This window comes from Thalassophryne amazonica, chromosome 13 (assembly GCF_902500255.1).
Source record: "Thalassophryne amazonica chromosome 13, fThaAma1.1, whole genome shotgun sequence".
Classification (NCBI taxonomy): Eukaryota; Metazoa; Chordata; class Actinopteri; order Batrachoidiformes; family Batrachoididae; genus Thalassophryne; species Thalassophryne amazonica.
The window spans coordinates 60,282,659-60,426,837 of record NC_047115.1 but is presented as its reverse complement, the minus strand read 5'-3'; the positions used below and the strand labels follow the sequence as shown (position 1 = coordinate 60,426,837).

At 41.7% G+C, this 144,179-nt stretch overlaps 2 protein-coding genes across 2 annotated transcripts; both read left to right on the top strand.

The window, feature by feature from the left end:
* The first annotated feature begins 30,638 nt into the window (after positions 1 to 30,638).
* LOC117523231 (protein myomixer-like) lies at positions 30,639 to 30,913 on the top strand. The gene is given in 2 exon segments (XM_034184687.1): positions 30,639 to 30,777; positions 30,780 to 30,913. Coding segments are annotated over 2 exon segments (225 nt in total). The 3' UTR covers positions 30,866 to 30,913.
* Positions 30,914 to 50,968: 20,055 nt separating this feature from the next.
* LOC117522969 lies at positions 50,969 to 133,911 on the top strand. The gene is made up of 32 exons (XM_034184386.1): positions 50,969 to 50,984; positions 54,196 to 54,330; positions 54,870 to 55,060; positions 58,493 to 58,579; positions 58,760 to 58,878; positions 58,969 to 59,083; positions 59,166 to 59,243; positions 59,335 to 59,450; positions 64,022 to 64,184; positions 80,616 to 80,755; positions 80,856 to 80,952; positions 83,387 to 83,536; positions 83,797 to 83,946; positions 87,956 to 88,212; positions 90,113 to 90,248; positions 97,060 to 97,254; positions 97,664 to 97,816; positions 98,695 to 98,912; positions 102,689 to 102,872; positions 102,946 to 103,101; positions 104,874 to 105,218; positions 105,460 to 105,579; positions 114,387 to 116,411; positions 123,271 to 123,396; positions 123,531 to 123,605; positions 123,691 to 123,777; positions 123,878 to 123,969; positions 127,603 to 127,688; positions 127,775 to 127,820; positions 127,921 to 128,141; positions 129,075 to 129,239; positions 133,097 to 133,911. Exons 1-32 carry the CDS (start codon positions 50,969 to 50,971, stop codon positions 133,318 to 133,320), a joined length of 6,468 nt encoding a protein of 2,155 aa, XP_034040277.1. The 3' UTR covers positions 133,321 to 133,911.
* Positions 133,912 to 144,179: the final 10,268 nt, after the last annotated feature.

The following is a 144,179-nucleotide window of genomic DNA, read 5'->3' as shown; positions in this document are numbered from 1 at the left end:
TTCTGTTTAAATCTAATAACTTTCTCATAGAATTTGTAAACGATGATGTGAAATAAACACTTCTAAATCTAAAACCACTGTTTTTGAAACCAGATAACACTTCTGAAGTAATTTTCAAGACATCTTACAGATGTTGTGTACACATCCTGTGTATGCGGATCATGCAAGGTCAAAGGTAATTTCCAGTAATTTCAAAACCTCATGCATGCGCACACGCACTTCCTCCTGCAGACAGCATTTAAAGGAAAATAAAATATTCACTATGGAATTCCCCCCAGGTAAATATGCTGTCTTCATTAAAATAAGATGTAGTTTTGTAACATGTTTCAAAAATAAACCAACATTATAATTCTGGGACTTTGTCAGTTTTGTGAAATTTGTCCATACAGCTTCAAGTGATTATGTCTAAAAAGCTTGTTATATGTCAGATTTGTCCTCAAAATAAGATGTTTCCAAGATTCTTTTACTTAAGATTTTCAAGATGTATTTTCCCTGAAATTTCCCTGAAATTTTACTTCTTAAATGATTGTCTTATATTAAGTGTAGTTTAAATATTTGATTAAAAGTGAAACAAATAGGAAACCGGGGCATGGTGAATCATGGGGCACAGTGAATCAGTAGCTATATCTGCAAAACTACATATATATTTGCAGCAGTTATGCTATATTTTTATGCATAAAGACACCCCCCTTATAAATTAGTGTATTTTTATTTATTTATTTATTTTTTTGGATACATTAAGGGTAAACTAAGTGGCAAGCAGGGTTGGGTAGGATTACTTTGAAATGTAATCAGATTACAAGTAATCCAAATGTATGTACATACATACATGTAATCCACATGTATTCCTTCAAAGTAATCCTACCCAACCTTGATGGCAAGTCAAGTCAGTTTTTTCCTATCAAAACTAAATTTTGTGGATGTCAGTGTCTTTGTATTCATTTCTCACAACAGAGGAAAGGTGGCCTAAAAAATTGTTATTAGTTAGAAGACTACCCCGTTCAACTGATGAGCATGTGTTATGTCTTCTCCAGACTATCAGCTGTTTGATAACATGACTCATGTGTGTCACATGCACCCGGGGCACAGTGAATCAGTCTAGAAAGTGATTTACTAAGCCCCAGTATCAAGTGGATGACAAATATTACTTGTTGAAGCGTATACATTTATTTTTCCATGAATTATTTCTATAATTTGTGTACATAACAACTGTTTCATGTTTGAACAGAAATTGTGACAGTTGTATTTATAATAGTTTCTAAAGGACTTATATCACTGTATAAGACACTCACACATAGCTGGTTTGCTGGATTGTGGTTTGTATATGCATCAGCATATATTTAATAATTTTGAAGAAATCTTTATAATCATGGTGTTTTTTTCGTTATATTCTAAGTTGATTCACTGTGCCCTGTGAATTAGTGTCTGGGGCACAGTGAATCAAAAAGTTTAAAATTGATTTTAAACACCTGTAAATTACACTTGGGGAGAAATAAATAACACAGCCTTATAAACATTAACTTTCTGTATTAAATCCACAACAGAATGACCCTAAATTTTTGCATAATGTGTTCATGCTGCCACAAAACAACATGTGCAATCAACTATGCCCCAGCTTCCCCTATACTTAGTAAGATTTTGTGTTTTGCAGAGCACGTGAATGTCCATACTTTAATGATCTATTCCAGAATGGACCCAACTTTGTCACCAGCTTTGATGAAACTTCATCATTGTCTATTGTTGTGCATTTGTACCCTCCAATGGTTTCTGTTGCGAGTCAGACTTAGATGTTGCAAAATTTTGCTCATTGGTTTTTTGAATAATCCTGTTGAAAGCGGCTTTATTCAATGAAGAAATCAAATGTCCTTTCTCATTGATAAATAAAGGCGAGCTGAAGGAAAAAAAAGTTTGTTGAGATGAAATGTGAGAAGATACTGCCTTGGTGCGTGACCCTCTGAGGGGGACAGAATCTATCCTGGTTCTTATTTGGTCCCGAGAACTGTATGAGTCGTGTTCAGCAGAGGAAAAAAGCGGGAGGGGAAACCGCCACAAGTGAAGCATATTATTTCAGGATGAGATCATTGTTTGGCTCCATGTCTTCACGCCTATGGCCCACAGAGGCTCCGCCGAGCAGCACAACTGCTGGCGTTATCTCATCGCTGCATCCACTCTGCACACAAGGACATTTTTCAGCCAGTTCAGCTGAGGGACATTTTTGTCTGAAATTGAAACGTCTCGAGCGTTATGCTTGAAGGAATAAGGAATTAATTTGGATGTGTCACATGAAATACTTGTATGATGAATCTGTGTGCTGAAAACAGTTCTGTAGCACATCATTAATGTTAATAAGCTTAGCAGACCTTTGCTCGTAAGTAGAGTTTGGGATAATGTTGTTTTTTAGATGGAGGAGTCTTTTGATTTTAACTTTATTTTAGAGTAAGCTTTTTAGCAGTTGTAGGTCTGGTAGCTGGGGACCCGGCTGCATTACATGGATTTGTTCGACTTCTACCCGTGTTGTATAGACATAAAAGTTAGAGAGACTTTGAAAAGGCTGTTTTAAATGATGGTGTTGTATAATATAGGCAGTGTTGCCACAGTTACTTTGAAAAAGTCATCCAATTACTGATTACTCCTTGAAAAAGTAACTTAGTTACTTTACTGATTACTCAATTGTAAAAGTAACTAAGTTAGATTACTAGTTACTTTCCCCAGCTGTCGACAACAACCCTCTGCCACCTCAACATGACAATGATACTTGTTTTGCCAAAACTCACTTTATAGTCACCCTTTCTTGACTTCAATGAAAATAAATACTTGTTTTATAAAAAGTAAAATAAAGACCTCTTTCTTGATCATATTTAACTGTTGACAGCACTGTAACAGTAAACTTGCAATTTCTAACCTACATTGTTTATAAATGTAACTATTAAATTCTTTCTAACATTTTTCTAACATTTAAATTCTCTCTAAAGGTTTTACATGTTGAAATTATTATTATTATAAGTAGTATTAGTAGTTGTAGTAAAAAAAAGGCTTCAAAACTGGACCTTAATATAGGGGTGTTGTGGGGGGGGCACACCCTGCCCCACGCCCCCATTCCATCTGGATTCACCCCTGCTTTGGCATTTGAGCACAAAGAATGGATAACATTATTTATGCAGAAAACATGACCAGATTAAGGTAAGAACGTTTTATTGCGTTTTCACATCATGTGGTCCTCAGAAAGAGAGTTTAGGTGCATTTGAGTGGAAAAAAATGTCCGCGTCGCTGAGGATCAGCTGTTTTTAAAGAGCCAGATATGGAGGGCTCAGCTCAGAATTCTAAATGAAGGAGGAAAAAAAAAAGCATAAAAATGACTTTGTAAAGTCAGTGTTATGTTGTCGACGCGGGTTGAGGAGCGGACCTGCGTCAGACGGAACCCAGCGCTACAAATAACCAGGAAAAGCGGTTCCAAAAACAATATATTATTTCACCCGCTGCATAAAAAGTGTAAAAACAAAAATAGCGTCCTTCTGGTGAAGTGACTGTTGGCACGCTCTCCAGCGCCCGCAAGGATCAAAGCCCGGCGCTCCTGGACCCACCTACCACCGCCAAACACCCCCCAGTGGACACGACAAACTGACTCTCTGTGAAGCAAAGAAGAGGTGAGGTAAGTCAGCAGTTCAACAATATCTTTCAAAAGACACGCTATCAGCAACACATTCAGGTCTGTATCTTTTTTAACTTTTATGCAAATGAGCAGCTTCTCACAACAGGTGGAGGATCACTTATCCGCAGCCCACAGCAGTGAGAAGCAAGCTGCACGATTCTCATCACAATTCAAGTATACTGTGTAACAAAACCCCAGTTACTATCAACAATAATCAAACACTTAATTACCTTAATGTGTGCTGACAGCATGTGTCCTCACCCTTCCTTGCTTCACGGGCTCGATGTGTCAAACCCAGGCGGCGGTCCTCAGCGTCTCACAAACGAACATCACAAGGTCGAGTTCCCGGCAGTTCTGCTTGAATCACACATGACTTAAATGCAGACGCCATCCAATTATCTGCTTCAGCTGAAAGTCTTTAAGGTTGCATGTGAGCACCAGTCACACGTGCTACACATGATGTTGATGAGGGTGAGGACTCTTCCAGCCAGCACTTCTCCACAGACAAATCAGTTTCCATGCCACCTGAAGAGCAAAGAAAAGAAAAGAACACCAAATATCCAGCCACACCCCCCAAACACAACAGTACCCCCCCCATCAACGGGAAGCCTCCGGCGATTGTCCGAACTAACAGACCAGGCCCGAGAACAGCACCTCCCAACGGGGTCCACGTCAGGAAGCAGACAGCACCACGCTCCCAAGGTCCACCACAGGACAGCAGGACAGACACAGCAGCTGGAAGGCTGGCTGGCATCAACAAAGCCCCAAAACATTCCCCAGTACAATTCAACACAGAAAAAACATAAAACCCACCCAAACCTCCCCAGGGGACCGTCCCATCAAACCCCGGGAAGAAAAGAAAAACTCCCAAACGCAAAAACCCAACACAGCCCCATAAACACAATACAAACGTAAATGCATAAAAGAAAACAACAAACAACCCCCCCCAGAATGACCATAATCCCACAAAGGTCCCCAGGTGTACATGGAGCAAACGGCGCCCCCCAGAGGACCGTACCATCAACCCCAGGAGGTACCCTCCCCACAAACCCAGAACCCAGACACGGTCACACTTGGCTAGTTGGCCCCAAGCCAATTCCCCCCCAGAGGACCGTCCCATCAACCCTGGAGGTGGAACCCGGAAGGAAACAGAACAAAAAAAATCACCCCCGGAGGACTACCAAAACAACCCCCGGGGGGGATATAAAACGACCGTAAACCCTGTTACCCTCCCCGGCACCCCGAAAGACCCCGGGTCCCTCCCAGAGCTCCTCGGCGGCTCAACTTTGGCGAACGGCTCAAAACATTAAGCCGGAGAAGGGAACAGGAAAAACTAACCCAGCTCCAACCCCCAAGGCGCAGCAGAGAACCGGAAATACGTCCGGTGCCCCAACTCGACCATACCCCAGCCTCTCGGGAGGGGTGGAACTACCGAAATGGCGAACGGCAACAGATCGGCCCACCCTCCGACTGAGGTAAGTCTCCGCTGCACCACACCCAGGCAACACCAATGACGAACGGTACAAAGGCTCACCGAGGCTGGAGTGGAACCAGGCCCCTAACCAAACCAAGAAAAACGCCTCTAACACCCCCCCCCCCCCCCCCCCCCCCCAGGTGCAGAGGTCTTCTGAGAATGCTCAGCTGTGACCAACCTGCACCACCCCCAAACCCACAAGACAAAACGGTCTTGGTGCAAGGTGAGTTTGGAGTTAGTGATTAGAGAAATAAAAAACAACAAAAATAAAACAGACCCAACAACCCAAACAGAAATACCTAAAAACACATAAAAAATTAACAATTAAGTGAGCCCAGGCGGACTTCTAACCGCCTAACAATCACTCCACCAGATACGCCTCTGACTCCCCATACAATTATAACCCCTATTTAAAGAAAACAAAACATTTACTCGTGCTAGATTTTTTTTTTTTTTTTTTTATGTTTGTTATTTTTCCTGTCCCAGAACACCTGGAGATACGTCACCATTATTTTTCTTGACGTTTATATGTCGGGGAAAATACAGTAATCTCTGCTCGGTCCGAGCTGCATGGGCTCGTCAACAGGAGGAGCCAGAGGTCCCGTCGGAGGAGCCTCAGTGGGGCGAAGAAGAGGCGGCCCAGATCTGTGTCAGGGGAAAGCCCCGAGATGAAAAAACCCGCTCTAATGGGCGTCCTCTCTCGCGTCCACGCTCCTTCATCCGATCATCTAGACGAATCACCAACGATATTAGCTCATCTAAATCGTTTGGCTCGTCACGGACTGCCGGCTCGTCTTTAATGACTCATTTAACCCATCTACAAAACATTCCTCATAAAGCTGCGGCGCTCCAACCTGACTGAGCAGAAACCAGAGCATTGCATCACCACACAAGGCTCCGGACGACAAACAATCGGTTCGGATGCCGAATCTCTGGGTGACGGAGTTATCTGCACTAGTATCGATGATGCCGCAGCTGGAGCAGCAGGAAGCGGAACGGCTTGCGCTGCAAGCTCCGTAACACGGGCGTCTGTTTGTTTAATTTGGTTTGCGAGATGCTGTAATTGCTCCCATATTTTCTCCAAGTGTTCTTGAACTTTTTCGGCAAAAGGAACCGCCTCTGCCACTGGGTCCATTATGGAATGGCCGGGAACTACTGTTGTGTGTCGATGCGGGTTGAGGAGCGGACCTGCGTCAGACGGAACCCAGCGCTACAAATAACCAGAAAAGCGGTTCCAAAACAATATATTTATTTCATCCACTGCATAAAAAGTGTAAAAACAAAAATAGCGTCCTTCTGGTGAAGTGACTGTTGGCACGCTCTCCAGCGCCCGCAAGGATCAAAGCCCGGCGCTCCTGGACCCACTACCACCGCCAAACACCCCCCAGGTGGACACGACAAACTGACTCTGTGAAGCAAAGAAGAGGTGAGGTAAGTCAGCAGTTCAGCAATATCTTTCAAAAGACACGCTATCAGCAACACATTCAGGTCTGTATCTTTTTTAACTTTATGCAAATGAGCAGCTTCTCACAACAGGTGGAGGATCACTTATCCGCACGCCACAGCAGTGAGAAGCAAGCTGCACAATTCTCATCACAATTCAAGTATACTGTGTAACAAAACACCAAGTTACTATCAACAATTAATCAAACAATTACCTTTAATGTGTGCTGACAGCATGTGTCCTCACCCTTCCTTGCTTCACGGCTCGATGTTTCAAACCCAGGCGCGGTCCTCAGCGTCTCACAAACGAACATCACAAGGTCGAGTTCCCGGCAGTTCTGCTTGAATCACACATGACTTAAATGCAGAACGCCATCCAATTATCTGCTTCAGCTGAAAGTCTTTAAGGTTGCATGTGAGCACCATCACAGGTGCTACACATGATGTTGATGAGGGTGAGGACTCTTCAGCCAGCACCTTCTCCACAGACAAATCAGTTTCCATGCCACCTGAAGAGCAAGAAAAGAAAAGACACCAAAATATCCACCACACCCCCCAACACACAACAGCTCAGTGCAGGTGTGCTGTTGTCACCATGCTTTAAGAGGTGAGGACGAGTCGTAGCTGCTGCAGAAAACCACGGATGAAAAGCTCACAGCTCACTTAAAGTGGGCAGTTCAGTCGTAGCCCGACCCCCTGCCCACGGACCAAGTTTAATGCTGCTATCGACCCACAATGCAAAATAATAGTAACGCACAGTGACTTGGAGTAACTTTAATCTGATGACTTATTTGGAAAGATTAACGCGTTAGATTACTCGTTACTAAAAAAAAAAGTGGTTAGATTAGAGTAACGCGTTACTAAGTAATGCATTACCGGCATCACTGAATATAGGTGACCACTTGATTTAAAAATGGACTAAATACAGCATAGACACTGAGGTGATGAATCCTAAAGAAAAACATTTTCAGGTTTCTAATAGATGACCTGTTTCTGTGTCTGTCACTTTATTTGGAAAGGAGCTGCTGCTGACCACACCGCCTCTCCATTTTCCTGGAGAAAATATCCATATACTTATATACATAATATACATACATACACACACACATATATATATATATATATATATATATATATATATATATACATACATATATATACCACACACATACATACACATATGAGGTCTGTGAGAAAAGTATCCGACCTTTTTATTTTTTTCAAAACCATATGGATTTGAATCACGTGTGATTGCATCAGCCAAGCTTGAACCTTCATGTGCATGCGTAAGTTTTTTCACGCCTGTCGGCTGCGTCATTCGCCTGTGAGCAGGCTTTGTGTGAGCAGTGGTCCACCCCTGTCATAGTTTTTTATTGCGAATAAATGTCTGAACGATTTGGAGCTTTGCTGCATCAATTTTTTTCCAGAAACTGTGAGAGACCTCCAGGTGGACACCATTCGGAAAATTAATATGGGTTTCAGGGACGATTTTATGGGGATTACACAGATTAAGGAGTGATCCAGACGGTTTAAAGACCACCCACAACTGCTGAGAGCGCGCCACGCTCCGAGCACCGATCGACAGGCTCAAACCCCGCTGGAACAACCAGATCATTTCCAACGTGAAGTCTTTGTTGATCCGGGACGTCGTCTGACTTTCACAAAAAGGCAGAAGGCGTGGACATCAGCACTTTTTCGGCACATTCCACTGTTACAGGATTTTTTTTTCATGGAAAGAAAAGCGGAGGGACGCGCCACGGAGCCATTCATTACGCGGCACAAAACCACCTCTGTGTTGGTCTCACAGGACGGCTTTCAGGTGGATTTCAGACGGCTGTCGGTTGCTTTTCAGTTGTGTGACTATCCGAGAAATTGAGCATGAGCTGGACATGCCCCAACATGCCCCATCATCACGGCGTTGCTTTGCGCCATGCGGCTCCACCGCGACGCGCGGAACTCCTCCGCACGTCTGTCTCAGTGTGCCGAAAAGTGCTGACGTCCACGTCTTTTCACAATTCCTGTGCTAGTCAGACGACATACCGGATCAAGACAGCGTCCAGTTTAGAAATGAACGGCACATTCCACTGTTACAGGAGTTTTTGTCATGGAAAGAGGAGCGGAGTTCCGCGCGTCGCGGTGGAGCCGCATGGCGCAAAGCAACGCCGTGATGAAGCCTCACAGGACATGTTGGGGCATGTCCAGCTCATGCTCCATTTCTCGGATAATCACACGACTGAAAAGCAACCGACAGCCATCTGAAATCCATCTCAAAGCCGTCCTGTGAGACCAACACGGAGGTGGTTTTGTGCCGCGTAATGAACGGCTCCGTGGTGCGTCCCTCCGCTTTTCTTTCCATGAAAAAAACTCCTGTAACAGTGGAATGTGCCGAAAAAGTGCTGATGTCCATGTCTTCTGCCTTTTTGTGAAAGTCAGATGATGTCCCGGATCAACAAAGCCTTCACGTTGGAAATGATCTGGTTGTTTCAGCGGGGTTTGAGCCTGTCGATCGGCGCTCGCAACGCGGCGTGCTCTCAGCAGTTGTGGGCGGTCTTTAAACCGTCTGGATCACTCCTGAATCTGTGTAATCCCCATAAAATCGTCCCTGAAAGCCATATTAATTTTCCAAACGGTGTCCACCTGGAGGTCTCTCACAGTTTCTGGAAAAAAATTGATGCAGCAAAGCTCCAAATCGTTCAGACAATTATTCGCAATAAAAAAACTATGCGAGGGGTGGACCACTGCTCACACAAAGCCTGCTCACAGGCGAATGACGCAACCGACAGGCGTGAAAAAACTCACACATGCGCACGAAGGTTCAAGCTTGGCTGATGCAATCACACGTGATTCAAATCCATATGGTTGGATACTTTTCTCACAGATCTCGTGTATATATATATATATATATATATATATACGAGGGCTGTCAATAAAGTTACGGTCCTTTTTATTTTTTTCAAAAACTATATGGATTTCATTCATATGTTTTTACGTCAGACATGCTTGAACCCTCGTGCGCGTGCGTGAGTTTTTCCACGCCTGTCGGTGACGTCATTCGCCTGTGAGCACTCCTGTGGGGGAGTCGTCCAGCCCCTCGTCGGAATTCCTTTGTCTGAGAAGTTGCTGAGAGACTGGCGCTTTGTTTGATCAAAATTTTTTTCTAAACCTGTGAGACACATCGAAGTGGACACGGTTCGAAAAATTAAGCTGGTTTTCAGTGAAAATTTTAACAGCTGATGAGAGATTTTGAGGTGACACTGTCGCTTTAAGGACTTCCCACGGTGCGAGACGTCGCTCAGCGCTCTCAGGCGGCGTCATCAGCCTGTTCAAGCTGAAAACCTCCACATTTCAGGTTCTACTGATCCAGGACGTCGTGAGAGAACAGAGAAGTTTCAGAAGAAGTCGGTTTCAGCATTTTATCCGGATATTCCACTGTTAAAGGAGATTTTTTTAATGAAAGACGTGCGGACGGGTCCGCGCGTCGGGACGCAGCCCGCGACGCTCCGCCACAGGAAAAACACCTCTGTTGAAAGCCTTAAGGACAAGTTGGAACATGTCCTGCCTGTTAAACAATTTCTCATATACTCACTCCACTGAAAGCCATCAAAAGCCGCCTGGATTTTACAAATGGTTATCAACACGGAGGTGTTTTTCCTGTGCCGCCGCACCGCGTCGGCTGCGTCCCGACGCGCGGACCCGTCCGCACGTCTTTCATTAAAAAATCTCCTTTAACAGTGGAATATCCGGATAAAATGCTGAAACTGACTTCTTCTGAAACTTCTCTGTTCTCTCACGACGTCCTGGATCAATAGAGCCTGAAATGTGGAGGATTTCAGCTTGAAACAGGCTGGCGATGACGGCTGAGAGCGCTGAGCGACGTCTCCCACCGTGGGAAGTCCTTAAAGCGACAGTCTCACCTCAAAATCTCTCATCAGCCGTTAAAATTTTCACTGAAAACCAGCTTAATTTTTCGAACCGTGTCCACTTCGATGTGTCTCACAGGTTTAGAAAAAATTTTGATCAAACAAAGCGCCAGTCTCTCAGCAACTTCTCAGACAAAGGAATTCCGACGAGGGGCTGGACGACTCCTCCCACAAGGAGTGCTCACAGGCGAATGACGTCACCGACAGGCGTGGAAAAACTCACGCATGCGCACGAGGGTTCAGGCATGTCTGACGTAAAAACATATGAATGAAATCCATATAGTTTTTGAAAAAATAAAAAGGACCGTTACTTTATTGACAGCCCTCGTATATATTAATATATATATATATAATATAATAATTATATATATATATATATATATATACACGAGGTCTGTGAGAAAACTATACTACTATTACAGAGCTCCAGAAAACATACAGATCGCACTTCAGACCTTCCAAATTACCTTGTACACTTTTTGGTCAGTCTGGTGAGTTCTCAAAGCACGCTATAGAGCCGCCTTGGGTGGATGGCAACCGTCTAGGCAGACAACCATCCATTAACATTTCTCAAAAAATAACTATCTATTTTGTAAAATATTGTTCAGCACATAAAAAATTGAATTGGCTTTGAATGTTGAAAATACCCATTTATCTGTCAATGTGTAAAGACTACATTCAAATTTTGCCCTCATTGCCAGTTATACTGTGGTCATTACCACAAAATACTGTGCTCCAGCCAGCACACAGCAGAACTTTGGATCTTCTTTTGGGTTCTGAGCAATGGCTACATATTTGCAGGATGTGTCAACCATCAACGCAACTCTGTGTCTGTTTCTATAGATACCAGCTAGCATGCACGTTAACATCATGGACTAAGGAGATATGTCAAGTATGGCTTCACTTTAGAAAACAGCAGCAAAGCAAAGTGCAGGTGGAAAACTAAATAGGTTCAATTCATGTTGCACATCAGATTGAAGCTGACACTTCAGGTGGCTTGGCATCAATTTGAAACATTACAAAGTGCGTCAGGAGCAAGCAACCCTTACTAGCGCATGCAGGCCGGGACAGCTAGCCACAACGCAATATTCGGTTTAACAGAAAATAATGCTGCAGAAGTAAAACCAGAGTGATGTTGCTATGGTGAGATGAAGCCTGTCAAAGCATCAACATTTTAACTAGCACAATTTCTCTGAACATGTAACGACAAGCAATATAGTTATTACTGAGCAGACAAACAAGAAAGATTGATGGATATAATGAACAACTTCAAAATTACTTGCTGTCAGTTAATTAACTGCTCTAGACTGATTTTTAATTATTCAAGTTCTTTTTAAATGCATGTACGTGGATCATAAGTTTTTATTATTTAGTAAATACTAAACTGTATATACTATTTATGAATATTCAATTAACATAAAAATGTAAATAAATTTTGTTATCTGCAGTTTGTCCTTTTATTTTTATATCATTTTAAAATTGAAATGGACAATTGTAAGAAACCAGCATCTTCTTGTTTCAACTGCTCCCGTTAGGGGTAACTAAGGAGACCAATCATTTCCATCTCACCCTGTCTTCTGTATCTTCCTCTGTCACACCAACCACCTGCATGTCCTCCCTCAGCACATCCATAAACCTCCTCTTTGGTCTCCGTCGTCTCCTCCTGCCTGGTGGCGCCATCCTCAGCATCCTTCTCCCTATATACCCTGGGTCCCTCCTCTGCACATGTCCAAACCATCTCAATCTCACCTCTCTGACTTTGTCTACAAACTGTCCTACCTGTGCTTTCCCTCTGATATGTTCATCCTACTCCTGTCCATTCTTGTCACTCTTAAAGAGAATCGCAACATCTTCAGCTTTGCCACCTCCAGCTCTGCCTCCTGCCTTTTGGTTTTTTGTTAGTGCCACTGTCTCTAAGTCGTACAACATAGCTGATCTCACTACTGGTTGGGCAACTCCCCAAATTTACAAAAAAAAAAGAAGTTATTTATTCTAAGCAAAAGCTATTCTAAGCACACCTGGCACCATGATGACTTGGTAATCATATGTACTGATTAGAGGTGGGCGATACCAGGAATTTTGGTATTGATCCGACACCAAGTAAATACAGGCCCAGTATCGCCGATATCGATACCGATACCTTTTCATATTTAAGCTTCATAGATCCAAAGGATCCAAAAGACCTTGGATAGAATTTTACCAAACATTGTACGTGACAACAAAATACTTTATTATCACAATCAACATTTTTGTTTAAAAATATCACTCAGTACAACTTAAAACAAAATCTCCTGAGGTAGAGGGCTGACAAACCACAATACAAGGGTGCGCTGCTCCGTGTTGTGTGACACAGTGCAGCCCTGCTCTTACAGACAGAGAGTAGACTTTGATGAATCTGCATGCACAGCAGTCAGTTCGTGCGGGAGAGAAAAAACCTTGAGTATCGATCTTTTTACACGAGGATCATTCAATGTCAATACCAGCGTTAGTATCGATATTAGGATCGATCCGCCCACCTCTAGTACCGATGCATACTTGATTGATGATGTCTTAGGTGGCATTTCACTGTACTCCCACTCACTGGGTGTGTCTCACAGATCATACCAGAGCCCAAATATGAACTTCTGTTATGTATGTACCGTAATTCTGAAATGCATTGTTTCAGACCTCAGGTTTATTTTCAGCATGAAAATTTCTCCATACACAGTCACAGACAGGTCCTACTTTGGGAATCTGGGGAAAAAAAGAAACTCCAACTATATGTAGCTGAAGGGGCTTGAAAAACAATAGATTTGGCATAATATGACCCCTTTAAAGTGCGAAGGGGGGCAGCTCTCTACATAGAGAAACACGGCAGTATGGAGACTGATCTGTGTCCAGAACATCTCATTTCTGCCAATATACGACCAAATCACATTTCTCTATGAGCTCATGATTTCACTCTTTTACAAGCGTTTTAATTAGAGTTTTCATTTTTCCATTTTGCTAAATGACACACACACATACACAAAAAAATCATGGTGGTTACACTTTATATTCTTTGTTGGCTGCAGTGGTGTTTACGACCCTCATAAAATCACGAGCGGTGATAAAATCTGAACGGCATGTATTAGCAGTCTATTCTTCGCGGCTACACTCAGGCCCGGCTGTACGTTTTGATAAACAGACCATTGTTGTGGAATGAACAGGAAGAAACAAGGGAATCATAGACTTCCTGTATGAGGTCATTATTTGCCATGAGAACCAGTGTGAGAAGATCGAGCCCGGCCTGTTTTGTCAAGCGCTTTTCCTTCTGCTCAAACCAGAAATACCTCGGCGGCCCCGGGGGGGCCTGGAAAGTTAATGACCTACCTCTGTGAGGACGGATGACATCACATTTTAATCTCGAGCAAAGAGTTGTTTGGTTGCCGTCTCGATGGTTTCATAATTCAAAGAGGCAGTTGTAGCTGAGACTGTTATTCACTGTCAATTATTTTTGATTCCGTGGGAAACATGGCGGGGATGCAAGGTTAAGTGTGGGATCACTCTTATCTGACATTCAGCAAATTACGTAAAAGCAGCTCTGTGAAATATGCAGCTGTGATTATACTGGTTATTTTCGATCAAGCTTAAAAACGGAAGAACTTGATTTCCTTCATTCAGTTCCTCCCCGTGTTAACACACAGGATAACTCAACGTTTAGAGCATTTTTTTTAGGAAATTTCATGTTGTGTTCAGTTGCAGTACTGAGATAAGTACAAATATTTTGATCATGACCTGAATATTAGAAATGTTTGAAATGATTCTTGTCCTTCAAAAAAGAATTGTTCTCCATTGTGAAATCATTCTGATTGAATAAAGAATTTGAGACCAGATAGATCTGGATTTCCTTTTTAATAGACTCTTTCTGTACTGTAATCATGAGGAACATTGTCAAAATATTAGTTCCTATCTTTGATGAAAAAGATCCTTGACATGATCTGGATCAATCAATGTGGATCACATATGAGGCACGATTTAAAAGTTTTGAGCCTGACCTAGAAACAGTAGGGCATGGTTCTCCAACTTTTGCATTTTGAGAAACCAACATTTCTCATCATTGCACTCAGTGAGTCAAAACTTCACACATTCTCAAGAAATGTTGATTTCTCAGAATGCAAAAGATGGAGAACCAGATCCTACTTTTTCTGAGTCAGGCTCAAAACTTCTCAGTCGCCCATTGTTATTTTCGATTGGTTATGTTATGGAACAGTTCTACGATTGCTTGTTAAATTGTTTAATTGTGATATTTGGATACAAACAAGTATTTTTCAGTAGTCTGAGTTTGGCCACCAGGTCTGAAGTTCCGTCCAAACGGTGCCAGAACAAGGCAGCTTTGCAAGACAACGGTTTATGCAATAGATCCTGCTGCACTTGCCAAGAGAAACTTCTGCTCTGTATAAGGGGACATTGGAGAACTCAGGGCTGGTCCTTGACATGAAGTTTGGCAGGAAGTCATGGGTAAAAGAAAATGTAGCCTGTTTGGACTCTTGATCAGCAGAACCGACACTTCGATCGGCACTGTGTTCAGTCACAACAGAAACCTTTTCTAAAGGGCTCATTTTTTTCCCCAAACATATTTTTTTTATCTGCCTTTTACATTACATGTTTTTGTTGGGGCTTCATCTGAAACATTTTCAAATGATTATGTGTCTGTGCATGTAGAAACTCCCAGGCTGTAATCAAAAGACTGAAACAGCTTGTTTAAGACTTTTGTGTCACACAAAATGGAATTCTGTTGTAGTTGAGGCCCTAAACCTGGAATCTGCATCAAGTCCTGAGTCTCGAGTGTTCACACCTGAGTCCAGGTCAAAGTGAATAAAGAGGAGTCTGAGTCGAGTCCCTGTCAATTCAGACCGAGTCCTCAAGGTTGAGTCTGAAAACAGCTTGTCGTATGTCGCAGAAGGCCATATCTACACTGAGACTGTCTGCCATCGGTTTGACATGCTCACTTAGTCTATAGCCAGTACATAGTTCCTGCTGCCAAACTCCCTTCTGCCTTCAAAGAAGGGGCGTGGCAAGCAGCATTAAGATCAGATGCAACATATGTGCCATTCTGCATTAAGAGGTGGATGCGAGGTGAGCGAGCTGTCATTGGTTTCAAGACATGTGACTGTGTCATAATTCACTGAAATACACATGGGCAAGGCAAAATGCATTGTGGGGTATTTGGTATGTTTTGGGTTTTAGCACTCTTAGCCTACAGAAACGTTTTTAAAGACATATCCGTTTCTACAGGGAGACACATGCATATCCAGTCTTAATGTGTTAAAACAACAGGCACAGAAACAAGAACTGAATTGTCATTACCTCAGTGTGTACAGGGGACTCTCTCTCTTACAGTCCTCATTCATTGCATACCTTGCTCAACCATTTCCTTGACTCTCTTTTCAGTTCTTGAGATATACTTTATTGATCTCACAGTGGAGAAGTTATGTTTACACTCCAGTTACCTCAGACAGCAATTAGTCCACAATTATTACTTGTTTACTGTAATAATGGCACACATCAGAATTAAAGACAGCACATACACATTTGACATTGTTTATGTGCACTAAATTTGAAGAAGTCTGTTATCCGAATTGAGGCAAGTGGGTGAAGGTCATGCAGCAACCCTGAGATGCGCCACCGTCAGCTTGTGGGGGGAACGGGACCAGCAGCAGCTAAAACCACGCTGCCCCCAGAAGGGGGAAGGAGTGACGTGAGCAGAAGCCAGAGTGGGGGTGTTTGATGGGGGGTAGGAGGGGGGTGGGGGGAGGGAGTGGAGCATGCTTCAGTCCTATGAAAACAGTTTATTGTCTTTGTGAGTTGAGATAAGAAAGAGCCAAATGATCACCAAGGCCTGAAGACGTTCCTCTGGAGGAAAACAGTCGAGGAAAACTGGGTCAATTCAAACAGAACCCTTGTGTAGTTTTGTCTGGAGGGGTGACCAGGTTTGAATTCTTGAACATAACTGCTGTGAAACAATCACAAAAGTAACAGTTTACATCTCTGATTTGGTAGATTTATTGTTTCATGGTCCATGTATCGATGTAGCCATATCTTTTACTTTAAAATCAATTCTTGATTCAAATTGTTGAATTGTTGTACCCCTCCTATCTATCTATCTATCTAATTTTACAGCGTACATTTGAATATGAAATATGAAATAAGACACAGGTCGGGAATGAGAGAAACAGTAGTAGCCAGTAAACCAGTATTGATTAGTATGTCTGTCTGGTATTTATATTGCAAACTGTTTTTCTGTTTTACGTTCACTTTTGACACTCTGTGTGCTTCTTACCCTGTGTGCTGCTATACAGTGCTGCTGGGACCTCAATTTCCCTGAGGGAGTCTTACCAAGGAATCAGTAAAGTTCTGTATAATCTAATCTAATGTCAATGCACTATACATGTGCACTATACGACTGCAGATGTGCAGAACGTTATTGTATAATACAGTATAAAATGTGCAAGTTATGTGTTAAAATTAGTGATTGCAAAAGTTCCTTACTTGGGTGATAAAGTACTTATGCTGTAGTGGATCAATTATGTGACAATGCCAGATTTTAATTGCTGTAACAAGCCATCATTAGACATAATATATTTGGTGAGATTAACTTTCATGCTTTAGAATAAACTGATACAACCCTAAAAAGGCATTGAAGTAATTTGTCTACTATGTTGTGCACAATCTTAACAGTTAAATGTCTGTGATGCAGGCAGAAACGTGGATCAACAGCAAGGTGCAGGATCTACAGGCTCAGCGGTGCCGCCTGCAGGACTGCGGAGGGGCCTCACAAACCCTTCAGAGGGACTTGAAAGACTTCGAGAACACCCTAATTCAGCTCAACCAGGTAGCAAAATTATTCGGGCTGGGCTCAAGCTGAAATACACACCAAGTCTGCAGATCTGGCACAGCAGCGAGCTCCACATTCACAGTTTATTTGAACTTCTTAACAGGTTGTGGAGATCTGAATGCAATCATTAATCACTGTCATCAGTGCTAAAGCTGTCTGTCAGGGGCCTTAACACATAGCATAATAGTCTTGTAGGTATTTCCAGTCAACCAGAGAAAAGCAGAGTCTCTGGGTTCCAGACAGTTCTGTCAAACTCATTTATTCTTTTTCCTCAGAAAAAAAAAATGTTTGGAAATGCTACATTGCTAATAATTAACCTCCCCTTACGTACCGATTGGACCGAGTCAGAACCACATTTTTCTTGAGTAGATGCAAGAAGTGCATGAAGGTGTTCCAGTGTTTGTCCTGGCGGCTGGCTCATAAATGCTGACAAAATCGATGTATCACATGCACTCAGCCACTGTTCTGTGGCACTGCGTCCGCGCTACGCCTCTAATCAACAATGTCTGAATGTTGTGTTGTGTTTGTAAAGATGGGCGAGCAGCTGATCTGCAAGCAGAACCCCGCTTCAGATGTCGTAAGGAAGCAGCTCGACCAGCTCAGGGACCGGTGGCAGATCCTCAAACAGACAGCCACCAATCAGACGAGAGTCCTGGGCAATGCCAAGACCCTGCAGGACTTCAACCAAAAAGTGGACCATCTGGAAGCATGGATTAAAGAAAAGGTAAAACTGAAGAACATTATGGGCAAAGTTTAAAAAGGAGTGTTTTAATGGACTTTATGTCATATTTTAGGAATTACTGTCACGTTGTGATCATTTTGGTGTCAAATTAATTGCAAGATGCAAGTTTCTATAGGTTCTAATGGCGCATTTAATCAGAAACAAGAGTGATACCATGGCAATGGCCAAAAGGACCCAGATTTAACCACAGCTCAGATCTTAGTAACCAGTGTGCTTAGAGGACAGGTTTTAGTTTAAATTGCACAGAGGCCTGAAATGTCAACTTGCTCCAATGAAAACCTTTTTCTGTCTAGAAAGCTATGTTTTGACTTTTGACCCCAACGAGGCAAAATGACCCCTTGCTTTATCTCAGTAACCACTAAAACTAAAGAGTAGATTTTGAGCTTAAATTACTCAACAACCTCAAGTTTCTATCATCTAATTCATAGGCCTCATGAAATGGTCCAGTGTTCATGAAATGGTGCTGTATTTTAATGATGGAAGAGAACTGCAATATGTTTGCATTAAATGTAAAACTATAAACATAACAGAATGTAAAGAATCACATTTGAATATCTATTATTTATCTTATGGCAATGTAATGCAAATGGGATATGTCCTATTTTGTTGTAATTTTGTTGTAAAAACTGTTGTAATTTTTGTTGTTGTTGTAATTGTAATTTTGGAATTAATTTCACATCATTCTCCACAGTAGGTTTTGCAGTTTAAATCAGCTCCATTAATATCTTTAAATCAGCAATAAAATCGAGAGGTTTTGAGCCTGACCCAGAAATAGTAGTGGTGGAGGTGTCAGAGAGGAAGATGTTGAGGAAACTGTTCAGAATCCAGGACAGCACCCCCCCCCACCCACCACCCACCCTCTGCATGATACACTAACATCCTGTCAGAGCATCTTCAGCCACAGACTGAGACCATAAAGGTGCATCACAGAACACCACAGGAGGTCTTTCCTAACTGTGCAATCAGACTGTATAATTTCTCCCCCCCCTCTGCAGGATGAATACATATTGAACAGCTATTCAGTTACTTAAAGTTATGTGCAATATTGCCGAACATCTTCTGCAAATATATATATATTATATATATATATATATATAGCATCTATAGCATCTCACCATGTCATCTAGGTTCTTCAGACTTTATTTTGAGTAAATGCTTCAGGGGAGCATTAGCATGGCAAAAACCTTTCAGTTTTAAGCATTTTTCTTTATTTGCCTCTCACATACTTGGAAAAGCTCCTCGCCATCTAACCATGTCCTTTAGGTCCTTCAGACTTTTTTCAGTAAAATGGTTCTTGGGAGCATGAGCATGACTAAAACCTTTTAGCTTTAGCTCTACCTTATATTTGGAATGTATAATAGAAGATATACCTTACTGAATTTTCATATCAATATGATATATTATGGCTATGATTTGATGCAAAGTGCAGCAACAGTGAAAATTAAACATTCTTAAACAAAACAGTAATAACCACACTCATTTTGCACTCATCATAAGGTTAGGATACTGTGCCCTCCAGAAGTATTGGAACACTTGGAATTTCACACATTTTTATTTGTTTATGTCATTTTAAATACAAGAAAAATAAAGAATAAAAATTTCTAAAATGATCTTCCTCAAACTCAAACTGAAAGCAAATCTCTAAAACCTGATAAAACCTGTAAATAATAATCAGTTTTATTGCCAGTTTTCTTTAGACAAGTCAGGGGATGAAACCATGAACAGTATGTCTTGGACTTTACTTACATCAATTATGAAGAATACAAAAGTTTCTTTCACCAAAACATCAGAGCTAGTCTTTCATCTGAAATGTACTTTCTGTCAAATTGTAGCTGAACTTTCAGGTCTTCTTTTTAAGAAAATCCTCCTCTACACCACTTCATCAGGAAACTGGATTTTATATTTTTAATTAATTTATATCAAGTTGGAGAGATTTGCTTTCACTTTGAGTTAAGGAAGATAATTTTAGAAAAAAATGTATTTGAAATGGAATAAACAAATTAAAATGTATGAAATACCAAGTGTTCCAATACTTTTGAGGGCAACTGAGAAACACTGAGGAGCAGCATCTTACATCTCATATATAGTGCAACAGATAAGAGAATATTTAGAGTGGAATCCTGCAAATGGTGATTACAAGCATCACATTCAGCACAAATAATCCATAAACAGGAACTCTTAAAAAAAAAACAAAAAAAAAAAAAACTGATTGGCCACTTGAATTTTCAATAGGCAGCCAGGTAGGGGTCAATTGAAGAATTACACAGGGGTCTAAATCAGGGGTGGGCAACTTGTTCCAGAAAGGGCCAAGAGGGTGCAGGTTTTCTTTGCAGCTACTGACTCCACCAGGTGATTTCACTGATTAATATCACTTTGAGCAGGTGGAATCAGTTAATCAGTGAAATCACCTGGTGGAATCAGTTAATCAGTGGCGATTTGTCCATAGTTCAAATGACATGTTCAGTTCAAATCTGGAGCAAACATTTTTCTTCTTCTACTAAGGTGGATTAGAACTTTTTGTGGTACACAGCACAAACTACTGGACAGGAGGAACCTAGCAGTCAGTGTGACTCTCTGATTTGAAAATGCAGCTCTTTCAACCAGACATGTGGTGCTGTGACATGTCAATCATCCACTCTAGCTCCACCCATGCCAGGAAGTGTTTGACATTTGAACATTTCCTGTTTCACTGTGACTGATAAATGGCACTTCCTGTTTGAGTGTGAGCTTGCCACTGAGTTCCCGCAAGATTCCATGGGATCTCATCTATCAATCCAGGAAGTGTTTGACATTTGAACATTTCCTGTTTTACTGTGGATTTGAAAATTGGCACTTCCTGTTTAGGACGCCCTGTACCATGAGTGAGCTTCGCGCCGCTGTGCGATGCTTCGCTTATATAAAATTTATGAGCATACTCATTTTGTGTCATTGCTGTTGTTCTTATTATCAGCGGCAAATTCACAATCATGCTTTTCTTTCATGGGCATTCAAAGCGCAACACCTGCACCTTATCTGGTTAACATAGAATCATGTACAGTCAAAGAATTCTTTGTGAATCAATGACACCATAATACATAGTTCTGTGTGGTCTTGACATCCAATCAGTTTAACCTTGTCCAACACATAACCATTCCACCACGTTTAACCCATTAAAATCCACTTTAAATTCCTTAAAAGTGAATCAGATATTGTAGATTTTAGGGAAAATAGTATGAACCATTTATTTGTACTTGTGCACCCTGTGCATGAGTTTTGGCTGCAAAATTTCAGTGTTAATGCTGGAAGCTGTTTCTGTTTAGCATCATTCTCAGTAGCTGAGAAAATTTGGTGTAAAATAGACGCTGACTGGGTTCCTAATGAATGCAGACGGTAATTATGGACTATCATGTGTTCTAGCAGGAAGAGGAGCAGCGGCTAGTAAATGTCATTGCAGAAAACGTGGACAAAATGCAGCTGACCAGGAGAATTTTAGATCTAAAACAGGTGAGCGAGCCACGTATGTTTCTGACTGTGTACATTTTCTCAGTAATAAACACTTCCATATGTTTTTGGTGTGTATTTGGTAAGCAGCGTTTGTGGAGCTGAAGGCGATTTGTCTCTCGGGTGTATGATGATAAGGATAGCTGATGTCATAGTTGGACTGTTTGGACTGTTTCCCTGCAGGATGAGCAGCGCTACAGAAACCTCCATGAGGAGATCAACCACTTGGCCCTCAAACTGGAGAAACAAGGGAAGACAGATGGCAAAAATCTCCAGCAGAAGGAAACACATCAATAAAATGTACTGTGTGGGACTTAAATTAAAAACTGAATGAAATGTCTTCCATCTAAATGAAGATTGGATTTATGCGAGGCTGTGTTTGATGTGCAGGTGGCTGAAGGTCCAGTCTCATCTGAAAAACTATCACGAAACTCTACAGCTGGCGCTGGAGGTGTCCTCCTTCTACCAACAGGCTGATAACACATTGTTTGCTATTAACAACATGGTACATAAATTAGAATTTTTTTCTCATAGATTTGAGATTCACTTCATAATTCCAGCCACTGATGTGCATTCTCTCTTTTAGATGAAAAACTATCTGGATCCAAAGGCCCTGACAGCTTCGGAAACAGAGACATACGCGAAATAGCGAGTCAGATCATGGTAAGAGATGTTGTTTGAGTAAAACCGCGTGTTCACCTCCTGAGAGGGTGTTGCAGAAGTGTTCTCTAACCTACAGGCCTGTCTGTGGTAGATGTTAGATGTGAGCGTGTCCCAGTTGTCTAATGTCCATCCTGTCCTGGCTGCTGGTGTCACACAGAAGCAAAGTGAGGTGAAGGAAGCTGGACACTTCTTCAGACAGTTTTCAGGTAAAAAAAAGCTTTGGTAATGCCTTTTAAATTTCCATTATTTGTATACTGCAGCTGTCATGTTGTTGTTCTATTCAAACCACCCATAGCATTATCAGTGGCAGAGGTACAAAACCCCACAGGCTAGCCAGGTCATTGTCAAGCTGTGGGTTCAGACCTGTGAGCTAAGAACACGAGAATTCAAAGCTATTTAGATAAACAGATAAACCTCAGTATAAATCTATTCACAGTTTCATTGCCACGGTCACCCAGTGGTTTAAAATTGGCATTAGTCCTTACCTTTGCTATGAACCAGTTTACACACAAACAACCACAGACACTTGCTTCAGTGAAAGCATGACACACTTTAACAGACACAACACCACCGTAAATGTTTGTTTTATAGTTACACACATTATTTTCTCTCCCTCTCTGGTTCCAGATATCACACCTTTCAGTCCTTAGCTGGTTGCCAGTTGCCCTTCCCAGGATGAATCCTTGGTACACCCATGCTCTAGATTGGCTTAGATCATCTTAGGCCTGGTCCTTCTCTGACCAACTCACTCAGACGCATCTGATTGTGACTTCCACATGTGCCGTCGCTCTGAGGGAGTCTAAACAACTCGGGATAATTGAATTTGTGCAGGTAGCTTAGTGAGACAGGACACGCGTGTCGGGCCAGACACGCACGCGGGGCCGGCTGGACACGTCGGCCCAACAGATGTGGACATGATAAGAGTGCACTGCTCCATTCATGTCATTACATGACTGTACGTCTGTGACCACGGGTCATCTACAGAGGAACAGACAGTTCATACTTGTATTCTCCGCTCGATAACAGGGATTCAATAAAATGCGGTGTTTTTTTATGCTGTGTGGTTTGATGTTTTTTTAATATGTTCATGTCCTTGTTGATTTCAAGCATTTTACGCACCTTTTATAGCACAGCAATGGTAGCGCAGCGGTAACGTTTCTGCCTGACAATCAGAGCTTTTGTAAATTGCAGGCTCGAATCCAGTGGGTGGCATGTATTTTTTTTTTTTTGTTCCACAGCAGCTGCACGATGTGGTTCCACAGGCTCCAACTGCTCACACTGTGTTCCCGCTGTGATGGTTTGTGCACGCTCGTGCACGTGCACGAAACCAGTGTAGCGGGATCATTCATGGCTGCCGTCAGCTCAGTGTTTTTGTGCGGGCTGTTTCACCATGATTCACCCTGATTTGTACTTATTCATCAGTGTTGCCACAGTTACTTTGAAAAAGTAATCCAATTACTGATTACTGATTACTCCTTGAAAAAGTGACTTAGTTACTTTACTGATTACTCAATTGTAAAAGTAACTAAGTTAGATTACTAGTTACTTTTTTAGTTACTTTCCCCAGCTGCCGACAACAACCCACGTCAACATGACAATGATACCTGTTTTGCCAAAACTCACTTTATAGTCACCCTTTCTTGACTTCAATGAAAACAATACTTGTTTTATAAAAAGTAAAATAAAGACCTCTTTCTTGACCTCATATTTAACTGTTGACAGCACTGTAACAGTAAAACTTGCAATTTCAAACCTACATTGTTTATAAATGTAACTATTAAATTCTAACATTTTTCTAACATTTAAATTCTCTAAACATTTTACTTGTCGAAATTATTATTATTTTAAGCAGTATTAGTAGTTGTAGTAAAAAAACGGCTTCAAAACTGGACCTTTAATCTAGGGGTGTTGTGGGGGGGGCACATCCCTCCCCCACGCCCCCATTCCATCTGGATTCGTCCCTGCTTTGGCGTTTGAGCACAAAGAATGGATAACATTTATTTATGCAGAAAACATGACCAGATTTACAGGTAAGAAAGTTTTATTGCGTTTTCACATCATGTGGTCCTCAGAAAGAAAGTTTAGGTGCATTTGAGTGGAAAACAGTGTTAGTTGTTGACGCGTCGCGGAGATCAGCTGTTTTTAACGAGACGATACGGAGCGGCTCAGATCAGAATTCTAAATAAAGGAGGGAAAAAAGTATAAAAATGTCTTTGTAAAGCTCAGTGCAGGTGTGCTGATCACCGCGCTTTAAGAGGTGACGAGTCGAGCAGCTGCAAAAAACGCGGATGAAAAGCTCACAGCTCACTGAAAGTGGGCAGTTCAGTCGAACCCCGACCTCCTGCCCACAGACCAAGTTTAATGCTGCTATCGACCCACAATGAAAAATAATAGTAACGCACAGTGACATGGAGAAGTAACTTTAATCTGATTACTGATTTGGAGAGATTAACTCGTTAGATTACTCGTTACTAAAAAAAAGTGGTCAGATTAGAGTAACGCGTTACTAAGTAACGTTACCGGCATCACTGTTATTCATACTATGTGTGAAGGGACCCTTATTAATCATTATTCCCTTTGTTCGCTTTGGGTGTAGAGAGTCAGACTCAGAGAGTCAGACTCAGAGGCATGCACAGTGAAGGCAGGGCAGACCAATTTTTAGAGGGGACCGTTCGGCCAGTGACTCCGGCGGTCACGTTTTGTGAGACCTGCATTCACGTTTAGGGTGATATTTTTTCAGTATTCAGGTTTTGCAGTTAATGGTTTGTGGATAATTCACGATTTGCAGCTGATTCACATTTTGGGGGTTAACACTGATCCAGAGCCAAACTTTAATCTTATCTGTATTTAAATGTGATCAGCAGGCCAGTCTTTTGACATACACCAAGTGGAAAATTACAACCCCCTCAAGCGCTTCTCTGTGCCGCCACAGCTATCACTTTCCTTTCATGTGGCTAGTCTTGGTGACGTCATCCCTTTCAGCAATCCTTCTTAGTTGTATTTATGGACAAAAAAATTGGAGGATATCTAACTTGGGTTATCACCAACCAGCCCTGTGGTGAAAAAGCATCAGGTTTTTATTATCATCTTGGGAGGCAACATATCAGAGCCTAAAGAGCCCGTATTTAAAAGGCGTCACCAGATATGCAACTAAAGGAAAGTGACACTCGAAATGTGCAAATGTGTTCAAGGATCAAGGGTGAAGGTTAGTGGACATGGGTAATAAACATTTGCACAATGCGTGTTCAAGAACTGTGTGGACTGAGGACTTTGTGGGTAAACAACATGAGGAAGGTGTTACAGTAGCCTAATCTGACTTGGATGGTAGAGGTGGGACACCTGGCTCAAATCTAACCTGACAATGACTGTGTGAGCAAACATTCCATCCTTTCTAAATGTTTACAGACGACGTGGAAAACCATTCCAAAAAAAGTTTCCAACTGACAGTCTGCAGAATGGCTTTTAATCAGTGTTGCAAAAATTGGTGTACAAAGACTTTGGCTTTGGAGAATCAGAGAGTGCTTGTCATGGTGTTCTACAACCATGCAACCATGGTTCCCAACCTCTGTTCTTGGAACCTGATCATTAATTGATCATCCAGTTGTCCAGTCAGTATGTTATGATGACTTTATTTAACAAGTGCACTTCTAATTTTGAGTTCTCAGTTGACTTCTGAATCCTAGTTGCGGAGGCCAGCTGGGATACTAGGGCCTTACGGGTAGCTTTTAGAAATGGCCTATCAGATAGGTTGCATGATGTGCTGGCAGCTGGGGATGAACCACAGTTGCTGGATGAATTAATTGCGCTGTACATCTGCCTAGACACTGTATCCGGGTCATTGGTGAGCAGAGGGTGCACCACTGGGTTGTCCCCAGCCAAGACACAAATCCCAGCCATTATTCACTTCCAACAGCATTGTTTCTCCACCTCTGCCTTTGCAGGCCAGTCTCACTTTTTTTTTTTTCTCCTGTGACAAAATGAGTCAAATTTTCATGACGGAGCTTTTTTAACTCACTATTCCTAACCCTACTCCCACCCCCAACCCTAACCGTAACCTAATCTTACTCCTCCCCCCCACCCTAAACATTACCACCCCCAACCCCCCCCCCCCCCCCCCGCTTCACTTTTAATTTTGTGCAGCCATCACGGAATGAATGAGAATGAATTTGTGCTGCCGTGACGAAAATGAGGCGCTTTTCGTCACAATATCACGAACCAATAGATTAATGTATATTTCGTGCTGCTGAAGCACGACTTGCCGTGAGACCAGGTTAGCCTTTGTTGATTCCGGGATGGAGGCTTGCTCCATAGACAAACATATGTTGCAAAATTTAACATCCCCCTGGAGGAACTGCTCAACCCTCTAGGGCTGCAGGCTTTAGATGACTCTCCCCTGTCCTCCATCACACACTGCACTATTCTCCTCCATCTCATCACCTCAGGGAACCATCATGAGGAGATACAGTTTTACATATTGTCCTCTTTCACACCCGTTGTTTTGGGACACCTGTGGTTGCTCCGTCACAACCCAACCACTGACTGGTCTACCAGCACTATTACCTGATGGATCGAGAGGTGCCTAACTCTTTGCCTTCAATCTGCCATACCCACTAGTCAGTCCATCGCCCCTCCTTCCGAAGACTGTCTAATAGATTCGTCTTTGGTTCCCTCCATCTATCATAACCTAACCCCCATGTTTAGCAAAGACAAGGCCCTGTCCCTCTCCTCACCATCCTTATGACTGCTCCATTGATTTGCTTCCCGGCACCACCCTACCATCGAGCAGATTCCACAATCTGAACTGCCAGGAGAGAGAATCAATGGAGCAGTACATTCAGGGGTCCCTGTCCTCAGGGATCCTGAAAAGATCCATGTCGTAGTTGACTGACCAGTTCCCACTACTATTAAACTGCAATGATTTCTCAGATTTTCTAACTTCTGTCAAAAATTCATACGCAATTACAGTCAGGTAGCCTCACCACTCACTGCTCTCACATCACCTATGACACAGTTTAGTTGAACACCTGCCACTGTACAGGCCTCCTCATGCCTCAAACACGTGTTCACCACCACTCTCATACTCATTCAGCTGGACCCTGGTTGCCAGTGCACCGTAGAGGTCGAGACCCCCGATAGCAGGATCAGGGCGGCCTGTTCGCAGAGTGGGGTTGATAACTGATTATATCCGTGCGGGTTCTTTTCACACCGCCTGTCCTCAGCTGAGGGTCATTATGTTGGCAACCGGGAACTGCTACCCATTTATGGAGGCCTTGGAGGAGTGGCAGCACAGGTTGGAGGGGTTCGCAACATTGTTTTTTGTCTATACCGACCATAAAAACCTCATATATTCAGAACGCTAAGAGACTCAATGCCCGCTAAGCCAGGTGGGCCTTAGTTTTTGGACAATTTAACTTTTCCATCACTTACATATCTGGATCCAAAAACAAAACCAGACACCCTTCCACGGCAGTATTTCACCGACACAGACCCCAGCATCCAGGACAATATCCTCCCTGCATCTATCATCATGGGGAACCTCACCTGGGATACTCAACAACAGTTCCTGGATGCTCAGAAACAGCACCCGTACCTAGGTGGGGGATCCCCAGGTGGAGTTTTCATATCGCCACCCGTGGTTTCTCAGATACTGAAATTTTGTCATTCATCTAAATTCACAAGTCATCCTGGAATACATCCTGGAATACATCCTGTTGCGGTCTTGGGAATCGGTCTGGGCTCTGTGTTGTCCCTCCATCTTTTCTGTGTTCCTCCGCCATTGGAGTTGTCTACACCTGTGGCTGCGGCACACCTGCATCGATCACAAGCGTTCGACTTAAGTCATGACTGACAGGAGGATGCTGCCAGATCTTTCCATCTACATAAGTGGAAACCTGGCCTCACATTGTTGCCCATCGTTTCAGTTTGTGCTCTCCTCTCCTCTGTTTTGTATTATTACTCTTTTTTTCTCATCGTCTTTTTCCCGTCTCTCGTAATCCACAGCCGTTTCCCGCTCCACTGGCTCACCTGGATTCCTGCACCTACGACCTGTCCTCCAGTGTCCTCTCCTCCTTGCTTACCCTCATCCACACCATCTATATAATTTCAATAAATCTATTACCTTTTTTTCATCATTCAACCTGCCTCATTGCATTTGGGTCTCTTTGCAATTCCTGGTGTAATACAACAGTTTAGTCCTTGTTGTTGTTGTTACAAAAAATAAGACAGACATTAGTTGAAGTGAGGTAAAACCAAAAACCCTAACATCACAAAAGTAGTCCTGTCCAATTTTTTTGGAAATAGTCAACAACTTTTTGAGGTCAAATTTTAGGAAACTGTTGTGGAATGTATTTTTTTTTTTCTATTATAACTCAACTTACCCTCATCCACACCAGTTATTTTCAAGCTTAACTGCTGTTAAACAAACAGAAAATAGTTTATTTGTTTGAATTTGTACATTTCTGTGCAGAAATGGTCTTTTTGCCTCACTGACAACCACACCTGCTCTAATCCATCATCGATCTAGCATCCACTAACCATACAGCGGGTGCCAGGCATGTCTATGGGATATTACAACACAAAATTTGCTTCTTTTATTGATCTGGTCCATCAAACTTCCCCAGATTTGAATGACTTTGTCCACATTATGGTTGTCCATTCGGCTGCTCCTGTTTTGTGTTCGGGGTCGCCACAGCGGATACAGCCAGATCCGCATTGATATTTGGCACAGGTTTTACGCCGGATGCCCTTCCTGACACAACTCCAGTGTTACCTGGAGAAATACACACAGCCGCTGGTGTTCCAAAGAGGTCTCCCATCCAAGTACCAACCAGGTCCCACACTGCTTAGCTTCTGAGATCCGACGGGATCAGGCTGACACAGAGCAGATCGGCTGCTACTTTGTCCACATTATATGCTCTTTTAATTTTGTGAGTTACAAGATGACAACATTTATTGTTTGGGGTTATTGTGTTAAACTGGATAGAATAGAACAATTATGGAATGAACTTACTGCATTTTTGAGGGTACGTGCCTAGACATGTTCCAAAGCCTAGGAATGACTGATTTCTGTCTTCAAGTTGTTTTGGGCACAACATTGAATTGAGGCTTTCTCAACATTCTAAATTAAACACGAGCCATTTTTCCAAATGTTTTTGCTGATCCTGACCAATATTTCCGCATACGTTGGCGTCATTGTCACAAAGTGCAGACACATTGCACACATTTAAGGTCACTCATCAGCAAAGTGAGGAAATGGCATTTTAAAGTTTGCCAAACCCACTGAACTCCACCCATGCAGCCTTCCATGAACACCACCCAGCCTGTGCAAAATTTATCTCTGACTTCAAGCTGCAGCACATTAAAACTCTTCCTTAGATGACCTCATCGTGAAACAAGAGATCTTTTAAAAGCTCCATTAACCGTGTCGACTCCAGGCCCGCCCACGTCACACGGTTCCGGCGCTGACTGATTGTTTGAGCTCATCCCCAGCAAAAAAAAAATTAAATAGAGATGTTAGAACACATTAAAAATAATGTTTTATGTTTATGTGGAGAACAAGCGTGTGTAATAATGTCTGCTGTATTTTATCGCGTGGGTTTAGCTGTACGCGTGGAGCGTTTTGAACATGTTGCTCAGGTCAAACCAGGAGGGCAGCAGAGTGAAGATTGAGAGCTCCTTCTTGCGGAAATCTTTCACCACATAGAAACACATTCTTCTCCCTGCACATATTTTCTCCACCCTGACACACCTCCCCTCCCGTTCAGTCGGCCCACCATGTGTTCTGCTGAACCTTTGCCACCATTGAGGAGTGACGGGGGTCGTCATCTGTGTGATTTGCCCTCAGCACGTCTGTGCCAGCAGCTCCGAGGGTTTAAGGAGCCAAGTGACAGGCCCGTCCAGCCACAGCTGCTCCTCCTCAGTGGGACGAGGAGGTCACCATAACTCCTGGATTGTCCACGAGCCTCCTTCACGCTAAAGCTAATTCCCCTCTAAAATTTTGGCAAGTCGTTTTTTTTTTAAAGCTGAAAGACACTGATTGTCTTGTAAACTTTTGCACCGGGACAGCAGATCGCCTCTGGGCCACATCTGCTCCTGTGAGGAGGAGGTAAAGTTGGCGGATATTACCTCACTGAGGATAAGGTGTGATTGACGAGGTCTGACAGAGGTCTCCTCCTCTGACTCCATTACGCCTCTCCTCTTATCTGGGCAGGTTTTCTCTTTCAGGATCAGAGGAGAGGTTTTTGACAGCAAGGCTTTACGGCAGTCTCTCCGCTCTGTCGCTCCTGCCGGCACTCTAACAATAAGAGAGGGAGAGAGGAGAGGTGGTGACTTCATCCCCTCTCTGAACCAACCCTCTGATTTCCCCTCCTTTTTTCAGCTTTCTCTCTTTTTGCACAGCGCGGTCAGGCAGCATGCCAGCAGTCCTCATCCTGCTGCGGTCCCTGGTTATCAGGCTCCTTGGTAGCAGACTGGCAGGCTCAGTGGCACAGTTCCTCAGGAGGAGCCTCTCCGCAGGCGCTACCCACCTTGGAACGGCACTCCACTACGTCTGGACCGTATTCGATCCCAGGAGTCCAAAGAAGCCATCCTGGGCTGCGTGTTGTGCATTCTCAACATGCACAAGAAGGTGGAGAACTGAGCGCTTTCTCATCTGGCTAGGTGGACAAAGGCAGGAGGAGCAGAAGGAGAGAGTGCTGAGTGATGTGACAGACTCTTATGAACAGTTCTGTGGGATATTGATCATGTCTGAGAGCGTCGTGAGGAAGGTGCAGCCCTTCACCATTGGGACAAAACTGTCGGTACCCGCAGTGCCCAAATGTCAGGAGTTTCCGCAGACCTACCTGCAGAGCCAGAGTCTGGATAAACTGCACCGTGCAGCACAACCTGAACTCGCTCTACCTCAGCCAATCCCAGGTGTGCGCACACGGCCCCCGTCTTGTCTCACCCGTCGCAAAGCAGGTAAGCCCCGTTAAACCCGACCAGGAGGACGCAGCAGCTGAGGACCACCTCAACCAGAATGTGGCGTCGCCATCCACCATCTCCAGATCCATCAAGAAGATCACCATCTCTGGGAGCAACGACGGGTCCGAGAAGGCGGGAGCGGTTTCGGCGCAGCTTTCGCCATCTACATCTGAGAACAATAACAACAACAACAACAGCATAACGAGCAGTAGCTCGTCAGATCCACACCTGCCCGGATTGTGGGTGTGAGCTGTGAGAATATGCCCAACTCCCATTTTAAGGTATGACACTCAACTCACCAATGCAAATATCTTTATTTAATAAGCAGCAGCATAAAGAAAAACAAACACCAGACTAGTCATTTGCAATTGCACACACACACACACATCTTCAACTGCTTACTCCAGTTAAGGGTCACAGTGCCGTGAGGTGGGATGCACCCTGGACTAACTTGCAATTATTTGAATCAAATTATATAAATCAATTGACTGATGTTATAGTCATCTTTTTAAGTCTTCAGCACCCCAGTGTTTCTTCGTGTTATTTTTTAAAATGTTTTTTCTTTACAAGTAGTTCAATAAAATTTATGTTTTTTTTAAATGAAATTCTAACAGTGGATTTTGCAATTTTTATTTTGTAAAGCACAAACATATTTTCAGATGAATAAAAACCTGATGTCATTGTGGACCGTTGTCCAACAAATGGATTATATAAGTGAATAAAGTATTTATCAAAATGATGTTTTTAGCGAAGAACACCAGAGGTTGTTCATCCAAGATCATTCACTTGTAAACGTCACAGCAGATTTATATTGTTTGTCTTTAGACCTGACATAATTTAATTCATATTTAAAAATTTAGCATTGTTGCTTTACAAAAAAAGTATTATCCCCACTTTTTCATAATTCATTTATGTTTGTATTTATTTATTTATTTGCACTGTACTATTACATGGATCTTTGAAAATGACCTTTTTTGGCATAAAATACTGCCAACTTCAGTCACTTCAAATTAATGCAGTTTTTTTCAAGCATACACAATGTGAATGAATCCAAATGGATTTTCAGTTGCTCTTTTTAATACTCCACCAATTTATTAGATTATTTTTCTCTCGATTCAGTCATAATTTTAAAAATGTCCTATTAGTTTTTTTGTTGGTTGGTTTGTTTGTTTGGTATACAATGTAAGCAGAATATGATGAACATCTTCTCTGATGTCAAAATTTAAAGAATTGTTTTAAAGATGCTGCATTTGATAACAGATTTTTTAACAACCACATTGTGCTTATTTCTAGTTTATGTCACTTTCTTTGCTCGCTGCCATAATCTTTGTCATCCTGCTGTTGTTGTTAATCTTGTGCATGATCATGTGCCATTTTGTACACATTTTAGGTTTTACTTAGAAAGACAGCAGTGGGAATCATCAGCTCGTGCAGGAACAAACCAGGCTGAAACTCAACCGACAGAAAACCAGCCAACAGGTAATGCTCGAGAATCCTAAACACAAGCATTAAACAGCAACAGTTATTGAGCAGCTTGAAAGGAACTGACAAGTGTTTAAAGCAGCTGTTAAGTGACAGATTTCAGCTTCTCAAATGGGACAATCTGCAATTTTTGTTTGTTTTATCCCTTAGTAAATTGAATTTCTTCGTTCTGTAAAAGCCAGAAAATGGAGGTAGGGAGTTGTTTTCCCGCTATTTTTAGAAATAAAAATGAAATCATCTTTATTACTGCAGCTCTAGTCACATTACTGACGCAGTGTACAAATGAATTAAAGCGGTGTTGTTGTGATTCAGCTGTGGAGTTGATGAATTTTCCCTCAGAATAGGAAGTGAAGTCACATGTTGTGTTCGCCAAACATGAACATTTTATATGTTTGGTCAAAGTGACGCAAAGGGAAAGTGAGTATTGGTATCAATAGGCTTAAAAGGCTTTGCAGAGTCTGCAGACGAAGTGTTTTGTCTATTTTTGGTAGGAACGGAGTAAAAAACAGTGCACACAGTGTGTTTGCAGAATATTGTTTAAAGTCTGCCGGCTTGGCCCAAGCCCGTTGAGGTCATGTGCATGTGGATAAGCACTCTGCTGCCGTAGATCCTTCAGAGGCATGGCTCACTGGAAAACATGAGGTCAGAGAAGATGTGAACAAAAGAAAAGTTGCCGAAACCAACCTGAAGCCTCGTAATAACTCACTGACACAGCAATGTTCAGAGAGTTAAAGCCCCAGTTAACACATTTCTCATTCTGCGGCCAAACTGGGATTTTTGTTGTGTTTTGTTTTGTTTTTCTTCCTCGTATTATTTATGCAATGGACACAAATGGTTGTGATTACATGTGAAAACTTGATGTTGCCTCTGAAAACATGGCCCTGAACTATGTTTAAATGGTACACAATAACCCTCCAGACGTCCAAGGATCTGTCCAATCCTGTTTCCTCATGCACCCAGATGTTTCCTGACAGGAGGGTGCGTCCATTAGTGATGTCGTGCCAGTTGAGCATTTGCCTCATATATGCTGACACTATGGTTTTTTTTTGCTAAAGAGGCCTTTGAGGCTGACTGACATGTTTGTATCATCTCCATTTTAATTATTTTAAAGAGGTGTAATCAGACTTGCTGCCTCCCGGTGAGGTAATTAATGCCGGAAAATGTTTGCCTCCATATGTCCGATTGTGACCAGTCCAGACAGGTGCATGTGGCTTAATCATGTTTCTGACACTGTTGTCTGGTTGTACACAGATCTCTCAGAGGAATCATGCACCCACACAACTGAAGCCTTGCAGCTGTTACGTCCCAGACTGAGAGTTTTACACAGCGGATCGCTCAGTTCAACACAGACGTGCTGCAGGTAAAGAAAAAAAAAACACACTGTGACAGAAACAACAGCTCTGTCATGCATACATGATAGCATGCAGGATTGTGCTCCTACTGACTTTTGTGTTCCTATAAAATTTTGAGGAGGGCACAGATTAAACCTGTTACACAGGATTTTGCTGCTAAAAATGTTAGAAGTTATTCATACTGACATACAGTAACTACTGCATCACCCGGGCCCTATCTGGACAATCTTTCATGCACAGTCTACTGCACAAAGTGCAAATCCACTTCAGACATAACTGACTGATTTTTGCAATTTTAAAAAAGCACAATCAGAGTGCAAAGTAGGGTGCTGGCTGCAAAAGGGTTACATTTTTTCCTCTTTATTAATTATATCATGTTTTGGGAATACCATGAAATAAACCAATCAGATCATAGCAGGTAAGATTACCTTACTTTTGTGATGTACCTTTGGTGCATCTTCTGTTGTGATTTGGCTGTATAAATAAACTTAACTTGAGGAGCTAATGGATAGCACCCACCTCTCAATGTGTCAGAGCACGCCAGCACAGTGCAGGCGCCAGAGCTCCCTGAGGTGAAGCAGAGAAACAGTGAGGTGATGTTATGTATTTTCCCATGAGGGTTTAGATTTCCATAGATTGCAAAGGGCACACACCTTGTGCCATTGTCCCATTCAACTGAAAAATGTCCCACCGGTTTTCACATTTTGCACCATAGGCACAACCTATTTCACCAGTGCTAGTAGGTCGGTACGTCAGATGCACATTAGAACTGGTCTCTAGTTTCTCTAACATGTAGAGAGAAGCCCCGCCAGACCAGAAATATTTTCTGAGTAACGCTTATGAAAAATAATTTGGATGTCAATATCTCACCAAATGTTTTTTGTTTTGTTTTGTTTTAAAGACTCTGCAGCTGAGTCATGTTTGTCCTTGTGAGTAATGCATAGGTCCTTGCTAAGCATATGTCATTCTACATACCAAAATAATGGTGAAATCATTGAAAGCATGGAAAAAAATGGCAGGTTTGTTTCTAAAAGAGAGAAGGAAAGAATCAAGAAATTAGCCATTACAAATATCAGTTGGGCTTGGAAAAACTTAGCTGAGAACCAAGACTGAGTTTTCTCCCCTCAGGGGAGTGTTTACACAATGTTGCCAGATGCAGTGTTGCCAGAATGGGCTATTTTTTGAATTTTATTTTGCTGTTTTGGTATGTGTTTGATGGGTTTTTAAAATATACTTTAATGTTAATTTGAAACAAAACCCAGGTGTGCATAATCAGTAGGCAATGTGACATCATGAAATGGCTTTGTCGCAACTATTTGTGAGCAATAGATGTGACTGACAGCTAGTTTTGTTGCTGTAGTATTTTATATACGTTACTTCGGCTGCACTGCTTTTATGGTCAGGAGTGTAATGTCCTGTATATATACATATCCTGCCAGAAGACAGGACAGCTACAAGTACGTGGGAATCCCACAAGTCATTGGGAATCATGATGAAGATGCAAGAAGGTCAGCCGCAGCCAAATACCTCCAGAAGGAAAGACAGGTGCTGAGAAGCCAGATCAATGTAGGAATAAGACCGAGTCATCAACACATACACACTAACAGCCATCAAATACCCAGCTTGGATAATAAATTGACCGCAGGATGAGATAGATGCCACTGATGTGTAGACAAGAAAACACCTCATACTGCATGGAGGTTTCCACCCAAAGTCCTGTACCCTGAGGCTCTAAGAGCAACGGCAGGAGGGAGGGCGAGAATAAGTGTGTCAGAGTCGCAATCCAGAATGAGACGAGGAGCATCCATGAATATATCAGAAAGATGGCCTCAGAAAGATTTGCTTAGTGGTTAGCACTGTTGCTTCTAAGCAAGAAGGTCCTGGGATCACTTCCCGTCTGGTCCTTTCTGTGTGGAGTTTGCATGTTCGCGTGGCTTCTTCTCTATTCCAAGGATGTGCAGGTTTGTTGAAGTGGGAATTTCAAATTGGCCGGAGATGGTGAATAAGCTTTTGTGTGTGTGTGACCCTGCAGTAGACTGGTTCACATACCCTGCCTCACACACCCTGCGATTGCTGGGATAGGTTACAGCCGTGTCTTCTGCACCCCACCGTGAGCCTTGATTGGAGTAACCAGGTTTGAAAATGAATGAATCTAGTCAAAACAGCTTATCTACTCCACTTAATATGACAAATTAACAAGTGAAATTACAGAAACATATTGTTTTTAGGTCATTCATCTTAAAAATCTCAGTAAATGAAACAGTCTTGGAAGTGTCTTATTTTGAGTCATATCTGAGATAAAATGACTTTTTCATTTCCATTACATTTTTAAAACGCTGTGTTGTTTCTGAAAAATGTAGCACTTCCTACTCGTAAAATAAAGCTTAAAATAATTTTTCTCAGATAATTTCAAGACTTTAATTCAAGACACCTTAACAAGTGACATTTTTAAAACACCTTGAAAAAAATCTGCATTTTTAGTACTATTAGGAAACATTACATTTTTTTTTTCAAAAAACACACAGCTTAAAAGTCTTATGGTGAGTCTGAAAACCTTGTTTCATCTTAGATATCACTCAAAATAAGATGTTTCAGACATTCTTTTACTTAAGATTTTAATGTATTTTCCATTAAACAAGTCCTCACATTTTGCTGTAATTTTACTTCTAAGTGATTGTGTCTTATGTTGAGTGTAGATTAAAGAGCCCGATTTACTGAAGGTTTGTGTGTTTTAAAATTGTGGCTAAATGCCATTGTGCTCACAAACACACCTGTATGCTGATTACTAACAGAGCTCACTGAGGATTCTGTCTGCCAAATGCACAAAATAGTGCACACTGTCAATTTAGAGTATTTCGTATTTAGAGCAAAAAAGTGTGTGTGTGTGTGTGTGGTGTGTGTGTGTGTGTGTGTGTGTGTGTGTGTGTGGTGTGTGGTGTGTGTGGTGTTGGGGGGGGGCTTTATGAATATGCAATTTGGAGTTCAATTTCTGTTTAAATCTAATAACTTTCTCATAGAATTTGTAAACGATGATGTGAAATAAACACTTCTAAATCTAAAACCACTGTTTTTGAAACCAGATAACACTTCTGAAGTAATTTTCAAGACATCTTACAGATGTTGTGTACACATCCTGTGTATGCGGATCATGCAAGGTCAAAGGTAATTTCCAGTAATTTCAAAACCTCATGCATGCGCACACGCACTTCCTCCTGCAGACAGCATTTAAAGGAAAATAAAATATTCACTATGGAATTCCCCCCAGGTAAATATGCTGTCTTCATTAAAATAAGATGTAGTTTTGTAACATGTTTCAAAAATAAACCAACATTATAATTCTGGGACTTTGTCAGTTTTGTGAAATTTGTCCATACAGCTTCAAGTGATTATGTCTAAAAAGCTTGTTATATGTCAGATTTGTCCTCAAAATAAGATGTTTCCAAGATTCTTTTACTTAAGATTTTCAAGATGTATTTTCCCTGAAATTTCCCTGAAATTTTACTTCTTAAATGATTGTCTTATATTAAGTGTAGTTTAAATATTTGATTAAAAGTGAAACAAATAGGAAACCGGGGCATGGTGAATCATGGGGCACAGTGAATCAGTAGCTATATCTGCAAAACTACATATATATTTGCAGCAGTTATGCTATATTTTTATGCATAAAGACACCCCCCCCTTATAAATTAGTGTATTTTTATTTATTTATTTATTTTTTTGGATACATTAAGGGTAAACTAAGTGGCAAGCAGGGTTGGGTAGATTACTTTGAAATGTAATCAGATTACAAGTAATCCAAATGTATGTACATACATACATGTAATCCACATGTATTCCTTCAAAGTAATCCTACCCAACCTTGATGGCAAGTCAAGTCAGTTTTTTCCTATCAAACTAAATTTTGTGGATGTCATGTCTTTGTATTCATTTCTCACAACAGAGGAAAGGTGGCCTAAAAATTGTTATTAGTTAGAAGACTACCCCGTTCACTGATGAGCATGTGTTATGTCTTCTCCAGACTATCAGCTGTTTGATAACATGACTCATGTGTGTCACATGCACCCGGGGCACAGTGAATCAGTCTAGAAAGTGATTTACTAAGCCCCAGTATCAAGTGGATGACAAATATACTTGTTGAAGCGTATACATTTATTTTTCCATGATTATTTCTATAATTTGTGTACATAAACACTGTTTTCATGTTTGAACAGAAATTGTGACAGTTGTATTTATAATAGTTTCTAAAGGACTTATATCACTGTATAAGACACTCACACATAGCTGGTTTGCTGGATTGTGGTTTGTATATGCATCAGCATATATTTAATAATTTTGAAGAAATCTTTATAATCATGTGTTTTTTCGTTATATTCTAAGTTGATTCACTGTGCCCTGTGAATTAGTGTCTGGGGCACAGTGAATCAAAAAGTTTAAAATTGATTTTAAACACCTGTAAATTACACTTGGGGAGAAATAAATAACACAGCCTTATAAACATTAACTTTCTGTATTAAATCCACAACAGAATGACCTAAATTTTTGCATAATGTGTTCATGCTGCCACAAAACAACATGTGCAATCAACTATGCCCCAGCTTCCCCTATACTTAGTAAGATTTTGTGTTTTTGCAGAGCACGTGAATGTCCATACTTTAATGATCTATTCCAGAATGGACCCAACTTTGTCACCAGCTTTGATGAAACTTCATCATTGTCATATTGTTGTGCATTTGTACCCTCCAATGGTTTCTGTTGCGAGTCAGACTTAGATGTTGCAAAATTTTGCTCATTGGTTTTTGAATAATCCTGTTGAAAGCGGCTTTATTCAAATGAAGAAATCAAATGTCTTTCTCATTGATAAATAAAGGCGAGCTGAAGGAAAAAAAAGTTTGTTGAGATGAAATGTGAGAAGATACTGCCTGGTGCGTGACCCTCTGAGGGGGACAGAATCTATCCTGGTTCTTATTTGGTCCCGAGAACTGTATGAGTCGTGTTCAGCAGAGGAAAAAGCGGGAGGGGAAACCGCCACAAGTGAAGCAATTATTTCAGGATGAGATCATTGTTTGGCTCCATGTCTTCACGCCTATGGCCCACAGAGGCTCCGCCGAGCAGCACAACTGCTGGCGTTATCTCATCGCTGCATCCACTCTGCACACAAGGACATTTTTCAGCCAGTTCAGCTGAGGGACATTTTTGTCTGAAATTGAAACGTCTCCGAGCGTTATGCTTGAAGGAATAAGGAATTAATTTTGGATGTGTCACATGAAATACTTGTATGATGAATCTGTGTGCTGAAAACAGTTCTGTAGCACATCATTAATGTTAATAAGCTTAGCAGACCTTTGCTCGTAAGTAGAGTTTGGATTAATGTTGTTTTTAGATGGAGGAGTCTTTTGATTTTAACTTTATTTTAGAGTAAGCTTTTTAGCAGTTGTAGGTCTGGTAGCTGGGGACCCGGCTGCATTACATGGATTTGTTCGACTTCTACCCGTGTTGTATAGACATAAAAGTTAGAGAGACTTTGAAAAGGCTGTTTTAAATGATGGTGTTGTATAATATAGGCAGTGTTGCCACAGTTACTTTGAAAAAGTCATCCAATTACTGATTACTCCTTGAAAAAGTAACTTAGTTACTTTACTGATTACTCAATTGTAAAAGTAACTAAGTTAGATTACTAGTTACTTTCCCCAGCTGTCGACAACAACCCTCTGCCACCTCAACATGACAATGATACTTGTTTTGCCAAAACTCATTTTATAGTCACCCTTTCTTGACTTCAATGAAAATAAATACTTGTTTATAAAAAGTAAAATAAAGACCTCTTTCTTGATCATATTTAACTGTTGACAGCACTGTAACAGTAAAACTTGCAATTTCTAACCTACATTGTTTATAAATGTAACTATTAAATTCTTTCTAACATTTTTCTAACATTTAAATTCTCTCTAAAGGTTTTACATGTTGAAATTATTATTATTATAAGTAGTATTAGTAGTTGTAGTAAAAAAAAGGCTTCAAAACTGGACCTTTAATATAGGGGTGTTGTGGGGGGGGCACACCCTGCCCCACGCCCCCATTCCATCTGGATTCACCCCTGCTTTGGCATTTGAGCACAAAGAATGGATAACATTTATTTATGCAGAAAACATGACCAGATTTACAGGTAAGAACGTTTTATTGCGTTTTCACATCATGTGGTCCTCAGAAAGAGAGTTTAGGTGCATTTGAGTGGAAAAAAATGTCCGCGTCGCTGAGGATCAGCTGTTTTTAAAGAGCAGATATGGAGCGGCTCAGCTCAGAATTCTAAATGAAGGAGAAAAAAAAAGCATAAAAATGACTTTGTAAAGCTCAGTGTTATGTGTCGACGCGGGTTGAGGAGCGGACCTGCGTCAGACGGAACCCAGCGCTACAAATAACCAGAAAAGCGGTTCCAAAAACAATATATTTATTTCACCCGCTGCATAAAAAGTGTAAAAACAAAAATAGCGTCCTTCTGGTGAAGTGACTGTTGGCACGCTCTCCAGCGCCCGCAAGGATCAAAGCCCGGCGCTCCTGGACCCACTACCACCGCCAAACACCCCCCCAGGTGGACACGACAAACTGACTCTCTTGTGAAGCAAAGAAGAGGTGAGGTAAGTCAGCAGTTCAACAATATCTTTCAAAAGACACGCTATCAGCAATTCAGGTCTGTATCTTTTTTAACTTTATGCAAATGAGCAGCTTCTCACAACAGGTGGAGGATCACTTATCCGCACGCCACAGCAGTGAGAAGCAAGCTGCACGATTCTCATCACAATTCAAGTATACTGTGTAACAAAACACCAAGTTACTATCAACAATTAATCAAACACTTAATTACCTTTAATGTGTGCTGACAGCATGTGTCCTCACCCTTCCTTGCTTCACGGGCTCGATGTGTCAAACCCAGGCGCGGTCCTCAGCGTCTCACAAACGAACATCACAAGGTCGAGTTCCCGGCAGTTCTGCTTGAATCACACATGACTTAAATGCAGAACGCCATCCAATTATCTGCTTCAGCTGAAAGTCTTTAAGGTTGCATGTGAGCACCAGTCACACGTGCTACACATGATGTTGATGAGGGTGAGGACTCTTCAGCCAGCACCTTCTCCACAGACAAATCAGTTTCCATGCCACCTGAAGAGCAAAGAAAAGAAAAGAACACCAAAATACCAGCCACACCCCCCCAACACACAACAGTACCCCCCCATCAACGGGAAGCCTCCCGGCGACCGAACAGACCAGGCCCGAGAACAGCACCTCCCAACGGGGTCCACGTCAGGAAGCAGACAGCACCACGCTCCCAAGGTCCACCACAGACAGCAGGACAGACACAGCAGCTGGAAGGCTGGCTGGCATCAACAAAAGCCCCAAAACATTCCCCAGTACAATTCAACACAGAAAAAAACATAAACCCACCCAAAACCTCCCCAGGGGACCGTCCCATCAAACCCGGGAAGAAAAGAAAAACTCCCAAACGCAAAAACCCAACACAGCCCCATAAACACAATACAAACGTAAATGCATAAAAGAAAAACAACAAACAACCCCCCCCAGAATGACCATAATCCCACAAAGGTCCCCAGGTGACATGGAGCAACGGCGCCCCCCAGAGGACGTACCATCAACCCCAGGAGGTACCCTCCCCACAACCCCAGAACCCCAGACCCGGTCACACTTGGCTAGTTGGCCCCAAGCCAATTCCCCCAGAGGACCGTCCCATCAACCCTGGAGGTGGAACCCGGAAGGAAACAGAACAAAAAAAATCAACCCCCGGAGGACTACCAAAAACAACCCCGGGGGGATATAAACGACCGTAAACCCTGTTACCCTCCCCGGCACCCCGAAAGACCCCGGGTCCCTCCCAGAGCTCCTCGGCGGCTCAACTTTGGCGAACGGCTCAAAACATTAAGCCGGAGAAGGGAACAGGAAAAAACTAACCCAGCTCCAACCCCAAGGCGCAGCAGAGAACCGGAAATACGTCCGGTTGCCCCAACTCGACCATACCCCAGCCTCGGGAGGGGTGGAACTACCGAAATGGCGAACGGCAACAGATCGGCCCACCCCTCCGACTGAGGTAAGTCTCCGCTGCACCACACCCAGGCAACACCAATGACGAACGGTACAAAGGCTCACCGAGGCTGGAGTGGAACCAGGCCCTAACCAAACCAAGAAAAACGCCTCTAACACCCCCCCCCCCCCCCCCCCCCCCCCCAGGTGCAGAGGTCTTCTGAGAATGCTCAGCGTGACCAACCTGCACCACCCCAACCACAAGACAAACGGTCTTGGGGCAAGTGAGGTTGGAGTTAGGGATGTAGAGAAATAAAAAACAACAAAATAAAACGACCCCAACAACCCAAACAGAAAATACCTAAAAAACACATAAAAAATTAACAATTAAGTGAGCCCAGGCGGACTTCTAACCGCCTAACAATCACTCCACCAGATACGCCTCTGACTCCCCATACAATTATAAACCCCTATTTAAAGAAAACAAACATTTACTCGTGCTAGATTTTTTTTTTTTTTTTTTATGTGTGTTATTTTGCCTGTCCCAGAACACCTGGAGATACTCACCATTATTTTTCTTGACGTTTATATGTCGGGGACAAATACAGTAATCTCTGCTCGTCCGAGCTGCATGGGCTCGTCAACAGGAGGAGCCAGAGGTCCCGTCGGAGGAGCCTCAGGGGCGAAGAAGAGGCGGCCCAGATCTGTGTCAGGGAAAGCCCCGAGATGAAAAAACCCCGCTCTAATGGGCGTCCTCTCTCGCGTCCACGCTCCTTCATCCGATCATCTAGACGAATCACCACGATATTAGCTCATCTAAATCGTTTGGCTCGTCACGGACTGCCGGCTCGTCTTTTAATGACTCATTTAACCCATCTACAAACATTCCTCATAAAGCTGCGGCGCTCCAACCTGACTGAGCAGAAACCAGAGAACATTGCATCACCACACAAGGCTCCGGACGACAAACAATCGGTTCGGATGCCGAATCTCTGGGTGACGGAGTTATCTGCACTAGTATCGATGATGCCGCAGCTGGAGCAGCAGGAAGCGGAACGGCTTGCGCTGCAAGCTCCGTAACACGGGCGTCTGTTTGTTTAATTTGGTTTGCGAGATGCTGTAATTGCTCCCATATTTTCTCCAAGTGTTCTTGAACTTTTTCGGCAAAAGGAACCGCCTCTGCCACTGGGTCCATTATGGAATGGCCGGGAACTACTGTTGTGTGTCGATGCGGGTTGAGGAGCGGACCTGCGTCAGACGGAACCCAGCGCTACAAATAACCAGAAAGCGGTTCCAAAAACAATATTTATTTCATCCACTGCATAAAAAGTGTAAAACAAAAATAGCGTCCTTCTGGTGAAGTGACTGTTGGCACGCTCTCCAGCGCCCGCAAGGATCAAAGCCCGGCGCTCCTGGACCCACTACCACCGCCAAACACCCCCCAGGTGGACACGACAAACTGACTCTGTGAAGCAAAGAAGAGGTGAGGTAAGTCAGCAGTTCAGCAATATCTTTCAAAAGACACGCTATCAGCAACACATTCAGGTCTGTATCTTTTTTAACTTTATGCAAATGAGCAGCTTCTCACAACAGGTGGAGGATCACTTATCCGCACGCCACAGCAGTGAGAAGCAAGCTGCACAATTCTCATCACAATTCAAGTATACTGTGTAACAAAACACCAAGTTACTATCAACAATTAATCAAACAATTACCTTTAATGTGTGCTGACAGCATGTGTCCTCACCCTTCCTTGCTTCACGGGCTCGATGTTTCAAACCCAGGCGCGGTCCTCAGCGTCTCACAAACGAACATCACAAGGTCGAGTTCCCGGCAGTTCTGCTTGAATCACACATGACTTAAATGCAGAACGCCATCCAATTATCTGCTTCAGCTGAAAGTCTTTAAGGTTGCATGTGAGCACCAGTCACAGGTGCTACACATGATGTTGATGAGGGTGAGGACTCTTCAGCCAGCACCTTCTCCACAGACAAATCAGTTTCCATGCCACCTGAAGAGCAAAGAAAAGAAAAGAACACCAAAATATCCAGCCACACCCCCCAACACACAACAGCTCAGTGCAGGTGTGCTGTTGTCACCATGCTTTAAGAGGTGAGGACGAGTCGTAGCTGCTGCAGAAAACCACGGATGAAAAGCTCACAGCTCACTTAAAGTGGGCAGTTCAGTCGTAGCCCGACCCCCTGCCCACGGACCAAGTTTAATGCTGCTATCGACCCACAATGCAAAAATAATAGTAACGCACAGTGACTTGGAGAAGTAACTTTAATCTGATGACTTATTTGGAAAGATTAACGCGTTAGATTACTCGTTACTAAAAAAAAAAGTGGTTAGATTAGAGTAACGCGTTACTAAGTAATGCATTACCGGCATCACTGAATATAGGTGACCACTTGATTTAAAAATGGACTAAATACAGCATAGACACTGAGGTGATGAATCCTAAAGAAAAACATTTTCAGGTTTCTAATAGATGACCTGTTTCTGTGTCTGTCACTTTATTTGGAAAGGAGCTGCTGCTGACCACACCGCCTCTCCATTTTCCTGGAGAAAATATCCATATACTTATATACATATATACATACATACACACACACATATATATATATATATATATATATATATATATATATATACACACACACATACATACACACATATGAGGTCTGTGAGAAAAGTATCCGACCTTTTATTTGTTTCAAAAACCATATGGATTTGAATCACGTGTGATTGCATCAGCCAAGCTTGAACCTTCAGGTGCATGCGTAAGTTTTTTTCACGCCTGTCGGCTGCGTCATTCGCCTGTGAGCAGGCTTTGTGTGAGCAGTGGTCCCCCCTGTCATAGTTTTTTATTGCGAATAATGTCTGAAACGATTTGGAGCTTTGCTGCATCAATTTTTTTCCAGAAACTGTGAGAGACCATCCAGGTGGACACCATTCGAAAATTAATATGGGTTTCAGGACGATTTTAATGGGGATTACACAGATTAAGGAGTGATCCAGACGGTTTAAAGACCACCCACACTGCTGAGAGCGCGCACAACGCTCCGAGCACCGATCGACAGGCTCAAACCCCGCTGGAACACCAGATCATTTCCAACGTGAAGTCTTTGTTGACCGGGACGTCGTCTGACTTTCACAAAAAGGCAGAAGGCGTGGACATCAGCACTTTTTCGGGCACATTCCACTGTTTACAGGATTTTTTTTCATGGAAGAAAAGCGGAGGGACGCGCCACGGAGCCATTCATTACGCGGCACAAAACCACCTCTGTGTTGGTCTCACAGGACTGCTTTCAGGTGGATTTCAGACGGCTGTCGGTTGCTTTTCAGTTGTGTGACTATCCGAGAATTGAGCAATGAGCTGGACATGCCCCACATGCCCCATACATCACGGCGTTGCTTTGCGCCTGCGGCGCCACCGCGACGCGCGGAACTCCTCCGCGCGTCTGTCTCAGTGTGCCGAAAAAGTGCTGACGTCCACGTCTTTTCACAATTCCTGTGCTAGTCAGACGACATACCGGATCAAGACAGCGTCCAGTTTAGAAATGAACGGCACATTCCCACTGTTAAAGGATTTTTGTCATGAAAGAGGAGCGGAGTTCCGCAGCGTCGCGGTGGAGCCGCATGGCGCAAAGCAACGCCGTGATGAAGCCTCACAGGACATGTTGGGGCATGTCCAGCTCTGCTCCATTTCTCGGATAATCACACGACTGAAAAGCAACCGACAGCCATCTGAAATCCATCTCAAAGCCGTCCTGTGAGACCAACACTGATGGTGGTTTGTGCCGCGTAATGACGGCTCCGTGGTGCGTCCCTCCGCTTTTCTTTCCATGAAAAAAACTCCTGTAACAGTGGAATGTGCCGAAAAAAGTGCTGATGTCCATGTCTTCTGCCTTTTTGTGAAGTCAGATGATGTCCCGGATCAACAAAGCCTTCACGTTGGAAATGATCTGGTTGTTTCAGCGGGGTTTGAGCCTGTCGATCGGCGCTCAGCACGCGGCGTGCTCTCAGCAGTTGTGGGCGGTCCTTTAAACCGTCTGGATCACTCCTGAATCTGTGTAATCCCCATAAAATCGTCCCTGAAAGCATATTAATTTTCCAACAGTGTCCACCTGAGGTCTCTCACAGTTTCTGAAAAAAATTGATGGCCAGCAAAGCTCCAAATCGTTCAGACATTATTCGCAATAAAAAAACTATGCGAGGGGTGGACCACTGCTCACACAAATCCTGCTCACGGCGAATGACGCAACCGACAGGCGTGAAAAAAACTCACTACATGCGCACGAAGGTTCAAGCTTGGCTGATGCAATCACACGTGATTCAAATCCATATGGTTGGATACTTTTCTCACAGATCTCGTGTATATATATATATATATATATATATAGATACGAGGGCTGTCAATAAGTTACGGTCCTTTTATTTTTTTCAAAAAACTATATGGATTTCATTCATATGTTTTTAACGTCAGACATGCTTGAACCCTCGTGCGCATGCGTGAGTTTTTCCACGCCTGTCGGTGACTCATTCGCCTGTGAGCACTCCTTGTGGGAGGAGATCGTCCAGCCCCTCGGCGAATTCCTTTGTCTGAGAAGTTGCTGAGAGACTGGCGCTTTGTTTGATCAAAATTTTTTTCTAAACCTGTGAGACACATCGAAGTGGACACGGTTCGAAAAATTAAGCTGGTTTTCAGTGAAAAGTTTAACAGCTGATGAGAGATTTTGAGGTGACACTGTCGCTTTAAGGACTTCCCACGGTGCGAGACGTCGCTCAGCGCTCTCAGGCGGGGTCATCAGCCTGTTCAAGCTGAAAACCTCCACATTGCAGGTTCTACTGATCCAGGACTTCGTGAGAGAACAGAGAAGTTTCAGAAGAAGTCGGTTTCAGCATTTTAATCCGGATATTCCACTGTTAAAGGAGATTTTTTAATGAAAGACTGCGGACGGGTCCGCGCGTCGGGACGCAGCCGCCGCGACGCTCCGCCACAGGAAAAACACCTCTGTTGAAAGCCTTAAGGACAAGTTGGAACATGTCCTGCCTGTTAAAACAATTTCTCATATACTCACTCCACTGAAAGCCATCAAAAGCCGCCTGGATTTTACAAATGGTTATCAACACGGAGGTGTTTTTCCTGTGCCGCCGCACCGCGTCGGCTGCGTCCCGACGCGCGGACCCGTCCGCACGTCTTTCATTAAAAAAATCTCCTTTAACAGTGGAATATCCGGATAAAATGCTGAAACTGACTTCTTCTGAAACTTCTCTGTTCTCTCACGACGTCCTGGATCAATAGAGCCTGAAATGTGGAGGATTTCAGCTTGAAACAGGCTGGCGATGACGGCTGAGAGCGCTGAGGCGACGTCTCCCACCGTGGGAAGTCCTTAAAGCGACAGTCTCACTCAAAAATCTCTCATCAGCCGTTAAAATTTTCACTGAAAACCAGCTTAATTTTTCGAACCGTGGTCCACTTCGATGTGTCTCACAGGTTTAGAAAAAATTTTGATCAAACAAAGCGCCAGTCGCTCAGCAACTTCTCAGACAAAGGAATTCCGACGAGGGGCTGGACGACTCCTCCCACAAGGAGTGCTCACAGGCGAATGACGTCACCGACAGGCGTGGAAAAACTCACGCATGCGCACGAGGGTTCAGGCATGTCTGACGTAAAAACATATGAATGAAATCCATATAGTTTTTGAAAAAAATAAAAAGGACCGTTACTTTATTGACAGCCCTTGTATATATATATACATATATATATATATATACATATATATATATACATACATATATATATATATACATGAGGTCTGTGAGAAAACTATACTACTATTACAGAGCTCCAGAAAACATACAGATCGCACTTCAGACCTTCCAAATTACTTGTACACTTTTTGGTCAGGTCTGGTGAGTTCTCAAAGCACGCTATAGAGCCGCCTTGGGTGGATGGCAACCGTCTAGGCAGACAACCATCCATTAACATTTCTCAAAAAATAACTATCTATTTTGTAAAATATTGTTCAGCACATAAAAAAATTGAATTGGCTTTGAATGTTGAAAATACCCATTTATCTGTCAAATGTGTAAAGACTACATTCAAATTTTGCCCTCATTGCCAGTTATACTGTGGTCATTACCACAAAATACTGTGCTCCAGCCAGCACACAGCAGAACTTTGGATCTTCTTTTGGGTTCTGAGCAATGGCTACATATTTGCAGGATGTGTCAACCATCAACGCAACTCTGTGTCTGTTTCTATAGATACCAGCTAGCATGCACGTTAACATCATGGACTAAGGAGATATGTCAAGTATGCTTCACTTTAGAAAACAGCAGCAAAGCAAAGTGCAGGTGGAAAACTAAATAGGTTCAATTCATGTTGCACATCAGATTGAAGCTGACACTTCAGGTGGCTTGGCATCAATTTGAAACATTACAAAGTGCGTCAGGAGCAAGCAACCCTTACTAGCGCATGCAGGCCGGGACAGCTAGCCACAACGCAATATTCGGTTTAACAGAAAAGATAATGCTGCAGAAGTAAAACCAGAGTGATGTTGCTATGGTGAGATGAAGCCTGTCAAAGCATCAACATTTTAACTAGCACAATTTCTCTGAACATGTAACGACAAGCAATATAGTTATTACTGAGCAGACAAACAAGAAAGATTGATGGATATAATGAACAACTTCAAAATTACTTGCTGTCAGTTAATTAACTGCTCTAGACTGATTTTTAATTATTCAAGTTCTTTTTAAATGCATGTACGTGGATCATAAGTTTTTATTATTTAGTAAATACTAAACTGTATATACTATTTATGAATATTCAATTAACATAAAAATGTAAATAAATTTTGTTATCTGCAGTTTGTCCTTTTATTTTTATATCATTTAAAATTGAAATGGACAATTGTAAGAAACCAGCATCTTCTTGTTTCAACTGCTCCCGTTAGGGGTACTAAGGAGACCAATCATTTCCATCTCACCCTGTCTTCTGTATCTTCCTCTGTCACACCAACCACCTGCATGTCCTCCCTCAGCACATCCATAAACCTCCTCTTTGGTCTCCGTCGTCTCCTCCTGCCTGGTGGCGCCATCCTCAGCATCCTTCTCCCTATATACCTGGGTCCCTCCTCTGCACATGTCCAAACCATCTCATCTCACCTCTCTGACTTGTCTACAAACTGTCCTACCTGTGCTTTCCCTCTGATGTTCATCCTACTCCTGCCATTCTTGTCACTCTTAAAGAGAATCGCAACATCTTCAGCTTTGCCACCATCCAGCTCTGCCTCCTGCCTTTTGGTTTTTGTTAGTGCCACTGTCTCTAAGTCGTACAACATAGCTGATCTCACTACTGGTTGGGCAACTCCCCAAATTTACAAAAAAAAAAAGAAGTTATTTATTCTAAGCAAAAAGCTATTCTAAGCACACCTGGCACCATGATGACTTGGTAATCATATGTACTGATTAGAGGTGGGCGATACCAGGAATTTTGGTATTGATCCGACACCAAGTAATACAGCCCAGTATCGCCGATATCGATAACGATACCTTTTCATATTTAGCTTCATAGATCCAAAGGATCCAAAAGACCTTGGATAGAATTTTACCAAACATTGTACTGACAACAAAATACTTTATTATCACAATCAACATTTTTTGTTTAAAAATATCACTCAGTACAACTTAAAACAAATCTCCTGAGGTAGAGGGCTGACAAACCACAATACAAGGGTGCGCTGCTTCCCGTGTTGTGTGACACAGTGCAGCCCTGCTCTTACAGACAGAGAGTAGACTTTGATGAATCTGCATGCACAGCAGTCAGTTCGTGCGGGAGAGAAAAAACCTTGAGTATCGATCTTTTACACGAGGATCATTCAATGTCAATACCAGCGTTTAGTATCGATATTAGGATCGATCCGCCCACCTCTAGTACCGATGCATACTTGATTGATGATGTCTTAGGTGGCATTTCACTGTACTCCCACTCACTGGGGTGTGTCCTCACAGATCATACCAGAGCCCCAAATATGAACTTCTGTTATGTATGTACCGTAATTCTGAATGCATTGTTTCAGACCTCAGTTTATTTTCAGCATGAAAAATTCTTCTCCATACACAGTCACGACAGGTCCTACTTTGGGAATCTGGGGAAAAAAAGAAACTCCAACTATATGTAGCTGAGGGGCTTGAAAACAATAGATTTGGCATAATATACCCCTTTAAAGTGCGAAGGGGGGCAGCTCTCTACATAGAGAAACACGGCAGTATGGAGACTGATCTGTGTCCAGAACATCTCATTTCTGCCAATATACGACCAAATCACATTTCTCTATGAGCTCATGATTTCACTCTTTTACAAGCGTTTTAATTAGAGTTTTCATTTTTCCATTTGCTAAATGACACACACACACATACACAAAAAAAATCATGGTGGTTACACTTTATATTCTTTGTTGCTGCAGTGGTGTTTACGACCCTCATAAAATCACGAGCGGTGATAAATCTGAACGGCATGTATTAGCAGTCTATTCTTCGCGGCTACACTCAGGCCCGGCTGTACGTTTTGATAAACAGACCATTGTTGTGGAATGAACAGGAAGAAACAAGGGAATCATAGACTTCCTGTATGAGGGTCATTATTTGCCATGAAGAACCAGTGTGAGAAGATCGAGCCCGGCCTGTTTGGTCAAGCGCTTTTCCTTCTGCTCAAACCAGAAAATACCTCGGCGGCCCCGGGGGGCCTGGAAAGTTAATGACCTACCTCTGTGAGGGACGGATGACATCACATTTTAATCTCGAGCAAAGAGTTGTTTGGTTGCCGTCTCGATGGTTTCATAATTCAAAGAGGCAGTTGTAGCTGAGACTGTTATTCACTGTCAATTATTTTTGATTCCGTGGGAAACATGGCGGGGATGCAAGGTTAAGTTGGGATCACTCTTATCTGACATTCAGCAAATTACGTTAAAGCAGCTCTGTGAAATATGCAGCTGTGATTATACTGGTTATTTCGATCAGCTTAAAAACGGAAGAACTTGATTTCCTTCATTCAGTTCCTCCCCGTGTTAACACACAGGTAACTCAAACGTTTAGAGCATTTTTTTTAGGAAATTTCATGTTGTGTTCAGTTGCAGTACTGAGATAAGTACAAATATTTTGATCATGACCTGAATATTAGAAATGTTTGAAATGATTCTTGTCCTTCAAAAAAGAATTGTTCTCCATTGTGAAATCAGTCTGATTGAATAAAGAATTTGAGACCAGATAGATCTGGATTTCCTTTTTAATAGACTCTTTCTGTACTGTAATCATGAGGAACATTGTCAAATATTAGTTCCTATCTTTGATGAAAAAGATCCTTGACATGATCTGGATCAATCAATGTGGATCACATATGAGGCACGATTTAAAAGTTTTGAGCCTGACCTAGAAACAGTAGGGCATGGTTCTCCAACTTTTGCATTTTGAGAAACCAACATTTCTCATCATTGCACTCAGTGAGTCAAAAACTTCACACATTCTCAAGAAATGTTGATTTCTCAGAATGCAAAAGATGGAGAACCAGATCCTACTTTTCTGAGTCAGGCTCAAAACTTCTCAGTCGCCATTGTTATTTTCGATTGGTTATGTTATGGAACAGTTCTACGATTGCTTGTTAAATTGTTTAATTGTGATATTTGGATACAAACAAGTATTTTTCAGTAGTCTGAGTTTGGCCACCAGGTCTGAAGTTCCGTCCAAACGGTGCCAGAACAAGGCAGCTTTGCAAGACAACGGTTTATGCAATAGATCCTGCTGCACTTGCCAAGAGAAACTTCTGCTCTGTATAAGGGGACATTGGAGAACTCAGGGCTGGTCCTTGACATGAAGTTTGGCAGGAAGTCATGGGTAAAAGAAAATGTAGCCTGTTTGGACTCTTGATCAGCAGAACCGACACTTCGATCGGCACTGTGTTCAGTCACAAACAGAAACCTTTTCTAAAGGGCTCATTTTTTCCCCAAACATATTTTTTTTATCTGGCCTTTTACATTACATGTTTTTGTTGGGCTTCATCTGAAACATTTTCAAATGATTATGTGTCTGTGCATGTAGAACCTCCAGGCTGTAATCAAAAGACTGAAACAGCTTGTTTAAGACTTTGTGTCACACAAAATGGAATTCTGTTGTAGTTGAGGCCCTAAACCTGGAATCTGCATCAAGTCCTGAGTCTCGAGTGGTTCACACCTGAGTCCAGGTCAAAGTGAATAAAGAGGAGTCTGAGTCGAGTCCCTGTCAATTCAGACCGAGTCCTCAAGGTTGAGTCTGAAAACAGCTTGTCGTATGTCGCAGAAGGCCATATCTACACTGAGACTGTCTGCCATCGTTTGACATGCTCACTTAGTCTATAGCCAGTACATAGTTCCTGCTGCCAAACTCCCTTCTGCCTTCAAAGAAGGGGCGTGGCAAGCAGCATTAGATCAGATGCAACATATGTGCCATTCTGCATTAAGAGGTGGATGCGAGGTGAGCGAGCTGTCATTGGTTTCAAGACATGTGACTGTGTCATAATTCACTGAAATACACATGGGCAAGGCAAAATGCATTGTGGGGTATTTGGTATGTTTTGGGGTTTTAGCACTCTTAGCCTACAGAAACGTTTTAAAGACATATCCGTTTCTACAGGGAGACACATGCATATCCAGTCTTAATGTGTTAAAACAACAGGCACAGAAACAAGAACTGAATTGTCATTACCTCAGTGTGTACAGGGGACTCTCTCTCTTACAGTCCTCATTCATTGCATACCTTGCTCAACCATTTCCTTGACTCTCTTTTCAGTTCTTGAGATATACTTTATTGATCTCACAGTGGAGAAGTTATGTTTACACTCCAGTTACCTCAGACAGCAATTAGTCCACAATTATTACTTGTTTACTGTAATAATGGCACACATCAGAATTAAAGACAGCACATACACATTTGACATTGTTTATGTGCACTAAATTTGAAGAAGTCTGTTATCCGAATTGAGGCAAGTGGGTGAAGGTCATGCAGCAACCCTGAGATGCGCCACCGTCAGCTTGTGGGGAGGAACGGGACCAGCAGCAGCTAAAACCACGCTGCCCCCGCAGAAGGGGGAAGGAGTGACGTGAGCAGAAGCCAGAGTGGGGGGTGTTTGATGGGGGTAGGAGGGGGGGTGGGGGGGGGGAGTGGAGCATGCTTCAGTCCTATGAAAACAGTTTATTGTCTTTGTGAGTTGAGATAAGAAAGAGCCAAATGATCACCAAGGCCTGAAGACGTTCCTCTGGAGGAAAACAGTCGAGGAAAACTGGGTCAATTCAAACAGAACCCTTGTGTAGTTTTGTCTGGAGGGGTGACCAGGTTTGAATTCTTGAACATAACTGCTGTGAAACAATCACAAAAGTAACAGTTTACATCTCTGATTTGGTAGATTTATTGTTTCATGGTCCATGTATCGATGTAGCCATATCTTTTACTTTAAAATCATTCTTGATTCAAATTGTTGAATTGTTGTACCCCTCCTATCTATCTATCTATCTAATTTTACAGCGTACATTTGAATATGAAATATGAAATAAGACACAGGTCGGGAATGAGAGAAACAGTAGTAGCCAGTAAACCAGTATTGATTAGTATGTCTGTCTGGTATTTATATGTGCAAACTGTTTTTTCTGTTTTAACGTTCAATTTTGACACTCTGTGTGCTTCTTACCCTGTGTGCTGCTATACAGTGCTGCTGGGACCACTCAATTCTTCCCTGAGGGAGTCTTACCAAGGAATCAGTAAAGTTCTGTATAATCTAATCTAATGTCAATGCACTATACATGTGCACTATACGACTGCAGATGTGCAGAACGTTATTGTATAATACAGTATAAAATGTGCAAGTTATGTGTTAAAATTAGTGATTGCAAAAGTTCCTTACTTGGGTGATAAAGTACTTATGCTGTAGTGGATCAATTATGTGACAATGCCAGATTTTAATTGCTGTAACAAGCCATCATTAGACATAATATATTGGTGAGATTAACTTTCATGCTTTAGAATAAACTGATACAACCCTAAAAAGGCATTGAAGTAATTTGTCTACTATGTTGTGCACAATCTTAACAGTTAAATGTCTGTGATGCAGGCAGAAACGTGGATCAACAGCAAGGTGCAGGATCTACAGGCTCAGCGGTGCCGCCTGCAGGACTGCGGAGGGGCCTCACAAACCCTTCAGAGGGACTTGAAAGACTTCGAGAACACCCTAATTCAGCTCAACCAGGTAGCAAAATTATTCGGGCTGGGCTCAAGCTGAAATACACACCAAGTCTGCAGATCTGGCACAGCAGCGAGCTCCACATTCACAGTTTATTTGAACTTCTTAACAGGTTGTGGAGATCTGAATGCAATCATTAATCACTGTCATCAGTGCTAAAGCTGTCTGTCAGGGGCCTTAACACATAGCATAATAGTCTTGTAGGTATTTCCAGTCAACCAGAGAGAAAAGCAGAGTCTCTGGGTTCCAGACAGTTCTGTCAAACTCATTTATTCTTTTTTCCTCAGAAAAAAAAAAATGTTTGGAAATGCTACATTGCTAATAATTAACCTCCCCTTACGTACCGATTGGACCGAGTCAGAACCACATTTTTCTTGAGTAGATGCAAGAAGTGCATGAAGGTGTTCCAGTGTTTGTCCTGGCGGCTGGCTCATAAATGCTGACAAAATCGATGTATCACATGCACTCAGCCACTGTTCTGTGGCACTGCGTCCGCGCTACGCCTCTAATCAACAATGTCTGAATGTTGTGTTGTGTTTGTAAAGATGGGCGAGCAGCTGATCTGCAAGCAGAACCCCGCTTCAGATGTCGTAAGGAAGCAGCTCGACCAGCTCAGGGACCGGTGGCAGATCCTCAACAGACAGCCACCAATCAGACGAGAGTCCTGGGCAATGCCAAGACCCTGCAGGACTTCAACCAAAAAGTGGACCATCTGGAAGCATGGATTAAAGAAAAGGTAAAACTGAAGAACATTATGGGCAAAGTTTAAAAAGGAGTGTTTTAATGGACTTTATGTCATATTTTAGGAATTACTGTCACGTTGTGATCATTTTGGTGTCAAATTAATTGCAAGATGCAAGTTTCTATAGGTTCTAATGGCGCATTTAATCAGAAACAAGAGTGATACCATGGCAATGGCCAAAAGGACCCAGATTTAACCACAGCTCAGATCTTAGTAACCAGTGTGCTTAGAGGACAGGTTTTAGTTTAAATGGCACAGAGGCCTGAAATGTCAACTTGCTCCAATGAAAACCTTTTTCTGTCTAGAAAGCTATGTTTTGACTTTTGACCCCAACGAGGCAAAATGACCCCTTGCTTTATCTCAGTAACCACTAAAACTAAAGAGTAGATTTTGAGCTTAAATTACTCAACAACCTCAAGTTCTATCATCTAATTCATAGGCCTCATGAAATGGTCCAGTGTTCATGAAATGGTGCTGTATTTTAATGATGGAAGAGAACTGCAATATGTTTGCATTAAATGTAAAACTATAAACATAACAGAATGTAAAGAATCACATTTGAATATCTATTATTTATCTTATGGCAATGTAATGCAAATGGGATATGTCCTATTTTGTTGTAATTTTGTTGTAAAAACTGTTGTAATTTTTGTTGTTGTTGTAATTGTAATTTTGGAATTAATTTCACATCATTCTCCACAGTAGGTTTTGCAGTTTAAATCAGCTCCATTAATATCTTTAAATCAGCAATAAAATCGAGAGGTTTTGAGCCTGACCCAGAAATAGTAGTGGTGGAGGTGTCAGAGAGGAAGATGTTGAGGAAACTGTTCAGAATCCAGGACAGCACCCCCCCCCCCCCCCACCCACCACCCACCCTCTGCATGATACACTAACATCCTGTCAGAGCATCTTCAGCCACAGACTGAGACCATAAAGGTGCATCACAGAACACCACAGGAGGTCTTTCCTAACTGTGCAATCAGACTGTATAATTTCTCCCCCTCCCCTCTGCAGGATGAATACATATTGAACAGCTATTCAGTTACTTAAAGTTATGTGCAATATTGCCGAACATCTTCTGCAAATATATATATATATATATATATATATATATATATATAGCATCTATAGCATCTCACCATGTCATCTAGGTTCTTCAGACTTTATTTTGAGTAAATGCTTCAGGGGAGCATTAGCATGGCAAAAACCTTTCAGTTTTAAGCATTTTTCTTTATTTGCCTCTCACATACTTGGAAAAGCTCCTCGCCATCTAACCATGTCCTTTAGGTCCTTCAGACTTTTTTCAGTAAAATGGTTCTTGGGAGCATGAGCATGACTAAAACCTTTTAGCTTTAGCTCTACCTTATATTTGGAATGTATAATAGAAGATATACCTTACTGAATTTTCATATCAATATGATATATGATATGGCTATGATTTGATGCAAAGTGCAGCAACAGTGAAAATTAAACATTCTTAAACAAAACAGTAATAATACCACACTCATTTTGCACTCATCATAAGGTTAGGATACTGTGCCCTCCAGAAGTATTGGAACACTTGGAATTTCACACATTTTTATTTGTTTATGTCATTTTAAATACAAGAAAAATAAAGAATAAAAATTTCTAAAATGATCTTCCTCAAACTCAAACTGAAAGCAAATCTCTAAAACCTGATAAAACCTGTAAATAATAATCAGTTTTATTGCCAGTTTTCTTTAGACAAGTCAGGGGATGAAACCATGAACAGTATGTCTTGGACTTTACTTACATCAATTATGAAGAAATACAAAAGTTTCTTTCACCAAAACATCAGAGCTAGTCTTTCATCTGAAATGTACTTTCTGTCAAATTGTAGCTGAACTTTCAGGTCTTCTTTTTAAGAAAATCCTCCTCTACACCACTTCATCAGGAAACTGGATTTTATATTTTTAATTAATTTATATCAAGTTGGAGAGATTTGCTTTCACTTTGAGTTAAGGAAGATAATTTTAGAAAAAAATGTATTTGAAATGGAATAAACAAATTAAAATGTATGAAATACCAAGTGTTCCAATACTTTTGAGGGCAACTGAGAAACACTGAGGAGCAGCATCTTACATCTCATATATAGTGCAACAGATAAGAGAATATTTAGAGTGGAATCCTGCAAATGGTGATTACAAGCATCACATTCAGCACAAATAATCCATAAACATGAACTCTTAAAAAAAAAACAAAAAAAAAAAAACTGATTGGCCACTTGAATTTTCAATAGGCAGCCAGGTAGGGGTCAATTGAAGAATTACACAGGGGTCTAAATCAGGGGTGGGCAACTTGTTCCAGAAAGGGCCAAGAGGGTGCAGGTTTTCTTTGCAGCTACTGACTCCACCAGGTGATTTCACTGATTAATATCACTTTGAGCAGGTGGAATCAGTTAATCAGTGAAATCACCTGGTGGAATCAGTTAATCAGTGGCGATTTGTCCATAGTTCAAATGACATGTTCAGTTCAAATCTGGAGCAAACATTTTCTTCTTCTACTAAGGTGGATTAGAACTTTTTGTGGTACACAGCACAAACTACTGGACAGGAGGAACCTAGCAGTCAGTGTGACTCTCTGATTTGAAAATGCAGCTCTTTCAACCAGACATGTGGTGCTGTGACATGTCAATCATCCACTCTAGCTCCACCCATGCCAGGAAGTGTTTGACATTTGAACATTTCCTGTTTCACTGTGACTGATAAATTGGCACTTCCTGTTTGAGTGTGAGCTTGCCACTGAGTTCCCGCAAGATTCCATGGGATCTCATCTATCAATCCAGGAAGTGTTTGACATTTGAACATTTCCTGTTTTACTGTGGATTTGAAAATTGGCACTTCCTGTTTAGGACGCCCTGTACCATGAGTGAGCTTCGCGCCGCTGTGCGATGCTTCGCTTATATAAAATTTATGAGCATACTCATTTTGTGTCATTGCTGTTGTTCTTATTATCAGCGGCAAATTCACAATCATGCTTTTCTTTCATGGGCATTCAAAGCGCAACACCTGCACCTTATCTGGTTAACATAGAATCATGTACAGTCAAAGAATTCTTTGTGAATCAATGACACCATAATACATAGTTCTGTGTGGTCTTGACATCCAATCAGTTTAACCTTGTCCAACACATAACCATTCCACCACGTTTAACCCATTAAAATCCACTTTAAATTCCTTAAAATAGTGAATCAGATATTGTAGATTTTAGGGAAAATAGTATGAACCATTTATTTGTACTTGTGCACCCTGTGCATGAGTTTTGGCTGCAAAATTTCAGTGTTAATGCTGGAAGCTGTTTCTGTTTAGCATCATTCTCAGTAGCTGAGAAAATTTGGTGTAAAATAGACGCTGACTGGGTTCCTAATGAATGCAGACGGTAATTATGGACTATCATGTGTTCTAGCAGGAAGAGGAGCAGCGGCTAGTAAATGTCATTGCAGAAAACGTGGACAAAATGCAGCTGACCAGGAGAATTTTAGATCTAAAACAGGTGAGCGAGCCACGTATGTTTCTGACTGTGTACATTTTCTCAGTAATAAACACTTCCATATGTTTTTGGTGTGTATTTGGTAAGCAGCGTTTGTGGAGCTGAAGGCGATTTGTCTCTCGGGTGTATGATGATAAGGATAGCTGATGTCATAGTTGGACTGTTTGGACTGTTTCCCTGCAGGATGAGCAGCGCTACAGAAACCTCCATGAGGAGATCAACCACTTGGCCCTCAAACTGGAGAAACAAGGGAAGACAGATGGCAAAAACATCTCCAGCAGAAGGAAACACATCAATAAAATGTACTGTGTGGGACTTAAATTAAAAACTGAATGAAATGTCTTCCATCTAAATGAAGATTGGATTTATGCGAGGCTGTGTTTGATGTGCAGGTGGCTGAAGGTCCAGTCTCATCTGAAAAACTATCACGAAACTCTACAGCTGGCGCTGGAGGTGTCCTCCTTCTACCAACAGGCTGATAACACATTGTTTGCTATTAACAACATGGTACATAAATTAGAATTTTTTTTCTCATAGATTTGAGATTCACTTCATAATTCCAGCCACTGATGTGCATTCTCTCTTTTAGATGAAAAACATATCTGGATCCAAAGGCCCTGACAGCTTCGGAAACAGAGACATACGCGAAATAGCGAGTCAGATCATGGTAAGAGATGTTGTTTGAGTAAAACCGCGTGTTCACCTCCTGAGAGGGTGTTGCAGAAGTGTTCTCTAACCTACAGGCCTGTCTGTGGTAGATGTTAGATGTGAGCGTGTCCCAGTTGTCTAATGTCCATCCTGTCCTGGCTGCTGGTGTCACACAGAAGCAAAGTGAGGTGAAGGAATGCTGGACACTTCTTCAGACAGTTTTCAGGTAAAAAAAACAAAAAGTAGACAGCGACCTTTCACCTGGTACATAGTGCAGCATGCATCTGTGCACTCACAGGTGTGTTGGTCTTAAAATGAGGCATGGTCAGGTGCAGTGTCAGTGCATTGGCAGTAGAAAGTGATTGTTCCATAAATAAGCAAAAACATAAAATAAATTGAGCATAGAAGTGTTCTGTTATTTACACGGGGCATTGTTTAAATACGCCTCACACACGAATCCACAGCACACATACACCCTGACTGTACACACAGGCAGCTGCATTAGTGCATCATACTCCAGCGGAACGGAAAGGTGCTTTTAACTTTGAAACAAGGGAAAAAAAATCCATTAACCCTCTGGGGTCCGAGGACAGTTTTTGGACAGTTCACTCGCCTGGCATAAATGTTTTATTATTGCTGTTAACAGCTCTCCCTGCATCCCACAATCAAGTTTTATGTCTCTTTTTTTCAGGACAACCTGTACTTTCAAAATATATATGCTATAGTTGTGTTTTATAAGTGTAATAAAGGTTTACAGTCAGAAATAAGAAAGGAAATAGTAAAGCAGAAAATAATTTTCCACACACATTTATTCAAAACACACAGCAAACTATAATAAACAACTGTTCTGACACTTTATAAAGGTAATTTGAGCTCTTGTGTGAAAGACTGTACAACAAAAAGGTTCAAACAATAAACACAAATACACATTTTGAACAATATATACAAAATGGTCTATGCGTTTTGTTTGTCTTCATCTCAAAGCAATTTCTGTCTGCTATTACACAAAGATCACATCACAAACTTCTACCATGAAGTTGACTGTGTGTTTGTTCTCTCCTGCTCTGAAAGCAACATTCACACTTTGAGGCTCATTCAGTTTGAGGAGCACACCCCCCCTCGCTCCATTGATATGGTAAACAGTGCTTTACGCCGGAGCGAGAGTGCTTGCCACAGGCTTATCCAGTAACATTCACAGGAAAACTAGTCGAGCAATCCTGATACTCATACACTGTTTGAGCATGCAAGATTGTATGAGAGGCTCTCCGTCTTCTCCATCTGCTCACTTTCACTTTTGCTGTGCATAATGGCACAGGGTGCATTGGAGCAGCCAGGGTGCTATTCAAACGGGCCAACTAGTAACACATCACTCCTAAAAACAATCTTTGGTGTGTCACGTGAGGTGAATCTGCCCTACGATTGGATTTTGGAAAACCATGTGATGGTGAACCAATTCCGATTGGATACTCACATTGCTCACGTCATCACACAGCTTCTATGAGGAGTACAAAGATGGTGGACGGTGGCTCGAAAGTCCGTGGAGTTAAATTTTCAGCAACAAAAAAGAAAGTTTCTATCTCATATCATTAAAAAGTTATAATTTAGTAAAGCTTGGTCTCAGCCATTGTATACGACGGCGTTAGCCCCAGAGGGTTAAAATCCAGTAGACACACACACACACACACACACACACACACACACAAAATGCAGTTGAAAATGGAGATTTAAAGGAAACCCTATGTGGAAATGCACAGACTTTCATCACTAACATGAAAACAGTTTGTTCAAATTCTTTCATATTTTGCACACTGATGGTCCCCTTGACAGCCAAGAACATGTTGGTGTCAACTAAAAATTTATGGTTTTGGAGATACTGGATTTTGCATCTGAACTCTTCTCATATATATATATATATATATATATATATATATATATATATATATATATATATATATAGTAGTGTTCAGAATAATAGTAGTGCTATGTGCTATGTGTAATCCAGGTTTTGAGTATATTTCTTATTGTTACATGGGAAACAAGGTACCAGTAGATTCAGTAGATTCTCACAAATCCAACAAGACCAAGCATTCATGATGTGCACACTCTTAAGGCTATGAAATTGGGCTATTAGTAAAAAAATGTAGAAAAGGGGGTGTTCACAATAATAGTAGTGTGGCATTCAGTCAGTGAGTTCGTCAATTTTGTGGAACAAACAGGTGTGAATCAGGTGTCCCCCATGTAAGGATGAAGCCAGCACCTGTTGAACATGCTTTTCTCTTTGAAAGCCTGAGGAAAATGGGACGTTTAAGACATTGTTCAGAAGAACAGTGTAGTTTGATTAAAAAGTTGATTGGAGAGGGGCAAACTTATACACAGGTGCAAAAAATTATAGGCTGTTCATCTACAGTGATCTCCAGTGCTTTAAAATGGACAAAAAAAAACAGAGACGCGTGGAAGAAAACGGAAAACAACCATCAAAATTCATAGAAGAATAACCAGAATGGCAAAAGCTCACCCATTGATCAGCTCCAGGATGATCAAAGACAGTCTGGAGTTACCTGTAAGTGCTGTGACAGTTAGAAGACGCCTGTGTTAAGCTAATTTATTTGCAAGAATCCCCCACAAAGTCCCTCTGTTAAATAAAAGACATGTGCAGAAGAGGTTACAATTTGCCAAAGAACACATCAACTGGCCTAAAGAGAAATGGAGGAATATTTTGTGGACTGATGAGAGTAAAATTGTTCTTTTTTGGTCCAAGGGCCGCAGACAGTTTGTGAGACAACCCCCAAACTCTGAATTCAAGTCATAGTTCACAGTGAAGATAGTGAAGCATGGTGGTGCAAGCATCATGATATGAGCATGTTTCTCCTACTATGGTGTTGGGCCTATATATCGCATACCAGGTATCATGGATCAGTTTGGATATGTCAAAATACTTGAAGAGGTCATGTTGCCTTATGCTGAAGAGGACATGCCCTTGAAATGGGTGTTTCAACAAGACAATGACCCCAAGCACACTAGTAAATGAGCAAAACGTTCACTGAAAAAAGTGAAACACAATGCACTTCATTCAAACTACTTATTTACATTGGTCTAATGGAAAATTGTGGTTTCCAGTTTAAATCTGCTGGAATCACTTTACAAAATCATAAATATACATTGTGAGAAACTAAAAAAATTAGCTGTACATTACATCAATTTTTTTAAGTTGATACAAAGTAGCATTTTTTTTCAGTGTTGGTTCCAAACCAACAAAATTAATGCCTCGCAGATGTGAATAAATCATGAAAAACTGTGGTTATACAACTAAATACTAGTTTAGTGATTCACAGGATTGCTACAAAAGCAGTTTGAACATAATAGTTTGTAGCGTCAACAGCAGATGCTACTATTATTGTGAACACCCCCTTATCTACTTTTTTTTTTACTAATAGCCCAATTTCATAGCCTTAAGAGTGTGCATATCATCATAAATGCTTGGTCTTGTTGGATTTGTGAGAATCTACTGAATCTACTGGTACCTCGTTTCCCATGTAACAATAAAAAATATACTCAAAACCTGGATTAATCGTTTTAGTCACATAGCACTACTATTATTCTGAACACTACTGTATATATATATATATATATATATATATATATATATATATATATATATATATATATATATATATATATATATATATATATATATATATATATATATATATATATATATATAAAATCCATAATTTATTACCGGTTTCTTTGTTTAGTTATTCCAGTTTACTGTATCTGTCAAATCTATGACATCAGTAAAAAGTACATTCATAACTTCCATCCTTGAGCAAGCCCTTACACTCACAATTGCACCCAGTTTCAATAAAAGTTCTTTCAGCTTCCTGCGTTTTCACTTCGGGTCACTACAAAAAAAAACTTCAGCAGATTAGAATGCGGCTAAATGTATCTGCATGTAAAGTACTTGACCAAATCTGGAAAAGACACCACACATAGAAGTAAGAAAACGGGGTGTGACGATTCATTCATACGTTCATTTTTTTCTACACCTGTTTATCCTGTGACCCTTAATTGGAGTAAGTGGGTATAGAAAATGGACCTGGTTATTCCAATTAAGGGTCATGGGGGAGCTGGAGCCTATCCCAGGAGTGAGTGGGCATGCAATGGTGCCACGTGTTACCACGTTTACCATGCTATCAAAGCTCCACAGTTCCTGCATGAAAACTACCCAGGCAGACAAAAAAAAAAACAAAGAGATTGAGAGATTGAGATTGATATTATCAAGGATGGGTAGGATTACTTTGAAATGTAATCCAAGATTACATGCATGTATGTACATGCATTTGGATTACTTGTAATCTGATTATTTTTGGATTACATTTCAAAGTAATCCTACCCAGCCCTGGATATTATGAATGAGTGCAAAATATTCCAAACATTTAAACTGAATACATTAAAATCATTTTGATATTTTATGTTTACACTATATAGTAGACTTAATTATTCACTGATGATTCTCAGAACTTTAACAGTGTGGGGTAGAAAATATGAGATTTTCCATCCTCATCGCAAAAAATAAGAATTTGTACTCCACATGTCTGACATCCATCTTCAGTAGCAGCCTCTCATGTGTGTCGTCTATCTTTAGTCCAATATATTGCATTGTCTCATCTGTCTTATCTGCATGTTTTATATAGATGTTTCAACCAGATCCATAAACACAGGCAGAACTCTCAGAGCCGTAACTGGTGCTGCTAGCTGGTAGCGCCACCATAACCTCCTGCTCTGCTCCTCCTGCAGGAGTGACAGGACCGCGCTCTCTCCCACTGGCTCCATATTCACCAGGGAAAATGTTGACCCTCTGACACTGGCCAGAGTGCACCAGCACAATGTGGGAAAGGAGACCCAAAGGATCATGGGAAAGGAGGTGAAGGAGGAGCAGAACTGCCTGAAAGGCTGTGTGGTAAGATGTTTTGGCATTTCCACATTGTGGCTATCAGTGATGGCTCAGCTTCCTCCAGATCTACGACATTTGTGGCCACACAAAGTGACGTACTTTAATTCTCCTTTGGCTTGGAAAATGCTGCATAAAGCTTTTCTAATGGGATCACTCAGCTGCACCATACAACAGCAGTCTGCAGTCAGGCATCCAACATTTTTCCTACATTACCAGCCAGGCAGTGGTGGGCACAGCTTACCTAAAAGTTAGCATCGATAACTGCGAATCCGCTAACTGAACCACGAACTGTGGTAACGCTAAACCAATAAAACATTTAGCATAAACTACTGATAACCGATAACTTTGGGGGGGGCTCTAAAACTGAAAAACAGACCTAAAGAGCTGAAAATTGAATATGTTCCAACATATACCTCAAGGTTCCCAAAAAAGGTTTAGCTATAGGGTTGAGCCTGCCAATATCAGATGACAGTCAAGATGTATAGAAATAATTAAATGATTAAATGAAAGGAAACAGTAGTTTCCTTTCAACATATAGTTTATTCTCAGTCTAGACAATATTCAACAAATTAAGAAATAAAAATACACATGAAAAATAATTTAATTAATTAATTGTGACTTGTCCATCTCCTCAAGGTGCTTGTTGGCTTTTATGATGTTTCAATTTCAGTTTTATTTAATTTTATTATTTTATTTTACTGAAGTAGTATATATGCTCCAACTGTCTTGATTGGGTCTGTGGGGTTATGGTATGTTGTTGTTTATTGTTTGTCTATTACCTTTGTTGCTTGGGTTTTGGGGGAGGGACTTCTCTTGTCTGGTGTTGGGTGTTTGGTGTTAGGCGTGTCTCTCCTTTCCTCCCTTGCTGCTTGCCACGCCTGAATCTTCCTCACACACTTGTATTTCTTCATTATTACTTCGCCTATATACGTCACGCCCTTTGCTTCTTTCAGGTGTGAGATTGTTGTGCCTCTTTCAAGCATTTATCCTTAGAGTATCCTAGTCCTGTTTTTGCTTACAGTGTATCGACCTGTCTGCCTGTTTTTCGATTGTGTCTCTGCCTAATGCTTCAGCTACTGTTGCTATTTTTGGACTGCCTTTTTTGTACCGAACCCCATTTGGTTTGATATTAAACTTTGTTAAGCTGAGTCCTGAATCCTGCATTTGTGTCCAACATCTTGGTGCCATCGAGTGTGATACCAACAGGAGCAAACATATTATTTTAGGGTTTGCAATATTTGAAGTTAGAGGAACTCAATTTAATGGATGCCAATTGGTCTGCTAATGGTTTTCAATGTTAGCTGAAAAGCTAATCCACTGATGAAAGGTTTGATTTGCTCATTAGCTGTTAGATCAACCATGCCCTCCACTGTAAGGAAGGTAGCTTGGCTCGTTAGCTTGTAGCTGACTTAAAAATAACATTGTTGAGCTTATTTGTAAGCATATATTGTATTTTGCAACAACACAAATGATAACAGGAGCATGAAATAAATCATGATCTCACCAATCTGATGTAGCGGGATGAAAGTCCCGAGTCCCAATTGAAAAGACGTTCCCGCTAGCTTGGCTAACGGGGAGTTCCCCTTTGGCTGACCTGGTAGAGGAACGGTCTTTTGTGCGAGCCGCGTGGGTTCGATCCCCACCGTCGTCCCGGCCACGAAGGTCCTGCTGCTTCAATCTGGCGTCATGAACAGGATGTGGGTCACAGAGTATGCTAACATGCACCTGTGACTTCGGGACGACTTCAAAAATGGTGGGGAGATGTGTAGCGGGATGAAAGTCCCGAGTCGCAATTGAAAAGACGTTCCCGCTAGCTTGGCTAACGGGGAGTTCCCCTTTGGCTGACCTGGTAGAGGAACAGTCTTTTGTGCGAGCCGCGTGGGTTCGATCCCCACCGTCGTCCCGGCCACGAAGGTCCTGCTGCTTCACTGAGATAAGAAGTTGGGCTACCAATACACCTGGGTTAAATTACCAGTCACGTTACCTGCATATGTCCTTGAATAAGACACAAGAAGTAATCTGTGATGAACTGGCATCCCATCCAAGGGGAGTTGCAGATTCACATCTGCTTCATGCTATGGAATCCGGAGAAAAGCACCGGCACCAACAGTCCTCATGGCCTATACAGGCCTTACTTCTTCTTCACCAATCCTTTAGTCTGTCCTATTTTGCTTGAGCAAGCAGATACAGTTCAGTTTATCAGTCCCATGTGTGAGCGAGTATTTATGAATATTCTACTGTAGAATCCACAAAAGACTTTTGAGAGGTGTTATTTATCCTGGCACAGAAATTCAATGCGTTTCCATGAAAATTGTCAACTGTGATTGTGCGCTTAACAGTCAGCCAAAGTAAACTAGACGTTCTGTCCAACTCCTCATATCCTTTTACTTTATGGTAAAAGTAATATGCTGGCTTTTAACCATATACCTAACAAAAGTGTGCAGTCATTGGATTAATAATGTATTAAGAGATTATCTGGGGTTCAGTTCAGTGTGCATGTGTAATATCCTCAAACACAACATTCATCATCTCGGAGGCTTGTACCAAAAATTGATCAAACACTTAGTGCTCTGTCAAAACCTCATTGCTCGTAAACCTACAAGGGAATACTGTTTGTCACTTTTTGAAGAGGAGGTGTCTAATAAATAACCTAAGTGTGCAGAATGTTAAAAACCACAAATGACATTTTTAAGTTTGCACATTTAAACTCTTTACATTTCATAAGTAAATGTAGTGGCTGTGTTCAGCCAACATATCCCATAAGGCATTGCTCTCTCTCCTCTTGTTAACCCCGCAGGCTCTAGCTAAGCATCTGGCTTCATTTTCCCAGTAAGATTTGTTCAGTTGGTCAAGGAAAGAAAACTTCACTCTTTCCATTCTCCCACTGTTTTTCTAATTCAGTTTATTTCTCTGTATGGGTTTTCGGGTTTGGAGCAGCGGTGAACCTCGCCACCTGTGACATGGACTTGAAAGCCAGCAAACGAGTTGTTTCATTCAGGTTGAACACTACCAGCAGGGAGCTGGGAGTTACCCGGCTGTACTGCCAGTGGGAATCTCACTCAGAACATGGACCATTAATAAATCACAACATCATAAACCATGCTTAAAGCCAAACTCAGCGCCACATGTGGCCACTGGTCAACCAGCAAAATAGCATAATTCCATGAATAGAAAAATGTGTTGACTTATTTTATTATCAGGTCCTCATTTAAAGAAATTTATCATGAAAAAAAGTCACTCTATTATTGTTACCATGAAGTAAAAGGATATGAAGCTTTTAGGTTGGAGAGAAAGTCTTGTTTGTATCGGTCTACTGTTTAACGTACAATCACAGGTTGACATTTTTCATGGAAATGCATTGAATTTTTGTGCACATTAGTTCATGCAGAGGTGAAGTTTTCCATTCTGTTGTGTCTGCCAGTATGGGAACAAAATAAATCATGTAGTTTTAGTGTGATACTTCTGCTAAATAGTATAGAGAAATAGAAATAGTGGTATTTCTGCTTGTCTGCTTGCTTGCTTGCCTCTACTGGTGGCTCTCACTGCGGTATTGTATCACTTCCTGTTCCGGAGCACAGCGGTGTTTTGCTGTATCTGTTAGCTGTTTAATCTGCGCAGTTAGATTGATCTAGTTACCTAGATAACAATTTGTTTCACAGTGTAATCTTCACGTGCCTTAACTAAAGCACTCCTTCTGCTGAATCACCTCTAAATTATTTACACATTATTCACTTTGTGTGTTTTTAGGAATCCGCTAGCTTAGCGCAGCTACTAGCTCTTAGCCGGTTTAGCATGGCGGCTTGTCCTGTCTCTCCCGCACTTTTCTGCTCTGGGTGTGAAATGTTTAGTTATTCCTCGGCCTCCTTTAGCAGTAATGGTACTTGTAATAAGTGTAGCTTATTCGTAGCTTTGGAGGCCAGGCTGGGCGAATTGGAGACTCGGCTCCGCACCGTGGAAAATTCTACAGCTAGCCAGGCCACTGTAGTCGGTGCGGACCAAGGTAGCTTAGCCGCCGTTAGTTTCCCTCTGGCAGATCCCGAGCAGCCGGGAAAGCAGGCCGACTGGGTGACTGTGAGGAGGAAGTGTAGTCCTAAACAGAAGCCCCGTGTACACCACCAACCCATTCACATTTCTAATCGTTTTTCCCCACTCGACGACAGACCAGCTGAGGATCAAACTCTGGTTATTGGCGACTCTGTTTTGAGAAATGTGAAGTTAGCGACACCAGCAACCATAGTCAAATGTCTTCCGTGGGCCAGAGCAGGCGACATTGAAGGAAATTTGAAACTGCTGGCTAAGGCTAAGCGTAAATTTGGTAAGATTGTAATTCACGTCGGCAGTAATGACACCCGGTTACGCCAATCGGAGGTCACTAAAATTAACATTGAATCGGTATGTAACTTTGCAAAAACAATGTCGGACTCTGTAGTTTTCTCTGGGCCCCTCCCCAATTGGACCGGGAGTGACATGTTTAGCCGCATGTTCTCCTTGAATTGCTGGCTTTCTGAGTGGTGTCCAAAAAATGAGGTGGGCTTCATAGATAATTGGCAAAGCTTCTGGGGAAAATCTGGTCTTGTTAGGAGAGACGGCATCCATCCCACTTTGGATGGAGCAGCTCTCATTTCTAGAAATCTGGCCAATTTTCTTAAATCCTCCAAACCGTGACTATCCAGGGTTGGGACCAGGAAGCAGAGTTGTAGTCTTACACACCTCTCTGCAGCTTCTCTCCCCCTGCCATCCCCTCATTACCCCATCCCCGTAGAGACGGTGCCTGCTCCCAGACCACCAATAACCAGTAAAAATCTATTTAAGCATAAAAATTCAAAAAGAAAAAATAATATAGCACCTTCAACTGCACCACAGACTAAAACAGTTAAATGTGGTCTATTAAACATTAGATCTCTCTCTTCTAAGTCCCTGTTAGTAAATGATATAATAATTGATCAACATATTGATTTATTCTGCCTTACAGAAACCTGGTTACAGCAGGATGAATATGTTAGTTTAAATGAGTCAACACCCCCGAGTCACACTAACTGCCAGAATGCTCGTAGCACGGGCCGAGGCATAGGATTAGCAGCAATCTTCCATTCCAGTTTATTTATTAATCAAAAACCCAGACAGAGCTTTAATTCATTTGAAAGCTTGACTCTTAGTCTTGTCCATGCAAATTGGAAGTCCCAAAAACCAGTTTTAGTTGTTATTATCTATCATACACCTGGTCGTTACTGTGAGTTTCTCTGTGAATTTTCAGACCTTTTGTCTGACTTAGTGCTTAGCTCAGATAAGATAATTATAGTGGGCGATTTTAACATCCACACAGATGCTGAGAATGACAGCCTCAACACTGCATTTAATCTATTATTAGACTCAATTGGCTTTGCTCAAAATGTAAATGAGTCCACCCACCACTTTAATCATATCTTAGATCTTGTTCTGACTTATGGTATGGAAATTAAAGACTTAATAGTATTCCCTGAAAACTCCCTTCTGTCTTATCATTTCTTAATAACATTTACATTTACTCTGATGGACTACCCAGCAGAGGGGAATAAGTTTCATTACACTAGAAGTCTTTCAGAAAGCGCTGTAACTAGGTTTAAGGATATGATTCCTTCTTTATGTTCTCTAATGCCATATACCAACACAGTGCAGAGTAGCTACCTAAACTCTGTAAGTGAGATAGAGTATCTCATCAATAGTTTTACATCCTCATTGAAGACAACTTTGGATGCTGTAGCTCCTCTGAAAAAGAGAGCTTTAAATCAGAACTGCCTGACTCCGTGGTATAACTCACAAACTCGCAGCTTAAAGCAGATAACCCGTAAGTTGGAGAGGAAATGGCGTCTCACTAATTTAGAAGATCTTCACTTAGCCTGGAAAAAGAGTCTGTTGCTCTATAAAAAAGCCCTCCGTAAAGCTAGGACATCTTACTACTCATCACTAATTGAAGAAAATAAGAACAACCCCAGGTTTCTTTTCAGCACTGTAGCCAGGCTGACAAAGAGTCAGAGCTCTATTGAGCCGAGTATTCCTTTAACTTTAACTAGTAATGACTTCATGACTTTCTTTGCTAATAAAATTTTAACTATTAGAGAAAAAATTACTCATAACCATCCCAAAGACGTATCGTTATCTTTGGCTGCTTTCAGTGATGCCGGTATTTGGTTAGACTCTTTCTCTCCTATTGTTCTGTCTGAGTTATTTTCATTAGTTACTTCATCCAAACCATCAACATGTCTATTAGACCCCATTCCTACCAGGCTGCTCAAGGAAGCCCTACCATTATTTAATGCTTCGATCTTAAATATGATCGATCTATCTTTATTAGTTGGCTTTGTACCACAGGCTTTTAAGGTGGCAGTAATTAAACCATTACTTAAAAAGCCATCACTTGACCCAGCTATCTTAGCTAATTATAGGCCAATCTCCAACCTTCCTTTTCTCTCAAAAATTCTTGAAAGGGTAGTTGTAAAACAGCTAACTGATCATCTGCAGAGAAATGGTCTATTTGAAGAGTTTCAGTCAGGTTTTAGAATTCATCATAGTACAGAAACAGCATTAGTGAAGGTTACAAATGATCTTCTTATGGCCTCAGACAGTGGACTCATCTCTGTGCTTGTTCTGTTAGACCTCAGTGCTGCTTTTGATACTGTTGACCATAAAATTTTATTACAGAGATTAGAGCATGCCATAGGTATTAAAGGCACTGCGCTGCGGTGGTTTGAATCATATTTATTTAATAGATTACAATTTGTTCATGTAAATGGGGAATCTTCTTCACAGACTAAGGTTAATTATGGAGTTCCACAAGGTTCTGTGCTAGGACCAATTTTATTCACTTTATACATGCTTCCCTTAGGCAGTATTATTAGACAGCATTGCTTAAATTTTCATTGTTACGCAGATGATACCCAGCTTTATATATCCATGAAGCCAGAGGACACACACCAATTAGCTAAACTGCAGGATTGTCTTACAGACATAAAGACATGGATGACCTCTAATTTCCTGCTTTTAAACTCAGATAAAACTGAAGTTATTGTACTTGGCCCCACAAATCTTAGAAACATGGTGTCTAACCAGATCCTTACTCTGGATGGCATTACCCTGACCTCTAGTAATACTGTGAGAAATCTTGGAGTCATTTTTGATCAGGATATGTCATTCAATGCGCATATTAAACAAATATGTAGGACTGCTTTTTTGCATTTATGCAATATCTCTAAAATTAGAAAGGTCTTGTCTTAGAGTGATGCTGAAAAACTAATTCATGCATTTATTTCCTCTAGGCTGGACTATTGTAATTCATTATTATTAGGTTGTCCTAAAAGTTCCCTGAAAAGCCTTCAGTTAATTCAAAATGCTGCAGCTAGAGTACTAACGGGGACTAGAAGGAGAGATCATATCTCACCCATATTGGCCTCCCTTCATTGGCTTCCTGTTAATTCTAGAATAGAATTTAAAATTCTTCTTCTTACTTATAAGGTTTTTAATAATCAGGTCCCATCTTATCTTAGGGACCTCATAGTACCATATCACCCCAATAGAGCACTTCGCTCTCAGACTGCAGGCTTACTTGTAGTTCCTAGGGTTTGTAAGAGTAGAATGGGAGGCAGAGCCTTCAGCTTTCAGGCTCCTCTCCTGTGGAACCAGATCCCAATTCGGATCAGGGAGACAGACACCCTCTCTACTTTTAAGATTAGACTTAAAACTTTCCTTTTTGCTAAAGCTTATAGTTAGGGCTGGATCGGGTGACCCTGAACCATCCCTTAGTTATGCTGCTATAGACTTAGACTGCTGGGGGGTTCTCATGATGCACTGAGTGTTTCTTTCTCTTTTTGCTCTGTATGCACCACTCTGCATTTAATCATTAGTGACTGATCTCTGCTCCCTTCCACAGCATGTCTTTTTCCTGGTTCTCTCCCTCAGCCCCAACCAGTCCCAGCAGAAGACTGCCCCTCCCTGAGCCTGGTTCTGCTGGAGGTTTCTTCCTGTTAAAAGGGAGTTTTTCCTTCCCACTGTCACCAAGTGCTTGCTCACAGGGGGTCGTTTTGACCGTTGGAGTTTTTACGTAATTATTGTATGGCCTTGCCTTACAATATAAAGCGCCTTGGGGCAACTGTTTGTTGTGATTTGGCGCTATATAAATAAAATTGATTGATTGATTGATTGATTGATTGATTGATTGATTGATTGATTGATTGATTGATTGATTGATTGATTGATTGATACGGATGAAATTTGGTGGAACAATTGAAGATCAAACAAGGATGAAGTGATTTGATTTTGGGGAAAAAAAGGTCAAAAGTCAAGGTCTTAGGCGTAGGTTAAAATTTTGACTAAATGCATACACTGGAACAGGTAGCACTGTTGAATAAGGAGGTGGGCCATCAATATATAGACCTGGATTCAATTCCCAGTTGTGCTACCACTGTGTGTCCTTAAACAAGACTTTTGATTTGCATTGTCCCAGTCCAGAGGTAATCTGTTTTGAATTGGTGTCACATCCAAAGGGAGTCCGAGCTTCTCATCTGCTTCACGCTATGTAATCCAGTAATAAGCACAGACACCAGTGGGCCTCAGGTCCTGTGTAGGTCCTACGTCTTATCATTAGAATGGCTATTACTAGGAATTAGGTAAAAATACAACTATGTTACTACAGGTGAGCCCCATTAACTAGCACACACATAAGTCATGATTCGGCTTTATTCGTGGTCAATTTGTGGTCACAGAAAACTTAGATGACCTATAAAAGTAGATTTTGATTTGACTGTTTTTGGGAGGGATCATCAGTGTGGACGATTCTGGACTATGATTTCTTTTTCCTCCTCAGCGATGAGGGCTTCGTCAGTGGGGAAGATTCCTGATGATTCAAAGTTTTTGGATGCGACTCTTTAGATCCTTACTGCTGGTTCAGATTGGGCCGGAATTGGTGCACGCACCCGCCAGTTTTTTTGGTCAACTTAATAATTTGCGGTTTCAGATAACTTGCGGTCCGATTTTGTAGACCCCAACTTGCACGAGTTAACGGCTCTCACCTGTATTAAACACCAGTATGAAGTCGCATATCATTACAATACCTTTAGGCTGACTTCTGACCTTGGATAAGTGTGAAAGGGAAAATGCAAGGTCACAAATGTGTAGCTCAAACTATTTGGAGCCAATATGGATTAAATGTGGTGGAAGGGATTTATGTTTGCCAAGGATAAATTGGTTCAATTTTGAACAGAACTGATTGTATTCATGGTGACACAGGACCATACGTTATAGTATCACACAGAACTCATTTGTATGAATCAATATCAAGCATGTCATTTTGTGAGTGTGTGAGTGTTGTACTTGCTGACTGCCCCTTCTTGTTTAAATTGTGTTCTATGTTGTAAAATTGACATAATTTGGTGTTAACTAATCTTTAACAGTTGTACACCAAAGAGATTGCTAGCCACGTTTAATTTAAACCAGTTCAATACAGATATTAACTTTTTTTTTAGAAAATAGTTTGTGAAGGGCTTTAAACATAAAAACGTAGCTTAGCTTGACTAAATTTGGTAGCCTGGTTTCTCTGTTTGTACAAACCAAATAATATTATTATTATTCTAATATTATATTTCTTTATATATAGCTTGTACAAGAAAAGATCAAGTTATGTGTTTGTCCTCTGCGATTGTGTGATCATCTTGTTTTTTGAAGACACTCTATTGTGACAGTGACATTTTAAATATGTTTTTTATGATCTACTAATCCTTAAGTAATTAATAGACTGACGTAAAGTCGATAGTTTTAAATTGAGAGTGCACTTTGTTTTTCCTGTATTTTTGTTGCAGTTTGACTCTGATGATTGAAAAGTTGTTGCATGTGTTTCTATGGAATAATTTACAGGCCAGCGTTTGTGATTGTGGGAGTGTAGTCCGTATGAGCTGTAGTATGGCGTCCCATTGATAGAGGTAAACACAATTGTCTGTTTCTTTGCTTAATGGTAGCCAGATGTCAGGGCTGCAGACCAGATGGGCTTGGTGCAAAGTGATAGTTGTTGGCTGACATCACTTCATAGCACATTGCTCACAGGCTTGCAGGTTGAGATGAGATTTGCAGAAAAGAGATAAGAATCAAAAAGTACTCAGAGAGAGCTGAAATAGACAAATGCATGGGGCAAACAAGTACAAATTATTGTTGAATCTGACAGAAAAATCATTATGGAGGCTATTTTTTTCCATATGTGATATAGTAATACAACCCCTGGCAAAAATTATGGAATCACCGGCCTCAGAGGATGTTCATTCAGTTGTTTAATTTTGTAGAAAAAAAGCAGATAACAGACATGACACAAAACTAAAGTCATTTCAAATGGCAACTTTCTGGCTTTAAGAAACACTATAAGAAATCAAGAAAAAAAGATTGTGGCACTCAGTAACGGTTACTTTTTTAGACCAAGCAGATGAAAAAAATATGGAATCACTCAATTCTGAGGAAAAAATTATGGAATCACCCTGTAAATTTTCATCCCCCAAATTAACACCTGCATCAAATCAGATCTGCTCATTGACATTGACCCTATGCCATGACATTGACCCTATGTGTCTTTTTGCAAGGAATGTTTTTGCAGTTTTTGCTCTATGGCAAGATGCATTATCATCTTGAAAAATGATTTCATCATCCCCAAACATCCTTTCAGTTGTCCAAAATATCAACATAAACTTGTGCATTTATTGATGATGTAATGACAGCCATCTCCCCAGTGCCTTTACCTGACATGCAGCCCCATATCATCAATGACTGTGGAAATTTACATGTTCTCTTCAGGCAGTCATCTTTATAAATCTCATTGGAACGGCACCAAACAAAAGTTCCAGCATCATCACCTTGCCCAATGCAGATTTGAGATTCATCACTGAATATGACTTTCATCCAGTCATCCACAGTCCACAATTGCTTTTCCTTAGCCCATTGTAACCTTGTTTTTTTCTATTTAGGTGTTAATGATGCCTTTCGTTTAGCTTTTCTGTATGGAAATCCCATTTCCTTTAGGCGGTTTCTTACAGTTCGGTCACAGACGTTGACTCCAGTTTCCTCCCATTCGTTCCTCATTTGTTTTGTTGTACATTTTTTGATTTTTGAGACATATTGCTTTAAGTTTTCTGTCTTGACGCTTTGATGTCTTCCTTGGTCTACCAGTATGTTTGCCTTTAACAACCTTCCCATGTTGTTTGTATTTGGTCCAGAGTTTAGACACAGCTGACTGTGAACAACCAACATCTTTTGCAACATTGCGTGATGATTTACTCTCTTTTAAGAGTTTGATAATCCTCTCCTTTGTTTCAATTGACATCTCTCGTGTTGGAGCCATGATTCATGTCAGTCCACTTGGTGCAACAGCTCTCCAAGGTGTGTTCACTCCTTTTTAGATGCAGCCTAACAAGCAGATCTGATATGATGCAGGTGTTAGTTTTGGGGATGAAAATTTACAGGGTGATTCCATAATTTTTTTCCTCAGAATTGAGTGATTCCATATTTTTTTTTCCTCTGCTTGGTCTAAAAAAGTAACCGTTACTGACTGCCACAATCTTTTTTCTTGATTTCTTATAGTGTTTCTTAAAGCCAGAAAGTTGCCATTTGAAATGACTTTAGTTTTGTGTCATGTCTGTGATCTGCTTTTTTTCTACAAAATTAAACAACTGAATGAACATCCTCCGAGGCCGGTGATTCCATAATTTTTGCCAGGGGTTGTAGTCCTTCTTTTATAAGCTGGAGCAGGATGAGTTGTTTCTAATGGAAACCACTGATGAAGAACAGCAGCAAATATGAGACGTGATACCATCAACCCTGTCAAATGAATCACACCACTTTGTTTTGATTTGAATGCACAAATTGATGAATAATATACTATTCAGACCAGACTATAACTGCATTTTAGATTGTTTTTGGACGTGATCACTGTTCTGACTCACACATTTAAATCCAGTCATAAAAAATGGTTAAATTGAAGCAACATCATAAAATACTATTAACAATAACTTTGTCCAGCTTTTTGGCTCTATGTGAAAACACTGACAGATAAAAAGTCTTTAGTGGCCAACATGGTCGTGCGATTAACAAAAAGGCTTCATGAATTACTTGAAAACAAAAGTTTTATTTAACAAATATGTCTATCTGGACAAGCCCAGACACCCCACTGTGCCAACATTAACAACTAATATATAAAAGAATAACTGGAAATTGTGAGGTTAAAAGATGTCAGCATGGCCCAAAATAGTAGGTTTAGGTTTAGGTCCTCACCTGGTCCTCACCTGGTATCTGTCTCAATCCAAAATTTCAAACCTGAATATACATTAATTTTTTTAATGAAGTTACTGTTTCAAACTTTTGCAGCATCACCGATACTGCAAAAGTGTTTTGTACCTCTTCTTGTTCTATACAGAGAATAATATTTTGTTACTGTTTGCTATGAGTTATTTCTGTTAATACTCTGATTTCTGTCATATATAAAATACATTATAACACAATGTGGCCTCATGGACTCCTTTATCTTTTTAGATGCTGAGCAGTTAGTATCAGAGTGCATTTTACTGTTACTGTTAATACTTGCAACTTGACTAACTTCATATCATTATGGACCAGGCTTCTTTCAGTGTCAATGTCACATTGGTACATTTGTTGTGCATATTCTTTGGCAGGGTAATATCACACAAGCATCTTCAGTGGACTGTAAGTAGCAGTCACATTGCAGACCCACACTTTTGTTTGTACCTTTTACTTGGGATTCCGTGTATCACCAAATGTTGAAAACGACTCCAGCAATGAATGATTCAAGGCCAAAGAGCGCCACAGAGGGTTGAGCTGCAGTGACACACCATGAGTAAAATTTTCACATTGCTCAGAGGCATATCACCAAATGCGGAAGCCAAAATGTTGAAAACAACTTTGTCTCATAGATAAACTGTAAAAAAAAAAAAAAAAATGCTGTGCATCCAGAAAGTATTCACAGCGCTTCACTTTTTCAAATGTGTTATGTTACAGCCTTATTACAAAAAGGAGTAAATTCATTTTTAACTCCTCAACATTCTTCTCACAACACCCCATAATGACAACATGATTTTTTTTTTTTTTTTGCAAATTTATTGCAAATAAAAAAAAAAAAAAAAACAAGAAATCACATGTACATAAGTATTCTCACCCTTTGCTCAATACTTTGTTGATGCACCTTTGGCGGCAATGAAAGACTCAAGTCTTCTTGAATATGATGCCACAAGCTTGGTGCACCTATCTTTGGGCAGTTTTGTCCATTCCTTTTTGCAGCACTTCTCAACCTCCATCAGGTTGGAAGGGGAGCATCGGTGCACAGCCATTTTCAGATCTCTACAGACATGTTCAGTCAGATTCAGGTCTGGGCTCTGGCTGGGCCACACAAGGACATTCACATAGTTGTCCTGAAGCCACTCCTTTGATATTTTGGCTGTGTGTTTAGGGTCATTGTCCTGCTGAAAGATGGACCGTTGCACCAGGTTGAGGTCAAGAGCTCTCTGGAGCAGGTTTTCATCCAGGATGTCTCTGTACATTGCCACATTCATCTTTCCCTCAATCCTAACTAGTCTCCCAGTTCCTGCTGCTGAAAAACATCCACACACCATGATGCTGCCACCACCATGCTTCACTGTAGTGATGGTGCCTGGTTTCCTCCAAACATGATGCCTGGCATTCACACCAAAGAATTCAAACTTTATGTCATCAGATCAGAGAATTTTGTTTCTCATGAGGTGAGAGTCCTTCAGGTGCCTTTTGGCAAACTCCAGGCGGTTGCCATGTACCTTTTACTAAGGGTCCCTTCACACATAACAGGAAAGACACAGAAACCAGAAGAAAATCCACAAACCAAACACGAAATGGGGAACCATGAACCATCGTGCACGAACACAGTGCGAGCAGCTGGGACGTGGTGCACCACATTGCGCCGCTGATGTGGAGGAAAATAAAATAAAAAACAGCTGTATAATTAGTGAATATCACTGGGGTGATCTAAATAATACATAAAAGGGGACACAATACAGAACCCCACGGTTAAATGACCCTGGTTAAATAAAAAATAAATCCCACTCACAGGATTCAAACCTGCAATTTACAAAAGCTCTGATTATCAGATGGAAACTTTACCACTGCACTACAATCACTGTCTTAAAATAGGAGCGTAAAATGGCTAAAATGTATTTTTTTAAAAGAGAAAAGAGCCATGATAATTGACCAAATGGCATTTGTTATGGCATATTTTTTCTGATACATGACTGAAAGTGGCGTATTTGTCGCACTGTTGGCTTGTCCTGCGGTGCGCGGGACCGGCCCGACACGCATGTCCTGTCAGATAGACCTGACATTCAGATCGCCTGCTGTGTGTCCACGTAAACTGACAGTCCGTTTCAGCTGGGACATCCTGTCAGTGTGTGCGCTCTCCAGCCTGACGTAAAAGCAATATATGTTTTTATGTATTTCCACGTGAGAACAGCAAGGACACACACGCATGTCATGGTGGACAGTTGTAAGGTCCTGTCCGTCAAAACACCATACATGTTCTGCAGCTGTGATGTCCAGGACCAGACATCTCAACAGCTGCTGCTGTTGATAGCCAGCCACGCCCCCTGTCCGTTCAGCACACAGATTAAGGTATCACTCTGTGATCCGATGAGAGGCGCCTTGCCTGGGGGGGGGGGGGGGGAGGAGGTGTATGAACCATACGCACAGCACGTGTTGGGGGCAGAAGCTGGGGGAGCACGCAAAACACACATATGTGTTGTGGGCGGAGCCAACACTCTGGCACGCCACATGTGTACTTGGCAACTCCACAGTCGTTGGGGCACTTAGACAAATTTCACATCCAGCTCGAAAGTGGTAGCCTGCTCAGTATTTTCATGCTAACAGTGCAAATGGCCACACATTTCCTAAGTGCTCCCCGAGCAGTATTAGATGTTCATGTGTGTCACCTGGAATTTGGCTGACACTTGCTGCAAGAGGGATCGAATGGGCTCTCACAGGGCACACTCTGTCTTTCTGCCGCTTTTGTGCGCGAATGGTTGTAGCGACAGGTGTACGAAGCATTAGAAGTGGCTACAATTTTTCACAAATGGCATGCAATTCCTCCTTAAATGGCATGCAATTCCTCCTTCGTGCACTAGTCGGCTTTAATTGTGTTATGTGTGAAGGGGACCTAGGGAGTGACTTCTGTCTGGCCGCTCTACCATGCAGACCTGATTGGTGGATTGCTGCTATATATATAAAACACATTTAGATTTTAATACCAGGAAATAAAAACATAATCTACTCTCACACAGAAAACATGTTAGTTACTGTTAGTAGCAACTATTTGCATGCTCTAATTGCTGCACACATGCCTGCATTTGACTTCAATACCGGCAAATTAAGGGGAGACCGAGTAACAATTGTTGGCAACTGTGTTGCGCAAGTGATAGTGGTGAGCTGGGTGTTGAGTGCTACACACCTCTAAACACCTCAAACATGCCGTCTGCATGAGTGGGGCTTTACATTCTAAGATTTATTTTAGATTTGTTTTTAATCAAAAATTCAAATGTTTTCAGAATTCTGAAAGCGAATAAACTGACCTTGACATTCCAGGACATTCCGAGGACACTGTATCATAAATGATAAAGGCAAAAATGGCACTTTGTGTCAGTGATAAAGAATAATTAAAATAGATTCTAGAAGCTGATAGTAAATCTTTGGAGACTTCAGTGGAAAATCAAAGGTACACAGAGCAGTACCTGTTGCAGGATCTACATAGTACTATTGATTTACATAGTACTGCTGCTCTTATTTTAGCCAGTCTTTGGTGTTATTGGTTGTAAAAGAGGCTGATTTGTCACCTTTAATGTGTTTCTGCACATAGACAAGTTGTATATCTGTAATCCACCACAGAGTCGTGGAGTTTTAGTGTAACTTGGTATGTAAAGCTGAAATCCTCCACTGCCATTCGCTGAACATCCAGGTGTTGTAGTTTTTTCTTTATTTGTGTTGTATTGTTTTCATGTGAGGGTTGTATTTCCGAAAGAAGTGGTTGGTGTTAACAATCTGCAGGCGTAATGAGTTCATTCATGAAGAAGAAATGACTGATTTCAAACTTTTGCCACTGCTGCTGCTATTTGAATAATTGTTGAAGCTGAAAATAGCTTGTCTCTTTCATTTGTACCAAGTCTGGGTTGTTTTACGAGAGAACAGCCGAGCTTTTAAGGAACATTAGTGTAATTTGGAGAACTCTGGGCAGCTGTCCATGTATTCTAGCTTTTTGTTGGATTCAGACAGCAGGACTGCTCAGTGTACAAAATACTTTGAGACATTTAAATGTTCAGTTAACATTTACTTAATGGTCAGTCGACAGGGAAACATCACGTGTATTTCTGATACCCCTACAGAGACTTTTACTTTTTTTTTCTGTAGAGTACTTTGGATTGTGGGAGCAGCACAACCCCGAGCAGCCAAAGCCAGGACCATCAATCAGTGAGCCACACCTCATCACCCACTGGAGACAGCCAAGCCCACACGAATGATGTCATTGTCAGACATTTGAGAAGAGAAAGGTGACATTTCAGCCTGGCGTCTCTCTCTGGGTGACTTATGTAATGAGAGGTCTTTATGTAAGGTCTAATTGGAGTCACATGTCGGTGTTTTCTTTTGCAGCTTGGAGCCCGTAACTGACCCGAAGCTCGCAGCCGCTCCGCGGGGCCACCCACAGCTTCACGTACAGCTCCAGAAGTTCACTGTGTCTGCTGACAAGGTCACTTAACCCCTACAAGCTCCGCCTACATCCTTCACAATTGACAATATATTCTACAGAAACACTTCCAATACTTGTTCTTTTATGTGTCGCTTTGGAATAGTAAATGGACTGCATTTATATACCGCTTTTCCATCTGCATCAGAAGTTCAAACTACTTTACCTTTATGCCTCACATTCACCCATTCACACAGACACACTCACACGAGTGCTGCCATGTAAAGTGCTCACTACACACCGGGAGCAACTCGGGGATTAAGAACCTTGCCCAAGGGCCCTTAGTGATTTTCCAGTCTGATTGGGTTTTGAACTGAGGATCTTCTGGTCTGAAGCCCAACGCTTAACCACTAGACCAACAAAAAAAGCCCTCAGCCTCTCCCCCCACCACCCCTTCAAGCATAAACCATTATTTTTAATCAAGTTGTAATAATACTGGAGACACTACAACCAAAGGTGAATTTCTAATTACAACAGGTCAACAGACATTAAAACCTGTGGCCAGAAATGCACCATAGACACTGAAGTGATGGATCAGGTCAAATCTGGGAGCATGTGCTGGTGTCACCGTGTCCACCACACTGTGGAATCTCTTTGGGTCCTAGTCATAAACCATCCAGACAGACAACCTGTCCATCCCAATCTAATAAAAGTATCCATCTGTCTGTGGTGGTCAGGTAATGTGTGGGTGTCCTTTTGCCATGATGTAGTTGCGATGGTTATTCACACTGAGGAGCCTGAACAATGGATTCCATTCCGCTACAGTTTACAACCCATTCATACAAATCATGAATTTTACAAACAGTTTTCATTTGATAAGTCAAGCGATGGTTACGTCATTATTTCCAAGACACTGAATATATCTTGGATTTCATTTTCATTAATGATTAAGAAATACAAACAGTATGGTACTGTATCGTAAATCTGTCTGGAGTAGGTACTTCTGAAAACTGAGTGACTATGTAAGGAGATGAGTGAGGGAAGCCACCATGACAGGTCTGAAGGAGTTCCAGGCGTCTGTGGCTATGACTTAAGAAACCACACAGACATAGTCACCTTTAAACAGAGAAGAATTTTCACAGAGGAAAACCCATCAAATCTCAGCTTGAGTCTCCCATGTGCCTTCTGCCAAACTATAGCTGAAATTTCATATTTTTAAGAAAAGTCTTAGAAATTCTCAAGTGGATGTAATACACCTCTATTAGTTTTCATTTTATGGATAAAATTCAAATTGGCGCTTCAATCAACACTCGTCTCATCTTCGACTTTCCATGATATTTTTTCTGTCAGTATTAGAAATAGTTTTTTGCTTTTTGTTTTTTGATATATTTTTTTAAACAAAAATGTTGAATGTGATAAAGTATTTTGTTGTCATGTACAATGTTTTGCGAAATTCTATCCTGAGTCTTTTGGATCCTTTGGATCTATGAAGCTTAAATATGAAAAAGTATCGTATTGGTATCGATATCAGCAATACTGGGCCTGTATTTACTTGCTATCGGATCAATACCAAAATTCCCGGTATCGCCCACCTCTAGTGTATATTCTGTTCTTTGCTCCAAGCTTTCATATCTGTCTTTCACATTAGCAAGAAAAAGTATGTAAAACATATGAGCTTTTATAGAAATGACATCAAATTTGAAAAAAATTAAATTCAGATTTCTGTGTGTAAAAATTTCAAAATGATGCCCTTTAAAGTCACAGTGAAAACTAATCTTGACAACATGACATAAATAAAATAAAAATATAAAAGCCAGAATGATGAGTTGCATAACTAATTGCACCTTTTATTGTGACACCAGCTACTTATCACTTTTACAGCCAGTTTTCTTCAGACATTTCAGGGGATGGATAGTCACTGAATTGTCTTAGACTTCATTTACATCAATCATTAAGAAATACAAACAGAATGGTGCTGTTATAATGGTCATGGGGTGTGGTATAATGGCGTGGTAAAGGTACTCCAATGAACATGGTAAATCTGTCTGGAGGTGGCAGTCACTCAAAAAGTGAGTGCAAGAAGGAGAATCGTGAGGGAAGCCACCAAGACTCCCACACAACCCTGAAGAAGTTATAGGTTTCTATGGCAGGAGAAATTGTGCACAGTGACAGTTCTGCATTTTGCATTAACACGGCACACACACAACTTCACAGTAGAGTGGACCAACTGTGTGATTTTCATACAACAAACCCGATCCAATAACGGCTTGCAATTCTCATGCTCCTTCTGACAAACTGCAGTTTCACCATGAAGCTGTAGAACTGCCTCAAGGATTGATGTACTTTTTCCTGCCACTCTACGTACACGGTACCCTGTATGAGCTTGCTGGGAAATGTCTGCAGTTTGACTTTAATACATACCTCTGTTAAAGTAATCAACTTCTATCTGTCATCATTTAAGCTGAGCTCTTCCTGAACGTCTTCCTGTCCACCTCAGACCCTCAGCTGGCTGAAAGACAACGTGTCCATGGCCACACAGGTGTGTTCAATGTCCAGCTTTGAAGGGCTGGAAGCAGCCAAGAAGTGTCATCATGCTCTGGAACAAGAAATCCTCAACAACAGAGTCAGGATAGAGGTGGTCAAAAGGGTAAGCTGGGACGTCTCCATCATCATTCTGAGTAATTCTCTAAAAACACAGGTATTGGATGATCGCCTTATATTTGTCACTGTTGAAAAATACCTTGCTTTTTATTGGGGGGGGGGGGGGGGGGTCTTGAGAGGCCTGGTTTGTGTATTAAATAATCATGTGACATTTCACCTCGGTTTCAGATTAGGTTTACATTCCACATCATAAATCCCATTCTTTAGTCATCACACACTCTCAGCAGCTTATTGCTGTGTCCTCAGGAGGGCCGCGGTCTGATCCGTGCACAGCACCCAGGCAGTGCCAAGATCGAGGAGTTCCTTGGCCAACTGGAAGTGCTGTGGGAAGAACTGCGGAGAAGGCACCAGAGGAATGCCGTGTTTCTACAGGCCTCAGAGGAGCTTGGCTTTCGGGTAAAATTCATAAAACATACCTTATTAGGAACACGTCTGATGTAAGATACTTACCTCTGAAGTTATAGAGGAAATTTACAGTTGTGACAGATGATTGTGGATCAGTTCTACCGCTGGGAGAAGCTTTGTAGTGGCCTTGAGCCGGGACTCTTCACTAAAATGCATTTACTTTCATCTATACCATCTTAGTTGCCAAAGATTGCACATTAAATCCCCAAAAATGTACAAAGACTCACCCAGAGGGCATAGATTTGGGTGTCCTATAATTCAGTTTTAGGATAACACAAGGTTAAAAAAAGTCAACTCAAGTTCAGGTATCAATTGGCGAAACTCCAAATGTTTTATGATAAAACATGTACGTGAAATCAAGTCAGTGGTGATCAGTTGTGCTAAGAGCTAATTAGAGAAGCTAACCTTTTCATTTGTTGATAGATTTTCAGCTAACATGGAAAACCATTAGCAGACCAGTTAGCTTCTATAAAGTTTCGTTGTGCTAACTTTAAATCAGCTTACATTGTTTAAAATAAACAGTCATGTTTGTAAACCCTAAAATTATAAGTTTGTTTTGGTTAGAGTTTATATTCTAATCTCATAGGCAAAATCAACACATTTTGTGAAGGCAACAAGCATCACATAGAGGACATGGAGGAGCAGGCGGTCAAACCAGGCCGAATGTATTAAATAGATTATTACAATTATTTTCTATGTGTATTTTTATTTCTTAGTAAGTCCCTTCAGCTGCGCTTTTGTTTTTCACTTGTGGCCGTCACAACTTATCCAAGGCGGATCTGCATATTGATTTTGGCACAAGTTTTACACCGGATGCCCTTCCTGACGCAACTCTACATTACATGGAGAAATGTTGTAGGGGTGTGGTTTGAATTGGGAACCTTCTCCACTGAAACCAACCGCACTAACCACTCCTGCCCTTCTGTATTTTTATTTTTATTTCATAATAATTCTTTTTCATTTAATACTTTCTATACGGTGAGTAAACTGTATGTTGAATGTAAATTGCTGTTTGGTTTCATTTGTTAATTATCTGATCTTGGCATGCTAAAGCTTTTTGTTTGTGCTTCAACATATAAAAATTTCAGCTTTTCAAAGCCAAAGCTCAATTCACAGTGTAGTAGTCGAGTCCACCTCCCCCAAGGCAAAGGCCTAGTCCAGATCAGAACAACTCAAGGCCAAGGCCTAGGTCACTGCATCAAGTATTGTACAAACTCTATCGTAGATGCCACAGCCTGTTCTCATAGACTCAGGCATAATTTCAAGCTACAGCCAAGCGACTCAGAAATGGCCTTATATAATCTTTAGCGTAGTTTTGTAATGTGTTGGGATCACAGACATTAATATATGAAGGAATATATTAATGCTTAGGTAGTGGCAAGTCCATTTAGGAAGATGTTTACACATTAGTTGTTGTAGTTGTAGCCAGTGGTGGGATAACTGTTAATCCGCTAACTGAGAAGTTAACTTATAATGCTAACCCCATAAACCACTAAAAAAATTAGCGAAAATTACAGCTAACCGCTAACTTTTAGTATTGACTCAGTACATTGTCAGCTACTAATAAGCCAGTTTCACTCCATAAATAAGTGTCTTTTCATCTTAGAAAAAGTACATGCAAAAAAAGATTTGCATGTAGATGCTGTCTTTAAAGCAGACACACTGTCGATCACTGCTGCAATGCATTATGGGAGTTCGGGATTTGGGTCCTTTTTTAAATTATTATTGTAGTACATGTTGGTTTAGCAGTGTTGTTAGTGTTATAAATTTGTTGTGTTTTGATCATTCAAGTAGTGTAGTTAATTTGGTGGAGTTATGTTGTGACCATGTTGAAAAGTTGATCTCTTCTGCCACTGTCTGTGTTGTTGTATGTGAAAAAATAAATGACACCTTTTTTTGCAGCGGCAGGCCAGCCCACCCCCTTCTGTTGGGGGAGGGCTGAGCTCGTCACAACGGTCTGACTGTTGCAAAACACACAACAGACAGGAACTAACTTGTATGATTTTAGGGTTTACCAGTGTTTTTGACTGTTAAACATTGCTCACTATGCCAGCAAAAAATTGTTAGCGGACTGAAAGTTAGCAGAACTAAATTTAGTGGAAGCTAATTGGTTCGCTGATGGTTTTCAAACTTAGCTGAAAAGCTAATCTGCTAACAAAAAAGCTAACTTCGCTAATTAGCGGAACTGTGCCCACCACTGGACGTAGCACAGGGGTGGTGGCCAAGCGGTTAAGTGTACTTGTTTCAAATGTGGAAGGTTCCTGTTTGAAACCCAACCCCACTGCCAATGCGTAATATGGAGTTGCGTCAGGAAGGGAATTCGGCATAAAACTTGTGCCAAATCACCATGCAGCTCCACCTCGGATTTGCTGCGGTGACAGAGTGAAAACAAGGAAGCAGCGAAAGGAATTTACTTAATACTTGTAGTCGTAGCATGTGTCTATATGCAGTGATGCCGGTAACGCAATCTAACCACTTTTTTTAGTAACGAGTAATCTAACGTGTTAATCTTTCCAAATCAGTAATCAAATTAAAGTTACTTCTCCAAGTCACTCTGCATTACTATTATTTTTGCATTGTGGGTCGATAGCAGCATTAAACTTGGTCCGTGGGCAGGGGGTCGGGGTTCGACTGAACTGCCCACTTTAAGCGAGCTGTGAGCTTTTCATCCGTGGTTTTCTGCAGCAGCTACGACTCGTCCAGACCTCTTAAAGCACGGTGACAACAGCACACCTGCACTGAGCTTTACAGACATTTTTATGCTTTTTTCTCCTTTATTTGGAATTCTGATCTGAACCGCTCAGTATCTGCTGGTTAAAAACAGCTGATCCTCCGTGACGCGTCAACAACTAACACTATTTTCCACTTAAATGCCCCTAAACTCTCTTTCTGAGGACCACATGATGTGAAAACACAATAAAACTTTCTTACCTGTAAATCTGGTCCTGTTTTCTACATAAATAAATGTTATCCATTCCTTGTGCTCAAACATCAAAGCAGGGGCGAATCCAGATGGTATGGGGGCGTGGGGCAAGGATGTGCCCCCCCCCACAACACCCTTAGATTAAAGGTCCAGTTTTGAAGCCTTTTTTTACTTCAACTACTAATACTACTTATAATAATAATAATTTCGACAAGTAAAATATTTAGACAGAATTTAAATGTTAGAAAAATGTTAGAAAGAATTTAATAGTTACATTTATAAACGTGTAGGTTAGAAATTGCAAGTTTTACTGTTACCTCTTATTTAACTGTGACCTCATATTTAACTGTTGAACAGTTAAATATGAGGTCAAGAAAGAGGTCTTTATTTTACTTTTTATAAAACAAGTATTTATTTTCATTGAAGTCAAGAAAGGGTGACTGTAAAGCGAGTTTTGGCAAAACAAGTATCATTTTCATGTTGAGGTGGCAGAGGGTTGTTGTCGGCAGCTACTAAAAAAGTAACTAGTAATCTAACTTAGTTACTTTTACAATTGAGTAATCAGTAAAGTAACTAAGTTACTTTTTCAATGAGTAATCAGTAATCAGTAATTGGATTACTTTTTCAACGTAACTGTGGCAACGCTGTCTATATGTGCGTGTAGTACTGTGGTGCTAAGAAAACAATTCAGTCAAGCATTGCACCCATAGACCATTGTATGCGTAAGGGTGCTTTTTGGTTTGGTGGGAAGCAGCAGGTGGCGCTGCTCCAGTACCAACTGATTGTGACTTTCAAGGTGCAGATAGATGGCCACTGCTGACCTATGGATGTCAATAAAACAATATGAAAACGGGTAAAAACAAGCGGTCTCAAACCGGTCTCAGCTTATTCTATGCTATGCCCGCCTCCACTTCCTCCATTAAACATGATTTTTTTGTTTGTTTGTTTGTTTGTTTTTACATGTTTGTCCAGCACATCATCTCTGGATGTTTTTGCAGTGTTTTTTTAAACACCCGGGCGTGTCACAGCTGGTTGCCCTGATGTCTTGAGACAGACAAACTTTCTGATGCCTTACAGGTTGTAAAAGTGCTGCAGGCTCTCGGCAGCTTGGAGGCCTGGCTGGAGTCGGTGGCGCTTTCCCTGAAGGAATCCTCGCTCGCCAGGGACCCAGAGACAATGAGCAAAGCCGAGAAGGAGAGCTCTCTGCTGGAGAGGGAGGTTGCAGCACGCAGCCTGGAGCTGAGTGCTCTGAGGCAGGAAGTGGACCGGCTCCAAGGCCACACTCACCCGCATACACCAGGCTTGGCAGCCCGTATGGACGATGTGGAAAGAAAGTGAGTTTTTCATAGGAGGGTGGAAGTCCGAGTCACCATCTATTGTCTGTCATCATGAAAGTCTCATGGTATGGGTGTGAACAATCATGGTGGCTTAGTGCTTCAGTGTGGTCGGGATTGATTGTAACAGTTTTCCAAAAGGTCGCTTGTCAATATGGAACATTTTATTCATGAAGTCGGCACGGTTTGAACGTATAAACCACAAAACTTCTTGTTCACAGATTTCTTAAATTACTATTTTGTTCCAGTCTGGCAAATGTTCTCTCATTCATAGAAAGTTTATTCATTCTGGATGTATAATCCTGGCATGTAGTTCCTCCACCAATTGTCACAGTCATCCATTCCATGTTTTTAAGTAGACGCCTCTCTTTGGTTGGCCCTCTGAAGAAAGGCTGTTACCATGTCAAACCTTATGAATGTCACTGGTTTACTGAATGTATATGTCTTTAAACACAAGGACAGACTCTGTAAGGAACACCAAGATGACAAAAATAAAATAAACGGAAAGTACTCCATTTACGTATTCCCACAGGGTGTTACATGGGGTTGGGGTTGGAATGGACACTTGTGCAGTCTAAGAGAAGAGTCTAGACTCTAGAGTCTGAAGCTCTGAGTGTCTGTTAGTGCAGCAGATAACAGAATATTTGCAGAGGAATCATTCAAATCCGGTCACAAGCAACAAAGTTTGACTGTGTATACCTTTTGGTACATATTTTAGAAAAATAACGTTAGCCATTTGAATTTTCAGTAGGGGGCCATGTAGGGGTCGATTGCAGAACTGCACAGGGGTACATGTTCCAATCGTATTGAAAGCTATACCACATTATGTGTCTGATCACAAAGATTCCAACAATGTGTAGTTTGGACTATCTGTGACTGAATGTTCTGGAGTTATGGGGTAAAAACAGCAAGCATGGCGTCAAAGGTCATGGTTTGTACAGGGGTCAAAAGTTAAAGTTGCTCCAATTATGGTAAAACATGATGCAAATTATTGGTTGAGTTAGTAGGATTTTAAAAAGGAATAGTTTGCACCATGTGTCATGCTTAGTTATCATGTTACGGGGTAACATGCCACATGTCATAGAATCCAGTGGACGTTGACATTGTTTGACCTTTACTTTGGAGACCAAACATTCAACACAGTCAGAACTAGTCCATTTGTTAATCCTATTAGTTCAACCAATAATTTGCACCATGTTTTACCAAAACTGGAGCAACTTTAACTTTTGACCCCTGTACAAACTGAAACTGACCTTTGTCGCCATTCTTGCTGTTTTCACCCCATAACTCCAGAACATTCAGTTATAGATAGTCCAAACTATACCTTTTTGGAATCATTGTCATCAGATACATAATGTGGTATCACTTTCAATGTGATTGGAACTTTTTTTTTTATTTTGACCCTGTGCAATTCTTCAGTTGACCCCTACTTGGCCCCCTATTGAAAATTCAAATGGCTAAAGTTATTTTTCTACAATATGTACCAAAAGGTCTACACAGTCAAATTTTGGTGCTTGTAACCGGATCTGAATGATTCTTACAGTTAACTGCTGTACTATGAGCAGTTGAAGGACACTTGGGCTGACATCATTATTTAACTCTACATATTTAATTCAAGGTTCATTTATTCTGGAAAAATCTCCCTTTAGCATGTCAAACATAAACCCTACACAGACAGGGTACCCTCACACCTTGAAGTACAGGACATATTTACATGACGCATGCTATATGATTACATGAATACCACTGTTGCATGATCAAATGAAATCATTCCGCTGTGTTTTTTTTTGTTTGTTTGTTTGTTTTAAATGTGGTTCTGCTAAACATGACAGGATTGTGGAAATTAATACGTAGCTGGTACTTAAAACATATTCCATTGCTGCCGTTGCCTGTTTTCCAGGTACTATCGGGTCCAAAGTGCCCTGACCCAACAGAGCTCAAAGCTCCAAGACACACGAATGCTAACTGAGTTCCTGGAGCGAGTGGAGCTGGAGGAGAGTCAGAAGTTCAGAAATACTCAGTACAACCTTAGCCAGGTGAGACCAACCTCAAACCCGCCCTCTGACACAGTATAGCACACTTGAGCCAAACATCCTGTCACTGTGTGCCGTCACATCTGCAGGATAGCCTGGTCCAGCCATTAAACACCAATTCTGCTTCGGAGTAGAACCACACCATTAACGCCCTAGTTGCAACCATCTTAAATTATGACATTTGACATTTACTGCATCCTTCCGTCCATTCATCTTTCCATCCATCCAACTCATTCAAAGCTGTGTCACTTGGTAGCCCCTTAAGGAAGTTGTCTCAGATGTTATTCTGCTAAGTCACATCCTCCAGTGCCATCTGATGGATTCTGATGCCTTACCAGGCTAGATGGGATACATATCAGAAACATCAGTTCTGGTTCTACCCCAAGGTCTCCTCAGAGTTGGCCAGGTATCCAAGAGATTCCATAATCAGGTATATGAACCATCCCAAACAGCTTTTTTTTTTTTCTTACACAAAGGTGCATCAGTTCTGACATCCTTAAATATGGCAACACTTGGGTGGTCATCAAAAGAATGAGATTTAGGCTACAATGAGAGGTCTATAGTGATGACAATATTTAGTCACTCTTTGATTGTACAAGCCCTACATGTTAGTCTTACCGACCTCTTCAAGCTGAGGTCACAACGATGCATTACCCAGAGCAACCAGCTGGCAGCCATCTTGCATCTACAGGGTGACCCAAAAAAACAGAACCCATAAAAATTGTAATAAATCCTACAAAGGTCCAGTAAATTCCTTGAAATTTGTTCGACTTAATCGTCAGTCTGTGTATGACCATTCCCCAAAGTTTCAATTATGTTGGTCGCTTTGCTTAAAAGTAATGTTCTTACATGACATAACAGGCCTGGAGGCCTGTTTCACCAACAAATCATACAATTTGGAGCATATTTTGGAAAGAACATGACTTTTGTGCAAAGCGACCTAAATAACTGAAACTTTGGGGAATGATCACAGGCTGAAGTTTAAGTCCAGGAAATTTCAAGGAATTTGCTGGACCTTTGTAGGATTTATTACAATTTTTATGGGATCTGTTTTAGGGGGGGAGTCACCCTGTATTATACACTCTGGATGCACCCAGTGCAATAACAGTATAAAAACCACATTTTGCTTTTCTGTGCACTATTTCAAAGTATAGAAATATCTGCAATTAATGGAAACAAGGAAAAATGGCATTGGAGGACCAGGAAAGCATCATGATGATGCTCACTTCTACATATGTTGAGAAATTTACTGCAAAAGGCCATGTGCAAGCAGGCAACAGTGCAAAATGGTAAGATATTTAGTGGGCGGAACTCTGCAATTGCATTATCAATACACCATGTCTACAGAGTTTATATTCTTTGTTTGCACCATATTTATGGAGAATATAACATCATGATGTTTAAATTATTATCAGGTCATTATTCAGTACCTGTATCTTTATGGCATCAACCATCTTCTAACAATGCAAACAAAGGAACATGAAGCACACTAACCTGTTATGAACTGTACTCCTCATGTTGGCTCCCACCATCACTTGCTTTTCTTGATCCATGCACTCGTTAACGCCCATCTGTTGTATTTGTCATTTGTTTCTTTGCCTTATCCTAGAATAGCTTGAAGCTCATAGAGAAGGCCAGCATCATATTGTGTAGTAAATCAGCTCTTACACCTGGTGTGATGGGGAGCCACACCACTCAGCAAAAGTTGGAAAAAGTTATTTGTTTGTTTTATGGACTTCAGGGGACTCCCAGTCAATTTATTCCCACCCATGTTCAGCTCAGAATTGCCAGGAGTAGGCCCAGTACAACTTGACGTGAGTCCAGATGAGTATCCCTCATCGTCTCTGCATATCTCAGAAAAAATTCTTTCCGTACAAGAACATTGGGCACTAACTTCCACTGAACCTGTTCTGGACTACCGCAAGCCGGGAGTCCACCAAGCCACGAAAAATTTTGGACATTTTCACAACACGCATGAGTTGAACTAACCTTTCCTGACTTGTGATCTATTCAAGGTTTTAGAGTATCCCAATATCCTTTGCACACTGGGGAGGGAGGCTTGATAATGCCTCAGCTTAATGCTAACTTTGACATTGAAAATGCCATAGACATGCTAACATGTTAGCATTGGTCCTGTTTTTAAGTTATAAAATACATCTATCAACTGTTTCAGAAGACCATAACGGGTCGGTTAAAAATATTAAATATTACTCACAGACATATGCTCTTTGGGGTTTTAGCAGGGAACGATAAAGCGAAATAAAACAAAGAACCAACGAAGCAGCAGATCGAAGATCGAAGCACTGCTTCATTGGTTCAAGGTTCAAAGCAAAGCCGCACTGCAGAAACAGTTGATTATACAGACCCACTGCAGGGTGTTGTGTGTTGGGGGGTTTGGCTGGATGTTTTTGTGTTGTTTTCTTTTCTTTGCTCTCCAGGTGGTATGCAAACTGGTTTTTGTCTGTGGAGAAGGTGCTGGCAGAAGAGTCCTTCACCCTCATCAGCATGATTTGCAGCACCTGTGGATGATGCTCACGTGCAAACTTAAAGACTTTCAGCTGAAGCAGATAATGAGATGGCGTTCTGCATTTAAGCCATGAGTGATTCAAGCAGAATTGCCGGGAACTCGACCTTGTGACGTTCGTTTGTGAGACGCTGAGGACCGCGCCTGGGTTTGACACATCATGCCTGTGAAGGAGGACGGGTGAGGGACACATGCTGTCAGCACACATCAGAGGTGATTGATTGTCTGAATAAGTGTTAATAGTAATTTGGTATTTTGTTACGCAGTATATTTGAACATTGATGAGAATTGTGCAGCTCGCTTCTCACAGCCGTGGCGTACGGACTGATGATCCTCCACCTGTTGTGAGAAGCTGCTCATTTACATAAAGCTTAAATTCAGACCTGAATGTGTTGCTGATAGTGTGCGCCTTTGAAGGATATTAGTTGTAGCTGTTGACTTACCTCACCTCTTCTATCCTTCACAGAGTCAGTTTGTCGTGTCCACCTGGGGGGTGTTTGGCGGTGAGTCTGGGTCCAGAAGCGCCGGGCTTTGATCCCTTTGGGCGCTGGAGAGCACGCCGTCCTTCACTCCGCCAGACAAACGCACTTTTATGTTGTACACCGAGTATTGCACAAGAGGGGAAAATAAAACTGTTTTGTTTTTGGAACCGCTTTCTGGTTATTTAGCGCTGGGTTCAGTCAGACGCAGGTCCGCTCCTCAACCCGCGACGACACATAACACAGGGTCTGTAATCAATGTAGTGAAATGATCATTTTCCTGACAAACACCCCCAAAAACAACTGCCACTCTGAAGGATTGATAAGGGAATCCTTAAGCAAAAAGGCTATTGATGTCGGTGGATCGAATCATTTCTTAAGGATACCCGAAAAGAACCAGTTCCTGACACGCAACCCTAACAACAACTTTTTTATAATTATTTTTATAAAACTCAAACTCAAAAAAAAATTATTATTTTTTTTTTTATAAAACTCACCTCCCCCTCTAGCTGCCACCTTATCGTGGTGGGGGAGTTTGCGTACCCAGATGATCCTAGGAGCTATGTTGTCGGGGGCTTTGTGCCCCTTGTAGGGTCTCCCAAGGCAAACAGGTCCTAGGTGACGGGTCAGACTAAGGGCAGTTCAGAAGCTCCCATGACCAGTAAAAAATCAAGGACTGAGACGTCACCCGGTATTGCGGAGCCGGGGTCCCACCCTGGAGCCAAGCCTGGGGTTGGGGCTTGAGCGCGAGAGCCTGGTGGTCGGGCCTTAGCCCATGGGGCCCGGCCGGGCTCAGCCCGAAAGAGTGATGTGGACCCACCCTCCTGTGGGTTCACCACCTGCAGAGGGGGCCATGGGGGTCGGGTGCAGAGAGGATTGGGTGGCGGCCGAGGGCGGGTGGCCTGGCGGCCCGGTCCGCGCTCACAGCCCCTGGCTGTTGGAACGTGGAATGTCACCTCGCTGGGGGGGGAAGGAGCCTGAGCTTGTGCAGGAGGTTGAGAGATACCGACTAGAGATAGTCGAACTAACCTCCACGCACAGCTTGGGCTCTGTTACCCAACTCCTGGAGAGGGGCTGGACGCTCCACTTTTCTGGCGTTGCCAACGGGGAGAGGCGGAGAGCTGGGGTCGCATTGCTTATTGCTCCCCAGCTCAGTCACCACGTGTTGGAGTTCACTCCGGTGAACAAGAGGGTCGCGTCCCTACACCTTCGGGTCGGGGACAGGTCTCTCACTGTTGTCTCAGCCTACGCGCCGAGTGGCAGTGCAGAGTACCTGACCTTCTTGGAATCCCTAGGAGGGGTACTACACTCAACAAAAATATAAACGCAACACTTTTGGTTGTGCTCCCATTTTGTATGAGATGAACTCAAAGATCTGAAACTTTTTCCACATACACAATATCACCATTTCCCTCAAATATTGTTCACAAACCAGTCTAAATCTGTGATAGTGAGCACTTCTCCTTTGCTGAGATAATCCATCCCACCTCACAGGTGTGCCATATCAAGATGCTGATTAGACACCATGATTAGTGCACAGGTGTGCCTTAGACTGTCCACAATAAAGGGAGCGTGCAGTTGGCATGCTGACAGCAGGAATGTCAACCAGAGCTGTTGCTCGTGTATTGAATGTTCATTTCTCTACCATAAGCCGTCTCCAAAGGCGTTTCAGAGAATTTGGCAGTACATCCAACCAGCCTCACAACCGCAGACCACGTGTAACCACACCAGCCCAGGACCTCCACATCCAGCATGTTCACCTCCAAGATCGTCTGAGACCAGCCACTCGGACAGCTGCTGAAACAATCGGTTTGCATAACCAAAGAATTTCTGCACAAACTGTCAGAAACCGTCTCAGGGAAGCTCATCTGCATGCTCGTCGTCCTCATCGGGGTCTCAACCTGACTCCAGTTCGTCGTCGTAACCGACTTGAGTGGGCAAATGCTCACATTCGCTGGCGTTTGGCACGTTGGAGAGGTGTTCTCTTCACGGATGAATCCCGGTTCACACTGTTCAGGGCAGATGGCAGACAGCGTGTGTGGCGTCGTGTGGATGAGCGGTTTTCTGATGTCAATGTTGTGGGTCGAGTGGCCCATGGTGGCGGTGGGGTTATGGTAGGGGCCGGCATCTGTTATGGATGAAGAACACAGGTGCATTTTATTGATGGCATTTTGAATGCACAGAGATACCGTGACGAGATCCTGAGGCCCATTGTTGTGCCATACATCCAAGAACATCACCTCATGTTGCAGCAGGATAATGCACGGCCCCATGTTGCAAGGATCTGTACACAATTCTTGGAAGCTGAAAATGTCCCAGTTCTTGCATGGCCGGCATACTCACCGGACATGTCACCCATTGAGCATGTTTGGGATGCTCTGGAACGGAGTATACGACAGCGTGTACCAGTTCCTGCCAATATCCAGCAACTTCGCACAGCCATTGAAGAGGAGTGGACCAACATTCCACAGGCCACAATTGACAACCTGATCAACTCTATGCGAAGAAGATGTGTTGCCCTGCATGAGGCAAATGGTGGTCACACCAGATACTGACTGGTATCCCCCCAATAAAACAAAACTGCACCTTTCAGAGTGGCCTTTTATTGTGGGCAGTCTAAGGCACACCTGTGCACTAATCATGGTGTCTAATCAGCATCTTGATATGGCACACCTGTGAGGTGTGCCATATCTCAGCAAAGGAGAAGTGCTCACTATCACAGATTTAGACTGGTTTGTGAACAATATTTGAGAGAAATGGTGATATTGTGTATGTGGAAAAAGTTTTAGATCTTTGAGTTCATCTCATACAAAATGGGAGCAAAACCAAAAGTGTTGTGTTTATATTTTTGTTGAGTGTAGATAGCGCTCCAACTGGGGACTCCATTGTTCTCCTGGGGGATTTCAACACCCACAGCATCTGCAGTGATGCGATCACTGTATCGGACCGTCGTGGTGATGAGAGAGCTGAGTAGGGGGGCAAAGCTCTCTATTTACCGATCGATCTACGTTCCGATCCTCACCTATGGTCATGAGATTTGGCTCTTGACCAAAAGAACGAGATCGCGAGTACAAGCAGCTGAGATACGTTTCCTCTGCAGGGTGGCTGGGCGCTCCCTTGGAGATAGGGTGAGGAGCTCAGTCACTTGGGAGGAGCTCTGAGTCGAGCCGCTGCTCCTCCATGTTGAAAGGAGCCAGTTGAGGTGGCTCTGGCATCTTTTCCGGATGTCCCTGGACGCCTCGCTGGAGAGGTGTTCCGGGCACGTCCCATCGGGAGGAGGCCCCGGGGAAGACCCAGGACACGCTGGAGGGGCTGGCTTGGGAACGCCTTGGGGTACCCCCGGAGGAGCTGGGGGAGGTGTGTGTGGATCCGGAATGTCTGGGCGGCTTTGCTTGAGCTGCTGCCCCCGCGACCCAACTCGGATAAAGCAGAAGAAAATGGATGGATGGATAAAACTCACATTAAAGACACCTAAATACATATTTTGGTTGAACTCACTTCCATAATGATGCAATGCTGCAAACAAATTGCCGCAAACGCTTGTTTGCACTGACAACGAAATCTCGGCCTCCTCAGCGAGAACGTGATTACACGTGAGATTTGACACCGTAAAGGCGTCTATACCTTCTTGATCTGTGCTCGGCAGTACATAGTGAAGCATTCATGCATAAAAATGACCATGGTCAGGTTAAAGTCACACTCTGATTTCCGGTTCTGATCAGAATCGTTGATATTCCAGCTGTATGGAAAAACAGTCAGCCCATGGGTGCAGGTGAAAAAAAACGCTGTTGTTTCTCTGTCTGCATCACAGCCGTTCCACGGTGAGATTTCCTCAACTCCTACCTTCCTTGGGCGCCAAAGCACTGGCGGCGGTGAGCCCTTGATTGAAAGCATGGGAGACCCTGTGGAGGAACTTCGAGAGGCTGTGGAGATGCTGAATGACACAGTTAGGGAAAGGGGTCGCTCGCAGAGCCACGACCAGGCCGTCCAGGAGCTGCTGAGCAAGGTACAGAAATGAGGATGCAGTCCAACGTGGAAGTTCCAGTTTAGCGGCTCATACGGCTGTTCCGATGTTAGCTGTGTTAGAATGATTTCAGATGATGCTGCATACTGTTTAAATTCCTCCACTTTTGTCACAAACAGCTGTACAAACCACATCTGGTTTCCTTTTGGGTGCCTGTATACTTTAATGAGCAGCCACTCCCCCGTGCACGAGTCTATTTTGTTCTTTAATTTGACATATTCTGGGTTAAAAGTAGCACACGTGTCAAAATAGCCGCACGCTCACCCACTGAAACCATTTGAAACGCTAATCTGCAGTGTGGCTCTCTCACTGGAAAACAAATAATACACAGGGAAGTTTAATGACTTAATGACATCCTGCAAGCACTCATCACGACTCTGTGCCGCCCCAGCACGCCGGCCTGGCCGTGCGCGTGGAGGAGCGCCTGTGCCGCAGCAAGGAGCTCCGCCTGGACATCTTAGAAAAGGAGACGGACATGGCCATCCAGTGCGAGCCAGACCGCTGTGGCGTGGAGGCTCTGCAGGAGAAGCAGGACCACCTGGAGGTGAGAGGAGGACGCGAGCCCAAGTTATGATTCTGTTGTAAACACTGAAGTGATTCACTGGTGCTAATATGATTCACAATTCCATCTCGCTGACTTTGGATTATGAGCTGGCCGCCTCGCACTCGCTTGCAACACATCATCCGGCGGTCCGTTTACTCTTGTGCCAGACTTTGTCACGTCTGAAAAAGGTCAGTTCGCAGTGTTTTAGCTGCATTTAATTTATAATATAAATGGCACCGTGCAATCACACACACACAGAGCGTGCAAAAGTTTATTGTTCGCAAAGGATATTTATTTATGCTTGTGTGAGTCACTGTTCATCAGGGCTCGGGGGACGTGCAGGTTTTTTTTTTATTTCTTAGTGTGTGTGTGTGCAACTCTGCAGGTCCTTGCATGTGTTTCAATGGGGTTATAGGGTTGGAGACGTGATGTTGGGGATGGTAAACGTCGGACTGAGTCATTTTTGGGCAGCGTTGTGTTTATCTCACATATATGCACACACACAGCTGTCTGGACTCGATACCACTGAAGAACAGAAATGAGCTAATCTCCCGTACTGAAATAACTGTGCCGTCAGCACACAGGCATCCGCTGCTCTGTGTTCTGGAGGCTCGCTCTCGCTGAGACGCATTATGAAGTATTGCTCCCAGAGAACACTCACTGCTATTAATTACTGCCTCGTCAACAGCAGAAAAAACGGTCAAGATTGTGATCTCGCCATAGTGTTGCTGGCCATATGTAGACCAGATGGCTCTCCCGCTGAATAATATGCATAAAGCCACGAGTATGATGTCATCACAGCTCGAGATACGATTGGTGCGGGCTACTTGTGTGATCTCAAGGATGATGAGAGATGATTTTATTGTGATTCTCAACAGACTGACTATGAACTCATCAGGGAGGAGGTGAAGAAGATGGAGGAGCAGGCCGCGCGGTTGAAAGAGCTGTGCCCGGAGAGAATGTGTGCACTCGGTGCTAAGATCCAGACTGTGCTGCAGGCCTGGATTGAGCTGGAAAAGAGTGTGACGGAGAACAAAGCACGTTTGCAAGAGTTCATGCAGCTCCAGGACTTCTTCAGGAGCTACCTCACGCTGATGTAAGCAGAGTGCGGGGATGTTGCGAACCCTCTAACAGCCAGATGTGTTCCTTTTTCTTATGATGTCTTCCCATTAAAAATGTCTTTTCAGGGAAAAAAACAGATGTACTTGTTGTCATGCTCAGAGTCACGGTAACATATATAATTTAATATGTGTCAGCTGAGCAGGTTAATGTGAGATTCCAGAGCAAACCCGATTAACAAGGCGATGAGTGCATGTCCTATCCAAACCCCAACCTCTGGTCCTATTTATTGAAGCAAACACAGAAGTGGCAAATCTTGAATGACCAAAATGGAGCCAATCCTCGTGGACCCCCATGATAAAATCCCTCATTTTAGAGGATAAATAAAGCTGGTACAAAAATGGTTGACCCTGTACTATATAGCTAGTTTCCCTCTTCATAACAAATGTCTGGGAGTGGCGGGGGGTGTGAATGTTTTTATAACTCATTAGTTTAAGACATTTTAAGCCATAAAGGTGTGAATAATTGGGGCGGGGTCACTTTGACTGACAGCCAGTATGCGCTGACCAGCCGATTCCAGATTCATATCCATGACCCTGGTAACAGTAGCTGCTAGATGTTGTGGACCAACTGTGTCTGTCCTTTCTGAGAATTTTGTTACAAACAAGTATGTTGACTAACCATCATGTAGTGACAATAAGTGCTATTATTGATCATAACTATTAAAAATAGAACGAGAATTAATATTATTATGTTCAGGCTTATTCATATACAATATTTTTGTTGCATGACTGACTTTTTCATTTCTTTCCCTTTACTTTGAAGTTCTTCTTCCTTTTCTTCAACTGATAACATTTTTCTCCTTTTAGTGCTCTGCAAATGTTCCTTTGATTTTCCTAGTAATACATTTCCTTGTCATTTTGAAGGTTTGAAATTAAGTAAAAAAAAAAATCCTTTAAAGGACATGTAACAAACATGTAATGCATTGGTTACAAAACACACACACAAAATCAAGGGAGCTTTCATAATTGGTAGTAAAATCATTTTGATTATTTTGGGATGTAGCATGTAAAAATTGGACAAAATTTTTTATACTGGAACACTCTTTAAAGGAAATCATAATTCCTACCTAATAATAGGACATTTCATCAAAGTCACAACCACCCAGTCACTGATCATATATCTTTTGCCTGCATTAACAAACAACCTATAAAATTAAAATCATTAAAAAAAAAAAGACAAGGAAGAGTGTAGTGTGGTTATGTAAATGCAGAGTATAGTATAAAAGTTGGGGAGAGTATTGTGTGCAATTTAAAATACTGCAAAATTTGAAAATGATGAATGACTGGATTATTAGTTGTGGATATACCGTGTCATTGGCTTATGTTTCCAATAACCTTTATTTATTTTTGTTAGTTTATTGCTGTAGTGCTGAAGTGAAGTACCATGCCATTGGTCTAAGTTTTCTGAAAGAAATGGTCTATGCATTTTCCAAAAGGAAAAAAATATCAAGTCAAATCAGTGGCATGCAACGGGAAAATTTCTGTAAAGCGTAGAGAATCAAAGATCTTACCTCAGTATAATCTATCAGACATAGGGATCCTTGACTTTCTCTCCACCCTCCCCGCTTATAGTTGTTTCCTGTGTTGTTTCGCTTTTCTTTACTTCCTCTAAAGCCCTAAAGTGAAAATGGTATCTGTTGTTGTTGTCTGTCAGATCCCGAGGAATTCACTTTGGCAACACAACGTAAACAAACCATGTGACCCCAGCCTCGCTTTCATGTCAGAACAATGAGGGGTTTGTCCATAATGGATGGCAGCATTATGAACAGTTTGGGTTTAAACCTGCTAGAAACAAAGGCTAATTCTGTACATGGAATTATTTACTGTAACTTTGGAAAAGGATCCTGTAAATATCATGTGTTTGTCAACACATTTGAGGGATTTATCACTCAGGAAGGGTCAAAATAGTGAAATTCTGTGAGGCTTGAAGTCTCTCACAAGTACAGTGCATCTGGAAAGTTTTCACAGTGCTTCACTTTTTCCACATTTTGTTATGTTACAGCCATAGAGGTAAATATAGTGATGCTAGAACGCGGACTTCCCATACTGCTGATGTAACGCCGCCGTGCCTACACATGGGCATGGTTGCCATTACCAAAGTGGGCAGAAAGGACACAAAATATCCAAATGTGCAATACAGTGTGCATGCTGAGTGAACAAGATTTATCAAACTATATAAATAAATGTCATTTTTTTCAAGACAAATCCTAACATTACTCATTGGAGAAATGAGTTAAAACTTTATTATAAGTCAATCCAATAATGCTTCAAAACTTTCTTTTATAGCCAATTTGATCTGTAAATGTTCGGTTGACCTACATTTTATTTTCTCTTATTATATGTAAATAATATAGAGTAAGAAGACCCTTATGTTCTTTTACTTTTTTATTTCATGTGTGCAGCTATTTCAAGATTTTGTACAGTAGCCGTTTTGTTTGTATTTGATGCATAAAAAAGAATGGCCTTACACAGACGGTAAATGCCATACCTACCCATTTTTGGTTTGCATTTTAATTAAAATAATATTATTAATTAAATTAGAATAAGAAGAGTTAAATTTCTTCCCTCCCTGGCAGAAAAAGTGGGGCTTCGGGATCATAACCCCCGGGCGTTATACTGACGTGGAAACACACTTGCCACTCGATCATCGTTAAACACAGCACGGTGCATCATGCAGTGTATATAAATTGCAAGCTATGTCAATATTTATTAACTACACTGGATATTCGTTACTATGTGAAATGTCATTTTGCACAGTCAAAGGTCTAATTCAAGATATCTGCAATTAGAATTTGACCAGTCAAAACTCTAACTTAAGATATCTGTAATTGTCTTTACGAATAAGATTGAAAGTACTTTTGCCGTTCGTGTGTATGGAGTGTCTCATTACCGTTAATCTACCATTCAGTTGCAGATGTCTTAAATGCTTATTGCAGATATCTGCAAGTGAATGGTAGATATCTATAATTCTGTTTTCAGAAATCAAAAATTCTGACTAGTCAGGGTTCAAGTTCAAGATATCTTTAATTCTCTTCAGTTCAAAATATCTACACTGTACTTTTCGATATCTTAAATTAGGTTCCAACAAGTCAAAATGATGTAGATATCTGAAACTGAAATTCTAGACAATTATAATAAAACTGTAAGATATCTATTGTGCACACGGCCGTTCCAGCCACATATAGTTGGGAAATGCGTGTGTCGTTCTTGTCACTATTGTTTCTGTATGAAAATGTTACTTTTCGTCCCACACATGGACAAGTCACATTCAGCTCATCTGGAACTACGCAAATGATGATGAACCATCAAGACAGAAAGCAAAACAGAATACGGACAAATTGAAGTTGTCATCGGGATTTGTTCACATTTTTCAACAGTTTGAAAATTCTGACAAAGCGCCAACTACAGGAACGAAGCTGGATGATGGTTAAACGATGTCTCCGAACGTCAACGTAAGTCCAGACTTCTCGTTTCATTTTGGCTTTGGTGTCTTTGGATGTGGGAGGAAGCCGGAGCCCGAAAACACGGGGAGAACATGCAGACTCCACACAGAAAGGCCCAGGTGGGAAGTGATCCCACAACCTTCTTGCTGTGAGGCAACAGTGCTATCTACTAATCCACTAATCCGGATAATCAGATGTAGCCAGTAAATGCTAAAATGACTTTCCATAGTCTGTGGTGCTATCAGGGAGTCTGTTCATTCTCCTGTTGATTCTGACTGTTGATTTTCCTCGTCTCATCCTCTGTGTAGCTCATGGACAGAAGACACCAGGTCAAGCATTTTCTCAGATACTGCCTTACATCTGGGCAAAGACGGGCAGAAGCCGCTGGCTGCAGAGCTGGATATGCAGATTGAGCAAAGGTTTAAGGAGTTCGATGAGCTAGCCACCGTGGGAAAGAATCTTTTAGACAAAGAACACCACCTGACTCAGATGGTGAGAAGACGTCCACATTTGTGATACTCAAACATCATGCAAACCCTGAGTGATCTGTGCTTGCTTCCCATAGGTGAAAGAACGCATGGAAGAACTGAGAAGTATGCTCGGATGGATCGCAGTGCACTGGAGGGCTCAGAAAAAACAGCGGCTTCACAAAATGAGAAGACAGGAGGCTTCAGAAGACAATATTTACTCTGAGGCCACACTCTGCTCCCCACTAACTCAGGTAAATGACAACAGAGGTCCACGTTTTGCCTTGGAGCCAGACACATGGGATAGCTTCTACACTTGGTGATTGTCTTGGAAGAAACTGCACAAGTGTGTCTCCGCACTAAACATGTGTTCACATTACCCTCCTGTGGCTCAGACTTTTTCAGTCGGGTCCACAGGTGTTGAAACGGCCCTGGACCACAGTGGGGACCAAACAACCACATTTTGGGACGACCCAGCTGTAGTCCCAGTCCAGCTCAAATTGATCCCGGGTGTGTTTTTACACTGTGAAAGTGTTTTTAGGGATGATTCAAAGTTTTGGCCTAATTACAGGAAAGTAGGCTGTCGTCACCCACCTTACTGCTCTCTCCGGGGAGCAGATCTGCTGCAGCTTGGTGGATTATTTACACTCTTCTCCTCCTTTCCTGTCAGCGACGACACAGTTTTCACACCTTGAGGTTTCTGGTTTGGGCTTATTGTGGGCATTAGAAGCAAAGCTTCAGCCTCCACCTTTTCTGTCATTTTATTTTTTTACTGCTGCTGTCATCATTATTATTTGTTTTTAGTTGTGAAATAAAGTCTATCTATCTATCTATCTTTCTCAGATGGCATGGAAGTTGCAAATAATATAATAATTGGAAATATATCAACTGAATGCCAGATTTTTTATATTTTTGACATTTAATGTGGAAATTTAAATGTCACCTAAATTATTACACAAAAAGATTTAGAATGTTTGTATTTAATATTTCATATGTTAATTATAAATGAATATAATAATAGTGAATTAACATAATGTTGTTTTCTATTCGGCTGCTCCCATTTTGTTCGGGGTACAGCCAGATCCGCTTTGGTATTTGGCACAAGTTTTACACCGGATGCCCTTCCTGATGCAACTCCAGTGTAACCTGGAGAAATGCACACAGCCGCTCCCATCCAAGTACTAACCAGGTTTTGCACTGCTTAGCTTCTGAGATCTGACAGGATCAGGCTGACACAGACCAATTAATTAATATAATAATAATTAATATAATAGTTGATGACTAATTATAGTTAATTATATTAATTATTTAATATTTTTAATATTTGTGTATTTATATTTGCAAATTGTTTCTAATTTTCACTTTTGATACTCTGTGTGCTTCTTACCCTCTGTGCTACTGTCCAATGATGCTGGAACCTCAATTTCCCTGAGGGAGTCTTCCCAAAGGATCAATAAAGTTCTGTCTAATCTAATCTTTATTTATTTATTTATTTATTTATTTTTTGAAATAGCATAAAGAAATTAAAAGGATGTGTTACTTTCTATAGCCGCTCTTTTTTAGATGCCTAAAAAAGAGTTGGGCATCACAACAATAACAACAAAAATAAAAAAAAAATGTAGTTAAAGATTTAACTGTCTGTGGGTGCAGAGTGAGAAAAACAAAGTTCACCTGCCTCGAACTTTGTCACGAATGTTAACTGTATAATGAATATCAGACGTGCATTATTTAATCACTATGAAAGCAAACAGGTCCAGAGCAGGTAGCTCAGTGTGATCAGAGTTGTGTTACCAATGTGTAGGTTTGATTCCCGTTGTTCTACTTGTCTGTGTCCTTGGATGAGATACTTCATCTGTATTGTCCCAGTCCACCCACCTATTAATGGGAACTGGCCTTGATTGGAGAGGTAACCTGGTTTTGTGTTCCTGTCCAGGGGGAGTTGTAGAACCTGTAAAGAACAGCTAAAGTATTTCATTTTCCAGTGCAGGTGTGAACTTATTTCTTCTCTTGATGTCATCTACCACAGTGTCCTCACCAGCCTGCAGACATCAACCCCTACGAAGACAAACAAAAGACAGCAGGAGACAGTCAGACCTCGGCTCTGAGACAAAATGAGCAGCAGGATGAGAAGCAGCTGGAGGACGGCTACGAGGTGATGAACAGTATTGAAGGTCTAAGTGGTGAGACCAACTCTTCAGAGTCTCCAAAACCCTCCATCCTGTTCCTGAAAGAGCCCAGTAGTCCGACTCTAGGCGGTACAGTCAACCTCATCCTTAGCTTTAGTAATGCAGAGGACAGCAAAGCTCAGGTGGTCGAGTCTCCTGCCAGGATGGATGAGGTGGTGGAGGAGACAGCTGAACCTGTCCACAGGGTGAGGAACATGCTCACAAATCACACTAAAGCCACTTCTTCAAGCAAAATATATTCTTCTCACCTTTTCACAGAAACAAATTTGCTTGCAGATATATATTTTTTGTTTCAAATTAAAAGTGCTATGATTTATTTGTTAATTTTCTGTAGAGACACTGCATGGGATCTCCTTCCTTGACTGCTGCTTTTCATTCCTTCTTTTGCTCTTTATATCCACCTAAATCCGCCGTTTTCTCCCTCAGCCCTCTGTACCTCAGTCCTTTCCTCGTAAAAACTTTTGGAGACGCTGCCAGGGGCTTTTGGAAAATACTTTGGGTAGTTTAAAGAGAAAGAGAAAGATTTATTGGCAGAGTGCAAATGAGGTAAATTGAGCGGTGTGAACTGGCACGGCATGCTGCGTTTGAGTGTGCTGGTGATGCATGCTGTGTGCAGTGGTTTTCAGCATCTAACTCCTGTTGCAGCACACGGCCGCGCTGCAGCCTCCCCGTGATGTTTATTTGCCTATAAACTGTGCATGAGATTAATAAAAAACAAACACACTGACATAAAATCTGAAGTGTGGCTAAAACTGGTGCCATTTCTCACTCGCACCATTTCCAAAGTCTCTGTGGGTAGAAAATGTCCAGTGGAAACCAATTCTTTCATTGTCAAAAGTTTCAGATATAATTTAATTCATGAAGCAAACACAAAAACAAATGAAATATATTTAAATTTATTATATTCTGTAATAATGTTTGTGCAAATAGGCAACAAAAAGTTTAGTTTTACAATCTTGTCATAAAAGCAAATCATAAAAAACTATAAATACATGCACAGTTGCCCGAAATTGACTAATAAATGATATAATACATTATTAATTTTAAAATAATGAAACCAATAAAAGTACACAATATGTAACTGCAGTATTAAAGTAATAACATTGTTAACTGGGTAGCAGCCTGATGGAGTACATTATTTGCTTTCAAACAATCAAGTTCATTTTTATTCTTACTTGCACCCAATAGCCAGAAAAGTAATTGATTACATAAAGGGAATGGATTTGTACTACACCCAGTATTGTGTTACTGTCCTAACAGTGACCCAGGACACAATGATGGAGTTATATTTCCTAGCTGGCCGGGGAACGCCTCAGGATCCCCCAGGAACAGTTACACAACTTGGACGGGGATAGGGAAGTGTGGGATGAGCTGCTTGGTCTACTGCGACCGTGATCCAGACCCAGAAAATGAATGATGAATAAATGTCCACAAACTGGTTGGCTTGTCATAATTTTTTTCAAATAAAGACAATGTATCATAGCTATGATATAACTCCATCAGCTGAGTAGGCCACAGTAACTACATAGCTAGTGCACTGCTAGGCAGTAATACATTTAAATTACATGAAGGGAGTGTATTTTCCAATACAATGATGTCTTGCAATTGAATGAAAATTATATCAATCTTATTCAAAACAGCTGTTGTTTTAGTAGGACAGAATTTTATAAAATCAGTTGGCTTGCAAACCGGACATAGTTATTACTTCGATATAGTCAGTACCATTTCCCTTCTTAGTTGTTAACTTGCAGTACCTATTAGAAGGTCATTTAACTCCATGGAATTTGCTGTATTTTCCAGAATTTAAGTCAAGCAGGGTATAAGTCACAGGATTTCAGAAACTAGTTAATAAAAAAACAACACAACAATGTCCTGGTCATGGAACAACTGACCAGCTCTCCACTCTCACAAGGATCCTGGAGGGGCCCTGGGAGTATGCCCACCCAGTCTACATGTGTTTTGTGGACGTGGAGAAGGTGTATGATCGGGTACCCCAGGAGATACTGTGGGAGGTGTTGCAGGAGTATGGAGTGAGGGGGTCCCTTCTCTGGACCACCCAATCTCTCTACTCACAAAGCGAGAGTTGTGTTCGGATGCTCGGCAGTAAGTCGGACTCATTTCCGGTGGGGGATGGCCTCCTGTTGGCTTTATCGGCCAGTGACCTCCAACACTCACTGGATCAGTTCCCAGCCGAGTGTGAAGCGGCTGGGATGAGGATCAGCACCTCTAAGTCTGAGGCCATGGTTCTCAGCAGGAAACCGATGGATTGCCAACTCCAGGTAGGAAATGCGGCCTTGCCCCAAGTGAAGGAGTTCAAGTACCTCGGGGTCTTGTACACAAGTGAGGGGATAATGGAGCGCGAGATTGGCTGGAGAATCGGCGCAGCAGGGGCGGTATTGCATTCACACTACCATACTGTTGTGTCAAAAAGGGAGCTGAGCCAAAAGGCGAAGCTCTTGATCTACTGGTCAGTCTTCATTCCTACTCTCACCTATGGTCATGAGTGTTGGGTCACGACTGAAAGAACTAGATTGTGGGTACAAGCCGCTGAAATGGGCTTCCTCAGGAGGGTGGCTGGTGTCTCCCTTAGAGATAGGATAAGAAGCTCGGCCATCCATGAGGAGCTCGGAGTAGAGCTACTGCTCCTTCGCGTTGAAAAGAGCTGGCTGAGGTGATTCTGGCATCTGGTAAGGATGCCCCCTGAGCGCCTCCCTAGTGAGGTGTTCCAGGTACGTCCATCTGGGAGGAGACCCTGGACTGGGTAGAGAGATTATATCTCCACACTGGCCTGGGAACGTCTCGGGATCCCCCAGTCAAGGGTGTTTAATGTGGCCCGGGAAAGGGAAGTTTGGGACCCCCTGCTGTTGCTGTTGCCCCCGCGACCCAATTATGGATAACCGGTTGAAGATGAGTGAGTGAACAACAACAACAAAAAAAATGGGTTATAATCTGGTAAAAAAAAAAAAAAAAATGCAGTGTTGTGTCTTGCCCTTTTCGTGCCATGTTACTCTGTGCAGATCATTGACCACCCCAGGACTGCTGCTACAATTTGGACCTATTGCTAAACATGCTTGCATTAGCCATGTCATTAGTGCCACTACATTAGCGGCACTCTTCTCAGACATAAAACTACTTTCAAAGAGAAATCTGCATTTGAAAGCATACGTCGATTTCCCAATAAAAGTGGTTATCTTTTATTCTGTTATTAGCATTAGCCTTTCATCTGTTGTGAGCACAATGCCCATCCTGTTCTGCTCTCATTGGCTGTGTGTGCAAAGGTCAACACATGCGTGCAGTCAAAACTCAACAAATGTGTACGTTCAGTCCAGCACGATTTTACTTTGTGCATTGCACAAGACTGTTACAGAGTACCACAACAATAACAACAATAATGCAGGAAAGGAAAGTGAACACAGCTTTTGATGCAGTGAAGCAAAGAATACAAAAAAAAAGAAGTTATGTAAGTTACTTTTTAATATATAAAAATATTCAGCACAGTGGATTAGTGGTTATCACTGTTGCCTCACAGCAAGAAGGATAGGCTCCAGCACCCCCGTGCCCCTTAAGTGGAGATGAGTGAGTGATATCCAAACAGAGTTCACTATGAATTCAATCAGAAGCCATAACAGCATATACTTTTAAGTTTGGTAGATGGGCTTTGATCATCATCAGACCCTTCCAGCACTTGCATGAGATATGAGTGAGTGATGATTACACAGAAATATTTTATTATCCCTCCAGTCAGAGCCCTCAGGTGAAAGCTGGGGGGAGGCGGGGCTTAGTACCAGTAGTGACATGGCAGCAGCAGCGTTGACAGGTGGAGGAGGAGCTGGGAAATTGCTGTTTTAAATAGCCCGCCCAATTTAGAGGGAGTGATTTAAAGGATCATGCAAACAATGTGTTTTAGTAGGAGACATGTGGTAATTTGAGGCATGTTAGTGTATATGTAGCATGCAGCTCGAGTTGTCTGCCAAAAACTAGCTCACACGTTCACAGTGTATGGATACAGATGAGGGCAAAATTATTAGCGCCCGCCCCCCCCCCCCCCCCCCCCCCCCCAGCAATAAAATGTAATGTTTTCTTCAAAATTTTCTCAAGTGCTTTTTTAACAGAGCATGGAATTTTCAACACAGTATTTCTAAACATCCTAGTTTTACTTTGGATGCTTATTTTACGTTGCACACTGAAACAGTTATTTCACAAAAAACAAACCCCCCCCATTTAACAGTCAATTGTGTGTCCTTTTTGCTGGATAACAGCCTGCAGTCGTAGTTTTCAACAAGTCTCAGACATGTTCTCCTGAGGAATCCCAGCTGATTCTTCTTTGGTGAATCTCAAGTTCTTCCACATTTGATGGTCTTCTGGCATGGACCTTGGTCTTCAGTTCACCCCACAGATTTTCAATGGGATTCAAGTCAGAGATTCGTGCAGGCCAGTCAATAACATTTACTTTGGTCTTCTGCAAGTAGTTCATTAAGACCAATGCATGTTTTGAGTCGTTGTCGTGATGGAAGACAAAGCAATGACCCAGACCTAGTTTTGTTGCTGGCTGCTTGAGGTTTTCTTTCAAAATCTTCACATATCCTCCTTTCTTTACAATTAATTCCACCCTCAGGAGATTCCCAGTTCCAGATGCACTGAAGCATCCTTACAGCATAACACTCCCACAGTTTCACTGTGGGGACGGTGTTCTTTGGGTTATCCACCTCTCCCTTCTTTCTCCAAACATAAACAACACTATTTAGCCAAACAACTCTAGTTTTGTCTCATCTGACCAAAGGACACGTTTACAGTGTGCATAATCTATCCAGATTGTCCTTAGTGTAGTTCAGTCTGGCTTGAAGGTGGATCTTCTGCAGAAGTGGAATTTTTCTTGGTCTGTAACCTCACAGTCCATTTTGGTTCATGGCTCTGGTGATCATCTTCTTTGAGACTACAAGTCCCGACTTGGCTAAGTCATTCAATAGTGTCTTGGCATTTCTTTGGTTTTTGGATACAGCTCTCACTAGTTTTCTCTCCAGAGTCTTTGAAATCTTTAGTTTCTTGCCTCTGCCAGGCTACTGTGTGGTTCTGTTTGAATTTCTTGATACTTCTAACTCCAATTCTTGGCACTTGAAAACGCTGTGATAACTCCTCCTGCTTTGAGCATCACCAGTTCTTTTTCCGAAGTATAAACTGATTTCTTTTGATGCTTTCTTAAGCTATATTAATGCACAAAAGTGGTTTGTGCTGTGCTTCAACAAAAAGGTCAGTTCTTAAGGGGACTAACAATTCTGACACTGGTTGTTTTTTAAATTTAAGCTTCCAAAATAAAACTAGAATGCTTTAAAATGCTGTGTTGAAAATTCCTTGCTCCGCTTAAAAAAAATAAGGGAAAACCGTGATTTAGTTTGTTTAGTGTAAAGTCTCAAAAAAAAAAAAAAAATTGTTCAGCAAAAAAAAAAAAGTAGCCAGTGAATCAACTGTTTTGCAAACTCCAGTTTTCTCTAAATGCTCTAACTATTCTTTCAACTTTGACTTGGTAAATGATAGAGGATTTAAAATGGAAAAACAGCGATGACAGAAGATGAAGGTGAAGCGTAAGAGGAGCACACAGTCTCCTGCCGTCGATGTTGACAGAAACTTTCTCTTCTCCTTATGGCATTTCACCACAGGTCTGATGTAAACCCAGTTCTTATTTGGCTCTCTGCGGCTTTGCCACAATTTTCTAAAATAAGTGATCTCACCCGCACTTCCCATGAAAGTTGTGCTTTAAAATGTCTCTCAGCAGGAGTGCAGCCTGAGCGGCATTACAGCCACAGTTATTAGACTGAGAACTGGTGCTGAACTTTGAAGAAAGGCCCCCAGACTGCCCATGATGATTTATAGTCTGGGGCCTCCACAGCAACAAGAGATTAGTCACAGAGTTAAAAGGTCAAACCTTTACAGCTGCATATAGTGGCATCGGCAACCACATGTGATTTTAATTTACTCCCACAAAAGTGTTACTGCAACTAGTTTAATCTGTGACGCTTCTTTATGCATTTGCATTTGTGTGTGCGGGTTATCTATTCCTGAATCCATCGTATTCTTTACCTTAATGATGATGCGCTGAAATATGAGCTGATGATATGATGAAACCTTTCCAGAAATCACCAGATTTTGGGGATTTAGGGGAGACCACCAGTCATGGTGCACGTTGTTATGTTAACACGGCATGTTTGACTTGTGAATCCATCCATCCTGTTCTTTAACGTGAGGCTTCTACTGTAAATAGGAGCTGATGGAGCCTTTCTGGAAAATACCACATTTCAGGATTTGGGATAAACCACTCGTCATGCTGGAGTTATGTCAGCAGAGCATTTGAACTGAGCCCTGGAAGCCCCGAGGTGGTATTCTTTGTCTTGTTCACACAAGATTATCTTGGTGGGAGCAAGATATTATCTTGAGGAAACAAGAATCCAGCAGAGTTTTCCCAAGCAGTGTCTCAGCATTGCATAGTTTCCTGCAGCTTGATCAGACTCCCTTCCTCCAGCTGCCCATCCTCTAGCATCTGCCTTGGTGTGATTCCTCCCGGTTCTTTTTGTAATAAACTGCCCCTTACAAAGAACAAAATTGATATATTCCTCAGTTAGGGTTAGGGTTAGGGTTAGGGTTGAAAGTCACGCTGAAAACCAGGCCCAGGTCCCCAGAGACAGAGCCCACAGACGGACTCCATTTTCTAAAAGTATTCAAACATGGCCGGCGTCATGCTTTTATACAAGACAATATAGGCGGGACAGTGGGTGGGTTTTAGTCTCACAAACCTAATCCTACTGGCTCCCCAAAGACTGAGGGGAATCTCCACCCCTTGTCTTCAACCTAGTTGATTAGTACATGGTGGAACCTAATTCCTTTGTTTCTGATCATATAAAACCAGTCCAGACCAGTTGACATACATACTCACATAGATGACCAAAACTCACCAAAAACATAACCATTTAAGCATAACAAATACTTGATAACCAACATGAAATAATAGAATAAGGAATTAGCACAGATATTATTTAACATTGGTGAAGCCTTGGCATATCCAGTTTTCACACCAAACACAAAAAGAATCACCCAGTGCACTGTGCCTTCCCTGCGCAGTCCTGAGCTTGTCAGGGCCAAAGTGGCCCGGAGTCCGCTGAGATCTGGGGGCGCAGGAGATTTTCCTTGAATTTTGCAGAGTGGTGTGCCTTCTCAGTAGTACTCCTTGGCAAATACACCCAGGCGGGAACTGCTCTCTTGCAATCAGACAAGGCATCTTGAGTTGCAACTTGTCTCATTATGATGCAAAATGGAGCCAAACTCAGTCCCTTTCAGAAATAAAGTTTTGTTTAAAGTTTACAATGCTGTTTAACCATCTAAGTACATGCAGCTTTGTTGGCCCTTCTCATCGATCATAGATGACGTCAACCACACCGTCTAAATCCATGTCGTCTTTAGCTAAATTACTTGCAGTTTTATATGTGTACTGCAAGGATCAACTCTGCAGCCTGCATGAATCGTTTGGAGGTTAACCATTTGTGATGAAACATTCACATCTTACATCCCCAATTCCAATGAAGTTGGGACATTGTGTAAAATGTAAATAAAAACAGAATACAATGATTTGCAAATCCTCTTTAACCTATATTCAATTGAATACACCACAAAGACAAGATGTTTGATGTTCAAACTATTCAACTTTGTTGTTTTTGTGCAAATATTTGCTCATTTTGAAATGGATGCCTGCAACACGTTTCAAAAAAGTTGGGACAGTGGTATGTTTACCAGTGTGTTACATCACCTTTCCTTCTAACAACACTCAATAAGCATTTGGAAACTGATAATCTTTATTGTTTTTGTGCAAATATTTGCTCATTTTGAAATGGATGCCTGCAACACACTTCAAACAGTTGGTACGGGGCAACAAAAGACTGGGAAAGTTGATGAATGCTCAAAGAGCACCTGTTTAGAACATTCCACAGGTGAACAGGTTAATTGGAAACAGGTGAGTGTCATGATTGGGTATAAAAGGAGCATCCCCAAAAGGCTCAGCCATTCACAAGTAAAGATGGGGCAAGGATCACAACTTTGTGAACAACTGCATGAAAAAATAGTCTAACAGTTTAAGAACAATGTTTCTCAACATTCAATTGCAAGGAATTTAGGGATTCCATCATCTACAGTCAATAATATAATAAAAATATTCAGAGAATCTGGAGAACTTTCTACACATAAGCGGCAAGGCCAAAAACCAACACTGAATGCCCGTGACCTTCGATCTCTCAGGCGGCACTGCATTAAAAACCGACATTATTGTGTAAAGGATCTTACTGCGTGGGCTCAAGAACACTTCAGAAAATGATTGTCCGTTAACACAGTTTGTCGCTACATCTACAAGTGCAAGTTAAAACTCTACCATGCAAAACGAAAGCCATACATCAACAACATCCAGAAACGCCGCCGCCTTCTCTGGGCCCGAGCTCATTTGAAATGAACAGACAAAGTGAAAAAGTGTGCTGTGGTCTGATGAGTCCACATTTCAAATTGTTTTTAGAAATCATGGATGTTGTGTCCTCTGGACAAAAGAGGAAAAAGACCATCCAGATTGTTAGCAGCGCTAAGTTCAAAAGAAAGCATCTGTGATGGTATGGGGGTGTGTTAGTGCCCATGACATGGGCAACTTACACATTTGTGATGGCACCGTCAATGCTGAAAGGTACTTCCAGGTTTTGGAACAACACATGCTGCCATCCAAGCAACGTCTTTTTCAGGGATGTCCCTGCTTATTTCAGCAAGACAATGCCAAGCCACATTCTGTACGTGTTACAACAGCGTGGCTTCGTAGTAAAAGAGTGCTGGTACTAGACTGGCCTTCCTGCAGTCCAGACCTGTCGCCCATTGAAAATGCGTGGCGCATTATGAAGCGCAAAATACAACAGCGGAGACTCTGGACTGTTGAACAACTGAAGTCGTACATCAAGCAAGAATGGGCAAGAATTCCACCTACAAAGCTTCAACAATTAGTGTCCTCAGTTCCCAAATGCTTATTGAGTGTTTTTCAAAGGACAGGTGATGTAACACAGTGGTAAACATATCACTGTCCCAGCTTTTTTGAAACGTGTTGCAAGCTTCCATTTCAAAATGAGCAAATGTTTGCACAAAAACAATAAAGTTTATCAGTTTGAACATTAAATATCATCTTTGTGGTGTATTCAGTTGAATATAGGTTGAAGAGGATTTGCAAATCATTGTATTCTGTTTGTATTTACATTTTACACAATGTCCCACCTTCATTGGATTTGGGGTTGTAGATCAAAGACGCGCTCACACTCACACTAATAATCTTTTGTCTGCTTTTATAGGTAAGTACCTATTTGCATGTCAAGGATAACAACTTGGCTGTTGCCCCTGTGTCTCCTGTGTATGAGAGTATCTCCTTGCCCCGCCAAAAAAGACGCTCTACAACCTCGGCCTCCCCTACTCTTGTGCCGTCCTCCTCTTCAATATTGTCTTCAGAGGTAGCACCTCAGATGACCAATGTAACCTTTCAGCCATTCACGAAGGCCGGTAACAGCTCCATCTTCAGCAGCCTGAAGAGAATAGGCAAGAAGAGGAAGCGAAAGAGAGATGCTCGCAGGCACACTATCCAAAGAATCATGGGGGTGGAAGAGCAAACAGACGAGATGCCTCAACGTACCTGTGAGATGATTGCATATGATACACGCACTTGGCCATTGAAGGAAGAACGTCGGAAGAAGACTTCTTCGAAAAGTCTAGCCAGTGGGAATGCTGTTAAATCTATAGCCTACATGAAGAATCCATTACTGAAGGATATCGATTCAGAGTGCTCAGGAGAGTACAGCATTACCCCATATGCCATATCAGACGGGCCTTCTGCTGTGGCGCCTACATGTCAGGTGAAAAGCCACTGTAGGTTCCTCTCTTTGGGCTCTGTGTTAAGTTTTGACCTACCTAAGGACATGACCCTCATCCCTAGTATTCAGGACATCATTACAATTGGCCCACCAGAGTCCATGAAAGGAGCAGGGACTGATTCTGACCCACACTCCCAAAGAAACACAGCCCTAAGCTCTTTTAAACATACTCGAACCACTCCTGCGTCCAAAAACAATTTAACAGAAATCAATCGAGCTGCAAGCTGTCCCGAAACACAGAGTCCAGAGGTTGTTTTGGAAGATGTGACTGATATGAATAAAAGTTTCCAAACAACACCATCGACTTCCCTGGCAGAACATGAGGATCAATCTGTAGCAAGTAATGACCCATCTAAAACCCAGCTGAGATGCAGTCGGACTGTCAGTCTGCAAGAAGACACAGAGCAGGAGTGGGGCAAAGTCTTAGCAAACCGTGAGTCGTGTTTTGCTGAAAGGGATGAAACCAGACAATTATCCCAGCAGCCTCTGTATGTCAACCAATCACATGGCACAGCCAGACATAAGCATGTGTGTCCAAGTGTCCATACTCAAATCCGAGACCTTAATGGACACCAGTACCATAAACACATAAGTCCCCAGGGTGTGTGTGAAGAAAACCCCAGAATCCAGTGTCTGAGCCAAGCTTCTCACATGATAGTGAACCTGAAATCAACAAAGAGTGTCAGTGTTCGACAGGATTCACTGGACTCTGGAATTTCCTGTTCTGGCAGCTTTAAGCTCTGCAATGATGCCCCGTTTCCTGATAATGCCCAACCCATAGGGGTAGTAGGGAAGCTCATGTCTCTAGAGGTGGGACATATAGACTGCACTAAAACAAGAGAGGACACTGTAACACCCTTACTTTCATCTTTGCACTCATCTCCAGACTCAGCAGAGCTGGACACAGACCCTGTCCACCTTGACCACCAACAGTTTGAAGAGGAAGAAGAGGAACTGGAGGACATCTGGAACCAAACCAATGATTACAGACAGAGTATCTGCTCAGACATCATGTACCAACCCACCCAAGATGACTGTCCTGTGGTCTCTGACCCATCCAAAGACTCCCTTTCTTGCTCACATTCACCTAAGGACCAGTCTGTGTGCTTCAGGAACCTGGTCACAGCATCAGCACCCAACCTTTTTGTGGCTGAGTTCAGACTGCCATCCTATATCCAGAGCTTGCTGGGTTATGACAAGGAGCATAGTCCCAAAGGTCACCACCCTCCAATGGTCAAAGCAGACAGGAGGTCCTGGGCAGCGTTTCCCAACAGGGAGCAAACCAATCAGCCTTCAGTGGTAGTGAATGAAACGGCATCTGATACAGTGAAGCTGCCAGATGTTGTGGACAATCAGAGATACATTTACCACTACAGAGAGAATGAAGAGGAGGACGAAGAGGAGGAGGCAAAGGTGGGGGAAAAGGTGGACAAGCACACAGGTTGTTTGCAGGTGAGGTCCATGTATGAAATATTGTGAAGTCATCTAATTACAATTAACCGTTGTTATTGCTCAGTCTCACGTGGGACTGGCAAAGTGATGTATATATGTGTGGCAAGTAGGACTAATAATGACACATAATGTCACTAATGAAAGGTCTACATAAAAAATTAAATTCTTCAATTAACATATGAATGTTATGTAAGCAAATTTTTCACAGCTAAAAAAAGCTAATTTTTGAACTACAAGCAAATTATCTAAAGTAGCAAGCATGTTGTGGTACTGTTGCAAACAGAGATGAATAATAGGTACGGTCGGACATCTGGGTCCCTGATATGCACCCGCATAGCAATGGGCATAATAACAGCGAGCCGCTGAAAACATTTCCTACTTGACGTCCATCGCACTCGCATCATTCTGCCACGTTTTTTTTTCTACTTAATATACACCAGTTTTCACAGAGAATGCCACGATCGTGTGTTGCAGTTGGCTTTACCAACCACGATAAATTAAAAGATCGAAAGTGCGTTTTTTCGAGCTCCAAAAGTGCCACAAAAGTCCAGACAGCAGGGATAAATGGCTGGCTGCTATCAGCTGAGTAAAAGAGGGTGGTCATGGGAATAATGCCGCCAGATCGCGAGTTGGCATCATTTATGGTCAGAACTACGACAGTATCTGATCTTCTTCAAACCTCCAACTCTCATTCTTGATTAATGAAAGTATTGTTGGCAAAATGCTTTCGCTTTCATCCGCCTTGCGTCAGTCCAAGAATTTCACCTCTACCAGCACAATAAGAATGCTCCCGGCCATCCCTCTTAATCATGGCCCCATTTCAGCTGGGGTATTCACTTGACCGGGCCTGCTTTGAACACTCTAATTTTTTCAGAGTAAACGCTTCAGACCCCACGGGACACTCAGCTAAGAGCATCGAGGGGGTGCCGAGAGGCAGGGGCTGGGACAGATGTCAGCTCGCCTCACAGCGGACTGTCAGCTCGATCCCGAGATCCAGCTACGAGCTTTTTAACTGCAGCAACTTTTGCACACCTATCAAGGCTTTGCACATACTCATACACTATTTGGCATGACCAAATCGGCAGGCCTTTGCGAATAAACAGCGGTAAAGACAATTATATCAACAATGGTTGTGAGTGCACATACGAGGTCTATTAGATAAGAAACCGACACTTTTATTTTTTTTTTAACTATATGGATTTGAATGACGTGCAATTACACCAATCATGCTTGAACCCTCGTGCGCATGCGTGAGTTTTTTCACGCGTGTCAGTGACGTCATTTCCCTGTGGGTAGGCCTTGAGTGAGATGTGGTCCTGCCCTCTCGGCTGAATTCCTTTGTTTCACACGCTGCTCGAGACGGCGCGCGTTGCTTTATCAAAATTTTTTCTGGACCTGTGAGGAATATCCCAGTGGACACTATTCGAGAACTTAAGCTGGTTTTCGGTGAAAAGTTTAACGGCTGATGAGAGATTATTTCTGTCGGTGTAAGGACTTCCCACGGAGCGGGATGTCGCGCAGCGCTTCCAGGCACCGTCGTCGGCCTGTTTCGACCTGAAAACATCCTAATTTAAGGCTTAATTCACCCAGGACATCGTGAGAGAACAGAGAAGATTCAGAAGAGGCCGGCATGAGGACTTTATGCGGACATTCCACTGTTTAAGGACATTTTTTAATGAAAGACGTGCGCGCAAATTCGCTGAGTCGTTTCCGTGACGACTCGGCGAATCTGTGTGTGCCGCGACAGGAAAAACACCTCCGTGTTGAAAACCATTTGTAAAATTCAGGTGGCTTTTCATGGCTTTCAACAAGTGAGTAACTGAGAAATTGTTTAACAGCTTGGGCATGTTCCAACTTGCCCGTTAAGGTTTCCAATGGAGGTGTTTTTCCTGTCGCGACCCCCCGCGGTCGGGTCCGGCCCGACATGCGACCTTGCCCGCACGTTCTTTCATTACAAAATGTCCGTTAACAATGGAATGTCCGAATAAACTCCTCATGCCGACTTCTTCTGAAAGTTCTCTGTTCTCTGACAACTTACTGGGTCAACAGAGCCTGAAATGTGGAAGTTTTCAACTTGAAACGGCGAGACGCTGCCACCTCGAAGCGCAGATCGCCATCAGGCACTGTGGGCCGTCCTTACAGCGACACTACCAGACCAAAATCTCTCATCAGCCGTTAAAATTTTTACCAAAAACCAGCTGAATTTATCAGATGGTGTCCACTCAGTTGTGCCTTACAGTTTTGAAAAAATTTTGATCAAACAAAGCAGCAGTCTCTGAGCCATTCCTAAACAATGAAAAATCGACGAGAGGGTGGGCCACTCCTCACTCAAAGACTGCCCACAGGCGAATGACGTAACCGACAGGCATGAAAAAACTCTTGCATGCCCACGAGGGTTCAAGCATGTCTGATGTAATCACACGTGATTCAAATCCATATGGTTTTTGAAAAAAATAATAAGGTCGGATACTTTTCTAATAGACCTCGTATAGTTTGTTTTCAGCGGCAATCCAAAATGGCAGCCATAACTAAGTGGAAATGACGTAGGCCCGACCGTACCTATAACACAAGAGGACATTGTCATTCACTGAAGGAGCCAGTGAAGAATAGTTCCGGCTGCCATCTTGGGATAGGAAATAAGTGACATTCCACAGTGTTGTGCTGATCTAAGAACACAATTTTATGTTATTGGAGATTTATTATACTGATGAGGGTGGGTGTCAATATTAGAGATTAATAATGACATAAATTAAATGCAAATGAATAGTTTGTGTTGTCAGTCTGCTGGCTAACTGCTAAATGCTTCAGAATCAGAACCATAACAATGCCACAGCTATTATCAAGTTTGAAGTGATTATAGTGATACATATTCAATTTCAACAAAAACACACTTATCAAATTCACTTGCCTAATGTGGAGTTATTTAAAGAGAAGGATGAAAATATCACTGGAATGAGCTCCTGTTCCCTCTAGTCGTTATTAATCTCCATGGTAACAACAGCAGTAGACGAGCTATCTTCTTAGCTGTAGATGGGACACTACCAAGATAGTAAACTAATGATTTATTTGAGGGAATTTGTAGTATCCAGTCTTGCCATTGACTGCAAACTATTTTGCCAAAACAGCAGAATTGGGCAAACTGAAATTTGTATAAATTATGTAAATGTGTAAATACGCAGAAAATTTTGCAGAGTAAATAAACTTCAAAGGCTTCAACGTTGCAGTTGAGGGCTGAGTGGCTGGCCTGTAAAGTAATAATCTATGTTTTTAATCCTGCACTCATTGAGTTTTGTATATATATATATATATATATACAGTGGGGAAAATAAGTATTTGATTCACTGTCGATTTTGGCAAGTTTTCCCACCTACAAAGAGTGTAGAGGTCTGTAATTTTTATCGTAGGTACACTTCAACTGTGAGAGACAGAATCTAAACAAAATCCAGAAAATCACATTGTATGATTTTAAATAATTAATTTGTATTTTAATGCATGAATTAAGTATTTGATCACCTATCAACCAGCAAGAATTCTGGCTCTCACAGACCTGTTAGTTTTTCTTTAAGAAGCCCTCCTATTCACACTCTTCACCTGTATTAATCACACCTGTATAAAAGACACCTGTCCACACACTCAATCAATCACACTCCAATCTATCCACCATGGCCAAGACCAAAGAGCTCTGTAAGGACACCAGGGACAAAATTGTAGACCTGCACAAGGCTGAGATGGACTACAGGACAACAGGCAAGCAGCTTGGTGAGAAGGCAAAAACTGTTGGCGCAATAATTAGAAAATGGGAGAAACACAAGATGACTGTCAGTCTTATTTTGTCTGGGGCTCCATGTAAGATCCCGCTTAAAGCTTTTTGGTAACAACTCCACTCGCCATGTTTGGAGGAAGAAGAAGGATGAGAACAACCTCAAGAACACTGTCCCAACTGTGAAACATGGGGTGGAAACATCATACTTTGGGGTGCTTTTCTGCAAAGGGGACAGGACAACTGCACTATATTGAAGGGAGGATGGATGGGGTCATGTATCACAAAATTTTGGCAAACAACTTCTTTCCCTCAGTAAGAGCATTGACGATGGGTTGTGGCTGGGTTTTCCAACATGACAATGACCCAAAGCACAGAGCCAGGGCAACTAAGGAGGGGCTCCATAAGAAGCATTTCAAGGTCCTGGAGTGGCTGAGCCAGTCTCCAGACCTGAACTCAACAGAAAATCTTTGGAGGGAGCTGAAACACAAAAGGTGAAAGATCTGGAGAAGATCTGTATGGAGGAGTGGACCAAAATCCCTGCTGCAGTGTGCAAACTTGGTCAAGAACTGCAGGAAATGTCTGACCTCTGTAATTGCAAACACAGGTTTCTGTACCAAATATTAAGGTCTGCTTTTCTATTGTATCAAATACTTATTTTATGCAATAAAATGCTAATTATTTAAAAATCATATAAATGAAGCATTGCACAGTGGCACGAAGCTCACTCATGGTACAGGGCGTCCTAAACAGGAAGTGCCAAAATTCAAATCCACAGTAAAACAGGAAATGTTCAAATGTCAGACACTTCCTGAATTGACAGACAAGATCCCATGGAATCTCGCGGGAACTCAGTTAGGTGCCTGGTCTTGAGAACCAGGGATGGTAGGTTGAAAAGCTTTTTTATCCCATGGGAACTCTCCCTACCCACCTAAGCGGCTCAAGAATATGGACAGCATGTATATAAGTGACATTTACATGACAATTTATATGACAATATTGAGATACGATAATTTGGCCATATTGTACAGCCCTACTGTCAACTAGCTGAAAACTTTGAATATTTACATCTATATTAAAAAAATGCTTAAAGTGGCAGGGTGGTAAGAGGGCTGTAATTGGGGGGTCAGCTGAAAAGCAAACAAAGAAAAATGCTTAAAAAGGTGAGGAGTATGGGGGCAAAGCTCCCCCAGAAGCTGAAAGGCAAAATAAGGAAAATGCTTAAAAAGGCGGGGGATCTGGGGGGGGAGCGGAGCCCACCCAGAAACCGAAACGTTTTTGCTATACTAATGCTCTGCTGAAGCATTTACTTAAAGTCTGAAGGACCTAAAGGCCCGGTCCCACTGGGGAGAGGATTAATTGCGCATGAATTCAGTATACAAATGTTGGGCGTTCGTTGTCATCTGCAACAAAAGTGGCCAAAAATGACAGATATCTCTGTATGAATTACAGATATATTAATAATGTACAGCGAATATATTACAGCAAATATATGACAAACAGTCACGGATGTATAACGCATGTATTGAGCAAACGGATCGGACGCATTACGATTATTACAGATATATTGACAATGCATTGCGCACGTGTTGCGCATGCACGGCATCTGCATTGCGGTCATAAATGAAGTGCACTCGGGCCTGTCGGCATCACTATTCACACCAACACCACAGCCTCTGGAGCAATTGCTGGACTTGGACAAGTTGATTGGAGTAAACAAGCAGTGAACAGGGCGAGTGGTGACGTCAGCAGATCACATGAGAGCGCAGCTCATCTGACTGATTATAACAAGAAGTTAAATCTGTTATAAACATAGGAATAAATACTGTAACAGCTGCAGACAAGAAGGAAAAAACACGCAACTGTTTTATCAAGCCTTGACAATGTAAACAAGTCAAATAATTACCTTTTTAGATGGCTCAAAATGCTTTCTGCAGCTTGTTAGGCGTGCGCGAATGGCTCGGGGTGCAACCTCCTTTGTGATTCAGGAAGTGATTAGAGCCGTTTTCAACGGCGAATTTGCAGAAAACATGATTAATCCGCCACAAAATAATTATTTGATATATGCAGCATCCAGCGCAGAGCGCGTGGCAGCCAGTAAAAAGAACGGCGTCTACCTGGGAACACAGCGGGTGGAATTATCAGGATACAGGTCATGCTGCTGCGTGAAGCAAAACATGCTCCTGTCAGTGCACATTTATGTTGTTGGATGGTGTTTTTGGGAATCCATAACTACATCTGTACGTTTTCACAGCTGGACTGGCACTGACTGGCAGGTATGTCGATGTCTGCCATGGTACTTTGGGTTTACGTGGAGTGTTTGTTGTGCATTCGCAAACTGTCTGCAAATCAAATGCAAAGCTGACGTAATACAACGGCTTTATTCGTGGCCACTCTGTATGCAGTCACTACATCTTATTTTAGTTTGTGATGTGCACGTGATAGGCACGCTATAGATCCATTTTACACACTGTCCCAGTCCACTGCCAAGCCGCAATACCCCATCAGTTGCAGATATCAGTGGATAACGGCGGATGTAGAGAGTATGTATTGAGTATGTAAGGTGGATGTCATCTGCAGCCAAAATTTTTTACAGCTCAAAAATCCTGGCAACGGAAAAACGTGCCTCTGTGGACAATTGCGGACGTGTGAGATTGTCAGCCGACTCATACAAGCATGTTTCATGGATATTGCGGACGTTTAGCGAATATGAACCAATCCTATGCGCAATTCATACACAAATCTTCCTAAACGCCAGTGGGACTGGGCCTTAAATGACATGGTGAGATGCTGACGAGCTTCACTCATTCATGTCCGCGACATATGCATGTTACAATATCACCTTCTGTATTTTTTAGATTCTGTCTCTGACAGTTGAAGTGTACCTATGATAAAATTACAGACCTCTCCATTCTTTGTAGGTGGGAAAACTTGCAACTTACTTCCTAGTGACTTCATAGATAGGTGAGATGTACCAAGACAGTTTTTGAGCGATGTTCCAAATTCAAATGTGAACTCCACGTAAAACCAGAGCAGTGGGTAACTATAAATAAATATACTGATTGATAACTATACGTACACTCTTCTTTTTGTGACCAGGATCAGTCAGTCAGTTTACTGTCGGTTCACATGGGTTTGGATGCAACATTTCAGCAACGGAAAAACTTGGAAGACAAAGAGAAGCAAGAAGAAACGACAGCCACAGGAGGGCGCCGTGTCACAATGGTGGGACTGAAAGCAAACTCTGTAGCTCTGCATGTTACAGGCAGCTTTATCAAAATGGAAGGATGCTAAACATTTCTTATCATGTAGCACAGAGAGGAGATTTCAGTTTTCTCTAAATCCTGGTGTTAATTTAGTGTGGAAAGCCTGAGCTGCAGATGATGGAGGGAACACTTGAAAGGAAGCACAAGCTGCAGCTGGGAGGAAAGAAAGTAAGAAGAGTTTTAGTTGATGTCTGGTCAGCAGAAGTAAAGGCCGCAGTCAGCATCAGTGCACATTCTTATCTTATTCCCACAGGCAGCCTCCAGAGGCTGGAACTCCTACCATGCTGTCCTACACAGACACACCTTGTGCTTCTACCTGGACAGAAAGGACATATTAAGAGTAAGCATTAAAAAGGAAAAAAAAAAAAACAGCAAGAGAGCAGGTTTGGTAATTGGAATTGGTTTGTAAAGATGTGAACTTGCTTTGTGCCTTGCTCTAGAGTTCAGCGTGCGGCATGCCACTGAATCTCATAGGAGCCGAGTGTTCACTTGCACCAGATTACACCAAAAAGCCCAACTGCTTCCGACTGCGGTAAGACTAATTACTTATAATTGTCTTTTACGCTTTATTGTACTAGATGTTCGATATGCTGAATAGTTAGGGCCCCAGCCTTAAGCTTTAGTCCCACCGAATAATAAAGCCATGAATAGTGAGCCACGCATGGATTTGTCAGAAATTTCAGTGATTCTGGTCTACAGTCGAAATGCTTCTGAAATAAATGTAGTCAAACTTTACAAATTTTGGGCCACTAAGAATGAAAGTGATGTTTGAAATGATTGATTGGCTCTAGTTTTAAGATATGTTACTACTATGCTACTAAGGGTTACCTTTTGATGATATTTGAAGTGCTACAAAAAAACAATTGAAATATTATTATATGAACAGTCAGAGAAATATGAAAAGACCTATGTGTACAATTTATCATGAAAACTGTACTATCAACACAATATAATTACGTAGACTTAAAATGTAAGAACTTAAATATCTTAGAAACAATAGTCAACCAGTCGTTTTTATTGTCATATTTGAATTTTAATCATGAATTTCGTAAATAGAACATTATATTTTCTGAAGCGGACAACTTCTTAAAATTTGTAGACAAGTGTAGTGAGCCATGTATATGAACATTGTGCAAACAATTAAAAAACACTGCGAGTGAGTGCGTCAGCGCACACAGCGCAGCTCATCTGATCAATTATAACAAGATGTTAAATATATTATAAACATACTTTTACAGCTGTTCATTAGAAGGAATGAACAGCTTACCAGGACATTACAATATGAACATGACAAATAATGACCTTTGAGGCTGTTCCAAATATGTTCTCCACCTCATGCAGCGCAGGAAAAAGCGAGAAAGAAAAGCTTCAGTGGTTAGAGGTGTTTTCAACGGCCAGACTCTGACAGAAAATGATTAATCCACTACAAAATAATTATTTTATATACAGCGTCCAGTGCACAAAGCAGGTGGGATTGTCACGACGAAGTGCGCGAGAGGGCGGAGCCAAAATAGCCTGTCCAAAATAGCCTGTCCTGTCCTTGTAGCCACCAGGTACTCGGATAATGGGCTTCTAACAGCCTCGTCCTCAACACAAACATGTCTCTAACATCCTCGTTTGTCCTCGTAGTACTTCATACACAAACTGCCCCACGCTGTTTTTGCTAAATTTTGAACTTATTGAAATTAGCACCACACTCAGAGATGAGCCTCATTAGAGAATATTCTGCCTCTCCCACATTTGTTGAATAACTTGACTCGTACCAAAAAAAAAATAAACATGCTACGTGGCTCATTATTCATCGTTCATTATTCAGTGGGACCAGGGCTTCGCACTTACTAAAGCTAAGGACATACTACAAGATTTTTTTGCTCGATTTTAGGCACAATTCGGGAAAAGTCTGCACCAACCAGCACTAGTAGGCGGGGCAAAAATCTGTTAGTGTGTTGGGGTAAACACTCGAATTGGCAAGTGTGTGAGGGGAACAGGCCCAACTGATTTTTTGGACCCGACCCTGGATGCAGTCACGTAGTGTGTGCTGATTACCAACCCAACTGCAAACACATGTTGCCAACAGCCAATGAAAAAGAGTAGGTGGGACATAAGAAATAGCACAGGAAGTAACCAGTGGGAATATCAAAGCTCCTCCAAAAATATCAAGACTCTTCCATGACTTGACCCATATCCATTTTTCCTTCTTAATGGATTTCTCAGAACAGACAGCTGCACAACAACGGGCCTTTTGTCATCCATGTTTGTTTACCCGGTCTAGACGCTTGCTCTCGTGAGAGTTTGCATCAAACTCGCTCTTGTGAGGCTTTGATGCATTCAGTTGACATCCGTTGGTTTGACAAACCACGTAGTCTGTGATCCCTCTTCAGGCGCAGTTGTTAAATGTGTGATCCCCAGTCTTTCAGTCGTCATAAAAAAATCTGCTGAACCCACTTGGTTAGTGTGTACTCTAAGCCTTTACCAAATTGGTAACAACTGTTAATATTGTGTCGTGTGTCCCCAGTTTAAGGCTCAGATTTAATTAAACAAATAAATAATTTATAGACACTGTGCTGTGGTCTGCGTGCACCTGCCATTAAAATGTGATATTTCCCTCCTTTGGATTCTGTACTTTATGCAAGTATCTTGAAAAAACAGGATGGCGAGTTGTTTCCTGTGAGTAAAGTCATTGTTACACCTCATTAACAGAGAAGCTTGAACAGTCTGTTCCTTTGAACTCTTCACAGATCTCACTGAATTTCTTAACAAAGTGAGAAAAAAGTTGTCAGAGCTGTGAATGTAGTGGCATTTGATGACTGAATTGATAACCAGAACTAGGGCTGGGTTAGTGCACAGGCGTACCGCGACTGAATAACGCAGTTTTCAGAGTCACAAGGGGCCCCAGATTACTGTCCACTAAATGCTGAGAAGAGCCCAAATGATAACACTAATACAAAAATTCCAGAATAACAAAATAATAAAAGATTATTAACTGACCACGAAATATCAGACAGAGGTCTGATATTCCCATACAGACCGAGCAAGTGAGGTTAATAATTAATTTATTATATACTATTATATATAAACATGCAAACTTACAGCATCACCCGAATATGAAAGCTGCCGGCGGCTCGTAGGCCGACCTTTTCACTTCACCTGCATGAAGAGCTTGCTAGCAGATGGTCCGGTCATTAGCTGTGTGTTTTTTCAGATGCTGTTTAGATATTTATGGAGTATGTTTATGTCTGACTTGGATTTTCTAATCATATTTTTTGCTTCCCGGATAGTAAAGAAAATACGCGTTGCAGACCAATTGTCATGGTAACCGGTCCAGATATGGGAAAATATCTGACCAGTAAACAGCCAATCAGAGTACGCGTAGTGTTGCAGCCTTATAATAATAAGTGCTATCAACTAATAACATGCTAACAGTTGCAAACACAACCATAGTAATAATAATAACTAGTGCGTTGTCAGTGGGGATCCATGGGCTCTAGATTGGGTAGTGTTTATAAAATAGGTAGCTGATATTTTTCAAGGGTGGTAATAAATTGTGCAAAGTTTCTATAAAGATTTTACCTGAAAGTGTAGGAAACTGAAATGAGAAAGTTTTGTGAATAAATGTATTTATTATTTGGCACATTTAGTTGATGTTTTAAAACTGGCAAGATTGATATATTTCCTTTGTTCGGAGCTTGTGTGGTTACCAGGGACTGACTGAACAGCCATTGTTTAAAGTTGTTACTTAATATCCCTAATTTCTCCAAAAATATTAGTTCTATCAACTTTCTGTTTTCACGGCGTTTACCCAAAATACATAAGCGTACCAAATGGAAAAGGTCAGCTCTCCCCAGGTATTCTGCGATCAAAGTTACACATACGTACACAGACGTTACGTGGCTTTTGATTCATACATTATTGAGCTATAGATAGATAGATAGATAGATAGATAGATAGATAGATAGATAGATAGATAGATAGATAGATAGATAGATAGATAGATAGATAGATAGATAGATAGATAGATAGATAGATAGATAGATAGATAGATAGATAGATAGATAGATAGATAGATAGATAGATAGATAGATAGATAGATAGATAGATAGATAGATAGATAGATAGATAGATAGATAGATAGATAGATAATAATAAAGTGTTTTCTGACCTTCAGACTGCGTGATGGGTCTGAATATCTGATTAATGCCTCCTCACGGTTCATGATGAAGAAATGGATGATGAAAATACAAGCAAGCACAGGTAATGATCTTTCTTTTTTTCAAAGCTGATGTTGCCAATATTGCATTGTCATGCCAACACTTCATCTGTGCATTATTTTTTAACAGTTCTGAGTGAATCCATGTCAAGTGTTCAAAAGCTTCCTGTTGCCCTGTAAGACTTTAATCATTTTCATTTCGTGATTTCTCAATTGAAAAGGTTTCTGATTCGAACACCAGCACTTTGGATTAAAATATTGCTTCACTCTTTGCAGAAAACCTTCTAATTGCACCACCTGTCACAGTCTGACAAAATGCTGCTGCTCCTCCGGACAAGATTTCACCGCAACGTTACCGTGGTGCAAACCACTGGGTGGCTCCGCCCAAGCCAAAGAGATCATCGTCCTCACCAGAGAGTTCAGTCACATGTCACAGAGTCATTTAAGAAGGTTGGATGAGCACTCGATGATCTCATCTTCACATGGGGGGTGCTGCGGTAAGTGCTTGTGCTGTCCAAATGCAATCTATAGTCAGGTCCATAAGTATTTGGACATCAATACATTTAGATATTTTGTCTTTGTGCACTACCACAGTGGAGGTGAAAAGAAACTATCAACATGTGCTTGTAATGTAGACTTTTTTAGTTCAAGGATTAAACAAAAACACCATTAATCATTTAGGAATTACAGCCATTTTTATAAACAGCCCCTCCATTTTCAGAAGCCATATGTAATTCATCCATTCATCTTCTATAGCAGCTTACTCCAGTTAAGGGTCTTGGGGGACTTGGGCCTATCTCAGCCATCAATGGACGAGAGGCAGGGTACACCCTGGACAGGATGCTAGTCTGTCCCAGGGACACTTATACACAGATAAACAAACGTGTGGTCAGTTTTTAATCAACATGTCATTGCATGTGGGAGGAAGCCTGAGCACCTGGAGGGAACCCATGCGAACATGGGGAGAATCAAGTAGGAGTTGATCCCAGGAAAAGTTTTTATGTCCAAACAGTATGATTTTGTCAAACCGGATTATGTATAAATTCACATGTATAACCAGCTTGTATGATTGATAATATGATCTGTTCTCCAGCCGTTGTTAATCTGCTTCTTTTGTCTTGAAGCTGTTGTTGTACCTCTCTCTCTCTCTCTCTCTCTCTCTCTCTCTCTCTCTCTCTCTCTCTCTATATATATATATATATATATATATGTATGTTTGTGGTATTTGGCACTGTTGTAAATTCTTCAGTCACCAAAAATTATTTGGTGGTTCTTGTTAATGTGAGAAAGCCCACTAGGTGGTGGTAGAGGATTGTACAACAATGAGTGCACCATCGTTCTGACAGATGAATAGACTGTGTCCTTTTCCCAAGTGTCTTACTATGCGTTTCCTTTGTGTATGTTTTTTCTTGATTTTTGCGCCACTTCAGATGAAGGTGTCAGTTTGAAACAGACAGTGAGTCACAGACTGTCTGGAGGATCCAGAGACAGCACCTCCTCCTCCCCCTCCTCCTCTTCCTCCTCCCATCAAGACCCTGTAAGCAGCACTCAGGACTGTGGCAGCATCAAGCGTCGCTCCCACTCATTCACATCAGGTCCGTTTAAATATTAAACCAGTGTTGAATACATAACCGTGTGTCTACACGACAGGGTTGTGTTGGTTTGTGTCTGTAGAAGGTGATGGATCAGAGTTTTGCTTCTCTTTTGAGCTTCGACATTCATTTTATGAGGAGGTGTCTCATTAATTTCTTATGGATTCATTAAAGATTGTCACTCAAGTGCAAAACTTTGTGCTCACTGGGTGTTCTTCTGCAAGTCACCCAGACATTTTGTAGCATTTAATGTCCTATAGCGCACTGACTACATGATGGAAAGATGTACAGTTGTATGCAAAAGTTTGGGCACCCCTGATAATTTTCATGATTTTCCTTTATAAATCATTGGTTGTCTGGATCAGAAATTTCAGTTAAATATATCATATAGCAGACAAACACACTGATATTTGAGAAGTGAAATGAAGTTTCTAGTATTTACAGAAAGTGTGCAATAATTATTTAAACAAAATTGGGCAGGTGCATAAACTTGGGCACCCTTGTCATTTTTATTGAATTGAATACATTTAGCAATAATTATTGGAACACAAAATTGGTTTGGTAAGGTCATTCATTGACCCTTGACCTCCTTACACAGGTGAATCCAATCATGAGTAACAGTATTTAAGGTGGCCATTTGCAAATATTACCCCTCTTTGCATCTCTTCTAATGAGTGGCAAAATGGGAGCCTCTAAACAACTCTCAAATGACCTGAAAACAAAGATTGTTCAACATCATGGTTTAGGGGAAGGATACAAAAAACTATCTCAGAGATTTCAGCTGTCAGTTTCCACTGTGAGGAACATAGTGAGGAAATGGAAGACCACAGGCACAGTACTAGTTAAGGCCTGAAGTGGCAGGCCAAGAAAAACCTCAGATAAGCTGAAGCAAAGGATAGTGAGAACAGTCATAGTCAACCCATGGACCTGCTCCAAAGACCTACAACATGATCTTGCTGCAGATAGTGTCTCTGTGCATCGTTCAACTATGTAGCGCACTTTGCACAAGGAGATGCTGTAATGCAGAGGAAGCCTTTTCTGTGTACACACCACAAACAGAGTAGCTTGAAGTATGCTAAAGCCCATTTGGGCAAGCCAGCTTCATTTTGGAATAAGGTGCTGTGGACTGATGAAACTAAAATTGAGTGATTTGGACATAACAAGGGGTGGTATGCATGGCTGAAAAAGAACACAGCATTGATAGAAAAACACTTGCTACCGAGAGTAAAATTTGGAGGTGGTTTCATCATGCTGTGGGGCTGTAGTGGCCAGTGCAGGTACTGGGAATCTTGTTAAAGAGTTAATATCAATATTTTTTTCTGTTGGGGTGCCCAAATTTATGCACCTGCCAAATTTAGTTAAAGCATTATTGCACACTTTCTGTAAATACTATAAACTTAATTTCACTTCTCACATATCACTGTGTTTGTCTGCTATATGATATATTTAACTGAAATTGCTGATTCAAACAATCAATGATTCATAAAGGAAAAATCATTAAAATTATCAAGGGTGCCCAAACTTTTGCATACAACTGTATCTATCAATATGGTATGTTTGAAAGAAAGAGACACATTATTAGGTTTGAATTTACAGTGCCATACTACAGTACTACAAGATGATACTGTATACCGAGGCCCAGTGGTACTGGTACTTACACCTGGATAGCAGAGTGTACAGCAAATGATGCCAGTCCAACACAGTTTAGGTACACCACTGGTGACGTTACATAAAAATATTACTATTATCATTCATTTTCTATTCCCACTTAGTCCAATTAAGGGTCATGGGGGTGGTGAAGCCTGTCCCAAAAGTCATGGGGCATGGGGCAGTGTATACCCTAGTACCATGGTACAATTTAAAGCTTCCAGTTCACCTAACCTGCATGTCTTTGGATGTGGGAGGAAACCAGAGCACCCGGAGGAAACCCACGCACGGGGAGAACATGCAAACTCCACACAGAAAGGACCAGGTGGGAAGTGATCCCATGACCTTCTTGCTGTAAGGCAACAGTACAAACCATGCTTTATTATTATCCGCGACCTTGTACAAAAATTAGTTTCCTCCGTTGGGTATCTGGGCTTACACTCGTGGACAGCCGCTGCTTTCACATTGAAAGGAGCCAGCTGAGGTGGTTCAGGCATCTGATGAGGATGGTACCTAGTTGTCTCCCTAGATAGGTCTTCCAGGCACGTCTAACCGGGAGTAGGCCCTGGGGAATACCCAGGACATCCTGGAGGGATTATATTTCTCAGATGAAAAGTTAGAGGAGTTGGCAGAGGATAGGGAAGTGTGGGATGAGCTGACTAAGCTGTCACTGTGACCCACACCCTGGCAGAAAATGAATGAAAATTTGTGAAATATTACTATGTATGTTTGACTCACAGTGAATAATGACAGCCAAATGAAATACACACACTCAACAAAAATATAAACGCAACACTTTTGGTTTTGCTCCCATTTTGTATGAGATGAACTCAAAGATCTAAAACTTTTTCCACATACACAATATCACCATTTCCCTCAAATATTGTTCACAAACCAGTCTAAATCTGTGATAGTGAGCACTTCTCCTTTGCTGAGATAATCCATCCCACCTCACAGGTGTGCCATATCAATATGCTGATTAGACACCATGATTAGTGCACAGGTGTGCCTTAGACTGCCCACAATAAAAGACCACTCTGAAAGGTGCAGTTTTGTTTTATTGGGGGGGGGGGGGGGGATACCAGTCAGTATCTGGTGTGACCACCATGCTCAATGGGTGACATGTCCGGTGAGTATGCCGGCCATGCAAGAACTGGGACATTTTCAACTTCCAAGAATTGTGTACAGATCCTTGCAACATGGGGCGGTGCATTATCCTGCTGCAACATGAGGTGATGTTCTTGGATGTATGGCACAACAATGGGCCTCAGGATCTCGTCACGGTATCTCTGTGCATTCAAAATGCCATCAATAAAATGTACCTGTGTTCTTCATCCATAACAGACGCCTGCCCATACCATAACCCCACCACCACCATGGGCCACTCAATCCACAACATTGACATCAGAAAACCGCTCACCCACACGACGCCACACATGCTGTCTGCCATCTGCCCTGGACAGTGTGAACCGGGATTCATCCGTGAAGAGAAATCCTCTCCAATGTGCCAAACGCCAGCGAATGTGAGCATTTGCCCACTCAAGTCGGTTACGACGACGAACTGGAGTCAGGTCAAGACCCCGATGAGGACGATGAGCATGCAGATGAGCTTTCCTGAGACGGTTTCTGACAGTGTGTGCAGAAATTCTTTGGTTATGCAAACCGACTGCTTCAGCAGCTGTCCGAGTGGCTGGTCTCAGACGATCTTGGAGATGAACATGCTGGATGTGGAGGTCCTGGGCTGGTGTGGTTACATGTGGTCTGCGGTTGTGAGGCTGGTTGGATGTACTGCCAAATTCTCTGAAACGCCTTTGGAGACAGCTTATGGTAGAGAAATGAACATTCAATACACGAGCAACAGCTCTGGTTGACATTCCTGCTGTCAGCATGCCAATTGCACGCTCCCTCAAATCTTGCGACATCTGTGGCATTGTGCTGTGTGATAAAACTGCACCTTTCAGAGTGGCCTTTTATTGTGGGCAGTCTAAGGCACACCTGTGAGGTGGGATGGATTATCTCAGCAAAGTAGAAGTGCTCACTATCACAGATTTAGACTGGTTTGTGAACAATATTTGAGGGAAATGGTGATATTGTGTATGTGGAAAAAGTTTTAGATCTTTGAGTTCATCTCATACAAAATGGGAGCAAAACCAAAAGTGTTGCGTTTATATTTTTGTTGAGTTTAAAAACCTTTTTTTTCTTCTGTTTCACAGCAACTTATCAGAAGATCAAGCCTGTGTGGCACATGCCTGGAAGCATGGGCCAGGAAAGAGGCTCCAACTACTGTGTGACTCTGGTAGTCGCAGACAAATCATTAGAAAGCACATCGGTTAGCGGGAGCTGTGATCAGGACTCTGCTGTGAGGAACTATGCCACACTACCACAACCACGCAACAAGTCTGTCTTCAAGAAGTTCTTTGGGAAAAAAGACCCCTGAGTTTCCACTAAAGGCTTTCACACACAAAGATTTTTAGAAAAAAAAAATCTGGTGTGCAGCGCGTGGAAGTCCAATAGCAATTAAAACAACTACTGACTGTATTTATGTCGGAAAGAGTTACTGTGGTTTTATTTTCAATTTTGCAATTTGAAAAATCACACCTTATTACATCTGAGACACCAGCTTTATTCCTATCCTGTTTTTTTTCCCTTTGTTCTCATACTGTGTGCGTGTGCACTGTGTAGACGTAGATTTGATGAATGACATTTTAGCACCAGTGTTGTGTATTTTTGGAACATTGTGTTTGGATTGTGTGTACAGTAAATCCACCTGCTCAGTCAAGAAGTAGTTGAAGGAGAAGTTGGACATTTGTCAGAGTAGGCTTTATTTTATTTTTTTTGCAGGGGGTCATCCTTTCTCTTGGGACAAAAATGAATTTAAATGGTACATTATTGATTTAAATGGTAAACACCAGCGTAAGCAAGCAGAAGTTAACAAGCTAATTAATGTTATTGGGCGGTGCAATAAAAATGGCTAACGAGGCTCATCTCTGAGCATGGTGCTAATTTCAAGAAGTTCAAAATTTAGCAACAACAGCATGGGGCAGTTTGCGTACGAGATACTACGAGGACAAACATGGATATCAGAGGCGTGTTTGTGGTGAGGACGAGGCTGTTAAAAGCCCATTATTCGAGCACCTGGTGGCTACGAGGACTGGACAGGCTATTTTGGACAGGCTCAGCCCTCTTGTGCACTACAATCCCAACTGCTTTGTGCGCCAGACACTGTATATAAAATTATTTTGTAGCGGATTAATCATTTTCTGCCAGAGCTTGGATGTTGAAAACACCTCTAATCGCTTGTGGAATCACAGAGGACATTTGGAGTTTTTTCCTGTCTGTCTCGTGCGCTGAGGACGAGAATGGATTTGGAAATGCTTAAAAGGTAATTATTTGTAATGTTTTTTATTGTAATAGCTTGGTAGAACAGTTGCATGTTCATTCCTTCTTTATAAGCAGCTGTAAAAGTATGTTTATGAGAGATTTTGTTATAATGGATCAGCTGAGCTCCACTGTGTGCGCGCACTAATGCAATGACTCGCATTCAAGACAAGCATTTACACAAAATTCCAGCTTGCAGAAGGGTGATTTTGCAGTCAATTACGGATGAACACAAAGTTAAAAGTTGGATCATGGTGTCAAAATGACTGTGTTTAAAGCAGTGGAAGAAATAAAGCCAGCGAGAAGAAGCGCAGAGGCGACTGTCCAGGGACTCAGAACACCAGCGCAAAAGAGAGATTTTGCAGACAGTAACAGACAAACACAAAGTTGAAAGTTGGATCACCCGTGATTCGGTTCTAGCTGGTCTGGTGTATTTAATGACTCTGGAACATGTGAACAGCAGCCTGGTGCACGGATGCGCACACTGGCCAGACTGGACTGGAGCATCTATTTTTGGACTGTGTTTAAAAAATGTGACAACATCTTTAATGGATGCTGTGAATGGAAAACCCACACTTTAAAGGGACCAAGTGTGGAAGGGCTGGAGGTTTGGACCAAACCCATACCTAAACGTGCACCAACATCGCGTTACATGGCACTACATGGATCACATACATGACACAAACCATTCGAGGCTGGATGGGGCTCAAGATGACAGGTCAATCGCGGCTCACTAGAGGCTGATACGTGGCACGTGAGGTACAGGGAGGCACATAGAGGTGCCTTAGTAGCGGGTACGTGATAGCTTAAAACGTGGATCATTCTCTGAATAATCGCTGACACACCCATGCGTGGCTCATTATTCATGGCTTATTATTCAGTGGGCCCGAGGCTTTAGTCACCGGCTGATGCTGTTGTCCACACACAAGTCGACAGTCGAGGAGGAGCTCATTCTGTAAGACCCAGGCCCTCCTCAACGAGACACCTGCTTATCACAAAGCGGCTGTTATTGCCCCGTTCAGTGGCATTAATTAGCTTGTTAGCTTCTGCTTGCTCACAGCAGTGTTTGTGTGCTACAACACTAATGTACCGATTAAAATGACTTTTGTACTAAATGAAAAGATAACCTCCCAAAACATCAACAAATAGAGCCTAGGCAGGAAAATGTTGAACTCCTCCTAAGGAAGCAAGTTTGGCTCTATCATGACATTAACAGTCAACAGGTTTCCATGACAGATTTGTACAGAATTTAAGAGATATTTTCAGAACATCAATGAAACATAATTACAAAATGACAGTGTTTCTACTGAGTGATGATATTATGTGATAACTGAGTTTTGTTCTGTCTGAATAGCTGTCATTCCAATAGTCATGGCAAAGGATGCGCAAGTCCTGCTAAATATTGGCACTTCATAATTATTTTTTTTTTTCAATCCACTGTTGCTTGGTCCCTTCCTTCATTCACATGTACCACGCCACATATTTTAGAAAGTCGTGTGACTACAACCCCTGGCAAAAATTATGGAATCACCGGCCTCGGAGGATGTTCATTCAGTTGTTTAATTTTGTAGAAAAAAAGCAGATCACACACATGACACAAAACTAAAGTCATTTCAAATGGCAACTTTCTGGCTTTAAGAAACACTAGAAGAAATCAAGAAAAAAAGATTGTGGCAGTCAGTAACGGTTACTTTTTTTAGACCAAGCAGAGGAAAAAAATATGGAATCACTCAATTCTGAGGAAAAAAATATGGAATCACCCTGTAAATTTTCATCCCCAAAACTAACACCTGCATCATATCAGATCTGCTCATTAGTCTGCATCTAAAAAGGAGTGATCACACCTTGGAGAGCTGTTGCACCAAGTGGACTGACATGAATCATGGCTCCAACACGAGAGATGTCAGTTGAAACAAAGGAGAGGATTATCAAACTCTTAAAAGAGAGTAAATCATCATGCAATGTTGCAAAAGATGTTGGTTGTTCACAGTCAGCTGTGTCTAAACTCAGGACCAAATACAAAAAACATGGGAAGGTTGTTAAAGGCAAACATACTGGTAGACCAAGGAAGACATCAAAGTGTCAAGACAGAAAACTTAAAGCAATATGTCTCAAAAATCCAAAAATGCACAACAAAACAAATGAGGAACGAATGGGAGGAAACTGGAGTCAACGTCTATGACTGAACTGTAAGAAACCGCCTAAAGGAAATGGGATTTACATACAGAAAAGCTAAACGAAAGCCATCATTAACACCTAAACAGAAAAAAACAAGGTTACAATGGGCTAAGGAAAAGCAATCATGGACTGTGGATGACTGGATGAAAGTGATATTCAGTGATGAATTTCAAATCTGCATTGGGCAAGGTGATGATGCTGGAACTTTTGTATGGTGCCGTTCCAATGAGATTTATAAAGATGATTGCCTGAAGAGAACATCTAAATTTCCACAGTCATTGATGATATGGGGCTGCATGTCAGGTAAAGGCACTGGGGAGATGGCTGTCATTACATCATCAATAAATGCACAAGTTTACGTTGATATTTTGGACAATTGAAAGGATGTTTGGGGATGATGAAATCATTTTTCATGATGATAATGCATCTTGCCATAGAGCAAAAACTATGAAAACGTTCCTTGCAAAAAGACACATAGGATCAATGTCATGGCATAGGGTCAATGTCAACGAGCAGATCTGATTTGATGCAGGTTTTAGTTTGGGGGATGGAAATTTACAGGGTGATTCCATAATTTATTCCTCAGAATTGAGTGATTCCATATTTTTTTTCCTCTGCTTGGTCTAAAAAAGTAACCGTTACTGACTGTCACAATCTTTTTTTCTTGATTTCTTATAGTGTTTCTTAAAGCCAGAAAGTTGCCATTTGAAATGACTTTAGTTTTGTGTCATGTCTGTGATCTGCTTTTTTTCCACAAAATTAAACAACTGAATGAACATCCTCCGAGGCCGGTGATTCCATAATTTTTGCCAGGGGTTGTATTTTTGTATGTGATGTGACTCAGTGATTCAGCTGAGACTGTGCCCTGTGTCATTAACGCAGTATACATGCAAAGTAATGTAATGCTCTTACCTCTCCAAAAGCCACAACGACGTTTCAGTGTTTACCATCCCAGGGACATGGAAAAGCCGACGTATTGAGATGACCGTCTCGCTCATTTTGACAGCGACCATAGTGCTTTTAAGACATTGCCGACCATATGACCTTTTATGACAGTGTGACTGACATCATTCACTGGTCAATTCACAACCACTAAATTATTCAATTTAAAGCAGATATGAAGACGTTATAAAATGCCTCTACAGTGATAATCTATTTTACTATAAAGGCAAGTGCAAAGTAATGAAATTATTAAACATGCATACCATTTACACACCAGTCACATGGGTCATCTATCATAAAACATTAAAAAGCCAATGAATTGTGTGGCAAATGGCCCATTGATATTGCAAAAGGCCCATTGTGCTCAACACCCAGAGGCCAATCGCCCATTCACATTTTTTATTGACTGAATCCCTGGTGACCTATAAGTGTGGGAAAAAAAGTGTTTTCATTGCAGTCTTGCAAAATATGGCTTTTTTGAATCACTTGAAACACCACCTTATATGACTGTAAAAACGTTTTTCCAGTACTTCAGGTTTTTTTTTTTTTTTTTGCATGAAGCATTTTTCATTTCTACACTTCAAATTGCACAATTTGGGGGGTAATGCAAACATGCCTACCTGCGACCTGATCCCGGATAAGCGGTTGAAGGTGATGATGAGGAGAAGGAGACCTGCCTACTGTCTACCTTTCTCTCTCTCTCTCTCTCTCTCTCTCTCTCTCTCTCTCTCTCTCTCTCTCTCACACTCACACACACACACACATTGTAAATGTAAGTTCCTTTGACTTCCCTGTTTTTTTCACTCGGGGTTGCCACACATGAATCTGCATGTTGATTTGATGTTTTACACCATATGGCCTTCCTGACACAGGTCCACACTGCATGGAGAACAGGCAGGGGTGGTCTTGAAACACAGTAAAAATACATCAACATCTTGACCAGATATTTTTCTATGTTGATTTTTGGATCATAATGACTTGTTGACAGCTCTAAAAAGATTTTAATTTTGTGCAAAAAAAATACATTTACTGTTCTCCGTGTATTTAGTGAATAAATGCCAGGGTCTACAGTAGTGTTCAGAATAATAGTAGTGCTATGTGACTAAAAAGATTAATCCAGGTTTTGAGTATATTTCTTATTGTTACATGGGAAACAAGGTACCAGTAGATTCAGTAGATTCTCACAAATCCAACAAGACCAAGCATTCATGATATGCACACTCTTAAGGCTATGAAATTGGGCTATTAGTAAAAAAAAGTAGAAAAGGGGGTGTTCACAATAATAGTAGCATCTGCTGTTGACGCTACAAACTCAAAACTATTATGTTCAAACTGCTTTTTTAGCAATCCTGTGAATCACTAAACTTGTATTGAGTTGTATAACCACAGTTTTTCATGATTGCTTCACATCTGCAAGGCATTAATTTTGTTGGTGTTGGAACCAAGATTTTGCTCATTTACTAGTGTGCTTGGGGTCGTTGTCTTGTTGAAACACCCATTTCAAGGGCATGTCCTCTTCGGCATAAGGCAACATGACCTCTTCAAGTATTCTGACATATTCAAAGTGATCCATGATACCTGGTATGCGATATATAGGCCCAACACCATAGTAGGAGAAACATGCCCATATCATGATGCTTGCACCACCATGCTTCACTGTCTTTACTGTGAACTGTGGCTTGAATTCAGAGTTTGGGGGTCGTCTCACAAACTGTCTGCAGCCCTTGGACCCAAAAAGAACAATTTTACTCTCACCAGTCCACAAAATATTCCTCCATTTCTCTTTAGGCCAATTGATGCGTTCTTTGGCAAATTGTAACCTCTTCTGCACGTCTTTTATTTAACAGAGGGACTTTGCAGGGGATTCTTGCAAATAAATTAGCTTCACACAGGCGTCTACTAACTCACAGCACTTACAGGTAACTCCAGACTGTCTTTGATCATCCTGGAGCTGATCAATGGGTGAGCCTTTGCCATTCTGGTTATTCTTATGTCCATTTTGATGGTTGTTTTCCGTTTTCTTCCACGCGTCTCTGGTTTTTTGTCCATTTGAACAATTTTACTCTCATCAGTCCACAAAATATTCCTCCATTTCTCTTTAGGCCAGTTGATGTGTTCTTTGGCAAATTGTAACCTCTTCTGCACGTCTTTTATTTAACAGAGGGACTTTGCGGGGGATTCTTGCAAATAAATTAGCTTCACACAGGCGTCTTCTAACTCACAGCACTTACAGGTAACTCCAGACTGTCTTTGATCATCCTGGAGCTGATCAGTGGGTGAGCCTTTGCCATTGTGGTTATTCTTCTGTCCATTTTGATGGTTGTTTTCCGTTTTCTTCCATGCTTCTCTGTTTTTTTTTTTGTCCATTTTAATGCATTGGAGATCATTGTAGATGAACAGTCTATAATTTTTTGCACCTGCGTATAAGTTTTCCCCTCTCCAATCAACTTTTAATCAAACTACACTGTTCTTCTGAACAATGTTTTGAACGTCCCATTTTCCTCAGGCTTTCAAAGAGAAAAGCATGTTCAACAGGTGCTGGCTTCATCCTTAAATAGGGGACACCTGATTCACACCTGTTTGTTCCACAAAATTGACGAACTCACTGACTGAATGCCACACTACTATTATTGTGAACACCCCCTTTTCTACTTCTTTTTACTAATAGCCCAATTTCATAGCCTTAAGAGTGTGCATATCATGAATGCTTGGTCTTGTTGGATTTGTGAGAATCTACTGAATCTACTGGTACCTTGTTTCCCATGTAACAATAAGAAATATACTCAAAACCTGGATTAATCTTTTTAGTCACATAGCACTACTATTATTCTGAACACTATTGTACATGTGATACCAGTTTGCATCTTCTGAATAGAATTCCTAGTGATGGTAAAGCTACGTTGAAACAAAAGTCATAAAGGATGACTGTTCATTGGTGGACTTTCGCGGCAGCAGGTTCCATGAGCACTACAGGCAAATGTATTCAGTATTTTGAGGTTGTGGGTCTCAAATGGCCAACCACGTGTGGTGGTGTTCTGTCGAGATGTGCGGTCTTGTCAAATTGTCTGCCTCTTCACATGAAGGGACAGTTACGTGGGTCGGGATGACCTTTCCCCGCCGAGTTGTGTTCCCTGTCGCGCTTCACTTTCACTTTCATTCACTGAATGATTCTTGACTAAGTTAGCTTATACTGACAGGCAAATAAATGTATAAATTGTTTGTTTGAACACAGTAATGTGTCAAAAGTATTCACTGGAAAAGATAAGTACTCTTAACCTGGAGACTTTTTTTTATTATTATTGCGATAATCGTTCAACACAATAATCCTCATTTGTTTTCACCTCAATGTCTTTTGGACTTTATTGGACAGAGAAATCATAATTGTAAATTACAGTGTGCACTTCTCAAAACTGCTCTTCAAGTCCATCATAGAAAGAAATGCGCATGCGCAGTTGCATAGTAAAGAAAGGCAGGTAAACTCGGTGGTGGCTGGCCTCTCAACAGGAATGACATCTTGTCAGGACACTGGCACCCCAACTCTAACACCATCTACAGCACCGATGACATCACTTTCCTGATACTGTGACTGCTACACAAACCAGAGGACATCGCAAATTAATCAGCCTGCAGGAAGCGTGTTTCTAAAAGTGACTGATTTTGTTGTTCCAGAAGGACACTTTACGTTTGTGAATAGGAAAAGTGACTGTGTTACAATAATGTTTCTTTTCAGAAAATAGTTGATGGTTGTTTCGGTGTGTGTCGTGTGTCATACAGAAGATACAGTGCACTAAAATTCTTCTTTTAATGATACAAAATCAGCAGTTTGAAACTGCTTCTCCTGTTTTATATTAACACAATTTAAATACTAATTGTGGACTGTTCCAAATAAAACTTTTTTAAAATGTGATTTGTGTTGCTTTGATGAATGCAGATATTTAATTTACTTACACGTGCAGTCAAAACATCTTACTCAAGCTTCATTATCATCTTCAGATGTTTTACACTCGGTGAATAATTCAGTTCAGTTTGGTTTATTGTCATTATTATTATATAGAGCAATGAAATGTGACATATCAGTCGGGGTGAGCATTCAGAGGAGAAGAGAGAAAAGGCCATGCAATAAAATACAATACCACACAACATACAGCGAGACAAGGACAAAACAGCAAATAAGTGAGTTCATTAGAGGACTGTTATTATTCATATAGTACACAGCAGTTTCTGATCCAATCACAAAGATTAAAGGCTGAGACAAGATAAGAATGTCTCCAGACTATGATCCTTAATTTGCATATAAAAACCTAACATTATTCAAAGAAAGGATTCTAATAAGTGTGTAATCAACACTGCATTTTGTGCTGATGAGCAAAGTATTCTCTGAAGACATCATGCCTGCATAATCAGCGCATAAAGACTCTGCAATATGCTCCTGTTTATGAGATTATATTCAGAGCTTCACTATAAGGCGGCTACCACATGGAATTACACAGTCATAATGTTGAATTTGGAAAAAATTTGAAAGTCAATATCTACCATTTACCAGAAATACGGGACAACAAATAACCTTCAGGTTGTTCTTGAGCTGCTGCTGTACAACATTCTGCACTGCAAAAACTGTCCCTCTCAAAAAAAGACAAATAATCCCAAATCAAGCCAAATTGTCTTGTATTAAGCAAAAAAAATCTGCCAGTGGGGTAAGAAAAATTTACTTGGTTAGACTTCTCAAAACTAGCATAATGTCTAGGCACTGAATAATCAAAATGTGCCTTAAAACTAGGCGGAATTCTTATTTAAAGATTAGCCTCTGTCTTAAAATAAGGAAAACAATGTTGTTCCTTTTGCTTGGATGATTTGAAATCCATTGCCTTTCCTTGTTGCTGGTTAAATCCAGTTTGATATTAGCTGCAAAAACCAAAAAATGCTTGACAAGATTATTTTTTTGTTTAGACAAAAATTAAGCCAATTTTTCTTTAAACAAGTCTCTTTTTTTTTACTTTCTTAGATTTCAGTTTTTGTAGTGTGGGTCAGCAGCAGCTCCAGATGTTCTTTTCTTGGTGGAGGAGGTTAACTAGTGGCACTCACTCACTCACTCATCTTTGATCGCTTACTCCAATTAAGGGTCACGGGGGCTGGAGCCTATCCCAGCAGTCATGGGGCATGAGGCAGGGTACACCCTGGACAGGACACAGTCTGTCGCAAGGCCACATACAGACAAACAAACACATTCACACCTGTACACGCACCTACGGACAATTTAAAGTTTTCAATCCAACTCACCTGCATTGTACTTGGATGTGGGAGGAAGAGGGAGCACCCAGAGAGAACCCACGTGAGAACATGCAAATTCCACACAGAAAGGCCACAGGTGGGAATCGAGCCGATGACCTTCTTGCTGTGGGGCAACAGTGCTAACCACTAATCCACCATGCTGCCCACAATATTATTAATTCAGTGTAATTAATGTTAATAATTCCCAAATATAAAACACAATGGAATGTTTTAACACCCCAAGTGTTGGGGAAAGTGTAGTGACACGGACCCACAACAGGGGGCGCAAATGAACGGTCAATAGATGAGCCAAAAGGTAACAATTTAATGTTGTGAATGTGCACAACGATGATACAGACAATCACAGAATCTGACAGCAGTCAATACACCAAGGTGACGTGTGGGCAGGCTCGAGGATAGGAGACGTCTGTCCTGAGAAGAGCCGGAACCACACGATTTCCACCGCCACAGAACCCGGAGAATACTGGAGCCGCCAAGTCCCGAATTCCCAGGTGATCACCGTCCCCGACTGTCGGATCTGGTACTGCTGGCGAGGAGCACAAACAGTGAGATGTGGGTGTGTGCACACACCCAGTAACAAAAACAGTCAGAAGGTGGAAAGTCACCTCCACCTCTAATCACACACTCGTGCAGCTCCTGTCTAACCACTTATCTGGTTGGGGTGTGAAGCGAAGCCGTCGCTGATCACACCAAATGCCAATCCCACAGATAAGGAAACACTTACAGGAAAACGGCTGCAAAGAAGTTCAGACTATTAGTCAGTGTTTTCAGTTTAGCAGAGAATTACCTTCACAGGTAGATGATATCTCGGCAGCGAGGTGGAGATGACATCCGGCTTTTATGGAGTGATGAAATGAAGATGGGTGACAGCTGTCATGAGTTGATGTGTGACAGCTGTCACTCCCGGTTGTGTCCGTGGCGGCAGCGCCCTCTCGTGCCTGAAGCCCGCACTTCAGGCAGGGCGCCCTCTGGTGGTGGGCCAGCAGTACCTCCTCTTTTGGTGGCCCACACAACACAAAGGACAGCGCACCCGACACCAGCGGTTCCCCCTGCGGGTGGTGAGCCCACAGGGGCCTGGGAACGTCTCGGGATCCCCCAGTCAGAGGTGGTCAATGTGGCCCAGAAAAGGGAAGTCTGAGGTCCCCTGCTGGAGCTGTTGCCCCCGCGACCCGAACTCGGAAAAGCGGTTGAAGATGATGAGTGGACTGTTTTAAAACATAGACTGTATTTATAAAGGACAAACTCCCAAAGTTATCAAGATAACAAATGGTGCCTTTGAGTTGCACATGGAGGTCATAAACTCCCCAATTATGAGTTGGTTGAAAGCTTTACAACCCCAAATCAGAAATAGTTGGGACAATATGGAAAATAAAAATATATAAATAAATAAATACATAAGTATAAACCACAGTAATATGATCAAGGAAAATGAAAAAACAAAACAAAACAAAACAGCATTTACTTTGATTTCTGTTTCACTGCAGACACCCAAAACATTTCATTTAATAC

Bases quoted from the DNA above. Each gene is read 5' to 3' on its own strand.
- LOC117522969 (XM_034184386.1), top strand. The intron at 59,244-59,334 runs GTAAGAGATGTT...TGTCTGTGGTAG, and splicing joins AAATAGCGAGTCAGATCATG to ATGTTAGATGTGAGCGTGTC. The intron at 83,947-87,955 runs GTAAAATTCATA...GATGCCTTACAG, and splicing joins CAGAGGAGCTTGGCTTTCGG to GTTGTAAAAGTGCTGCAGGC.